General features: G+C 40.6%; 1 protein-coding gene and 1 pseudogene across 2 annotated transcripts; one reads left to right on the top strand and one right to left on the bottom strand.

Moving 5' to 3' along the window:
* Positions 1-1,576: 1,576 nt before the first annotated feature.
* On the bottom strand, positions 1,577-73,321 carry LOC150090369 (5-hydroxytryptamine receptor pseudogene; annotated as a pseudogene). Its single transcript, XR_016546704.1, has 2 exons — positions 73,174-73,321; positions 1,577-3,295 (listed from the first exon to the last, which is right to left on the bottom strand). The product of XR_016546704.1 is annotated as a 5-hydroxytryptamine receptor pseudogene (transcript).
* On the top strand, positions 67,933-68,793 carry LOC150090370 (general transcription factor II-I repeat domain-containing protein 2A-like). The gene has a single exon (XM_090390289.1). It carries the CDS (start codon positions 67,933-67,935, stop codon positions 68,791-68,793), a length of 861 nt encoding a protein of 286 aa, XP_090246415.1.
* Positions 73,322-144,179: the final 70,858 nt, after the last annotated feature.

Genomic DNA, 144,179 nt, shown 5'->3' on the forward strand with positions numbered 1-144,179 from the left:
AGACCACATGATCTGTTTCCACTTTCCCGCAGTCCATATTTGGCTTTGGTGGCACCGCTCCAGTCCAATCTCTCTATTTTCTTGGAGTACCAACTTTGTGCTGCAATTCTTCCTTTTAGGGCTAAATCCTCCTTTGGTCAACACTCCTTTGAGAGCACATTTGGGAGTGCAGATGAAAATACACATAATCGAACAATACCTTTTATCTAATACCCTTGATTATACATTGAATCCATTTGCAGAAGGTTTCTAATATTTTGGCCAGTGAGTGTAATTTGCCTATTAACTAAGATTAAGTATATATAAAGGGATGTATAATATTTAGTTGCATGTGTAAGAAAGATGCTGAATATTCATAGATGGATTATCATGTTATTTACCAGAAAATGGTGATTCTTTTAAAAGAAATTGATGAATATAATTTCTTTCGACAATAATCCACAAACATTTCGGATAGAAACTCTGTTTACTCTTTTGAAATGTTTCCTGCTATTTATTTATAAAATTGTAGATTCCTGCACATATTTGAGAAAAATAAGATCTATTTGATCACTCTACACTGGGGGGCAGAAGAACCTCCAAAGACTCACGTGATTTCCTGCGTCATCAGTAAGGTCATGGTATTCATATCTCTAAACTTGTCCAACTTTTAAGTTCAGCATCCCTCAGAAAGCATTCCATGGGGATTTAAAGAGTTTCTCTTTCATCGTGATGCTGATGTTCCTTTACATACGTTGGGAAAAAAGAAAGAAAAAACAGTGGAAAGGTGCAAAAACAACAGGAAACGTATATTTGATTTCAGTTGCTCTTTTCTTCCCAGTTTGCCCTTTCTAAAGCACACCATAAGAAGCTGAAGAAATTCAATTTCCTTCCTGGTGAAAAGCCTTTTTTTTTTTCCTTTGCTCAGCAATACTTTTCAGCGCATAAAATATTGGTGTCTTCCGAGTTCCCTTATTACATCTTCCAACGCAAGAACCACATTTGGACCTTTCTTTTTTTTTTTTGGTATAAATTCTTAGGTCATCACTAGTGTTTTGGACTCGCTTCTATACTTTCCCAGAAACTAATAAACGGTTTTGAAATATACATTTGAGGGATGCGCAGTATTTCATATTTCAAAGACGAAACACGCATTCTTTGGCATTGACTACACCATTCTACAAAAGATAGCGAAGAAAAGGAATATTTTATGGTCCTGGGTTGGAACATCATCTGTCATACACGCATTAATAGCTTTGTAAATTGGCGCATTGATAGAAAAGACTGAGTTTGACTCGGTGTTAAGGCAACTCAGGGCAACGAGCACAATGGAAAATCAGTCGGAAAATTTAACTTTGACTATTTGGTCTGTGGCAAAGTGGTTGTCCAAGAGGAGTCCGTTGTTGTGGGATGAAAAACTGCGAACTTCCTTGAAACGAAACCATGCAGCCCTTAAGAAATAAATATGGTCCCTGGGTTCGAATATCATCTGTCGAGGATTGAGTTAGTTCAGGGCCAAACCAGGCCTTTTACATGCGATGTTAATTATGTGATTGATTATTGTGATGGTCAGAAAGAAGAGACACACTGTGGACACGAAGTAACTTTAATAGACAGAGTAACTTAATAAGGGATGGGAGATTTAATTGGGAGTACAACTGTTCTTCTCTTCACCGCCTGTATTTATAGCCAGCCTGTCTACCACACAAGATACGTTTGAACGCATTGCGAAAGTCAGGACTGAAGATGGTGTAAATTATGGGATTCAGAGTTGAGTTGGCATATCCAAGCCATAAAGAGAAGCTGAACAGATAACTGTCCGGTTCGCAAGAACTACATAAGGCCATCAGTAGCGCCATCACAAAGAAGGGCAGCCAGCAGATCACAAACACTCCTGTGATGATCGCCAAGGTCTTGGCGGCTTTTCGTTCTCTCTTTGACTCCAAGCATTCCTTCTTGTGTTTCTTTTTCTTTTTTCTCGGAAGAATGGGCAAAGTGCTCATGTCTTGCTGGGGATCCGTGACTCCGTTGGTGGAGCAGATGTAGTCGGAACTCGGGTGTGAAGACGAAGTGTTGGAGATGACCGTCATTTCTGTCACCAAAGGACCAGAAGTTCCCACGGATATCTTCCGGGATTTCGGTGCTTGAATCTTCCCTGGTTTGTGACGTATTCGTTTCCTGGCAACTTGGTATATCCTCCAATAGAGCAAGAGAATGATGATAAGAGGAACGTAAAACGTTGCGCAAGTGGCAAACACCTGATATGACAAGTCCTGACTGACCAGACACCTCTTCTCCACCTCAACACGATGGAGGTAGTCTGCATCTTTCCAACCGAACAGCGGCGCCAACGACACGACAAATGCCACGCTCCACACGATGACGATCATCACCCCAACGTGCCGTATCCCCCTGTGACGGATGTAATCGACGTTAGTGACGGCCCAGTAGCGATCCACGGCGATCGCCAGAAGGTGGAGGATGGAAGCCGTGCAGCAAAGAACATCGCAAGAGGTCCAGATGTCGCAAAGCTCGGGTCCGAGCTTCCATTCCTGGGTGACTTGGTACATAGCACCGAGGGGCATTACGAGGCACGAGACAAATAAATCGGCCACAGCCAGAGATAGCACCAGACAGTTTCCGGGTGTTTGAAGATTCTTCTCCAAGAAGATAGCCGCGATGACGAACATGTTGCCAACCACCGTGGCCAGGATCATCAGGCCGAGGAAAGTGGAGGTGAGGACAACGTTTGTCACGTCACCGGTGTCGAGATTATGTAGGCTCTCGTTTGAGTCGTTGGGTCGGACGATAAAATATTCTTCGTCATCGACGAAGCTTTCGTTTCCAGAAAAATTTGAATTGGTTGAGTTGTTCCAATAGATCGATGCTGATTCATTAAAGCTGAGTTCAGTCCACATCTGAAGGGTTTTCAGGAGGTCCTCCATCTTGGTCGAATGAGTACGACAGTTCAGTACGTATCGACATCAGAGTCACGCTCGGTGTCCATATTCTTCTTGGATTCTGTACACTTCAGTGTTTGTTCTACTGACGATTCACAAAGGAACATATTGATAGAGCACTTCCAAGGGGTCCACTAAGTTTTTTGACCCAGATTCTATCTCGCTGTGCACCATTTGCGTCCTCTTGATCATTGGGGTTTTAACTTCTTAAATCAGAACCAAGCCAGGACCTGTTTGTCCTGGCTTAACCTCAGCATCTAAGGAGGAAATATGACCAGGTGAAACTATTTAGTGGGTTGGAATTATGCAACGGAATTCTTTTCAGTTTCTCTAGTGGTTCTGGCGACTCCATCTTGCTAGAAAATATAATAAGTGATTATAATTTCATCAAATAACATGTCATTCATTTTTTTTAAATTTAATTTTAAGATAAAATTAATTTCTGATATATTCATGGGTAAAATGAAACAGACTTTTAAAATAAACAGTTCAAAGATCCTGCTGGATGCTAGTAAATCCATTGTTTAGTAATTCCATCGTTTCGTTCAAAACGATGAGAAGGTGACGATCTTTCAGGGCATTCTTGAGGGGGTGCTAGTTTGGGCTGTAGTATTGATGTTGCTCCATTCAAATCGAACCAATTAGGACATATCCATGTTGTTCACAGCACCGATACTACAGCCATCGTTCCCGCCTCGCGTGGATATCCGAACTGTTTATTCAAATACGTATTTGGTTTCATTTGAACAACCATTTATATACAAGCTTCCAAGATTAAAAAAGAACATCTTATACATTAATAGCGTTTGTAAAAATTTGAAACCTTACGTGAGGAGAGCAATATACCATGCGCGCTGTCCCACCACTAATATCCGGATACCCCTCCGATGATAGCTCTCATGTCTTACCCAAGTACCGACAGTCAGACAATTATAAATGTGCTGGTAGGCCTTCAAGGACATGGTACTACGATTTTGAACTCAAGATGCCATGATAGATGGAGTTAACAGACTTCCAGCGCATAATGGTAATAGAATACAACATAAGCCATCGGTCTGTATGTGACATTTCAATGGCACTGAAGATCCTTAGGTGAATAATTGGTGAATGGAAGTGGATTGGTGCTAAATATCGTCACATAACGACCCGACCCGGAAAAAATCCAGAGTTATTGTAACGTGGCAGAAGAGCCCCTACAAAGGATTGTGCGCTTGGAACGCAAATCGACATTGTCGCAGCACGCACAAACCGACGCTCTCTCTCTCTCTCTCTCTCTCTCTCTCTCTCTCTCTCTCTCTCTCTCTCTCTCTCTCTCAATGAGACGATTGATGCACATTTCAGCAGAGTATAGTGCAGAGGGCGCTGTGAGATATGGGTTATCAGATTCGTGCCTCTGTCCACAAGCTACTAATCACCTCGACTAATGTTGGACGCAGTCTAGCTTTGTGTAAGGCTTGCTGTTTTTCGTCCGTTGACAAATGAAAAGCTCTTTGGAGTGACGAGTCACAGTACATGGTCCTTCAGTCTGAGGGTCGTTCTTGGGTTGAATGGATGTTCGGAGAAAGATACCTGCCGGACTGTATCTTCCCGACGATGAAGTGTGCCGGAGGAAGCGTGATGTTTGGGTCTCTTTTTCACGGTTTGGCCCGTGACAATTGGTTTTTTTGGACAAAACCATGAATGCTGACGTCTATCTAGGAGTTCTGAATAACGATGCGTGTTTTTTAGAACGTGTTTTTTGTTTTTTTTTCATGGAAAGGGGAGGGTTGTAGTTCCACTATGAAAGTCGAGTTTAATTCTTTTTAATGGAAAAAAAATCGAAGTCACCTCCAAACGTTAAAATGTAACCATTGGAATCAAAGTGACGCCCTCGCAATATACCTCACTGGTTTTTTGGATGAGACATCACAGCGATAATTGAGGACCATCCAAAGGCATCTCCAAAGTTATTTCAGCTGTGGCGTCTCCTAATGGACTAACTAGTTGTGATAGTAATCGATATAATGGGGTGACACTTTGTCATCCTATCTGTAACCTTCAGATCACCTTGTCTTTGAAAGTTATGATCTGCATAAAGAGGCGTGGACAAATACGAGGATAAAGGAACAATAAAATACACATTTAAAAATAATCGCGATGCACTCTGGGAATGAAAAAAAAAACGAACTCGGTCTGTTTACAGCATCAGTGGGTTTACTTCTGGAGAGGACCCGGCGATGATATTAATTGACTCCTCCCGGTATTTCGCGAGAAATCATATCTCACGTATAAGTCCCCTTTGCGCTCCGGTCCTGACGCTATTCAGCTCCGCGTGCATCTTTTGATCTCTCACGTGATAAATAGACACGCGTTATTTGGAGTTTCTTTAAAAGATTCGACCTTAAATGGTGGGAAAATCCATTGCGAGTGTCGAGATGGCTTCGATGGGAAGCGAATGCATTGCGCTAGTCGGGGAGATCTGAAGGGGTTCGGGGGGGGGGGGCTCAGTGAGATTCCCGTGCTGCTATTAATCACCCGAATCCGAGCTGCAGTGATGCAAAGAAAGTCGAATAAAGGAGCTGGAGATGAGGCGTTAAGATGCGTGATGAGAAAAAAGTGGATGAAGCGTGGGATAATATTTGTGTACACTGCCCTGCCAAAAGTACAGGGAACATAAAATGGACTGATATAAAATCCGTTTTGAAACTATTATAAAAAATGATTTTCCGATGAATATTCAAGAAGCCATGCATACATTGCTCAATCAAAATTATATACACTGTCTTATCAAAATATTAGAAGATGTAATTAATAACCAAATTCCTATTTTCTTGAGCCCTTACGATTATAATCTGTTCCTTAACTTGCTAGCAGGAATAAGGAGGAGATTATCCCATAATATAAATTAATGGTTAGGCCACATCTTGAATAGTGCATACAGGTCTGGAGGCCGCATTTTAGGAAGGATGTTGAGCTGCGGTAACAGGTGAAGAGAAGGGCAATGAGGGAACAAAAGGATGCTCCTAATAAAGGCTTCAGTTCTGCAAATTATATGAAATAAATTCATTTTAAATTAATTGCTTTTAAGCATTACGTTTGGTATAATTCTCGTATAACTATGAAACAATCTGAAAAGAAGTTTAATATTTCCTCAGATGAGTTTTTTATATTCATCAGCACCTGTTTACAGTCTTTAGGGATGCAATGTACCAAGACCTCGGACTGTAAAGAGCCCTTGAGATTTTGGAACCTCTCATCAGATTCGTTTCAAGAAACGTATCACCACTAATCCAGCCAAAGGAGAACCCCTCCTTACTGTCTTTTTGCACAACATTAGTTCTCTCACTCGGTCCCTGAAATATAGAACCAACCCTACTAATAAATAATTCCACAAGTCTTCTGTTGGATTCAAAATCTAAGAATTGCTAATGGACAAAGAAGACCTTAGGTAGCTCAATCCTTGTACTGGCCTCGCGTTTTTCGCACAACACGATGATATCCCGAAACATTTTCTTACTACTTGAGTGTGTGAGTACAATGTGATTGGATAGTGGAACAATGGAAGAAAGTCATGTGGTCAGACGATACACTTTGTTTTGCATTAGTGGTAAGCAGAGAGTGTGGCGAGAACCTCATGAAGCGATGGACCCTGCTGGCCTTGTTAAGACAACCCAAGCATGTGGAGGTGGTATTATGGTATAAAGAATGTTTTGTTGGCATGGACTCAGTCCGTTGACACCGATTGAAAGTCGAATGTTATCCAGGGAGTACACGAACTTTATATCAGATCTACTGCTCCCTGCAATGTTATTTATCCCGAAGGCTTGGCCACTTTATGGATGACAATACAATAGTCCATCGTGCAAGAATGGTTCGGAGGACATGACACGGATTTCCACCATCTTTCCTAGCCCCCCAACATTCACCTGATATCAATCCTATTACGAATACGTAGGATATGCTGGAGATAGCTATTCGGCAACGAAATCCTCTTCAACTTTTACAGAGTTACGCGTTATTTTGCTGGAAAGATGGTTAAAATTAAACCAACACGCACTAAAACATCTTGAAGAATCCATGATGAATAAAGATTCGTATTTTCTTTTGGCTAGTGTGTGTACTTACTGTATTCGACATGAGTGAACATTTTACTTCTTTTGGAGATGGGGGCAGCATAAAAATCCTTGTTGTAATCATCTACAAGACTACTAGTAATGGCCAAGTTAGTTTAACTCCCTTTCTGGAAACCATTAAACTCATGAAAAACCAAACTTCTCTACGAAAGCTTTGAACACCAAAATGAGATCTTATTCGAATAAGGGGAGGGGAGGGAAGCGGAAGTACTACAAAGTGCGGGGAGTTTAATGTTTAATTGGAAAGTGGATCAGATGCATTAAAACGACTAAGCAGAGATCGAAATTAATGCAAAGAACATCTATAAAACTTTTCAAAAGCACTTAAGATTATTAATTATTGATAAGACCTTTCTAATGCGAATACATTAAAAATCTTCCGACTGGAAAAATGTAATTCTGCATCCCACCTACCACGGAAGTAACGATAACTACTTTCTTCTCCTCTGTCTGTCTGGCTTTTTTATTGCTTTTAAAACTATTTCTTTTCTATAATTTACAACGTTTGTTAAATTTAAAATCCCTCGAAATTGTCACAGAAGGAAGTCCTCACCAAAAATATGAAAGAAACAGTTGTATATGGAGTAAGCTACAACTGGACTCTCCAGTCAAAACATTATGTCCACTTTCCTAATAGGGGTGTGTCCTCCTCTTGCTGCTAGTTGCGCCACCACACGCGAGATATGGACTGTATAAGGGCAGGGCTCTGAACGTTTCCGGAGGTATGTCGTGTCATGCCGCTAGGATTTCGTCCATAGATCTGCGATAGGTGGAAGATCCAAACGCTGGATCTGTCGGTCCACGAAATCCCAGCGGTGTTCTGTTGGATTCATATCGATGGATTTGGTCGACAAGTCACTTTCGCATTCAGTGAACCACTCTCGAACAATACCGGCAACGTGGTACGGCCCGTTATCCTGTTGGAACACAGAGTTGTCATGAAGGGGTAACCTAAGCAGCCACAATGGACAAGTAGTTCTTAGCATTAAAATGGTCCGAGATAATCCGAGGAAAAATCACCCATATCAGAACACTGCTGCCACCTGCCTGTTTCTGTTTAATCAGGACATGAAGTGATTCTTCTTCACAGTTTATAGAAGGAAGTTTTATTCATCAGCAAAAGCAACTTTTTCCCAGTTGTCAATGATCCAATGACGTCATTCAGATGCAAACTATAGACATCACTGGTGATGGATGGTTGCAAACTCGGGTACCTTGACCAGGCGCCTACTCCAAAGGCCCATAAGGAGGAGAGTTCGTTGTTTGGATATCGTGGTTTTGGAAATACCGCTGGTCGTCCCCTGTTAAAGTCCATGGTCCACCGTTTTCCGTCTATCGTGTTGCACAAGGTGGGACAGCCTGCGTTCACCTCGACCGTCGAAGTGGTGTGGGCGCCCTTCACTGGCCTGGTGACTTCTGCTTTTATTCGCTGTCCATCCACTCTTGGAACACCTTAACACACCGTGAATAGCCCACAAGACTTACTGTTTCGTAATACTGCCACTAATCAGGCCCTCCACTTGCGGGAGTCCTTTCTCTGGACCTGGAGGTCTCTCGCCAGGGACTTCATTACTGTCTAGCTAAAGACCTTCCTGCCTCCTTCCAAGGCTTCCCCGGGGATCTAGCCAATGACATCAAAGAAGAGAAAAAGCGGCTGGAGATATTTCTTCAACAAACCTGGTAAAACAGGTAGTTAGATTCATTAAAAAGCCCATTCTGGTTTTCTCCTGGACTACAGACTACTGATCTCATCACAGGACACGGCTCAATCAATCATAAGCTTGCATCTATGAGTATTGTGTTCAAGACCTGTATTTCCATTGCGGGCAACCAGAAGATTGAGACCACATGGTCTATGATTGCCCCAGTTATGAAGATTTGCGTGGCACACTCTTCACCACAATCCAGGATATCCGACGCGGACGGAAACACTGTTTTTTCAATAACGTGAACACCTACAAAGCTTTCTCACGCGTCGCCCAGGACATCTTAGCGAGGAGGGGAACCTTCATTACGCACCCACCAACTGGAAATAGTGCTGACGCCTAAAAATAGACAGCTCCCACCTGAAACTTCCTCTGGGAGCCTACATACTGACAGCATTACCACCAGGATTTCAACCTACTGGACTATCACCATTCTTGGATTTGATTAGACCCAACTCACATGGACTAACAATTCATGGATCTGACTCACTCCTGAAATTGACATCAACAACCCTGCTTATGGATCAGGCTAACCTAACCGTATGGTTGGGCAGGATTTCTTGGTTGTATGGCCTGCTAACCTTGGTGTTCCCAGGGTAAGATTACAAACCCTGACATCAGTCAGGGTAGGATATGCTAATCTCGTGATTTGATGTACTTCGAAGTCCATCAGATCACGTCCCTTGCCCGTGTCGATCAAGTACTTCATATGAACCGCATGCTACCAATTTGCACTGTCTCATTTACCGGTTCTCCTCGCTACACGTGTGCCACCAGGCAGGGAGGAATTCCCGATTGCAAAATCAAGGGGGTGGTCAAAATGTTTTAAGTGGACAGTTTTTATTTAAATACATATTTAACGTTTTTCATTTAAATACATAAATGAATAATTAAGCCGATCTACATTATTAGGGAACTTAATACTATTTCCTTGCTAAAAATTGCAAATGAAATAATATTTTGGATAATACAAGAGATTCAAGATTCGTCTGCTGGATTTAATGGAGATTGATACAATGGAGAGCTAGTGTTCTTTATACTTTCTTGGGATTTCTTTGAAAAAAAAATTCTCCATTTTTCTTGTCGACACTGAAATATCCAAGAAAGCAGAAAAAGTCCTCTACAAACAAACTGAATAAAAAAAAAGTTCTATATATACTCAGTAACCAAAAAGAGTGAGGACACTTTCAATAAGGATTATATATATATCCATCTCCTGAACCTGTGGAGCATCTGCCTGGGCAGGAATCTGACCCCCTTCCTGAAACTCCACACAACGGACTGTAAAAAATGGAGAGCTTTTAAGGGTTTCGTGAGGGGGGGGGGGATCCTTCAATTGCACAACTGCAAAAAACTTGGCGTATTGATTTCACCCGCTATCATTTTAATTGAGACGAGTAAGCGGAGGGTGGAGATCTGTTCCGAGACTTTTCTGTAATTAAGTAGTTTGGTAATATCTGAACTGTGTGTGAGGGGTGGAAGTTCACGCTTGAAGAGCACCCACCGAAGAAGCCAGTACTCATCAGATGAGATGGTTTTTAGCGAGATTTCAGTTGCCGACGCCCATATTTCAGATTCGTAGGTGATGAGTGGCTGCAGAAACCCGTAAATATATTGAACGGTGTACAGAGACTCTGTGACAAGATGGAAGTGTTGTTTGGCAAGCCATCTGAATCAACCGACCTTGTTGTGAATATATGCGGCATGGTGTTTAAAGCTGAGTTTTGATTTTTGGTTACTGGAGGGATGGAGATTCCATGGATTTTCAGGTTTAGTTGAGTGGGATGTGATTTGAGTGAGAACACCATTTGTGCAGATTTATTTGGATTAATCTTAAGAGAGAACTGGGCTAAATAGGCAACAAGATTCTTTAGGTTGTTGATGATGGTTTTGGAGGCAGTCTCAAGTCGGTCGGTCTCATGGATCCGATAGAGGAGATTCAAATCATCTGCGTGGCTGAGAAAATCCGTTTGCTGGCACAGGAATGAGTGGATGGCAGCCCAGAAAGGGACTTTGGCCTGAAGAGCACCTACACTAACTTTCGTAGTGGAGGATTTTTATTCATAGTCAGGTGAAAATCCCTGGTCGTAAGAAGCGACTTTAAGAATTCAAGGATATTGCCTTTGATCTGGCATCCCTCCTCGCATAGCTGAAGGTGGCGCCAGAGGTCAGTGCAGTCGAAGGCGGACTGGATATCTAGATAAACAATTTCCGTCTCCGCCCTATCTTGTAGAGCCTCCAGAATGGTGTTGGTGGTTGCCAACCGGTTGGTGACGGTGGACTTGCTTTTCAGTGCATAATAAATAAATGGTGAATCATATGGGAGAACCTGGTTGGTTATGATGGGAATAAGGCACTTCTCCATGACTTTCAGGATACATCAGGCTTTCATAATTGGCCTGAACTGTAATATTGAGGTGGCTCCTTGTATTTTTGAGATTGGCCGAACTATATATATTGGTTCCAGGCTGTTGGGAAAGTTTGAGTCGTTAGAATTCCATTTAGGATTCCTAGAAGCGCATCTGTGATGAAAACACTTAACCTCTTAAAGATAAATTGTGGGATCCCATCAAATCAAGCGCATGACGTTGGTGGGATGCTATTGATGGCCTGGATAAACACTCCTTTTGTAATGATTATGGATGTGAGAGTATCTCGCTGACAACTGTTGTGAAGATTCTTAACGTCTGATGCAAACCTTACCTTAACTCTTATAATGAAGTCAAACCATTCGATCGGACTAAGTTGTTGGGTAAAATAAACTACGTCACCCAAAACTTTTGGTGACGTAGCGTATTTTAAGTGGCAATCAGTCTCGTGTAAATGCCAAAATTTGCTTCGCCATAATTGAGCAGATGTTCATGGATCGCAAATGAACTTTGGGTTTAGAATTACGACGTAGGTCACCGTTTGAGTGTAAACGTATTAATGACCTAAATCTCCATTGCAGCGGTGTTTATAATCTCGTTACAAGGGAGTCGGTCAACCCGTGAGCGCACGAAGAGTGGATTATTTAATAGTATGGCTAGAATCCACGAGGTATTTGGAAGCAGGTCTTCGATTTCTATAAAAACGAAAAAATAAATGGAAAAAACAAAGAAATAAATTTAATATAAAATTGTATCGGGGCATCCATCGTGTATTTGTTCCCAATATGCTAATCCGAGCAGAAATTTACAAAATTAAAATAAACGTCCATAAATTAATTCCAGAATCGACAATGGTAGATATATCTTTGAAAAATTGAAAAACTTTCTGGAAAGACGAGAATTTTAAGAGCATTCATTTTCATCAGGGTCGGTTGGGTAAAAGTTGACACCTGGGATCTTTTGATTAAAGTGGGGATGGAAGACACAGCTGCACTCCTCTTTAATGCGCAACCTAAGGTGTGAACACATCTACGAACATTACACGGAAACCGCTCGAGACCTACTTTCGCTATTGATTCCAACTTTTATAAATCGCAGTGAGCGGAAGAGAACGAGATTACATCTTGCTTGAAGAAGAACGCTAAGGACGCGTTCCAAAGCGTTATTAGCAGACGGATTAAATTTAGCTCCGGATTCCTTCTAGTTTAATGAAACTAGTGATGGTTATAAAGCTTAATAGGAAGAAATTTACAGATTCCAGCAAACGCTCACGAGCTTCCATTGTTGGAAAAGGCGCCTGCTATTATGTGGAAGCGCGTGGCGCGTTCTTATTGTTAGGTTCGTGCGCAAATGTCATTTCCTGTAATGAAATAATAATAATAAAAAGTATTGCTCGTAAAAGACATTTTTAGCACGATCTTTACAAACAGATAACATTTTTTTAAGTAGCAGAATGAGGAAAAAAAAGTAGGGCGCCCTCTTTGCAGCTAAAAATGATTGTACAGAGGAAATTGGCTCTATAATTATGTTTAACCTATTTTAAGCTTCTTTTTGATGAAGTACGCGGAGAATTTAAACTGTAATGGGCAATCATTTGAAAGGATTACCCGCTGCTTTGGGGCCCTCGCAAAGGTAATTTTCCACCTAATAATCTACCTGTTGTTACAGTCACATTCTAAGCCTACAAAATGATAATTTAAGAATTTTTCGCATCAGCATATCGTAAATACCCAATTAAAAACATTTTCCGGTTGGAGGTGCACAGTAAATTACATTCCAGAACTTTTTTCTCTAAAATAAGGGACATCTTATTTGTTTTAAGATACTGCGAGAGAGAGAGAGAGAGAGAGAGAGAGAGAGAGAGAGAGAGAGAGAGAGAGAGAGAGAGGAGATTTACGTTGCAGAGGCTGTACATACACTGCCACGCCATTAATATCCAGACACTTGCATATCTACAAATAACTCTCATTTACAGGAAAACCAGTGGCGCTCGCTGAAACCTTTAGCCTTTATGACAGTCTCAAGTCTCCGAGGGACATTCTCCACCACTTTTTACGATGTTTTCCACCATCTGGACTTCAAAACGGCGACCATTTCAACTCTGTTTCTGGGGCAATCTCTCCTCACACGCACCCGACCACTCAATACATCCCAGAGGTTTCTGTAAGATTGAGGTCAGAGCTCTGGGCTAGTATTCATGGTATTGTCCAAAACAACCAACTGTTCTGGGCCTAAACCATAAAAAATCAAATCCAGACCATCAGCTGCCTCCACCAAACTTCGGCGTTGGTAAGATTCAATCCAGCAGGTAGCTTTCTCCGGTCATCAGCCACACCAAGACACGATATTCAGCCTGGTAGGACATGTACCGTGACCTATCAAAACAAACACAGTTATCCACCGCTTTTGACAATCCAAGAATGAAATCTACAATCCAAGAACGGAGAGTCTTACAGGCTAGATGGCATCTGGCATTAGTCGGGATGATTAATGACTTGGGACAGCTGTGGTAACCAATGTCCTGCAACCTCCTGCGCATTGTATTGGTGCTGACAAGCGTCCCAATCGACTCACTGGGGTCATCTGTGTGTTGCGATAAGGTCGTCTGCCGCCACAGTTTTCCCAGTGGTTTTTGAGAGTTTCTGTACCAGTCCATTTCCGTTTGAAGATTGCATCCCCTATCGTTGACCTAGGGATCTTCAGTGTCATTGAAATATCACATATAGATGATTGCTTATGTTGTACCCTCTTATCATTCAACGCTGGAAGTTTGCTAACTCCCTCAACCGTGACATCTTGTATTCATAATCATGCTATTGTCTCCTAGAAGGCCTAAGAGCACAGTTATAATTATGTCCGACACTTGGGTAAGACGTGATAAACTATGAACAGATTGATTGTTGTCAGAGTGGTCCGGACTTTAGCTAATTGATGCATTGATCCACGTTAAATAGGTCCACGTTAGATCAATGCACAGTGCATTGATCTAACGTGGACCTATTTTTTCGAAAACAAAATTGGTTTTCATTCACCAATATTTGTGATTTTAGATAGCATTAGCATTAGCATTAGCAGAGGCATATGATGCAAGAAAGCAAGCTTATTCAGCATCAGCCAAAAAAAAAAAAAAAAAACCACTCCCATTTCACCCCTCCGTTCGTTCGAAATACCTGTCCAGTTGAGCTTTAAATTTGTTTAGGCTATCAACTTCAACAACAAGTGATGGAAGTCGGTTCCACCAACCAACCACCCGCTGGCCAAAGGCAAATTTCCGCACATCTATCCGACATCCGTCCTTCCTCAATTTGAATTTATGCCCTCTGAGGTGATTATTCTGAGAAAGATGAAGAATCCCATTGGCATTGAGCATGCTCAAACCATTCAAAGCCTTATACACCTCTATCAGATCACCTCGCCGGTGCCTAGTCTCCAGACTCTGTAATTTGCAAAACTTAAGCCTTTCTTCGTAAGAGCAACCCTTTGTTCCATTCACTAATCTTGTTGCCCTTCTCTGTACCCGTTCCAGCAGCTCTACATCCTTCTTGAAATGAGGCCTCCAGACCTGTATACAGTACTCACGATGTGGCCTAACCATTGCCTTATACAAGGGAATAATCACCTCCTTATCCCTGCTAGAAAAATTCCTGTATATCATTGATAAGACACCATGAGCTACTCTTGCAGCTCGTCTGCACTGCTCAGAGAACTTCATATCTGCTTTCACAATTACCCCCAGGTCCTTTTCAATCTCCACCACTGTCAGTGTAGTACCGCAGACTTGATACGTTGCTCTGGGGTTACTGTTTCCCATATGTAGTACTTTACATTTGTCGATGTTAAACTTCATTTGCCACCTCTCAGCCCATCTGTTCAACCTTTCCAGATCCTGTTGCAGCAGCATAGCGTCAGTATTGTCCTTAACGACCCTGCCAACCTTTGTATCATCTGCAAACTTGGACATTAAACTTGATATCCCATCATCAATATCATTCATAAACACCAAAAACAACAACGGACCCAACACTGAACCTTGAGGAACTCCACTAATAACATTAGTCCACGTTGAGCAGTGTCCATTGATTACCACTCTCTGTCTTCTGCCACTCAACCATCCCCTTATCCATAGCAGCAATTTGCCTCCAATGCCACACTGCTCCAATTTGTGCAGCAGTCTTCCATGTGCAACAGTATCAAAAGCCTTTCTAAGATCCAAATATATAATATCAAAGTTATTCCCTGCATCCAGTTCTTTTGTGACTACATCATAGTATCCAATCAAAATTGGTCAGGCAAGACCTGCCCTTAACAAAACCATGCTGCGTCTGAGCTATAACTGAATTCTTGTCTAGATGATCCTGCAGTGCTTCTTTAACCAGTGCCTCCATTAATTTACCTGGAACAGAAGTTAAACTAACAGGTCTATAATTACTTGTGTCAGCCTTTGATCCTCCTTTGTGAATTGGGGTTACATTTGCACATCTCCAGTCTATGGGTACCTCCCCTGAGTCCAAAGAAGCTCTCATAATTATGGCTAGGGGTTTGCATACTTCCTTTGCTGCCTCCTTTAATATAACTGGATAGATCCCATCCACCCCAGGTGCCTTTTTTATGTTTATCCTCAACAATCTCTCCTCCACTTTCCTCTCAGTTATTACAAAATCATCCAGCTCACTGCCAATGTTTACTTTACCTACATCATTCTCCTTCCTGAATAACTCCTCATGCGTGAATGTAGATGCAAAATACTCGTTTAGATTGTTAGCCACCTGAGCAGGATCCTCAACTGTTGAACCATCAATATCCAGTGGACCAATCTGATTCATCCCTTTCCTTCTCGAGTTCAAGTATGTAAAGAACTCTTTTCTGTTTTTCTTTGCATCCTTTGCCAAGGATTTTTCGTAGTCTGCCTTTGCCTGCCTAACCTCCTTTGTGACTTGGTTACAGACCAACTTATATCTATCATAGGCTTCCATGTCACCCATTAATTTGTATGTATCCCATGCATTTTTCTTCTCTGCCACATGTCTCATTAGTTCATCTGACAACCATTTAGGCCTAAACCTGGAACAATATTTCTTAGTTGGTATGTAAAGCCTGGTAGCCTCCAAGATTAGTTCCTTGAATGCTTCCCATTTTGAGTTTGCTGTTGGTAACATCATCAGTTGGTCCCACTGTATAGAATTTAAATACTGTCTCAGACCATCATAGTCGCCTTTACGAAAACAAAAACCCTTCCGTATACCTCTGATGGTAGTTACCTCCTTGAGTAAATCCCACTTCAACACACTGTGATCACTGCCACCTAGTGGTTCATTTATCTGCAGGTTCTTAATGCATGAAGAATCACTACTGATAATCAGATCAAGAGTATTGCTCCCTCTTGTTGCCTCACGAACATGCTGATGTAGGAAACAATCATCCAATAAATCCACAAAAGCCTTGCTAGTGTGCGAGTGACCAACCCACAAATTCCAGTCAATATCTGGGAAATTAAAGTCCCCCATTATAAGACTCTCAGATTTACTGGCCCACTCTATTTCCCTGTACAATATCTTATTATACTCATCAGAGTCATTAGGCCTATAGCACACTTCTACTCTCAATTTTGATTTCCCTATGCTTATGTCACACCAAACTGACTCGACACTGCCCTGTCCATCGATGTCGACTGGCTTCACTTCCTTGGACTTTATGTGTTTCTTAATTAATAGCATAACCCCTCCTCCCCTCCTGTCCTGTCTATCCTTTCTATACACATTGTATTCCCCAAATTCCAGTTCCGCATTACTTATATCTGTGTGACACCACGTCTCTGATATCCCAACAATATCTGCCTTTGATGTTTTGAGCAATACCTCAAATTCATCAAATTTATTTACTAAACTCCTAGCATTGGTGTACACGCAAGTATACCTGCACCTGTTTCTATTCTTAGCTACCCTAACACAACCCATGTGTTTACTTGTACCGCAATGACTACCAGCAGTCTCTGAAATATCCTGCATCTTGTTTTTCAGACTTCTGCTCATTTCAATAGAAGCAGTGCAAGAATCACTTCCACCTCTGCCACTGGCTACTGTTAATCTATTAGTCCTTGTATCCCCCCTAACTAGCAGTTTTCCGACCCACCTAACACTGCCTCGACATCATCAGCAAATATTCTTGCACCCTTTCTATTTAAGTGTATCCCATCCCTGTAGAAGCAGTCTCTCCTGTTAACAAGTACAGTCCAGGCTGAAAAAAATTCTACCCCTTGAGCCTTGCACAATCCCTCCAGGGCCGAATTGATCGACAAGGCTCTCATCATATACTCCCTCCTATCGTGTCTAGGCAGAATTGCAGACACTTTCAAGTTCAATCCTAATTCACGGCTTTTTTTCAACAGTGACCTGTACTTGCTAAGTAATTCCGCCGGTCTCCTACTCTTAATATCATTAGTGCCAACGTGTACAACTATATCACCTTTTGTGCCCTTAAAAGATGATATCCGCTCTACAACGTCATCAACCTTTGCCCCCGGCAGACATACCCTGGTCCTATTCCACCTATCCTTTTTACAAAGCATGTTCCCCGTTTCCCTGACAATAGAGTCACCAACAACTACTAGTTCCTGTGGGACCAGCGCATTCTGCCTAGGGAGCTGCTTCTGTGTTGCCTGATGACCAAGTTCAAGCTCTGGCGTTGATGTGGACAGCTGAGAGCTTGATGGGCCCCTCAATTTATTTCCTTCGAGGGCATCCACCCTGTCCTTCAAGCTCTCATAAAGGCCCATAACAACGCTGAGTTGTCGCCTGATTTCCTTGCACTCCTTATATCGTGCACACACAAAGACATCCCTCTTGGCAGTATCATGTCCCGTACCCGACTGCTCCGCAAACATCAAGCAAACAGTGCATTTTAATAGACTGTGATTCAGAGGGCAACTGCCCCCCTCAGTGCTCCCCTGAACCACAGCACTCCCATTAGCTTGAGCCTTTTGCTTTGCTGCTCTGGTCAGAGTCATGATTCCGATTTAATTCAATAAAATTCAAAACAAAAATTAAATCCTTAAGTTATATCCCAAAACAGTTATGTTATATATTTATTTTTTCGGTATCTAGTGTTTTCTACGAGTTCCCTTTATACAACTTCCGTATCACGTGTACCACTATAGTTATGTATTAATTATTTGTTACGATTAAGTCGTTATATATATATATATATATATATATAGAGTGAAAAGTACAATTTAATTGACAATAAAGTTTATCAAGATTAATAGATTTACTGATTAATTGGCAATATTATATTATGCACTATACGACACTAAGCTTATGCCATCGTGTAAAAATGGCGGGAATTCACGAACGGTATTTCTACGGACTCGTAAGTATTGATTAGCTTCCAAATCTCGCTATCTCAATTTAGAATAAACTAAGGATCCTGACTAGGTCTATAATCTACTTATAGAAGATAATTTGATATAACAGTTGGTTAATAAATCGACTAAATTTGGTTAAAAAAAAAATTGTGACACGTGGATTTGATACCGTTACCGATACTAAGTAATATCTACAAAATCTCTGTCTAAGTTAAACTTTAAACTAAGTATCGTAACTAGGAATATAAAGCTACTCTAGAAAATAAGTTAATATGACAATTTAAACTAATAAAGCAGAAAATAAATCAGGAAAAACTTCTCTGTTTGAAGAGCTTTAAGGAGCAATGCCCGCACAGGCTAACCTTGCACCCAGATACCATGAGAGTATGCCAAGCTTGTGGATTTACAAAATTTCATTGGCTGATAAAATAAATTAATTTCAAACTTTCCATCTCTTTTTTTATCCGTTTGAAAAGTTGGGTTATGCGTGATTGCGGTACGCAGAAGAGACAGATTTTGAGGAGGATCTTCTCTTCCAATTTCGGAAGGATGATGGCAGGTGTCACTGGGGAATTTAGTTGAGTTGCTTCATTTTCTAAAGATTAGTCCAGGATCTCTGTCTTTTGTGGTAGTGAAGGCGAATTTAAGTGGTTTAAGAGTGATTCATTTCAGTTTTAAGTTTTATTGGCGCTTTTTAACCTGAAAATTAGAATGCATAAATGTGAGTTGTATAACATTCATATTAACGCCATCGACAAAACAAAAATATGAATGGATGATCATGTAAGATTCAGCGTGTCTTTAACACGGAAAAGGATAGTAGGCACAGCTGACGGACGTTGGAAAAGGCTGAATCATTGGGTTGCCAGAAACTGGATGGTGAACAGAGGGAACTGCCGTGTTGACTATCCAGTTGATAGCTCAAACAGTTGATCGTCCATCTATGATAATCCATCCAGTTTATCGTGTGAGGATTCAAGTGAAGCTCCAATACGTAGACGTATAATCGCCAGTTATTCAACGTTTCTCTAAAGCACTGATGATGTGTTCTACGAAATACGTCAACCGCTTTGTGAGGATGGACAGTAATGCCTCTTCCAGTACTTTCAGGAAAGGGGAAACGTAGGTTATTGATCGGCAGTGCTCTTCAGATGCAGGATATTTTACTTTAGATACAAAGTAGGATGGCCTTACCATGTAGTGGCGCACAACTGGGTAGATTCAACTAATAGTTTCTACGTCGCGTTCCAAAAAATTTCCTCAATCATTGCAAATCTGTGACTTTCAAGGCAAAGGTCGAGCTTAGGAAGTAAACACAAATCACAGGGAGCTGAATACAATAAGTATGGTCGATGAGCGATCATAGTAATGGAGTGTTTTGCAATAAATTTTGAACAGAAAGCGGCGAGTGTTCAGGGTCACTGTCACGATGCAACAACCTTGTAAATCTTAGTTCAAATTCTAGCATCAAACTCAAATAATTTACGCAATCCATGAATATGTGCAGACTTCTTTCAACACAATTAAACAACCTTCAGAAGTAAAGGGCCATAGAAAATGCCCTTTACTTCTGAGACTTAATTCATTCAATTTGTACATTAAATGTCCGCCCATATACAGCGAGAAAATAAATCAAGTTCAAGCCCCGAACAATCCAAGGTCTTCATTCATCGGGTCCCATTTAGGTATGATCCCTTTAGATGTAATCAACTTAGTGGGAGTGCGGAATACTTTTGGTAGGCCTTATATTTTTCATGTAGAAACTGAGAAGTTGTTGTTGTTGTAAGATTTTAGGAGCATCAACGATTGATGCCATATTGCTCCGTGTCTGTAAATTGCATGTGTTCTGTGGTGGATTTATTGTTTTTATGGATGAAAAACACGAGTTTCCGGGAGAAAAAACCACCATACACTCTCCTGAGACCGACTAACCCAGCCATCGTGAAAAAGGCCCATAAAATTCCACACTTTATTGACGGGGCTCGAACTCGAGTCTTTTCCACCAGTTCTGAGGAGGACGGCGATTCTACTAAGTGTGCTATCCACGAAAGAAACTGGGAAGTGTATTTGCAGGATTTTCAAGCATCTTAAGATACATCGAACGCTGCACAAGGTTTAATATTTTTCTGACCACTTCATTGGCTCGAGAAGCAACGTTTTTTTTACTTCTTTTTTTTGTAACAGTTAGATAAACATTCAGGGGACGGCGCCGTTTACGAATGACTTAGGAAGGAAAATAATCTCGGACTACATTCAACAGTAAATGTCTTCGTATTCAAGTTATTTTGAAGCATCCGCACACACATCAGAGAATGCGACCGAACTTTCTTTTCTGAGCCTTTTATTGGGTTTAAAATAGCAATTTCTCTCTCTCTCTCTTTCTCTCTTTCTTCCATCCGGATGAGAGTGACAATAGAATGCACGAGCCAGTTGTACTTCCTTCCCCACATTTCATCCTTTTGTAGCTCCGCGAACAAGGCTTCGCTCTTTCCACCATCCAGAATGTTTTCCATTGCCTTCCCCCCTCCATCCTTACGTCCAGGTAGTGGTCGAAAACGGCTATCAATATCTGCGTTGCCTAGCAACCTCGAAAGGTAGCACGTGCACCTATTTACACCGGTGAGAATGAAGGACGGATGTATGGAAAGAGGAGCTCTTTGAGAGATATCTTTGAGGTTTCTTGTGTGAGTGAATCAGATGGTAGTTAGGATGTTGCTAAGATAAAGGATGCTGCATAAAGAACTTCGTGCCAACGACCAATTTGGTCTGATAAGTATGGGTTGCTCAAACAGGAAACATCACCTGTCCTTTGGTGTCTCTCTCTCTTTTCCTTTCTTTCGTTTTCTGTATAAAGCTGTGTATGGTTGCGATCGTAATGAAAAGACTTTGGCGTATCACCGACCAACGCCAACAGTCAAGAAGCTTTCCGGAAATCCGATTTTAACGAAAAACAAGATCACAACACTAAAGCACCCACCTTATTCGCTAGATCTGGCGCCATGCGACTTTTTTTTCTGTTTCTAAAAATTAAAATCCACCTTAAAGGAAAGCGATTTGAGGACTTGACAGAAATTCAGAAGAACAGAACGCAGCAATTTAAGGTGGTATCTTCCGACGACTTCCGCTACTGTTTTAGATCCTGGAAACCGCGAATGGAGCCCTCTGGATTCTAGTTTATTTTTAGCAGCACCTTGCATAGTGTCTTGCTGGATGAAAAACCACGCTACCCTCGCCTGAGATCGACTGACTTGTCTTTGGGTTTGTCTTCAGTATTATGGTCCGAGCCTAACAATCAATTTCCTAACTAAATGAATCCAAACAACTTCCAACTACGTTGTTTCTACATAGTGCATAGTATTAGGGTCAGGCTCCCCCTGTGGTTTCCCACATCTGCGCCATATGTAGAAATACAGAACTACTGTAAATGCCAGAAAAGTGTTCTGTGTTGAATACGTAGTTTTGCTTTGGCATCTGTTGGGCGTCCTGGCATTTGACCGCAGGGTCCCTGATGGAACCCCACGTTGCCCGCACACACCGCTAGGAGGTAGCCAGGCTGACCTTTATTCTCTGGTTAGTCTCTGCAGGGTCGCCTAAGCTTCCTGACAGAGACCAATGTAAAAAAAATAATAAAAGAGTTAGAGAGGGTGGACTTTAGAGTCAAGAAAAGGGGGTAACAGGTAGAAATATGGGGGATGAAGAAGAAGGCATCCCCCAGGTACAATGGAATACATCCATCAGGCGAAAGTAAGGGATGGAAGTAGGGGAGAAAAGTTGCCGTGCAAGAGAGCACAAGCGTGATCGCCATTTGGCAGAATCTTCTTGATCTTCTCATTTAGGTCCGATCGTGATGTCAATTTCAGTGGTGATGTCATCCGGTGATCTGTGTCCAAGTCAGTAGGGATATAAATAGGAATGGAACTGTGGTTGTCCTATACTGGATCTTCTCAGATTTGGTGGTGGTGGCGTAGTCTCATTTGCTGGTAGGCCTCTGCATTGATTCCCAAAATATAGGTGGTTGTCTTCTCTTGGTTTTGACGATGATCGGAATAGTGACTATGTCCATGGTAGGGTCTTCCGTCGTGCGAATAAGTCTTGTGCGTAGCGCGTAAAGGCGACATAATCTTCTTCTCTTCTCTTTCGAGGATGTGCTGTTCTTGGTTTTTAGGAAGGTAATGTATCCTAGTCAGGAGGAGGCACCTCAAATCTTCATATATTTCGCACTCGTACATCAGGTGGTCCCAACTTTCGAGGGAACCACAGAGGCATTGTGGGTTTTCGGTGATCCCGAGTGCAGTGAGCTTTCCTCTGACAGATCCATGGCCAGTTAATAAAAATGTGACGTATAGACCAGGGGAGAAGCATGTGGGAGATTTTGGGTATACTCTTGCTACTGTAGGAATTAATTTTCTGGTGACTTCTCCTTTTGTAGGCTGTGTTCACCTAGACTGCCAGACCGGCTGCACGTATGCAGTGAGGCGCTTCTTCTCGGTCTTGATGTTATTTGAGGGGTCGGTGGTAAAATCCAGACAGGAGATGGCTTTACCTTTGGAAAGCATGTTAAGCAAACCACATTTGATTATTTCTAGATCTAGAGGTAGCACGCCGGCCAGCACTTACAAGGCATGTGTGCTGACTGTGCAGCAGGCCCGGGTGATGGTGAGCAGGATGACACGCTGAATCGAGTCAAACTTCCTCTTGTTAACTGCTGTGGTGGCCTTTGAAAACCAGATACCAGATGCATAGGTGATTATGGGGATGAACATAGCCTTATAGAAAAGGGTGAGCGCGCGTCGCTTCAATCCCCAGTACCGACGTGCGATTCTTGCCACTAGCGCAGTATATTTTCGAATCTTGGTATGTAGATATTTCAGATGTGGTGTGAAAAATAGGTTCCTATCCAAGATCACTCCAAGGCATCTCATCTCAGTTGTTAATCGGATAGTTCTCCCTTGGATTTTGATTTGCGGTGGCCTCGCTACATTCAGAGAGCCTTTAAGCAGGATGGAGTTTGTCTTTACTGGTGAGATTTCCAGGTGGTTGTGCCAGGCCCAGTCCTGTAAAGTTCCGAGTGCTCTATTTGCTCCGGCTTCCAGTAGGGATCTAGTATCAGCGGCAAGGGTAAGGACTAAGTCGTCTGCATATGCTTGAGATTGGACATTCTGCAGGTCTATGTTCAGGAACTCATCAAGTACGATGTTCCATAGTAGGGGACATCCTCTGTAGATTTGGCGCGTAACTTTGCTATATGGTGTCCTAGTGGTTATGCTCCGCTGTGATAGATAATTTTTTATGCATTGGTACAGGTTGCTAGGGAGATTTGCTGTACGGAGTCTGCCGAGGACGCTTGGCCACCAGAGGACGTCAAACGCCATCAAACGCCCCGGAAAAGTCCACTGAGATGGCTAAGAAATATTTTCTGTCCGTACTCTTTGCGCCTTCAATCATATTCTCCAGTGCATTAACAATGGAACGACCCTTTCTGAATCCATATTGATTTGGGGACAGTAAATTGGCATTGTTCTAATATGTTTCTATTCTTTGTCTTAGAAGATGCTCAAACAACTTGCTTATTACTTACAAGAGAGCGATGGGTCTATAGGAATCTGGTTGATCATGGGGTTTGCTGGAATTTTTCAAAATTAGCCTGATGTTTGCCATTTTCCAGTCTTTTGGGAACCATCCACGCTGGAGACAATGGTTAAATAGATTAAGGAGAAACTCTGGATTATTTCCACAGATACATTATGCAGTCTCTGGTAAATCTACCATTACAAACTTACCTGCCACTACATCTGCCATTCTTCAAGCTTTCGAAGATGACGCTGAGATGGCCATCACCTTCCTTTACCTTAAGCAGCCTTCGATACCACATCCCGACGCTCATCACCTTCTTGGAATAAGATTTTGAAATCCACGGGGATGTGCTGCGATTGCTTAGTGCCCTTCCCAACAAAACCATAATCACCCAGGCTAACGAGCGCATGATCTCAAGAACCAATACCGCAGGTCCACCACAAGGGGGTTACTTTCTGGAATTTTATTCGCAGTCATCATCGTATCCTTAATTCAGAACAGACTCAATGTTATATGCTATCCCGATGATTTAAAAATACTAATCCGAATCACTCCTGGAGACAAGGTGACAGATATCAATGCTAACATCAGTAAAAATCTCACCGACCTCGACAACTGTCTCCAATGCTGCAGGCTCTCTGTCAACGCATTGAAATCAGCTCAGGTTTCTTTCTCACAGAAAAGTAGTCCAATACAAGCCATAGCTACTATTGGATGATCCCAGACACTAAAGGTGCCAATACACACCAACTTAATCTTCGATCTCAAGTTATGATTTCATAATCACATCGAAAAAGCACTCACTAAATTCTGGCGGATGCACTGGCTAGCGAAGTACCACCCTCTCCAAATCTATGAGCCTATGCTTGCTCGAAATACATAACTACCTTCCTCTATGTTGGAATCCTGCTAAGCTGAAATTTGGACATCGGGTGCCCACCCTAACGTGAAGTGCATTTATGCCGAGTAATACCGGTTGGTAAAATGGCCACCATATATTAAATCTTCCCCCTGCACAATAGACAAAAGTAATGGCAAAAGAAGTGGGGTTAAGGAGTCTACCAAATCTGGTTAAAGACAAAAGACTTCGCTTCACTGATAAAATTGTCACTCACTGGCATTATTTCGGAGCTCAATATATGGGACATATATTCATGGAGCATCATCCCTATACGTCTAAGATTAACGGTAATTGTGCATTCCAACAGGATTGCCTTATAAGAGTGTTTCCTTCCAAATCAGATGCTTGACAGAATCCAAGTTCTCGACAGTAACCTCCATCTATTTGGCACGAATAAGTTATAGGCGTCATGTGTTTCTCGCCGCAACCTCCCTTCTGACCTGTCATCATGACTATGTAGACCGAGCCATTCAACACTCGGGCTTTGAATCTGGTTTCAGAACCTCCAGCTGACGATGGACAAGCAGTCATATTCTCTAACTGGACTATCTACAACTTCCACAGTACTCTATAGAACTATTAAGTCTTCCCGTACACAGTCTGCGCGTGTAGCATAGTGGTTGTAATCACCGGCGCCCCACACCGGGTGGAAAAGGGCCGGGCCCGAATCCCATCAATGATGCGAGAAACATCTTTTATGGGCTTCACTCCGTGTCGGAGTTAGTCGGTTTCAGGTGTGGACAGCAAGGTTCTCCCCTTCCAGAAACGCGAGTTTTTCATCCAGCAAAACAGGCAAACCGACCAGAGAACAGATGATTGTTATGTAAGAATGTGAACACTACAGTGTGCATTTCTACTACACATCATGTTTTCTAAACGTATGTTGCGCGTTATAGTAAGATCAGCTGTTTATTTATTTGTATTGATTAACAGTTAAGAAGATTCCCACGAAGAGCCTTCCCTTTCGTTGCAAGTCCATGGCCTGTGACAAAGTTAAATTGCTGAAAAAACTATTAACTTCTGCTAACGCTTTGTAAATATCGAACACCCTCTCATTGTCAGTTCCCTGTTTTCTTTGAGGGCTAGCTCTAAAAACGCCAAATCCCCACCGAATTTCGAATTACATACAAGTCGTGAACAAATTTTCCCAGGGATGAATTTCCCATCAATCCGATTTTTGCACGCGGTTTCAATTCTGTGTGCAGCTCCACGTAATACGGGCGGGATTACAGAAGCCAACAAAAGGAGTTGATCTGATCGTACGAATATACTGCGATGACGTCACTCCGTTGCACTGCAGCAACCCCGTCGTTTATCCTTAGAGGTGCCTCTCCACGTGTTCGACACAGGTTCTTGCTGTCGCCTGCATCGAATACCTAGTTAAAGGACAGGCTCGAGTGATGGGAAAAAATCGATCATTTTTCGCCCAGAGACGCAATAAGGAAGCCTGTTCCACCTTATTATTTATTACTGCTCGTGACAGCAACCAGAAAAAAATCTGCACCGTGGGACCTGCTTGGCAAATGTCTGTTTAAGACCACTGACGACGCAATGACACGCTTTCAGTTTTACAGCAATCTCTGACAGTTGATATAAAAGCCTATTGAACTGTTCACGATTCCTCTGGTTGAAATGATGTCTGACAACCAACTGGAATTGGTTACACGAATTCAAGAGAACTGCGCGATTTATTTCATAAATCATACAGTTCAGTCCACTGGTGACAAACTTCATTACTGCCTTAATTACGGCGCAGTATAACACATTATAAACAATTCTGAATGTTCTCTGGGAATCTGAATAATTGCGAAAATTATATTCTCGGTACACAGTTTGTGCTGAGAATATAAACTCTTCTGAATTGGTGTCTCTCCTGAATTGGCAGAAATGTTTCTTATTCTAAAACTTCCACAAAGCAATTATTATTTTGAATTTTTCGCATATGAAAAGCTCACTACATATATACGAATTGAACAGATTTTGGGCTCAAATTTAGCTAGTTGTAGATGCTTTTATATTGATCATCTCTGCTTGGTGACGATGTCTCTGGTAACCCTAACAACTTTATTATTTTTTCAGTCTTTATTGCGCTCTCCGGTGGCTTGTTTATCTATTGTGAACAGTTAAATGAAACAAATTAATTCATGTATGCAACGAAGTCCCATGTTCAATAACATGGCCACTGCTGTTCTTTCGTTCTTATTATTATATAATAACTATGCTTAACTAAATTATGCATAAAATTTATGCATCGGTTACTGTTTAATTGTTAGTTAATTTTGTGCGTATATTTGTATATATATTAGTCTACCAGTCTAGACCTAGGTGTAAAATCCGCTAGAATTTATCTATTTTTTAAATTTTTGCTTGTACTCAGGTTGGGTACGGGATGCTGGCATCCACTAGTGGTAGTTACAAAAATAACTATCACTAGTTCAAATATTTACCAAAATAACTTTGTAAAGTTCAAATATCTTCCAAAATAATTCGAATAATTTCAAATAAAACTCTCAGCCCGAATATTTGGCAATAAAATTCCAGTACCTCGAATGTTTGACAAGAAACTTTCACTAACTCGAATATTTGTCAAAAACACCTCACTAACTCGAACACCCCTTAAAATATCAAGGTTCCACGTGTTAGATGGGAGTCAGCAACACCTATCGACAATTGAATTAATGATCAGAAACTGTTCATAAATCCAAAATCACCCGAAAGATGACACTTAAACCTAAAAATCTGATTGTGCATCCGAGATCGATTTGGTTTCGAGTAAGATGATTCTTGGTCGTATAAACAGATTCCTTACGTTGCGTCTTAATCTTTGCGCGTCTGACATCGCTATGGCAACTGGGCACGAGCAACATTTGGAAAAAGAATTACAGCAATTAAAAAAAGACAGCTAGTTAATCAGAGCGAGAAACCAGAGCTGTAACTAGTGGTGTAACCGCTTAATTGTCTGTCATTTAGAGCTCTGTTGGTAGAGCTCTAAATGCTTTCGAGGAGAATTTTTCTTTCTCTCTCTCTCAACCCGCATTGGACAACAAAAGTTACAGCTTTCTAGCTAATTGTCCTTTGAACCAATCCATTAAACTAATATCCACGTGGAAGTTGATCCCTGGAGTGATCTCCCACACCAATTGCCCATTCTCTTGATCTACCTCAAGTTTTATTACCCTAATAAAATCACTCCTTTTTATTTAACCCCTTTAAGAAATATTTCTAAGGGCTTACAAAAGTATATCAAAAGGTGGCAGCACCGTAGCCTAGTTTGCAGAAATGCCTTTTCGCTCGCTAAACGCACGCCAGTTGGTAATGTGATACATGCTGTTCCTCATTAATCATGTCATGATTGGGTGATCATTGGAAAGTTGAAGCGGAAGCATTCTGTTCATAGAAAGGAAGTGCGCGCGCACAGGAGATGCACTCTGATTCCCCTGTTGACAAATTGAAAAGCACATCTGCTAAGTAATACATTATCCAGCTCAAGAGTGCGTTTATGCAATGCCCACTTTCGGATTTAAAAATACACCAGCGATGCTTTGTCTGATGGAAAGCGTTATACTTCTTTGGGAGCGAAAAATATGGACTATGAGGGGGCGATAACCAAACAACTGCCATTAACAGTAATAATTCAGTCGAATTATGGTAAGAAGCACTCCCATCGCATGGAAATCCGACTTTAGCGACTCCTGGCAACGATTATTTGAAATTTGACTATCCGATCCCAGTGATGTCATTAACCACAACGTAGTTAAAACGACAAACTTATGATTAGTAAAGGATAGTCTTTTTTTGGGATATTTAGGGATCTGGGTACTGCTTCCAGTGGGTGGCCAATCCAAGATGGTAACACTAGACCACGACTGAATTTCAACTCCATAATTCCGTCCATTAAATTCTTATGTCCATCAGAAGTGAAACATTTCTCCAGTGTTAAAGTTTACTTCCTGAAATTAGTTTATTAAAAAAAAAGCATCTCACACTTCTGGAATTTATTGACATTTTTTTCTTTGCAGAGTTTCTCATTAGCAAACAAAATCCGAAAATTGTTTAACGCGTTATTTCCTCAGGAAACAAAGTATTGTATAAATTGGAGCGATGCCAGAATTTTAATTTACAACGGGCAGAGGGGTCTCTCGTCGATATTCGCGCATTATCGAATGTTGCCTATTTGTGGCCATTAGCTGCCACATCTTTATCTTTCTTTGAACAGAGGGAGCCTTGTACTGCAGCCAGCAGTCGGATGAGGGTTGATGGAGTCTCCAGTGTATTCTCAACAGATAAACACTTTCATTAGAAACAACTTTAATATTAATAGATGCATCAGCCAATTTCATCTTTCGTGACTTTAACCGCTTAAATGAAATATTAATAATAGAAAAAATTTGCTAAAAATATTTCGATAACTTACTGCTTTCTCAAAAAGATTTCATTAATTCGAAAACATTTCGAAATTTTATTTTTCGGAAATATTTCGTTAGCTGCAACATTTGTCAAAGGTTTCTCTTCCTTTTGTATATTTTCCAAAACAAAACAGTTATTTTTGTGCAAAGGGTTCACTGATATTAACTTTTGCAAAAAACATTTCACAAACTAGAATATTCACTAAAATAACTTTTACTATCTCGAATGTTTGCCAAAAACTTTCCCCCTAACCCGAATATTTTTCAAAAAAACTCTCCTTAACTCGAATATTTTTCAAAAAATTCTCCCTAACTCGAATATTTTTCAAAAACTCCCCATAACTCGAATATTTTTCAAAAAACTCCCCATAACTCGAATATTTTTCAAAAAACTCTCCCTAACTCGAATATTTGCTTGAAAGTTTCACTAATTACGAACCCATAATATTTGCCAAAATACTCTCCCTAACTCGAAGATTGAGAAAATATTCCACAAAGATTTTAATCAAATTTTTTTATATCGGTTTCATAAGTTTTGAAATCCGAATGTTTTACAACGCTCGAACTTTTGGTTGAATATTTCCACGGACTCATTTTTCCTACGATAGACGCCTACCGGAGTTATGGATTTAAGTTTAAGGTATCACATGGAATCTTCTTTTCTCTGCTCTCAACCCCTGTCGCCATCTCCTCGAAGTTAAAGGTCATAGGAGTCATTCGAACAGAGGCGAAATGATCTAATGACATCCAGAGACTAAACTCATAATCCTATCAGCTGCGTTGGCTTGATTTCTTAGAGATTTGTTTGTTTAAACAAATAATGGTTCTGGAAAGACTGACAGCCCATCCACTCCACTCTCGCAAGATGGTCTTCGGGGACGCTCTTTTATCATCGGTTAACTCGGAGTGTGCGCTGTGAAAAGAATTGTGTAGCGAAATAGGAATAAGTTTCTACAGAAAATCGAATCAATCAATAAATCGACTGTGAAAGTTTCAAGAAATCAAAATTGGAATTTTGTAGCCAATTTCTAACCGAGAATGGAAATCATCCCTGTAGAGCTTTACTCCTCTTGTTATTGTAAATATTGTCGACGCTATCGGACTTGTAATCTCTTTCATTTTATGCAGATTGCACGGAAGGAACAAATCCAAAATATGAAGAAGGAGATAATGGAATTTGAGAACAGAGAGAGGACTCAAAGAATTTGGACAGGAGAAATATTGTTGCTACAAAGATAATCGTGTTTATAATTCTGTATTACGCTGTTTACAAAAACTTCGGTATATACGTAACTGTACAAGTAAAACGTAGTCCTAAAACCTGTTCATCGATGGGAACGAATCAAACAGTATGTGATAAATCAATAATAGGAAGAAGAGTGGAGAAAACAAAATAGTGCGCGTATATTCAATGCCCTTTACAGATGATAACAACTGCTCGTCTAGAGTATACTTAGGCCACGTTTAAACTATCTGGTCGGATTGTTTGGAGCAGTGCCAAGACAACTTCAGCGAATGGAACTTTAGCATATTGTCTCCAACTGCTAAATTACATTATCCGGACAGTGTATATTAAATCAATTATCCGGTCGTCCATATTTGCGGTCCGAATAAATAGTTTGTCCCATTTGATAACAGACATTTGGGAAACTGAATAAATGTAGCTGAATCTGGCGCTTGACCATGTAATTTCCCAATAATTTCAAAATTCTCTCTTTGTTCATAGTCATTTAGGAACAAAAGGTTTCCCCTTAATTTTACAACTGAATGAGTGATTGCCTGTGTGGACTTGTACACTTCCTGGCCCTCGTGAGTAGCACAGTTGGTAAAATCGCCTTCATACCCACGCCGGGTGGTGGAAAAGACGTGGGTTCGAGTCCCGTCGATGACGTGAGGAAATGTTATGGGCCTTTTTACAACGTGAATGAATTAGTCGGTCTCAGGAGAGGGTAGCATGGTTTTCCCTCCCGGAAACTCTGGTTTTTCTTCCAGAAAACAGAAAATCGACCATACAACACGCAATGGAGCAATATGGCCTCAGTCGTAATGCTGCTAAAAACCTTACTACTGCAGCACACCTCCTGGTGACAATGAAATCAGCAAGCTATGGATATTTATTTATGGATATGACTGAAAAATAAAGCGATTAAGTTTAAGATTAAGAATTAAAAATAATTGGCAACAAAATAACAATAATCTGAATATTTTGGGGTTTTTTTTCCGTTTTATATTTCTAAAACACTCGCAAAACTTAATTTCACGGAAGAGTTTAAAACTTTTTAAAAACTCTTTATGAAATTAAAACTTGCACCAAAGAATTCCAAGAACTTTCCAAAAATGCAAAATTAAACCAAAAAAAGAGAACTGGGTGCATATATGCCAGCATCTCTGAACCTATAATTAATGTTTTGGATAGAACGCCAACATATTTATCTTCTGCATTTTCTTATTCTTGCGCTCTGCTCCGAACTTCACCCCTGTGTATAATCATAAAAGCATGACTCCCAAGGGTTAGCGAGATGCTCTCCATTACCTGTCGTCCAAAAGCGAACAACCTGAGGCGCAGAACGCTCTGCGATCGATGGCTGATCATATTTGACGAAGAGGTTAAAGCAGGCCAACGTGTAAGTGAAGATAACACTGGGATATTGCCAAAAAGAATGTTTGGATGGGTATTTCTCACTTTCTCCTGTAACTTTTCTTTTCCGTTTATAATTGGTGCAACTGGAAGAAAGAGAAAGTTGGAGAACACCGAATTCTAAAATGTTTATATATATTTTTAGACTCTAATGAGATTAGAATAAAATCAAGTAAGTGGCCATCTGGTGCTGAAGTTGATATAAATCATATACAACAAATTAATCACTGGAGGACAAGGAAGTGGGACATTACTGTAATCTACCTTCTTGAAATCCAAAACGTTAGGATCTAAGAAATGTTTCTAAGTCCTAAAAATAAGCATCTTCACTCATTTTTAATATCGAAATCTCCAATTATTAGCCCATATTTCAAGTCCGAGTCTGAGCAACTTTCTGAAAGCAAGAGCACACGCAACATCAACTTCATTTCAACACGGCATCAAATTCCTTCAAAAACGGCGTGGGATTTCCCAAGGGTTCCATTTAACCAATCTAGCATCCAGTATTCGCTGTTCAGATGGGTTTTGAGGTCTTATGGAGAGAGAGAGAGAAGACTATATATATATGGCAGGTGTAGAGTGATATTGGTGCAATTGTTTTATGAGTTTTTGGTCATTCACTCCCGTGAATGACGAAACTCCTATTTGGCAATCCATAAATGTATTACTCTCTTTCTTTCCGCCTCAGAGAAATTGTTGAAAGAATGAGAATTGATTGTCCAGTATTATTCCTAGACCTTTGTGGTTCTTGGCTATTTTTGATGTTGTAAATGCGCAGTTCGTAGGGGCATGTTTCTTTTATTTATCAGAGATATCTCGATTATTATTGGATAATGGGCAGATGAAAAGCGCCGAAGTTGCCCAATGTCTCGATGTTGGTATCCAATGGCGAGTCCTTACATTACCTACCGCTCCAGTTTTTTTTTCTCTCTACCAAATGTAAGATTTCTGGGGAAGTGCACGATTATTGACAGTCACGAGAAGTTTGATTTATTTCTGCGAAACTACCTGGGTAGAAGTAGGAAATGGAGTCATCTGAAGAGGTCAAGTAGGTCTCGAGATTTCATCAACTATTTCCTGTTTTGCACAATACATACTGTACTTCAAATGGATCTCTTTACTGACAAGTGACAAACTCGAAGGGAGGATCTAAAAATATCACGAGAATACTTGGGAAGTTTCTTGGAAAGATTCATCTCACAGTACGCTTAGAAGTCAGAGATTTTATAAGAAACCGCTTAAAGATAATTTTGTAGAATTTATAGTACTGGGGTGCCATCCAATGGCGAATTTAATGACAGCAAACATAAAGTTAAGTGACTATCTGTGGAATATTATTATAGAATCTAATTCATATTATTATATCTTAACCGCAAACCCATTAATCATAAGATTTCAGTGTCCATCTGGTTCTATCAGCAAAAGCAAGCAGTGACAAGAAACTATTGGGATTAATGTTTCCTTCGTAACCTATCAGGGCAGGGTTTTCTGCTAATGTTTCCTTTTTATTTATTGCATGGTCTCCGCATGTCATTATCATCATCCAATCACGTGATCGTTGTCCGAGGTGCGTTTCAGATGTCAGAACCATTGATTACCCACCGCCAAACAGAAACTTTAAACTTGAAGAATTCGCTGTCTAAGATCGTTATTCTTAAGGTCCCACATACTTGGCGAGTTACTTTGACATTACAGATGTTTGCCATAACTCCTGCACCACCACCGAGATTCAATGCATTCTTGCTGCTCATTCTTTCTTTCTTTCTTTGTGCTGTCTGTTCGGGGATGTATTTAGCCATTTTTATTCTCATATTCACGAGAAAGAGAATGGTGAGGAGGGGGGGGGGGACACTCCTTGAGCGTGGAATGCTGTCTGTTTGGAGTCTGCTTTGTAAATTATTTGGTGGTGGTGGGACAGATAATAAAACTATGTTTATATTATTCACTTCTGTAGAGTTGCGACCATCATTGGAATAATTCTTTCTTTTTTATTTTCATTTATGCGGTTGTGTGGCGTACAGCGGAAAGGCCTTCAAGGTGGGAGGTAAACATATAATCTCGCGCGCTGCTGCTATAGCAGCGATTTGAATTGAATTGATTTGATTTGAATGCCACATTTTGTGGGCGGGGTTAATGAGAATGAAAAGGGTAGGGATTTTGGGAATTACAGGGAATTTATTCTAGTCTGCGTTCATAAAGACACATTTAATTGTGATGCAACTTCAGACCTGGATATAACATTCAAAGTGTGGTGGAACCATCATATTATAGAAAAGCATAGAAGACCTTTTCTCCCCATATGCACAATTCCGATGAACCATAGAAAGAACACCATGTTTCTTGCCTTCTCTTTCTCCAAGATGCATTTGATAGCATTAAACTTCCAACAATTCCAACATTAAACTCAACCATATTGTTGTTGTAGTAGGGTTTTAGCAGCATCAGCGACTAAGTCCATATTGATCCGTGTATATTGTCTGTAAATTGCGTGTATTCTGAGCTCGATTTTCTGTTTGGTGGATGAAAAAACCAGAGTTTCCGGAAGAAAAAGCCATGCTACCTTCTCCTAAGACAGATGAACTTAGCCACATTGTGAAAATGGCCCATAAAATTTCTTCCCATCGACGGGAATGGAACTGAGGTCGTTTCTAACCGGTATGGGGACGACGGCGATGGCAAGTCATCCATAGCTGAAACCTATAATGATTTAGTACTAATTAGAAACTGTTGTTTCCGGTTTTCATAAATGACATCGACGAAGGGATAAAGGGGACGATGTTAAAATTTGCAGACGACTTAAAGATTGGGAGGGTGGTTAATAATCAGTGCTAAGCAGCGCGCCTTCAGGATGATTTCAACAGAACTTCAAAAATGGTCAGAAAAGTGGCAGGTATGTTTTAATGCACTTGGGGAATAGCAACCCCAAACTAAATTATACACTTGATGGGGTTGATTTTCAATACGGGCAAATATGAAGTTTTCTGAACAGTGTAAACGGGCGGCCAGGAAATCCCATGATGTCCTATTAATGATTTATCAAATAATATTCCGTAAAGATATGGAGGTCATAATCCCACTGTATAAGGAAATGGTAAGACCACATTTGGAATTCTGTGTTCAAGTATGGAGTCCTAATCTGGAAAAACATTGATCTTCTTGAAAAGGTCCAAAGACGGGCAACTCACATGGCGAGATCGGCAAAAGGGCAACCGTGCGAGAAAAGACTTCGATTTTAGAAAAACGCATCGTATTTACAAATAAACTAATATAGACGCTGAAGTTTGAGGCCTGTGAAAGTGGTACAGTCAATAGTTCTAGTTTATATGCTTCTTTCAGGGTGTCTTGCCCATAGCGCTTCGAGCTGCAGAAAGTTGAGGCATCAATTCCAAGGCAGTTATATGGCCCGAACGTATTCGCCTGAAACACCGGTCCTTGGTATGGCAGGTTTTATACAAAGTACAAAGGCAGGTTTTATAGTGAACATCTAAGACAAGGCATTGCACTTCACCTGGTTCGTTCAGGGTTTGTCGTAACTTCCCAGTTGTCACGTAAATCCATTTGGCCACAAAGGAGTTGTGCCAAGGTGTGAAGATTTCTCTCCTTGATGATGGTTTCATGCAGAGATTTGCGTAGAGTACGCTCCGAGAAATGGTAAAAGGGTGGACCATCGCCCTGTTTAACCATCTCAGGACCCAATACTTGACCCCAAGTCAATCTGACCCCATCTCTTGAATTGAGTGAGTTTTATAAGGCTCTGAGACGCTAGTAAAATTTTCTTTTAGCCAGCGAGTTGTTGATTATTGAAACAGACTGCCTCCGCAGGAAGTTGAGGCTGACAGTTTGAAGAAATTCAAGGGTCAACTGGATTACCTTCATCAAGTGGGAAGTGAATGATTTGTATTTTCTTATTTACTTTTTTTTTTTTTTGGGCGGTGCAGCAAAAGGCTGTGGCTTCCTTGCTAATACTATTGGTACTAGTAATACTAATTCGTGTTGATTATCCCAGTGCAGTATGAACAAGCTTAGCAAGACGTTAGGCGTTCGTATACTTCTATAAGTATAATTATTTTTATAAGAAACAAAACAAGTAACACCTTCACCATAAGTCTAAAAAATAAATGTGTATACTATTCTCACCTCTCAGATACATTAAAATCAGAAAAAAAAGAGATAAAAAGATGCCACAAGTTATCAACCCACAGTAAACTTTGCTATCAACATCGCTGTTAATGATTCAAGGTCCCGCCTTCGGAAAACAGCTTTGAGAATGTTGTTTCGTGTACATTAGCAGCTCTTCAGCAATAGGAGCAGCAAGGATTAGCTGAAGCCCATTCTATTTCCAAAGCAAACGCCACAGTCCTATAAATGTAAAATGTGATTTTAATAGTAGATACATCTAAGCGCAGTATTTTAAAGGCAAGTACTATCAGTAATCTAAATTCACGGTAGGTGGCGCTATACACTATACGTAAATTCAGCAATTTCACAATCAGTTTCCAGTGCTGAGGGTATTAGAATCTGATCTTTCTTTGCGATCTCTTTTGGGAAAGACCAATTCTGAACTTTAGCATAAAAGCATCGGAGAAGTTTTGGAAATAGTCCATCATTAGTCATCCAGCATTCATGACGTCACCAAACAGACAATGGATATTGAGCAATTACCTCTCAGTTGAAGTGAAGATAACTCTTTGCTCTACTAATGGCCAAGGACACAGTTTCTAATACTAGCCTCAAACCTTTCAGCGCGTCTTGTCTTCGGCTTCATCAAATAATCATTAACATCGAGGATCAGCACTGCTACATGACAACTGCCATTACTTCGGCTACTCGGGGGATTTAAAAAAAAAGAAAAAAGGCAGCTTCTTTCAGCGATATTTTCGTTTATTCCCTCACTCGACATTCGTCATCAATCAGGGGATTTTCTGCCTCGAAGCTTAATTTGAACACTATCGTTCGTTGTGTCCTAATAATTTGACCACTCAGTGTATAATCGGGGAAAAACATTAGATGAGTGGTACCGGCAATACCTTAAGACTTAATGAATTTTGTTTATCATTCTGATGACTCATCCCGAGGGTCTCGTATCTATAGTGAGATGTTCACCAACGAAATCGAGACAAAGGAAATACTTTTAGGCGTTACTTAAGTCTTGAGCTCATCACTAAGACACGACAACTTAATGGGCTTGGGAAGAAAGATGACTCAGAAAGGAGCTAACACGAAACTTGCATCATCCCCAAAGGTGTTGTACTTAATTCTATCCATCCCACCCTGTACAAGGGGCAAACATTTGGGGAGAAGAAGGCTTTCACCGTGGAAAACATTAAAGATCGGTCCATCTTGGGTTATTCCAGCTAAACGACGCAATCTTTTGATTCTGAAACTCTCCTAACTCCCACTTAACTAACTCGCTCATTCTTTCTTTCTTTCTTTCTTCCCCCAAATATATTTGTTCTATCTTGCGTGCACGCAAAGAGAAAAGAGAAAAGGTTGTAATTAGCAGAATAGTATTATGACATTATTAAGCTTAGCGAGGTTAAATATTTAGGTTGATTAGAAACTTGAGTGTAACATACCATTCTAAAACCTTTCTCAAGCGTGACCACTCTGTGGTGACACTTAGCTCATACCCACGACAAGAACAAAGTTGACAAAGGTTAACCAAAAAATGGGCGTGATATTCGTGGTCCTGCAAATATCAGGAGTAGCTGGACTTTCTTTTTTTCTTAAACATTCAAAGTCCGGAATCTTTCATCCACAGAGATTTATAATCATTTTGTGTCTTGAAGCCAGGGCACTCTAGAAAGAACTGATAATGTTCTTAAAGAGTTAACGGTCAGAACTTGGTTAATGAAATCGGTAAAGCTTGCTGAGTGTTGTATCTTTTCTTGTTGGCGATAGATGGAATCCTTTTTTGTAAAATCGTTAAAGATTCTTAATGAGTGTTTTTCAATATTTGCGATTGTATCGCTGTTGAATTCACCTAATGCTCCGTCTAATTGATCAACGTTCTTCTGTTTCTCCATTCCATCATACATCAAACTTCAACGTCTTCGATTCAGAAAAAAATAAGATGCCATCTCCTTTTACAACGACATTCGTATTGCTCATTAAACTTTTATGGTAGCCGAAGTAATCGCAGCTTTAAAGAAAAGACACAACGGTGTCACTGATCCGTTTTATTTCATTTTAATTGCATATTCGTTTAGAGACGAGCTGGTGGACCCGCCAGTGTAATAACAATGTCTTAAAACGTGATTGATTCTGGTCCGGGTAATCAAGAACGAATCTTAAAATTTACTTCTTAAGACATCTCCAAAAAGAAACTGTTCATTTAAAGCTATCATTAGATTGTCTCGGAGCGCCTTCTAGTGACAGACAACTAAAACAAACCTTTGCCAGTTCCTAAGGGGAATGGGTTCAGCTCAGCAAAGGTGGAAATAAGTAGTTTGGAACTAAGATGACACGTAGATTGTTACGAATTAAAGAAAACGGTTAAGAAAGATGGTAAGAAGAAAATAAGGAATGTGTTTTTATTGAAAAGTGCAGTCGCAAAGTTTGGCCCTGCCACCATCACATAATCATGGACTATGGATCGGTGCTTACTGGACCAGCTGATCCTTTTCATCCCTCCCTCGACAGCACTGGGGAGGTGGGGGGGAGAATAAGGAAGTTCAGCCGACCGTAAGTGACCGACGACCCACTTCATCAAACTTTATCTCTTTCTTTCTTTCTTTCTCGCCGGCTAAGACAACAGACGATGCACGCGCGTCGAAGATATCGCTACCAATCGCCGCGAAGTCTTTATTATTTTTAATGTGTCTCCGCCATGTGTTGCGATGCTGCTCCACGGATGCCCTGACGGCGGGATAACGGACCGTGAACTCAGTAATGAGCTGGCAGAAAATCCGGTAAATACCCCGGCACGTTAGCCACGTGCAAGAAATTTCTCCTCCCTTTAATGACCGGCCCTCAGTTTTTGATCTTCCTCCGCGTCATCCATCTTCTGTTCGTGCATCTTCCTCTTTCCGCGTCTGATTTCTGTCTCTCCCATAATGCACAGCGCCGAAAAATACAAATCACCGCGTTATACCCGGCTACAATAAATTCTACGGGCATACCCATAAATTAACGTTGCCATGGCAGGAGATGAGAGGTCTTACCCATCTGTCCACCACGTGTATCGCTGTTTCTGTTTCCATATTTGTTTATTTTTTACCAAGGAAACCCCGTTAATATACACTCACTCTCAAAAAATCATGAAACCCGCTTTATTAAAGAGTTGAGCCACCATTTTTTCCCTTATCGTACCCAAACTCGATGGCATATGGAATTCCTAACTGTCTCTCTTCTGATGCAGACACAAGACAAATAGAATTTCTAAGAATTCGGATCCTGTTAAGGCAGGTCATGGCACGGTGTACGAAGTATCGTCCTATAAATTGATACGGCAATAATTCATCATTGAGAAGTACACTGAGTGGACAGAAATCATGGGATACCTACCTAGTAACGGGTAGGCCCACCTTTCTCCCAGACCAGCAGTCACGCTGCGAGGCATTGAGTCCACTAGTTCACCAAAGCGTTCCACAGGTATTTCCATCCATGCACCGCTGTCCATAATTCCGTCGCATTCCTGGGTGAGGGATCCAAAGCTCGAACGGACCTTTCCATAGCATCCCAAAGATGCTCCATAGGGTTCATGTCCGGTGAAAAGGAAGGCCATTCCATAGTGGTAAAATCTGCGGAATGCTCTTCGAACCATGTTCTTTTCACCACGGCTCTGTGGGAGGCGCATTGTCCTGCTGGAAGAGTCCGTTGCTCTGTCGGTGCACGATGACCATGAAGGGATACAGATTATCTGCAAAGATGAACACTTAACCTGGACGGTTAAGAGATGTGTCTAGACGTACCAGAGGTCGTGACGTGATTTATGCCACTGTCGCTCTCCGATTGGCTGAAACAATACGAGGCAGACGTCGACGGCCACGTTCATCCACCACCTTTCTCCGCCCACAGCGCTGTCCACGATGAGACGTTATTCCGGAAATGGTGTATTCTCGATATATTCTTGATACTGTCCAACGGGGATAGTGCAGTTTCTGTACCACCTCAGCGACAAAGTGACCCATGCGTCGGTCACCCATTATCATCCCTCTTTCTGTGTGAAGGCAGTGTATCGATATACTTGCCAAGCGGTAGTTCGTCCAGTAGCCAGAGGGGTGACAACGTCGCGTTGCCCAGGAACCAGGTACCCCATGAATTCTGTCTTTTCAGTGTACATCATAGTGCTAAAAGTATTCGGACATCCCTGGGACTCACGAAAAAGGAATCAAACCCTTCACTACATGTCAGGAATAGACATTAAAGGAACTGTGCTCACAGATCAAGGAAATTCAGATCCAAAAAACATGGCAGAAAATGGAGTACACCTCTAGTGCACAGTTCATCTTAATTAGTCACTGGAGTTGGAAAGTTGCATTGTATTCAGACCATCGTTGGGATTGACTACTAGAAAGGCAAACATATCGGGGCAGGGGGGGATCATCAGTTATGCTAACTAAATGGGAAATAATCACATCACTCGGACCATCTAATTAATTTTTTCATGTTTCCAATATCGTATCAAGAAGACATGCAACCTTTCTTACGATTGGTCATAACAAACATGCAAATCTCCTGAAAGAGTCTCGACAAAAGGACGAATAACTTTATTAATTAACAGTAGAGTAAGGAGAAAGGCATTTTACAGATCCGAATACGCACTATAAGAAGAAAAATGAACGACATTAATCAGGAAAAGCAAACAGAGAAGAAGACGGAGATGGAAGAGACAAACAATCGAAGAAAATGCAAAAGATGGTTATAATTAACTTGTTTTCCAAAGGTGAGTTATGTTGTTCATTCGCGCAATGAGATAGCAGACGACACATGCATCGAACGTGGGATTAATAAAAGCAGTCGTGTGTTATGGCAGACGGACGAGGAGCGCTGTCTTTTGGTTGATTACTATTCCCATTTTGTTATGTTGAGAATAATTCAAATAAAAACTCTTTTTCGTTTTTATATTTCGTCACTGTGGATCGAGAACAGTCTTCAGTCGATATTTTTACATTTAAAGTCTGTCTGAAAGTAAAGATCAAAGGTACACGAGACAGTCTCGAAAATACAACTTTCCAACTTACCTTTAAAGGCAACTATACCAGTAGTAAACAAAATTAAAATTGTTTCATCAGAGATGTAAAGACACATTTTTAAACCACTTAAAAGCGGTTAAAAATGTGCCTTTACATCTATAAAGGTTTGCACAAAGCCATCTGAAAGCCTGCCTGCTTTCAGTTCTAATACGTTGAGGCATTTTTCAAAGCTTTCATCTTGCAGGATCTCTCTGTTTTTAGGCTTAACAAAGATTCCTTCTTTCACTTTTGCGCGGCTAATCTTCTGAAATTTTTTTGGATACACATCTGGCACTGCTGTAGTTGGGTTTTAGGAGCATCAGCGACTAAGACCAAGTTTATTTTTATGGAAAACTGAAAGAAGTATGTTGTCAGATTCTGTGCGCTGTTGTGGTCTCGTGGATCCCATAGAGGAACTTCAGATAGTCAGCCTAGCTGAAGAAATCTGTTTACTGGCATAAGATGGATGAATTAAATACCAACCTTAACTATTCGTATGAAGGATTTTTTATTCACGGTCAAGTGGAGAATCTTTGAAGAATCACTTCAAGAATGCAAGAACATCGCCTTTAATCTGGTATGCTTCCTCAGATAACTGAAAAAGGGCACGGACATCAACGCAGTCAAATGCGGATTGGACATCTAGGTAGGCTACTGCTACCGTGGCCCTATCTCGAAATGCCTTCAGACTTGTGTTGCTAGCAGGTTTGTTATGGTGGATTTCCTTGTCAGTGCATAATGGATATATGGAGAATCACATGGCAGAATCCGATTGGTTAAGATGAGAAGTGGACACTTCTCCATCACTTTGAGTACGAAAATTGTTTTTCCAACCTTCAAAGGCCTCTTTCCAATCCTAATTGTTTTATCGATGTACGCTTTAAAGGCTGTGGATATACTTATATTAAACTTACCATGAGCTCTTGAGTATATGAATCTGTCTTGTGGATATAAATTTACTTCCCACTTTGCATGTAGACTTTGTTTATTCTGAAATTCCAGGCTGAGCTGTTGATTCCACCATGCTTTTCTCCGGTTGAGATTGAGGCAGTTCTTGAGGAGGCAGTTTTAGAGATAAAATTTAGCCAGCACATTAATAAATGAAGGCTGAGCTTGTTGGTTGCATTGGGTCAGGGCTTACCAGGGTAAAATGGATGCTGCATAGCAACTTAACTATTTAGCACTGAATTCAGCAGTGAAGGAACAATCATAGTTTTCTTAACTGGTTCCTAATATTGCATTGGCCTCTTGAATGTGACTGGAAATAAAAAGGCTCTTGGTAAGTGGTCTGAAGTGAATGCTGTTTTTAACTGGGTGTCTAATGTCTGATGTGATGTTTTCTGTTGCGTAGATTAGGTCTGACATATTAGAACCTCTGGTAGGAGCATAATTCTGGAGACTCATTACTACAGAAGCCAGACTACTTGATAGCATTTTGTTGGTCAGGGCTGATATTGAAGTCTCCAAACACCAATTAATGGTCCGATTCGAGATCTCTTGAATAGAGTTACTTACTGCGTTTGGGGGGATGTAAATAGCGCATACGAGAGAGACCCTGGTTGCTTCATACGTCATTTTTCGGAATGGCTGAGCTAGTCAACGAGAATTTTCATGCATCGTACAGGATGGTCACACTACCTTCTCTACTCCTCTCTCTAGACGTATAGATGCTAGAGAAGCCGGCAGATTATGGGAACGCAAGGATTTCTTCATTGGGAGTGAGCCATGTTTCCGTTATGCACTGCGAGTCATGGAATAGAAGGATTTCCAATGTCAGTCGCTTCTTTCTCATGCTTCTAGCATTTTGGTATAATGCCGCGCACATCTGGTAAGCTTTTAGGTAGCTTCTTGTTGGAGCTCCGGTGGCCGTTATGTATCGTCTGGGTTCCGTTCTTGAGGTAATCCTCACTCGATGTTCATATGGACCTCAGAATTTGATAGTAAGTTTGCATATCGCACATTGTTCTGCTTTAGTCTCGAGAAGAGAAGTTCAGCTTCTTGGGTAAATAGCTCCCGCTTCGATGTGACCTCGTCGGATTTTGAATCGATCAGCTTCCATAGATATATTTAGTCAACGTGTTGATCTCTGCAATTAGGGATTACTGCACAAACTATTGGACAATTTACCATTCCAACATCTATTGTGGCAATGACAGCACGCGTTCACGGACTGTCGTAAATTGCTGTTCTTCAACAAATACATGCCAAGAACAAGCTAGAGCGTGCGAATGCTGCTTTAAATACTCGATCATGTCACAGACGCATTCTATTTGTGAACTCTGATACAAAAGACAATATACCTGCCATCATCGTAACGAAGCATTTGAAAATGTTGTCTCAGACTGATTTGTTGGGCAATCTCCAAGTCTGTGGCTTGAGAAATAATCGGGAGACTGGATGTGAGTCATTTATAATTCCAATTTGTAGCATACCTTGCTATGTCAGAGTTTCATCATCGTGTAGTGGAATCAGTTTCAAGAAACCCAGATTGTTTGTAGGTGTTTAGTTCAAGGCCTACAAGGATTCGGGTCAATCCAAACTATCCAACACCAATCGGAGAATCTGAACGAAAAATCCCAAGTTTCCAGGGCGAAAAAGAAAAAAAAGAAACGTGTTACCATCGCCTGAGACCAACTAACTCAGAAAAGCTGTGAAAACGCGTTGGAAGGATAGCTAATGGGTAAGCTCCCAATGGAATTCGAATCCAGGACTTCTCCACCCGCTCTAGGGATGACGGTGATTACAACTACTGTGGTGCAAGCGAGGTCACTCATTAGCTATCTTTCCATGGTCATCTTGTCCTCGTGGGTAGACAGTTGGTATAATCACCATCCTCCACACATCGGGTGGAAAGGACTTGAGTTCAAATCTCGTGAATGACGCGAGGAATTTTTATGGGGTTTTTGATGTAAAAACATCTATATCGGCACGTAACAATGTAATGTAACGAAAATGCGAGACGAAAAAAGAAACTGCTGACAAATATTTGTATTGTTGCAGTCATATGACAAATGTTTGTAATCGTTGCAATCATACTATTCAACAAATGGTTAATTAGGCTATTGGCTTGGAAGAGGTTAGCGAATTTCGCTAACCTCTTCCAAGCCAAAATGTTTTCAAATAAAATAAAACATCATTCGTGCGTACAGGGTATACACGCAGTCATTTTTTTTTTTTACAACGTACCTGAGTTAGTCAGGCGAGGGTAGCAGAGTTATTTCACTAAAAAACTCGGGTTTTTCGTTCAATAAACAGAAAACCGACCACAGAACACACCCACTTTGCAGATACGGCGCATTATGGCTTCAGCCGCTGGAGCGCCTAAAAATCCTACAATTCAACCGATCTGAATCCATCAATCAGAAAATCTGTTTGATAGATTAAATATAATCATGAATCCGTTCTTCAGATGCATTGATTGGTATTTCACCTCAAAAGCCTGCTTAAGTAGAGGGCCAGGATTTTGACTTTCCAGATATCGACTGGAATTTGTGGGTTGGTCACTCACACCAAGACTTTCGTGGATTTCTTGGATGACTGTTTTCTTCACCAGAGTATTTAGAGAGGAAGCAATACTCTTGATCTGATTAACAGCGGCGACTCTTCATGGATTAAGAATCTCCAGATAAAGGAACCACTAAGTTGCAGTGATCATAGTCAATCGATGTGATATTTACTCAGTGATATGACTACAGTCAAGGGTAAAGGACAGCCAATTTACTTTCGAAAAGGTGATTAAATTTGCCTTAGACAACTGTTAAATTCTTTTCACTTGGACCAACTTATGATGTTACCAATATACTAAGAGATATGGTTGATATATAAACTAGTCCTTAATGAAATCTAACGGAGGTTAAGCAAGCTAAGGAAGATGACGAGAAGTCTTTGGAAAAGAATTCAAAGAAGAGCAGCAAAGACCACTTTACTTATTGGAGCAGTGAAGCATTACGGGCAAGTTGATGCTATGGATAAAGGGATGGTTGAGTGGGAGAAGACAGTGTAATCATCAACGGACACTGCTCTTCGTGGACTAATGTCATTAGTAGAGTCCCACTGGGTTTAGAGTTGGGACCATTGTTGTTTTCTGTATTTATAAATGATATTGCTGAAGGTATATCAGGCTAAATGTCTAAGTTTGCAGATGATACAAAGGTTGGTAGGGTGGTTAACGACAGTCATCAAGGTGGGATACTGCAACAGGATCTAGAAAAGTTAGGCAGATGGGCTGAAAATGGCAGTTGAAGTTTAACATTGACAAATGCAAGGTACTGCACATGGGTAGCAATCAACTCTGTGGTACTATACTCAGGGTAGTGGAAAATAAAAACTTGGGTTTTTGCGCAGTGAAATATAAAGTTCTCTGAGTAGTGCAGACAGGCTGTCAGGAGAGCTCATGAGGTTTTATCAATGATATATAGGAACTTTTCTAACAGTGATAATGATGTGGTTATCTCATTGTATAACGCAATTGTTAGCCCGCATCTTGAGTACTGCATTCAGGTCTGGATGCCTCACTTTAATAAGGATGTATATCTATTGAAATGGGTGCAGAGAAGAGCAACCAGATTAGTGAAGGGAACAAAAGGATGGTCTTTATCAGAAATAGTTCACTTCGGCAAATTGGAGCGTTTGGAAAGTAGACATCTGCGAGGAGATCTGATTGAGGTGTTCTAAGGCTTTGATTGGAGTGGGCAAGCTAAATTCTAATGGAATCATTTCTCTTGTTCAGACAACAAACACACACACGCACACTCATGAAGGGGCTTAAATTCAAATTGAGGAAGGATGGTTGTACGTCTGATTGAGCCGAAAATTGCCGAAGGCCAGAGAACAATTGATTATTGTAACAAAGTTCCATCTGCTGTTGTGAAAGGGGTAGTATGAGTGGATGTAAAGATCAGAGAAATTATAAGAAATAATATAAAGATGAGATAAATTAATAGAGGAAATGAGCAAATTATGTCGATCTTTTTGTTTGCTGCTGCATAAGTGTGCTTCCTTCCCTCATTTCCCACTACTAATACCAAATACTAAAAGATGTCCCAAATTTAATTTAGATTGGAAAGTATATTGGTGACCAAATTAAAGTAACTGTAACAAAAATCGGAATAATTTGTTCATTATTTACACGGAGTTCTTAAATATACCAAGCCTTCTTGCTGTTTTAATCTTGCTGTCACTGCCTCCCTTTTCGTTTGTACAGTTCTTCTTCATAGCGAACAAACTGCAAACAAGTAGGGCACACAAGAAAGAAATGCCTATAAATATGATATGCACTGAGTTGGCTTTGCATTGGAAGTATCGCCCAGTATAGGACTGGTCTTTGATGCTAGTGAAGGCTAAAAGTCAGAAACGTAGTTCGTACAAGTGGCCCAATCAGTTTTCCAGTGCCTTCGAGCAAAAATGGATCGGCGGTGCATTCGATTGTGGGATGACGTGCAGGTTGTACCTCTGACGACTGTCGCTGGTACCATGCGACGTACGAGGCACAAGAAACTGCGCTTCGCATTAAAACATCAATACCAACACTGCCATCACCGACATGTGGAAATCTGTCTCCTGGTCTGATGAATTCCCTTTCCAAATCTACCATGCTGAATGGACGTATCTGAATTTGGAGAAAGCTATGTGAAGCCATGGCAACTGGATGGACTGTTGGTGTCCGGTGGGCTGAGCACGTGGTGGTATTATGGTATCGGGACTGTTTTCGTGGCATTCTCTAGATCCTCCTTTAACCACTGTTAAGCAATGGTTCTATGAACGAAGGCCCACCTTTCTGTCAACGCCGACCAAATGCATCCCCACATGATGATGACAGTTTATACAACAATTCTGGATTCTATCAACAAGAAAATGCTCTATGCCACAGAGCCCTGCAATTGCCAACTGGATTCAGGAACATGGCAATGGATTCTCCGTCCTTCAATGGCCACCTAAGTCAGCAGTCTTCAATCTAATGAACAGATTTGGGATCTACTGAAAAGAATATTCAGTACTACGATCAATTACCTGGAAAGTGTGGGCATTACTGGATACATTAAAACGCATGGATAGCACTACTACAGGAACACCTTGTGAAGTCCATGCCAAGAAGAGTACCGGCTGTATGATGGCAAAAGATAGCCGCACGAGGTATTAAGCGTTGCTAATCCAAAGCCAGTGTATATGCATTTAAAGGATATGTTATTTTATTACATACATTTAAATGTATGTTATTGTATATTATTAGTATTTGCGTGTATGCTTCGGTCGGTTTGTTGTTTGCTGGACAAAAATCACACAACCGTCGCCAACGTGGCTGAGTTAGTCGGTAACTGAGCTACGTTGTGAAAAAATCCGGTAAAAATCTTTTGCGCCATTGACGAGATCCAAACTCAGGCCTTTACCCACCCGGTAGGGAAGAACAGAGATTGTAACCACTGTGTTACTCGTGAGGGCTACCAGAAAAGAACTCTCAAACAGAAACGTAGGTGAAATATTAAAGAATATAATATAAAATATTAAATGGATTTTAAAAACTTTTCATTAAAGAGTTAGGTTGAGTAAAATTGAGCATCTGCAATAAAACAACAACAGTCCAAAGTATGAAATTAAACCCGATATCCCAAAAAATGTTTTTAGAAACATATAGACGCCGTTTTTCCCAAAATTTAAATCTATTGATTTTAAATACACTTCAAAAATACAACTTGAACAGATGATTATAGAATATTCTAGAAAGAGGGAGTGTTGTTTTAATATTACAGGTGATTCTTGAGTGTTTTCAATGTTATTAATTGAGGGGGAAGCGCTCTAACTTATAAAGTCGAACACCCATCGTTCACAAAGAGCGTTTGGTGATGAACATGGCAAGAAATAAGGAACTGAGTGTTGAAAAAAGAGTGCTCTTATAACACTATGTAAAAAAAGTTGTTCCATGAGAAGTATTGGCAAAAAACGAAATGTTTCTTTTAAAGGGGTACAAATTACCATCCAACGATTCAATGAAACTGGAAGTTTAAAGGACAAACCACAATGAGGACGATACCACGTAACAATGGCAGTACCAGATAAGACGATAACACTGATTTCTAAACGCAGTCGACAACTTACTGCACTTTAAATCCGAGCTGAGTTCAACAGGAACAAAGAAACTCCCTTGTCTACCTCCACTGTAAAACTTCGTTTGAAACAAACTGGACTTCGTGGTCGTGTAGCGGTCCGAAAACCCTTAATAAAACCGGAAAATCGAAAGAAGCGGTTGGATTGAACTAAGAGTCACCAACATTGGACAATTGAAGAGTGGAAAAGCCTACTGTGAGCGGATTAATTAAAATTTTAAATTTCTGGATCCAAGCGTAGAGCTTGTGTAAACGATCACCTGAAGAAAAAATGGTGCCACATTGTTTACTGCCTCTAGTCACGCACGATGGTGGTTCTATCGTGATCTAGAGCTGTTTCTGTTTTTCTAGAATGGGTGACATCATCAGAATTGAGGGAATTTTAAGAAAGGAAGACTATAAATACATTCTTGAACATAATGCAATGTCTCCTGGAACTTGGACTTTCTGAAATAAATTTACAAGAAGACAATGATCCGAAGCACATCTCTAAGGGGTACAGGGACTTCCTAGCAATTGAACAACAGGAGGGGGTATTGAAAATTATGGTGCAGCTACCGCAATCGCCAGACTTAAAACTTAGTAGAGCTTTTATGTGATCATCTGGACAGTAAAGTCTGTGAACTCTGCACATCTTCACAAAATTTATGGGAAACCTTGAAGATATCTTGGATTAATGTCAGCGAAGACACTATTATAAAATTAATGGCCAGAATTCCTGAGTAACAGACGTCGCATTCTGGAGATTAAGCAGTGATAAAATCTCGTGGACGATATTTTGATGAAAAATCAGTATATTTTTTTTAATATTAATCATTTTCAATATTTTTTTGCTGTAGATTTTTTCAATGCTTAATTAAAAATCTTAAAATACTTTGTAGTGTGTTTTTTTTTTTTATATTCGACCTTCAACTGTCATTGCTAATTTCAAAAAAATTAACGAAAACTGTTGTCATACGTTGTGATTCCAATCTTTTGGGCAGGAATATAAATACAACTGCTGCACCTACATGTGAATGGGACTTAGGTCCATCCGTATAGATTATGAGTTTCCCAGTGTGTTCCGAAATATGGCTGGCATGTAACTGTTGGATGTTAAGTGATGGAATGGTATTTTTTAACCACTGAGAATTTGTTTTTTACCATAGATCGATCAATGTCTATATCAATTTGCCATTTCTGAATTATTTAGATACAGACAGTAGGAGTGTGCTATAGGCCTAATGACTCTGATGAGTATAATAAGAAACTGTACAGGGAAATAGAGTGGGCCAGTAAATCAGAGAGTCTTATAATGGGAGATTTCAATTTCCCAGATATTGACTGGAATTTGGGGGCTGGTCACTCACACACTAGCAAGGCTTTTGTGGATTTATTGGATGATTGTTTTCTACATCAGCATGTTCGGGAGGCAACTAGTGGGAGTAATACTCTTGATTTGATTATCAGCAGTGATTCTTCATGCATTAAGAATCTGCAGATAAATGAACCACTAGGTGGCAGTGATCACAGTGTGCTGAAGTGGGATTTACTCAAAGAGATAACTACCATTACTGGTAAAGGGAAGGGTTATTGCTTTGGAATGGGTAAGGCGACTACGATGGACTGAGACAGTATTTAAATTCTATACAGTGGGACCAACTGATGATGTTACCAACAGCAAATTCAAAATGGGAAACATTCAAAGAACTTATCTTGGAAGCTACTAGGCTTTACATACCAACTAAGAAATATTGTTCAAGGTTTAGACCTAAGTAGATGTCAGATGAACTAATGAGGCATATGGCAGAGAAGAAAAATGCATGGGATACTTACAAATTAACACATGACACAGAAGCCTATGATAGATACAAGTTGATATGCAACCAAGTTACAAAGGAGGTTAGGCAGGCGAAGGCAGATTACGAGAAATAGTTGGCAAGGGATGCAAAGAAAAACAGCAAAGAGTTCTTTACTTATGTAAACTCTAGAAGGAAGGGGATGAATCAGATTGGTCCACTTGATATTGATGGGTCAAGTGTTGATGATCCTGCTCAGGTAGCTAACAAACTAAATGAATATTTTGCATCGACATTCACACATGAGGAGTTATTCAGCGAGGGGAATGCCAGAGGTGTATTCAACTCTGGCAGTAAGCTTGAGAGTCTTGTAATAACTGAGAGTAAAGTGGAGGAGAAATTGTTGAAGATCTATGCTTCCTTCCTATTAACTGGCCACGGGTCCTTCAAGAGACGCCTTCTAGAGTTCGGCCTAGTCGAGGATGCCCTCTGTACCTGCGGAGAACCTGAAGACTGGGATCACGTGATGCACTCATGCAACGTATACTTAGATCTAAGAAACCAACTACTCCTAGACCTCCACACTACATCACTTCGTCCAGAAACCAAGTTATTGGAATCTAATGATGCCTTCCGTGCACTGACCAGTTATGCCAACGAGGTCTTTCGTCGTCGCTGGCATCACCTGCAACTCCCGAACACTACTCCTGGATAACCTCCTCTAGACAGCAACTGATACCCAGCACCGGAAACTTCCAGACATGAAACTGCAAATGGCGGACAGCCCTGTCGACGCCGCTCCGTGATTCTCCATTGTGACGATCCTGGACTCTTTAATTTGAACTTTACCTATTCTCTTTTTCCTACCCACAGTCTTTCTCCAGGACTCTCACAACTGCACCTAGCACTCTTCCTGCTCCGTTTAGCCTGGGAGGATGCCTACGCTCTGTCATCCTCGCTATCTTGTCTGTCTTCCACTTTCCTGTCTCTTCTCCGCTCTTTCCTTGGCCCTCCCCACTCTCGCTCCTGCAAGAGTGTGGACGGCCCGTCAGATGTCTTTTACTCCCTGGTCCGGCTCCTCGTGCCAGTGGACGGATGCTGGGAGGCTCCTTCCTGGTGATCGCGCCTCCCAGTAACGAAGAGGCCAGTCAAACAACACAAACAACACACTACTCACACATAACCCACACTGACTGGCTTTGCTATGTTAACAGAGTATTTAACGCGGATTTGTGGGAAACCACGGGAACCGCATAACAAAAAACACTATGTCCACTATGTCCACTATGAAGATAAATACAAGAAAGGCACCTGGGGTGGATGGGATCTATCCAGTTATATTAAAGGAGGCAGCAAAGGAAGTAAGCAAACCCTTAGCCATAATTATGAGAGCTTCCTTGGACTCAGGGGAGGTACCCATAGACTGGAAATGTGCAAATGTGACCCCAATTCACAAAGGAGGATCAAAAGGCGACACAAGTAATTATAGACTTGTTAGTTTAACTTCTGTTTCCGGAAAATTAATGGAGGCACTGGTTAAAGAAGCACTGCAGGATCATTTACACAAGACTTCAGCTATAGCTCAGACACAGCATGGTTTTGTTAAGGGAAAGTCTTTCCTGACCAATTTGATTGGATACTATGATGCAGTCACAAAAGAACTGGATGCAGGGAATAACTTTGATATTATATACTTGGATCTTAGAAAGGCTTTTGATACTGTTGCACATGGAAGACTGCTGCACAAATTGGAGCAGTGTGGCTTTGGAGGCAAATTACTGCTATGATAAAGGGGTGGTTGAGGGAGAAGACAGAGAGTGGTAATCCATGGACACTGCTCATCGTGGACTAATGTTATTAGTGGAGTCCCTCAGGGCTCAGTGTTGAGTCCATTATTGTTTTCTGTATTTATAAATGACATTGATGATGGTAAATCAAGTTTAATGTCCAAGTTTTCAGACGATACGAAGGTTGGCAGGGTTGTCAAAGACACTACTGACACTATGCTGCTGCAACAGGATCTGGAAAGGTTGAGCAGATGGGCTGAGAGGTGGCAAATGAAGTTTAACATTGACAAATGTAAAGTACTACATATGGGAAACAGCAACCCCAGAGCAACGTCTCAACTCTGTGGTACTACACTGACAGTGGTAGAGAATGAAAGAGACCTGGGGGTGGTTGTGCAGGCAGATATGAAGTTCTCTGAGCAGTGCAGACGGGCTGCAAGAGTAGTTCATGGTGTATTGTCAATGATATATAGGAATTTTTCTAGCAGGGATAAGGAGGTGATTATTCCTTTGTATAAGGCAATGGTCAGGCCACACCTAGAGTACTGTATACAGGTCTGGAGGCCTCATTTCAAGAAGGATGTAGAGCTGCTGGAACGAGTACAGAGAAGGGCAACAAGATTAGTGAATGGAACAAAGGCTCTTACGAAGAAAGGCTTAAGTTTTGCAAATTACAGTGTCTGGAGACTAGGCACCAGCGAGGTGATCTGATAGAGGTGTACAAATTTGTATAAAGCCTTGACTGGTTTGAGCATGCTCAATGCTGATGGGATTCTTCTTCTTGCTCAGAATAATCACCTGAGAGGGCATAAATTCAAATTGAGGAAAGACAGATGTAGGATAGACGTGCGGAAATTTGCCTTTAGCCAGCGGGTGGTTGGTTGGTGGAACAGACTTCCATCCCTTGTCGTGGAAGTTGATAGCCTAAATAAGTTTAAGGCTCAGCTGGACAGGTATTTCGAACGAGCAGAGGGGTGAAGTGGAAGTGGTTATTTTTTCTTTTATTTATTTATTATTATTTTTTTTTTGGCTGATGCTTCATAAGCTTGCTTTCTTGCATCAAATGCCTCTACTAATGCTAATGCTAATTTCTTGAAGGATTATCCAACCAGGCCTTGGATTCTTTAGGCTTGGAATCGTAAAGTGTTGGCCAAAGTGGATGGTTTAGGTATACCCAACAAGGATGAGATGAAGAGCTTCTTATTTTGGTAGCGTATTGGCAGAGTAGGCTTAGTCTTCTAAGGTAAAGCGGAGGTCATGTGCTTCTACGTGCAAGCTCTGAACTGGCGACGTGCTGTAGGCATCTATTGCAGATCGAAGAGCACTGTGTTGGATGGTGGTGAGAGATCGTAAGGTGCTGTTTTTAGCTGAAGCATATACTAATGGTGCTGGAGCATATACTAATGGTGCTGGAGCATATACTAATGGTGAAGCATAAGTCAGTACCCCAAGGTATTGGGGTACTGACAGGCAGTCCGAAGGATGTTTAATTTCTGGAGGCACATAGTTCGCAGGTAAGTTATACAGTATGTTTATGGAAATTTAGTTTGGTGTCTAAAATCAAATCCAATAGTCTTATGGAAATTTTCATGAGTATTTATTTGTCTTTCAGTTTTAATACAGGTTCCAGATGAAGCGATCGAACTTAAAATCGATCCTTCAGGTATTCCTTCTTCTTGCGTGTAAATTTTGGACATATCATTCTAGAATTATACTGGAAAGGTCCTGAGATGGAGGAAGGAAATTCTGAATGAATCGATGCAGGTTACCTCTCAGTCCATGGTTGTATAGGTCTTGGAGGATACCATATCTCCAGGTGGTGTCAAATGCTTTGTTAATATCAAAGTAACCATTGCTATGTGTTGTTTTTAACAAGTTTAGAGGGTGAGCTTCAACTTTGATGTGGATATCAGTTGCAGATCTGTTACAACGGAAACCAAATTGGTGGCGTGATATATCATCTTGATCTTCAATAATCCAGACAGGTCTTCTGTACCATCTTTTCTAAGATTTTTCCGAAACAGCTGGTCAGAGATAAAGGATGATAACTGTTGAGGAGAAAGACATCTTTGTGCACCTAAATGAGTCTTCATCAGATTGAGAGGATGAGGTGGCAGCGAATGTTTCAACTAATGCCTCTGCAATATCAGTTGGAGAAGAAATATCCATTCCTTACAAAGGAATGGATATTTCTTCTCCCACAGCATTGAGGCCGAAGTTTGCTGACACTTTCCACTGAGGATGCAGATCTTTCTCCAGATTATTTTGGCGTTTCTGAAGATGGTAGGAGTGAATATAATCGACGCATCCAGTTTTTCTTTCCTTCGAATTCGGCGTGCTTCAGCTTTCAGTCGTTTATAGTTTATAAGATTCTACAATGTAGCATTTCGGCGAAAAATGTTTCCGGATTTCTTTTAGCAAAAAAGCAATCTCTTGTCCACCAACCATTATATTGTTGTTTAGCCCTATTTGATTTCGGTACTGCGCTGGTAGCAGCTGCAAGGAGCTCTTCAACTATATGCCCAGTGGAATTATTAATAGACGTAGTAAGGATCTAGTGGCCATCAAATTTTGTATTGTATTAGAAAACCGTTACCAGTTCGCTCGGTGAAAATTCCACGTAATTCATTGGTCGGAGGTATACTGTGTGTCCAGCTGTATTTTGCAAATTATAGGAAAGTAATCACCATTGTGAAATTCGATTAATACTGCCCACTCAATGTTAGGATAAATGGACGAGGACGTATGGACAGCTCCAGAGCGGAGTTAGATCTGGTGGACAGGTGGATATACGTGTGAACACCGGTCTTCAGCAATGTCACGTGATGGTTGTCAAGTACAGTTTTGATCATTCGTCCTCTACGATCCATATTCAGAAAATCCAGCAAAGGGTGATGAGCATTTAGATCACCTAGAAGGCATGCAGGGTGGGGCAGTTGATTTTGTAAATCGTCAAGTTCTGAAGTGGAACATAACATGTTTGATGTTGAATATAAATGGAGACAAGAGTGAGAGTAATGCCAAGAACAATGCGAACGGCTCCTGCTTCTAGAGTGGTGCAAAGCTAAATAGGTTTGGATGGTACGTTTCTACAAACTAAAATAGCTACTCCTCTTTTCGGAGATTCAAGACATCTGTCAGCTCTGTATACCATATATCTTGAGAAGTGAGGCGTATAATTTGATGGTAAATATGTTTCCTGTAGAGTACACAAATGCTAGCAGAATCCTGCTGGTGCATTAAATGGTTTAATTTATCTAGGTTGCTTCTTAGGTCTTGACAATTCCACTGAATGATTTTCTCCATTATTTGGGTTTAGGTTATGTAGATTGGTTTTATTTTCCCTCGATCCTATTTAAATTTATCGCGTTTCGGAACACTGGACGACCAACATCCATCTGGTCATCAGTATGTAGCAGGAGAACTATATCTTCGTTATCCCACTTCTCATCGATTTCCATATTTCGATCAGATAGTTTATTCTGTGCAAGATTTGCATCTTTTTCCTTTGTTAACGATCCAGACTTGGAGGCATTGTCTTAGTATGGATTTGTTGGTTTGGTATTAATAGAACTTGATGTTCTCTTGGTCTTTGTTGCTGTCAATGTCTCACCATCCATAAGGAAAGATCTGGCACTTGAGAAAGATATTTTAGGAGGAATTGTGATATCAGTCTGTTTCTGAATGCACTGGAGTATGATTGGAAGGCATCACGTTTAATATCGTAATTCTTAGTATGAGGCATTTTTATCTACCCCGTACTTTATTATTTTCATACCCATTTTCCATGATTCGTGAGCTCTGGAATATGCAGGATGAGCACATTGGGAGACTTTGGTGTTACTACTGTACATTCAGTTTGGGATTGGTCTGGTGAGCCATACAAGGGGAAAATGGCCTTACATTGACATGCTATTTGAGAATGTCCATACTTTTGCCATTTTGAGCATCTAAGTGAATTTAGTGTCAGATCTTATAGAAAAGGTAGTCAGGTTTAACGGGTTGCATGGAAATTCGGAGTGTCGAAGGTAAGAATAATGTTCTTTATGGATGCAAGGACACCATTTTGTTTGGTCATTATTCTTTTGGCACTGATGACAAGTTGTGCCTTAAGTTCTTCAGTAATTTCTTCCTCGGGAATATTAAGGAGATCTCATTCTGAAATTACTCATTTTAAGATGTTTAAAGTTCTGAATAGGGTCACAGAAATAGGGAAGCCTCCAATGATCGTTTGCTTCAACTGCCTAGAATGACTAGGGTCAGATGTTTCCATTAAGAGATCTCCTGAGCAAAGTCGTTTGACTATTTTAGGAGTACCTGCTACAGTCTCTATGCTTTTCTGTACAAGGAATGTAGGTAAGCTGCTAAGCGGTTTCGTTGATGAAGAATGTATAATTAGGAAAGCACTCAGGTCTGGTGAAGAATCTTCTTTGTTGATTCTGTTCGTGAGACGATTCGTCTCCAGCATGCGAGCACGTAAGCTCTACAGTCGGTAAGATTAAAGGGTCCTTGTTGGATCCTTTTTGTCCTGAGTATTGGATTTATACCCAGGTTACCGGCCCCGCCACATGGAGGCAGGAGCGGTGTCACCAGTGACTAAGCAATAAGAGGTCAGTGATTAGTGTGTTAGCGAAGTTAGATGTATACAAAAGAAAGGTGTCTTTCCCTTCTTAGTACGAAGATTAATTCTTTATTTAGAATGAGTCAAAAATAAATAACTTTGTAAATTAAAGGCTTTAATGATCACTTTAATCAGTCGATTGGTGAGAAGACGCTTTCAAATCGCTATGATCACACGCTTGACACTCGGGGCCATTAAGTACGAGGAAGTTGTTAAAACGTTCAAAGAACAGGTACATTAAGTTATTTTGATAGTTAAATGTTTTATAAAATAACAGGATAAAAATCGGATGTCAGTGTCTTACGCAGTTTCTAAAATTTAATTTTTATATTGGAAGGTGAAAGAAGAACGAATATCCAGCAAACTGAACATCGTTCATTAATGAAATGTTTGACCAAAGAGAGCAGAAAGCTAAAGAAATCCATGATAAAATGACTATTGTGTTTGGGGAAGTACTGTATAATCCAGTTATGCTACTGTTCCAAGCTGATCCGCAGAGTTCAAAAGGGGACGAAGTCAGTTGAGAACGATCCAAGATCTGGTTGGCCATTTGAAGCAATCAATTCTGAAACAATTGCTATCGCTGGAGGGAAAAAAAATAGAAAACAAAAGAATTAAACTGTCAGATCTTGAGAAATTCTTAACATTTCCCCATGGAAGCATTTTAACAAATAATGCACGAGCATTTTGTAATATCCAAAGTTTGTGCAAGATGGGTTCTGAGACACCTTTCCACTCATGACGTACATCAGAGGATGGAGTCATCAAAAGAGAATTTAAAATACAGGCAGGGAAAAAATATTTCCTAAAATTCATGAATGCGGATATTAACAATTAAACAACCCCTGCACAGGCCAGATTTAGCCCGAAATGACTATTATTTGTTTAGAAACCTCAGAAGTCATCTTCGTGTTACTCATTTTAAAGATGATGAAGAGCTAAAAGCAACCGTGGAAGCTGGTTTGAATTTTTTATAGGATTCAATTGTTTGCAGATTAAATACAACAGGTATATTGATCTTCGGGAATGAATAGTGAAAAATAAAAAAACAAAGAATTTGTGCCAATGTCTTTGTGTATAATGTTTGTAAATTGCGTGTGTTCTCGATCGATTTGCTATTTGCCGGATGGAAAACCCGAGTTACTGGGAGGAATAACTATGCTACCCTTGCCTAAGACCGACTAACTCAGCCACTGTGAAAAATGGCCCATTAAAATTCCTCACATCATCAACGAGACTCGAACTGAGGTCTATTCCACCCGGTGTGGGGGAGGACAGCGATTCTACCAACTGTGCACACCCACGAGGGCAGTTTTCATTGGATTTCTTGGAGAGATAAAAAAAGCATTAATTTCTTTTAACACGTTTTTATTTTAATATTTTAAATAAATATTTTAAATTAATATTAACTCGTACAGGAGTTAATTTAGGCTCAGTATTATCTGACGGACACTTCTACTTCTATTTCACGTGATTTAGTTTTAAAAGAAAGTTTTGAAAAAGGAAAATAGCGCAACGAGGTGGGTGGGGGGAATGGTAAGCAGATTCTGACAGCTGTAAATTCTTCCAGAATGAAATTCTACTTAAATATTCCGCAACTTGTTTATTCCATTGTAAATAATTCCACTGGAAAGCATCATTCCTATCCACGAGCAATTTCTAGAAACATTTGAGCAATTCCGGGATGCATGCGCTCAACGCTAAAGAAGTTTACTGGTTGGGCGGATTAATATTGTTCTTTGACGCTTTCTGTCTATCATCTCAACTCCCGGAGAATCAACAGGAGAAGTTCGTTTATTGTATTCCGGTCTCATACGCGAGACCTATTTGCTATTCCGCGAACATAAGTCGAATTTATTTCTCAGACAACGTTGTTGTTTCTACATTCGTTCCATCTTTAACGCGATTATCTCGGAGTCACTGAAACAAAAGGAAAAAAATCAATTTTCTCTATCAAAAAAGTGGGAACGAGGGTTGCGATGAAATATTCAATAGGTACCGGGCAAGTTGAGATCCGACTATAAATAATTCATATTTTTTAATGCTGTGTTTGGAATTGCACAAATCGAGGGCCACTTTGATATCGCAACGTACATTTTGCTCGGTGTTAGCTGCATGAATACCCATTCGCTTTCGGAATAGGAATCGCGTACCAAGAGACAATAAATCATTCCCACAGACATCCAGGATTAGAAAATATTTTGAGCGATGTCTCGTCTGGAGTTTTATTTCACCAAATGAATTCTGGGAAGTTTAACCTCGATAAGGAAGTGGACAGAACTCATCATTTAAGGGCAAGACGCGAGATATGAAGTAAAGTGAACAACACGTACATTGTAAACAGATAATTCATTCTATTGCGATACACTCGCGTTCAAAGGCAGATGGAAGTTGTACGTTTTATACTGTTTGAGACAAAATGTGTAGAATTTTTTTCGCTTTTATTCCTGTAGGTGCGAGATAGAGAGACATAGGTGTCTCTCTATCCACAAAGGTGGTTCAAAGAACAAAGAAGGGAAGTGGGTAACTATAGACCGATTTTGTCGACTTCAGTAGTAGAGAAAATCATGAAAGCAATGATTAAGAATGAACACATTCTTCAAAGAAACTGAACATTTTAAAGGGATAAACTTATCTTATTATTTAACAATGAGAGTTGATTTAACTATCATTCACGAGTTGGATGCAGGGGTTTGTTGGAGCATCAGCGACTAAGGCTATATTGCTTCGTGTATATTGTCTGAAAATTGCGTGTGTTCTGAGGTCGATTTTTTGTTTTGCTGGACGGAAACCCCTAGTTTCCGGGAGAAAAAACCACTTTATCCTTGCCTGAGATCGAACTCAGCCACGTTGTGAAAAAGGCCCATAAAAATTTCTCTCCCTCATCGATGGGACTAGAACTCAACGTCTTTTCCACCCAGTGTGGGGAGGACGGCGATCCTATGAACTATGCTACCCACGAGGATGTTAGATGCTGGATATTTTTAGTTGGAAACTTTGCCATTGTTTATTTGGACTTCACCAAAGCATTTGACTCAGTTCTACAAAAGAGATTACTGAATAAACTGGAACATATGGTGATCAGAGGCAGGATCCGTAGATGAGTAACAATAGAAGACATGATTGTAATTAATACCTACTGTTCAGAAGGGTAAATAGCGAGGTCTCTCATGGATCAGAGCTTGCACTACTCCTGTTTCTGACTTTCTTAAATGTCATTGACGAAAAGGGAGTGATGTCAAAATTTTCAGATACTCTGAAGATTGGAAGAGTGGTTAATGATGAGCATAAAGTAACTGGCAGACAAATGGAAACTACGTTTTTATATTTCGCAAATAACAGCCCTAAAACTTGCTTATGCACTTGGTAGAATTAAAAACGTAGAGGAAGGAAGGATTTTTCAGGTTGTAATACTAGTGAACAAGCAGCAAGGAGGAACCACGGTATCCAGTCCATGATTTGCCAAACATTTGCTTGTACGGATAGGAAGGCTAATTGCGAAAGCTACGAGGGAACGGCAAAGAATTGAGACTTCTTCTGATCTTTCAAGAAAAGTTCAACAAGAAAATGTTCTCTCTCTTCAAAAATAGTTCCAGGAATATTTTAACAGGAAAGGCGTTACTAAGCAAAGTACTGACACTGCACTTAACACTTTAAGAAAAATGTAGGGCTCCTCATCACTATACACTTTAAGAAGATCGTCAGTTGAAAGCAAGTAGCGTCATGGCGTTGAGCGCAGTAATAAAGCTGAAGCAAAAAAAAACCAAAAATCTCACGTTGGTGTAATTTCTCAGCAGTTGCATTTTAAAGTATGAAAATTTAACTTTTGAAAGATGCTAAGTTTCCAAAAAGACAAATACGCGAACACGCGCGTTGGGGGGGAGAGAATGTCACACTGCCAAATCCCAAAGGGAATGCGACATTTTATGACAACGATAATGGAGCAGTCTTTGAATCGATTTCCCATCAAGTTCGTTAGTGTTTGCTTTCAGAACTTCAAGAACAGTTGAAACATCGCCAGGTTCTTCCAATTGGCTGTTTGCACAATCTTTTCCGTCGTCCCTTTCCGTGTTTCTAGAAATTTTGCGCAGGCGACTCCGCTTTTATTGGTCTGTAATCCGTTTGTTATCAAAGGTCTGATTTGGTCCAAATAAACAACCCGCAGCAAAAATACGGTTGAGAAAAAAGAGAGTAGATTCTTGCCTAAAACACATCACGTCTGTATATTCTGTACAGTCTACAATCTGATGTAAGAAAGAAGGGTAATATGCTGCGTTCTCGTTTTAGGTTTTAGAGCTGGGGAATTTTTCCATCATCAAAAATCTTAGATGGATAATACAAATAAATAACAATATCCAGCACAGTTAATACTCAGGTAATAGTTTACGATCTTACAGGATACGATGCTCGATCTAATTTTGGACCCGATGGATGTCTGAAATTTACTGCATCCATACTAGATTCTCTCTCTACACTGCCCTCCAAAAATATTAGGGATTCAGACTCCTTTCGCACTTATAAACAAGTGTTGATTCGATTCCTTTCTCGAACAAAAACTGTTATGGATTTTTTCACATTGGGAGAGTTAGTCCTGGAGAAGGTTTTTCTTTGCCTCACAGAAACCCTTGTTTTTATCCTTCAAAATAGATGCCCCTACTATAGATTACAGGGCAATTTAGACAGGGAATAATGGTACCCCAATGCCTTAATGGTCTTGAGCAAATTCTAAACAACCCAAACCAGAGTAGACTCAGCGTATTCACTTAGTATTACTATGAAAATGGTTTGGAAAGAAGTCAGAACAACATATTCCGTCTAGTCTACACAGTCGAACAGCGCTCTGCACTGTCCTACCAATTCAAGATACTCCTCTGCTGCAAGAAATTGTGTGTGATCACGAAATAAGCAAATATTTTGACCTATGCAGGTGATCTGCGGTTCCTGGAATTCCAGTGAAAGGTGAACGCCGAACACAGGAAAAGTGCTGACAGAGTTTCAACGCTTTCCCTGTGTAGTAGTGGCAAATGATAAATAAAAAACCTTCCCACATCACCAGTCCATTGCGTTTAACAGTTATTCTAGTTTTCGTTTAATTTATTCAAACTACCAACTTCCAAAACAACAGATGGAAGTTTGTTACAACAATCGACCACCCGACGGGTGAAATCTATCCTACAACCACCCTTCAATTTGAATTGATATCCCAATCACATGTGTAGTCTGTGCAAGAAGATGAACGCCATCAGCATTGAGCCCACCTAATTGGCATCACCACCAGGCAGGTGCCTACTCTCCAAAAGCTGCAATTTTCAGAACTGAAGCCCTTGGTAAGATTACCATATCGTTTCCTTCACCAATCTCGTTGCTCTTCTCTGCACCTGTAGACTTGAATACAGGTCTGGAGGCCTCATTTTAGGAAGGACATATAGATTTGGATGTAGATCTTTATCTGTTCCAGCAGCTCTAAATCCTCCCTAAAATGAGTTCTCTAGACTTGTATGCAGTACTCAGGATGGGATAACCACCAAGTTAAAAATTGGCCACGTGCTGAAGAAGCTGAGCCCAAGAAATGACCAGACAGCCGTAAATCATTGACAGAAAAACGCCAAGGCGTCTTGAGAATATCAAAATATTCAAGTTCTGATGTTCTCAAGGCCAGCAGATCTCAACCTAACTGACCACCTTTGGGATGAACGGAGGCGAACAACTAGGACAGGGCCAAGACAGCCGTCTTCTCTTGTAAACTCATCAAAGCTTTAAAGCACAACACCACTAGCTTTCTACCAGAAATTAGCTCTTCCACATTTAGGCAGTCATTACGGCCAAAGGCGGGCCAGTCAACTGTTAATGTTAATGTCTTTTAATAAGTACTCTTTATTCAAACTACAAGCGCCCCATTTCTGTTGGTAGGCCAGTGTAAAAATCCATCGCATTCGAATGAAACAAAATGTCCATTTGCATAATGTGGTCTGATGGAATAGTTGTTTGTCACTTCTGTGACGTAGTCTTCTTCTAAAGGATCTTTTGTTATTTAATAAATAAATAAATTGAAACACCGCGTGTTTCAAGAAGCCTATTTATGCATTTTTCTAAACTGATTTGTTTGAATAAGTTCATTATGCTGATGTTATTCAAAACACGCGTTTGAAAAACGGATAATTTCTCTTCGCTATCATTCAACTTATAACTTGATTCCACCGGCTCCATGATCGGAGTCGTGCTTTGGATCGGAATAATAAACAGGTAATTTAACAAAAAACGTTGTGCTTACAAATTGCGCCATCGATGAGCTGGTAATCCCCAACAGATCTCTACAAGAAAGTACATCTTCATGCTTTCAGTTAAGGGCATGAAGTTGCATTTAATTTCAGTTCATTCTCTCACATCTCTGGAGAATGAGAGACTATATCAGAGAATTAAAAGAGAAGCGGCTCTTCCTTTCAAGAGACCCTTCCATTCAGTTGAAAACAAGGAAAATCCACCAGAACACCCTCCCCAAACACCAGAAGCGGATTCATGTTTCTAAAGACAAACAAGGTGAAACAATGAAACAATTTTGTTCCAACCAGTTGTAAATTTTACGTCAATTCTAAACAGTTAAGCTAAGGTCACAGAGTGTTCCTTGCACGAAAGGGAGAGGGGGTTCAAAAAGAGATTTGTTCATCTAGAAATAGTTGGGTTAGAAATATGAAACTTTTTGTTTGGTACCTTGAAGTCTCTTTGGTTTCTGTAGCAGCCACACAAATTTTTGTTTCGATTTCACGTTTCATTTTTTTTTTCTTTGCAGCGCTGAATGAAGCGAAGTTCATAATGGATAAAGTGGAATGCAGATCAGTGATTCAGTTCCTCTTCCTGCAAGAGATAACACCCAAAGTAATCCAAGAAGAAATAGTAGCTGTTTATGGAGAAGATTGCCCAAGTTACAGTGTTATTGCACCTTGGTATAAACAATTCAAATGTGAAATAACCTCAGTGCATTATGAAGAAATCCCAGGACGTCCAGGAAATGCTGTAACAGAAGAGAATGTTTCAAAATTGAAGCATTCTCTCATCCTCACTGTAGCATGCGAGCATTACTCGCATGCTACTGTGAGGTGTGCCCACGAATGTGGGTTTGAAATATTGCTGCATCCTGCTTATTCTCTGTACCATGTACCCTCGGATTTCTTCTTCTTTCTTACCCTGAAGTCCTTTCTTCGTGGAAAACACTTTTCTGCTGATGATGAGGTGAATTCTGCTGCCAAGTCGTGGTTTTAAGAACAGTCAGAGGACTTCAACAAAGAGCAGATTTCAATTTTAAAAATCGATTTTAAGTTACGAACTCGAAACACGCACGTAAAATGATAACCAGTGTTGCAAACTTCCGGATGGTTCCAATCAACCAGAGATCACTCTTAAATATTAAAATTAATACAACACTTAAATTTCTGAGCTGTATTTATGATCCAGGCAGGGCGATTCATTATATTGTGTAATGACAGGTCTGTTTGATATCTCACTAGTGTGCTCTCCACTATTGTTCTTATTGCTTAAGAAATCTTTTGTTTGAAGAAAAGTACACGCTGGATGCATGTCAGACATAGAGGGCGATTTTTCACATTCTCAACTTTAGAAAAGATACACGTGCTGTTCATCTATCTGTGCATCAGTCCATCTATCTCCAGATACATCCGCCTAAAACTGTTTCATCCATCATGCCGATTGCATTTCTATTCAGAACATTTGGAGTAATGGTGGGAGTCGCATTCATCTCCGTGGATTAATGACAGCGCCTGGGGATGTTCCCATATTACTGATGGGATGCGCACTTGCTTGCGCATATGCGTGATTATAGTTACAGTTGCATATGTTAGATAATCCGTCCACACAGAGGAAAACAAGGTGAGCGGACAATGAGCACACAAGAATTGTTCTCTACAGATGGCGCACCCATCTTAATTCCTGCTTTAGTAAGCAAATGAGGGTTTATTCCGGCAATGTGTAATTGAGATACTGAAGCAAGTGTTACGGATAGAATTAAGGTCATAACTCAGTAGGTGACATTTCGGATACCTCAGCGGTGTTGGTTCTTTCGTAGCTTTCTGCATGGTCACGCTCATGCATCATACGGATGCCCATTTAAGGGACAATTCAATCACCAGCATTCAAATACGTTTTAAAATGTAAAACATTGTTTTATTTTTCTGTTCAAGATGAAATCAAACAGTATTTGGTACCTAAAATCTGAAACGTTGCTTTGATGCAATTATTTCATCTTTTTGTGTCTCATTTTTGATGTTTGTTGTTTTGATGAGCTGTAAATTTGTTGTAAGCGATTTGAACAAAGCTTGTTTTACAAATCGCTAAGGGAAAACATCCACAGGTTCGACGTGGGCGAGAAGGAGGTACGTACCCAGTAAATTCACCTCTGTCAATACGTTACACTCTGTAATCGCTCAATTATTGAGGATATTGAGGGAAGAGGATTTCCTAAAGCTGTGGAAAAGCTACTACGTAAAACCTATCCCCAAAAATAAAAAACCCTAAATCTGTAAATCAAAATAGGCTGTGGCAATTTCCCCATCGAACAAGTGAGTAGCTTTAAATATCCAGAAAGATCTTTACGAATAATAATGGCCAAGGCATAGAAATAAGAAGCAGAACTGGTATGGCCAAAGAGGAATATAAGAATCTTAAGCACTTCCTCTCTGACACGAAACTAGATTAACAGAAAAGATATCGAATGGCCAAATGCTACACATGGAGCACTCTCCTATATGGATGTGAGATCTAGATCTGGGTCATGCGGAAATCAGGAAACGGGAAGCCTTCGAGATGTGAATGGTCAGAAGAATGCTCAAAATTCCGTGGACAGATCGGGTCACCATTGAGCGGGTCCTTAAGAGGGCAAGTACCACAAGAACGCTACTAACTACAATTGCAAAGAGAAAGACTGTCTACCTCGGGCTTATTATAAGAGGTCCACAATCTGACCTGCAGAAACTAATCCTGTAAGGGAAGATTAAAGACAAAATAGCAAAAGGAAGACAGAACAAAAAAGGAAGACAAAAGTAAAACAAAGAATCTCTTACGACACAAGAACTATTTCACAAAGCAAGAGATAGAGTTGGCTGGAAAATGTTGATCTCCAACGTCCAAATTGAAAACAGAACCTGAAGAAGAAAAACCTGCAGACTTTACACTAAACGTTGTCTGTTTCTCTTTACAAAAAAAATCTTCAAAAAGAAATAATCCTGGACATAATCATCCAAAATTTCTTTAAACACAGACCAGAATATTTGCATTCAGTACTTATTCAGAGATCGACCATCACCAATCTCATGGGGTCACTGCTAAGCAGCAGGTCACTTTGCGACAGTTGACATCGCAATACAATATGTGAAGTGCAAGAACAATATCAAACGTATGGAGTTCCACAGAACACGACCCAAGGAGACAACCCCCTCCTCACCGCTAATCATCGTCGACGGCGAATGCTATGTTGTGAACAACACGCTCGTTGGATGCTGAAGGCGTGTGCTAGTCGGATGAGTCCAAATACCTGGTGAAATACGATGATGGAAGCCTATGTGGCGCTAGCAATACGAGTCCATGGTACCATCGTGAATAGTGCCCATTATCCAGGCAGGTGGTAGTGATTGCTTAATATGGGGCATGTTTTGGTATTAAGAACTAGGACTCCCTGGTGCGTGTCTACCAATGTTTCGCTGGTGAAGTATACCGGCAGCTTTTAGGATACCATACGCACCCTACCATGTTGCAGTTTTTTCTCAGAGACAGAAACAGGATCTTCAAAGACAGTATTGCGCAGTGTCATCGGGCCTGCACTATGCACGAGTGGTTCGAGAAACAGTGAAGGTGTCACCCATTTTGATTGGCCTCCAAATTCGCTTGACAATTGAACGCCTGTGGAATATGTTTTGGAAAGGGAAGTGAGATGTATGGACCATGGACAAGAAACCACCATCTCTTCTGACACTGTGGATAGCCTTGCACGCAGCATGGCTGCAGATCCCTACGGGTGTCTTCAGACGTCTAGGGAATGTCAATGCCCAGGAAAATAGCGGCTATTATCCGTGCAAAAGATGGCCAACATGATATTAGGTAGGGTGGTCATAATTCAGTAAACCACAGAGTATTAGAAGCACCTCATCCTTTCACATTTGTAATTTCGGCGACTTGAAAGGAAAAATCTTTCCTTAACAGTCTCCAACCCACTGTCTGTGGAGAAAATATTGCTTCAACGTCTCTACTAGCATATTAAGCTGAATTGTGGACTATGCATCCTTCATAGTTTTGATACTTTCGTCACTAACGCTTGTTCTGCCACTTTTCTTTGCGTGACTCACATAGCCAGTCGGTGGCAACACCGGCTGGCTCTTTGAATCAACTCTCCATTTCTGCACCATTCAAGCTTAGAGTACCTGTTGTGGGAGAGACTTATCGTAATATGTCCTAAAGAGACAAATCGGCTACAGCAGGCATGTCAAACATGCGGCCCTTTGCAAGCACACCTGCGGCCCGCACAAAGGACACTGTAGCGATTCGCAAAATCCGCTAATTGAAGTAATTTAAAATTTTGAATATCGCGTGCGGCTGCCTTCGACAAGAATTCTAGCATTCTTGCCAATTTATTGGTGTAGGTACCTGGTCCTGATCCGAATTTCACGGCCCGCAAGTGGAAAAGGTTCCTCTCTCGTTAAGGTAAACCGCTCGGCCTGAGTGAGAGAGTGGAACCAACAAGAGGTAAAAACCCGTTTATCTCGCTCGTAACAATACATAAGCTGGCCTAAATTTCGTTTCAGTTTTTTAACCGGTGATTTTATTTTTAATTTTATTTTATTATTTTTCAGATTGCGCATCATCTTTAAAAATCCCTAGTGCTTCTCCAGCTAAGAGAAAAAGGAAACTGAACGAAGAAGGGCGAGTGTTTCAAGAAAAATGGGAATTGCAGTATTTTTGCACAACGGTGAATGGAAAGATACATTGTTCAATTTGCAACAGAAGCATTGCCACGCCAGAAGAGTACAACTTGAAAAGACATTATGAAACGAACCATCGATCTTACGATAAATATGAAGGCCCAATGCGTGTCTCAAGACTCAAGGAATTGAAGGCTAACGTGAGACAGGAACAGACTTGTTTTACGAAAATTGAGAAAGGGAATGTCGCTTCCGTTACTGCAAGCTATGAACTCAGCCGAATGATCGCCATGAGTGGGAAATCTTACAGTGAAGGAGATTTCGCCTTGTAAAAACGGCTCAAATTGTGTGTCCAGAGAAAGCACACTTATTCAAAGATACTTCATTAACCAGGAACACAGTTGCTGAACGGATTGATGAAATGTCGAATGATTTGAAACAACAGTTGAAGGCCACATCATCAAGATTTGAACATTTTTTTATTACTATTGATATTGTGACAGTGAATTTAATATTTACGAAGAACTGATTGAACTGATCCCCATGCATGACACTACAACAAGCCAGGACATCTTTGAGAAAATCGAGCAGGTTCTGCATGACTATGGTTCGGATTTGAGTAAAGTTGCATGCTTATCTACCGACGGTGCTGCGAATATGGTTGGCAGACATAATGGTGTTGCTGCCATGTTACGAACAAAAATAGAAAACTCGCATCCAGATTCATCATTTGCACATTTTCACTGTATTATTCATCAGCAAGATTTGTGTTCAAAGATTTTAAAATTGGATCACGTGTTTAGTTTGGTCACAAAGACAGTGAACTATATCAGAGGCCGTGCTCTCAACCACCGTCAATTCAGCCAGTTGTTGGAAGATACGGATAATCAGTTTACCGAAGTTCCATTCTACAGAGAAGTCCGCTGGTTGTCATGTCACAAAGTGCTGAAAAGATTTTATTTGTTGAGACAAGAAATAATTATGTTTTTGGAGATGAAAGGTCAAAGCACGGATGAAATAAAAGATGAAAGTTGGCTCCAGGATCTGGGTTTTGCTGTGGACATTACTGCACAATTAACTGATCTTAATTTGAAATTACAAGTTAAAAACAAACTCATCTCTCAGTTGTATGATGACATCAAGTGCTTCATTACAAAACTAAGCTTATGGAAGTCACAGTTGTCAAATGAAAATTTAGTTCATTTTCCTAAGTGCAAAGAGCTGAAAAACACTTCCAATACTGAGTCTGTACTTAGCTTTGCTAAGTATGACAGTCATCTTGAATTGTCAAAAGAATTTCAGGAAAGATTTCGTGATTTCTCATCTTTTGAACACCACTTTGCATTATTCTCAGCACCTTTGATGTTGCCAAGGAAGAAGAAAGACTGCAGATGGAACTATTAGAAATGCAGTCGGATTCTACACTCAGAGCAAAGTATCTTGAAGTGGAGATACCTCGTTTCTTTTCATACCTTCCTGAAAAGTTTAAAAACTTCAGAAAGTTTGCCACAAGGATTATTGGCAATGTTCGGTTCTACCTATGAGTGTGAACAGTTATTTTCCTTCATGAAATCAACAAAAATTTCTCAGAGAACGAGATTGACTGATCAACACCTCTCATCTCTGATGAAAGTCGGAACTGCACAGACATTTCAGCCAGACACAGCAAAAATTGTCCTTAAAACGAGGTGTCAAGCCTCAAGACAAAACACTAAAAACAGTCGTAAATAAATGTTCATTTTGTAAAGATACACACGAGAAGACGGATGCGGGTAAAGAGATTCAGGTAGAGATAGGAAGAGGTAAAAGTAGATAGATGAGGAGACTGATAGGTCAAGAGCCAGAGAGAAATATGTACAAGTAAAAAGACTCAGGTTGAAATACACACAGGTAGAGATTTTGGTGGAGATATAGAACAAACAGGTGGAGGTTCTCGGTTAGAGATAGGCATAGGAAGAGATACTGAGGTAGGGATACAGGTAGAGAGACTAAGGTAAAGGGATACAGGCAGAGGAAGAGGCTGGTATGTAGAGAGGAGGTAGAGATACACATAGGTAGAGAGAGCGAGGGACAAATAGTTGGAGAGAGAGAGATACGAGGAGGTAGAGAGAGTGAGAAACGGAAAATAGAAGTAGGGAACAGGGAGGTAGAAAGAGAGAGTTACAAGCAGGTAGAAACACGGAGGGACAGGTAGGTAGGTAGACAAGAGAGGGATAGACAAGTTAGTAGAGAGAGGAGAACGAGAGAGACTTGGAGAGAGAGAGAGAGAGAGAAAATTAACGAGCGGTAATCTTGATGGAAAATGCATTTCAGAGAAATATGACGAAGACGGGGAGAGGCGCTCACGCAAGAAAGAAAGAAGGCAATAAGAGCGAGGAAGGTGGAAAGAAGACAAATGTTGGTGTCAAACTCTCTTGGCCAGTTAGTCGACGAGCAATTAAAATAAGCAGGCAATTTGGCCGTAATGGGAGCACGTGCCAGTTAATACGCGAAAAGAAGTGATAGTTGGGTGGCGCTTCACACGCCGGTGATTCCATTTAATTGTACTCCTCGGGTCTACTCGTGCCCCTCCTCTTTCGTCTCCCCACCATTGAACCGCGAGCCATGCAGGGAGGCAAACTTGCACGTAGAGTCGTCGAGGGGACCCTTCCGCTCCACCTTCCCTAAACATCGTTCCCTTGAGGAACAAACCCGAAGAGTTTGTTAAAAAGGAGAGTTTCTCTCCCGAAGAAATCGATTTAATTCAGAAAATTCTTGCCATCATAAGGGGTGGACGAATTCCTCGTATCTTGTGTTCCAACATCATTACAAAAACACCTTTATTTCGTTACTGCGTACGTGCTGCCCACCGAAATGTTTCAGGACCCATCGTTGTTACATTCAAGTATTTCGTAGCCACCTGTTGAAGTCCATCTTTCCAAGTGGTTACAATGGCTACATGTGGTTACAATACTACTGCTCTGCTTCCTCTCTGGGGACATCGGTACCACTGAGGGACTATTCCATACGGGGAGTAAATTCAAGACAATAAATACTTCATTCGTTCCTTACACCAAAATATGGAATTGTGGAAAAATAAAAATTAACTTCACTTTCTAATTTTTCAGGACGTACTTCTTTCTTTTCCATACCGCTTCCAAAGACATTTCTTTCATCTCTCGGTAGTTTATCAAATAGACAGAACATTTTAAAAAGGACCAAACTCTTCCTAAATATATCTCTTCACATAGCGCACTACCCTCCCACAAGTTGCACGAGCATCGTATATATATCCTAGTCAACCTACTGGACTGATGCTATTGTGTATTCCACATTCACCACCAGATGTGTACATAAACCCAAGTTGCTACTATTAAACATTTCAACAACTGGCCATCACTTTATGACAATTAACATGGAGTTGATCTTTACAGTCGAAGGACCTTCATCGTGAAAATGAGCGAATGATGCTGGACAGCATGAAATCAGCGATATTGAAATTTCCCATTATTTTGAAGGACGCGGCCAGAGAGTCATCGAATCATTGATGTTAATTAATGTCAATTAAACAAAGGCCAAGTGGGTCACTATAGACCAGTCAAATCTGACTTCAGGTTCAGGGAAATCATGGACACAGTGATTAAGAGTACAATGTGGAATCATTTAGACAGAAAGTGGAATTCTGAAGGCTACACAACATGGTTTTGTTAAGAGATTATCAGGTCTAAATAATCTGGTTTACAGGGCGTCACCCATGACCTTCATATAAGGAGTAATTTCGAAACATTTGAGACATTTGACACAGTCCCTCATGAGAGGTTGCTGTATAAGATGGAACAAGTAATTAATGGTTAATCTTCAGATTGGCCAAACGTTAGAAGTGGAGTTCCCCAAGGATCGCATTGGGATCATTATTGTTTGTTTTTCATAAAAGACATTGACGAAGGCATAGAGGATGTGATGTCAAAATTTATTTACAGATCATGTGAAGACTTGGAGAATGGTTAACGATCGATGCCAAGAAGTGATCATTGAGGATAACCTGGGCAGACTTCGTAGATGATCAAAAAATGCAAGGTACTTGTATCTTGCTGCATTACACTTGGGGAATAGCAACCCCAAAATAACTTGTACACCTGGTGGTGCTGAACTAAAAGCAGTAGAGGAACAAATGAATTTGGGAATTAGGATACAGGCGGACTTTTCCGTGCAGTAGAGATAGCTAGCAAGGAAGGCCCATGGCGTACTATCGATGATTTATCGAACCTTTTTCTTATAGAGATAGAGAGGTCATAATCCCACTGTATACGGCAATTGTAAGACCGTCCTTTGAATACAATGAAAAACATTGAGTTTCTTGAAAAAGGTCCAAAGATGGGAAACTCGCTTGGTGAAATCTATAAAATGGCAACCAGGCATTTAGAGGGTACTCAGTGAGCTGTATAACGTTCTGAGAAGAATGGTAAAATGATTGAAGGTGGAATTTTCACGGTGATAAATGATTCCAGAACCTGATGTCATAAATTGAAATGACAGGGAAAGCGCTTTAGACAGGATTGTAGAAAGTTTTCTTTCAGCCAGCGAGTTCTTAATTACTGAAATAAGTTCCGTTGCCCGTGAAGACAATTAAACGATTGGCTGATTGTCTTCATCTTATGACAAGTTTGGCTTTGTTTAGCCTGTTTTCAACATTTCCGTTCATCAAAAAAGGTGGGTGATCTCGGACTTATTTGTATGTCTTGGCCTGAAAACTTCGGAATAAGTCAAGAAACAAACCTCTACTCTCTGTATGATATCCGCTAATTATATCTCTTAATAAAATTTAAATTTAAAAATTCTTCAGTTTCCGACGGGATTCGAAGCCAGCCCTCTCCAAACAAGCGATAAGTGGCAAATCTACTATACTGTCGCGGAGAACCCACAGGATAGGGTGCATTATCCTATTGAAATTCGCGCTGTGTTGCTTCAACTTTCCACATTTTATAGATATGCAAATAGGTATGTGTATATCATTGTTACGTAGAAGTGTCGACAAATCAGACCATTCTTCTTCGTCAGATTAAATACGAGTTCAATGTCTCCTACGTGGGTCTCTGCATACTCTTGAAAGACCCCTGTACACTGCTTCAGCTACTTATGACACTTCAGTGTTGTCATTGAAGTCATGGTATTGGCCTGAATGTTACATCAAAGCTGGATTTTCTATCCAGTGTCTCTGGTCACTAAAATATCGATATATTTGACCAGTTTGGTGTGCTGTTTGGGCATGGAATATTAAAATGTTCCATGCCCAAATAAAATGTTTTATTTGGGCATGGAACTTTGAATTCTGGGACAGCATGGAACAGGTTAACTGATAATTCATGATTGTAGTTTGTTTGTATATAACGTCTCTATTTCTGGTATATAACCCAACTTAGGAAACATAACTTAGGTTCCACCACGTTAGAATAATCTGTGTTGTTTGTAAGCAACGCTCTTGGAAGGTTTATTTATTATTAAGGTGGAACAGAATCCTGTTCTTGGGGCTGACTAAATAAATCCCGAAATGGTAAGGATCTTAATCCAGTCTACTTGCAGACAGGATTTGAACCCTTATATTAACGGGGGAGGAAAAGGGGAAGAGAGAGAGAGAGAGAGACCTAAATATTTGGAGGAAGATAAAACACCTTCCCGCAAGTATTCCATCTCTCTGTGTCCCGACTCAAGGTGAAAGGCCAACCGCAAGCAGACGTCTCCAAACTCTCATTCACACTTCGCGATAACTTTTTGAATAAACGCTGAAACAGGATTATCAGCACTCACCTTCTGCACGCGGCCCTCGTCTGCCTCTTGTGGTTATTCTCCGTCCAGAGGGTTGAGCACGTAAAGAGTCCCGAGTATATCTCCGTAGTCGGGGAAGGGATCAAACTGCTTCGTCTCTCGGTTCGGTCTCATTGAGGTACTCTCGAACCAGGCGTGTGTACCGTGTCGCCCTCGCACTCGTCCCTCCGACTACGACGGTGTCGCCGTACAAGTTAACTAGTAGCTCGCGGACTCGGGAGCTACCTGGACGGTAGCTGCACGCGCGCGCATGCGAGTTTGGTGTAGAAGGGCGGGAAAAACAACGGAGTTCACCTGAACGCACGGATACGGACGCTCTGGGTTATAATTACGGGATCACATTGCTCGTGATAAGACGACTTAGCTCGGAGATCCGTGTTTTTGTACCACGGCTGTCGGATGCTGTTGACTTATGTCACAAACGCGCACCCACGCGGTTTCTTAATTCACACCAAAGTGCGATTGGTTGTTGGACAAAATAACAGTCCCCGAAACTGCAATTATGGTGGTGTCGATGTCTTTGTATCGCAACAAACGAGGAAATCATTGCGATGGCATCGTAATCTGAGACAGATCGGAGCCTGCAGCAGTCCGAGGGTGGGTTAAGGGTGGAGAAATCAGAAGAGAGTTGCTGGTACTGGACTTGAATTACTGCGGATTTGTAATTTTCGGGAAATACAAGCGAATGATTTCTCCAAAGAATGAGCAAAAGTTCTGTTGTGTGTGCGTTAAGCGCCAAAGAAACTAAAGCTAAGAGGAGTCAGTATTTTTTTAATGAAAAACCAGAGTTTCCGGGAAGAAATCACCAACCATCTAACTGTCGCCTGAGAAGAACGTACTCATCCAGGTCAGGTTGTGAAAAAGACTAAAAGTTTCTCGCGTCATTGTTGGGATTCGGAAACAGACCGTTTCTTTACAATTGGTGTGAGGAGAATGGTGATTGTATCCACTATTCTACTCGCGCGGGTTGTTCAGAGGAGCTGGACGCTGAATGGATTTCACTAGTTCAGGTACATCTCCACACTATTTTGGAAGAGACTGGAGGAATTCCAAATACCAATTTAGAAGAACAGGGCCCATGGAAGTGGCATTGTTCTTTCAAAAGGAATTTGGAATTTTAGGATTTCAGTCAGTGGATGAAATTTATTAAAATACACGATGAAAAAAGTAGATGAAAAAAACCGAACTTTTGGAAAATCCAGGATTAAATGAGAAGGCAGACGACAGAGCCATTTAGCATCCCATAGAAAAATTGTCAACACGATTGCAAAGATCTGAGGTCAAACCTAAAATGTAAGTTTGCTTGAAAAGTGTATGCTAACTGCTTGGAAATTGAAAACTCTGGGAATGTTTCAACGAACTTGTCCAAACATGACTCACATTCGCAAATGTGTATATCACCAGTGGGTTCGACACTGACAGAATCCATATTGGCGATCATTGATAGGCTTCAATATAGTGCCAGAGGTAGTCGTTGATAGATTTCTCCCTTTGGAAAGAAGGGAGATAGGTGCAGTGTGACTATAATTAGACGGAGAGGATTTGTCATTCTTTTTAGGATCTGGATGGATATAATCGCCTTCGCGGGTAGCACGTGGATATAATCACTGTCCTCCCACACCCGGAGGAAAAGGCTCGGGTTTGAATTGCGTCAATTAAGCGTGAAATTTTTATTGGATTTTTTCACAGCTTGACCGAAATAGTTGATCTGAGAAAAGGGGCGCATGGTTTTATCTTCCGGAATCTTGGGTTATGCGTACAGCAAACAGGCAAACCAATCACAGAATACATTCGACTGAAACACTATGTTGCTCTCCGCGAGGGTAGCACAATAGTTATAATAAGCGTCCTCCCCACACCGGGCGGAAAAAGACCCGGGTTCGAATCCTGTCAATTACTCAAGGAACTTTAAAGTTTTTTCACTCCTTGGCTGAGTTAGTTGGTGCGTGTCAGGCGTGGATAGCAAGGCCCCCTCCGAGAAACTAAGATTTTGTCTGACAGCAAACATACCTTGGCAGAGTTAGTCGATCTCAGGCGCGTATAGCAATTTACGGACTCACGAGTAACTCTAATATGAAATATATTTAGCCCCTTTTAACTCCTTTTAGACAAACTAGTGGACGCAATTCATGACAAAAAGAGGAGCACAAATTCAAACGATTATTCCACCTTCCACAGTTTGTATATTAGGGGCAACGATGGACCTGTAATGCCAATAGCGACAGAGTGTAATCGGAATTCATCAGAATACAGTACTTGTTTCAAATCCTCTACAGGACTCAAAACACCACCCGAGTCTTTCTTCTTATCAAAACAACTAGCGATGGGCTGACAATCAAGTGGGAGGGAACTCACCGTGGTAAAAAAAATTTAAGTCAACTGCATGATTGTTATCGCAATCAGAACGTAAGGGAAAGTACGAGAGATAGGAATATTCATCTAGACCAGGTCACCGCCCATCCACAAAATGACATCATACTGCTGCCAGTACAGAAACCATTAGCAGGAAGTGATCACGGAGTGATCACTTCCTGCTAATGGTTTCTGGTTTGTTTTTTGTGGGTTGATAGAGAGTCCATACTGTTTTAGGTAAGAGGCGACGTTGATGAGACTATCATTAATGCTTGCTGTAGCTTCAAGGTGATTGTTGGAAGCAACAGGCGTTAGAAGTTTTATATCATCTGCATACGTGATGATTTTCTCATTGTTACGGACAAGAGGCGCAATGATGGCAGTAAATAATAAGCCAGATAGGACTCCTCCTTGCGGAACACCAGCGGAAATTGCCTTCTTGTACGATTGTGCATAGGCATCGACTTGTAGTACCCTCTCATAGAAGAGCGATGCTATGAACAAGAGGATATTACCTTGGATTAGATAGTGGTCTTCCAGTAAGTGGAGGAGTGCCGACACGTTGATGGCGTCAAAGGCAGCTTCAATATCCAGGTACGTGATTGCGAGTTCCTCTTGCTATTCAAAGGCGGACAATATATTACGTGTGGTTGCAAGGAGGTTCGTCACTGTGGATCGGTTTCGGATTGCGTAGTGGACCTGTGGCGGCCTATCTCCAAGAATCTGATTCATTAAGTCGAGCAGCATAGTTTTTCCAGGATTTTCAGGAGCGTTGAGGAGTTAGATATCGGCCGAAAGTGCCTAGGTAGAGTGGGGTTTCGAACTTTTGGATGTGGTTTGACGAGGTAGATATTCCAGGCTTTAGGAAAATTTCTAGTGGTTAGAATTCCGTTTCAGATGGACTTGAGCGGTTGGAGGACGAACGGACTGAGGCATTTTATCATGAATTGTGGCACTTTGTCAGCCCACGCGGTTCCTGTCGCTTGAAGAGAGTTTATCGCTGTTATCAACTAGTAAGTAGAGATGGTGATGGAATGCAAGATGTCTTGTTGTAATTCATTGTCGGGACATAAAAGAGAGTTTAGTTGATCTGCACGCGTATTGAATCTGATAATATGATCTTGCCATTGACCTGGTCCAGCTGACTAGGAAAGCTATAGGATCTGAAGCGGTATGGGGTTTTCCCTTTTTGAGATTGGGCGCCCAGGAGTGATGTTATTGCTCGTGCTCTTGAATAAGCTATCCGGTCGGAAGTCTGTTGAGTTCTTTTCCAGATCTGGTGTAGCTGCTGCTTTAACAGAAAGGTCATGTGTACATTTGGATTCCACCAAGCTTTGGAGTAAGATGAGATCCTTATCTTCTTTGATGCGAAATATTGTGCAATGGTGTTTACCCAGTTTGTCAATATTGTTACCGCACGCTAGACGTCACACGTTTCAAGGACATGCCAAGGTATAAAGGTGGCGGCTTGCAGGCATTTTTGGATGTTAAGAAGCTTGAGGCTGACGATGACGGCGGTTTGAACATTTTTCCGGGCAGGTGGTCCCCGAGTAGAATTAATTAATTTTGCGTAGATAGGGTCGTGATCCGATTTATAGTACGTCTCAGGTGGTTTTTCAATCATACATGCTAAGGAGGAAAATAGCAAGTCAAGGTGGTTTTCTCCTCTAGTAGGGCAATGATCGATTAGATGTATATTTGCTGACTTAGGTATTCAACAAGAAAATTCTTGTGGGCAGTGAGCTGCGGAGTGAGATCGAAATCCCCGATGGCGATGGCGATATGGTGAGCCGAGGGTGAAGTTCTAAGTTGGATGATGAGAAGAAAGGTGGCAGTTGTTAAAGGAAAAGGAATGGGTTCTTATTTCCAAAGTTAACCATCGGTGATGTCATCATGAGCGGGATTGAATCGCCACCGTCCGCAACGCATAGGAAGACCATCGAAGCTTGCTCTAGGTAATCAGATGCCACTCAGTACGATAGATAAGAGATGCAATGCCTACAAAACACAAACCAGGAACAACGCAAAAAATATTGGAAAGGCCAGAGCAGGGTACCAATTTGAATCCGATGAAAGGTAAACTGGAACGTTGAGAGTGAAAGCCGGACCAATATGTCCACATCGATAAGTCAAGTAGTCACTGTTCTGCAGGAGGAATGGAGCAATATACCCGCTGCTAATGAATTAGGTTGTTGTTGTTTGTTGTAGGGTTTTAGGCTCATCAGCAACTTCGGCCATTTTGCGCCTTATATACACACACTGGCCAGAATAACTCGAACATTTATTCAATATCGAATCGGGCCGCATCTTTTTCGAATATCACAAGTGTGCGACACGCAAGAATTCTATAAATTGTTTTAGTGAGTTTTGTTGTAATTGTAACCACATTTCCAGCAAAATATCTCATAGTTGCAACAAAGCTGAAGGGAGAGGAATTCGTTGCCGAATAGCTCTGTCCAGCATATCCCACATATTCCCAATAGGACTGAAATCAGATGAACGTGGGGGCCAGGGAATATGGTGGAAATCCGTATTCTATCATTGTCCTGTTGTCATCCATAAGCTGGCTATCACATTCGGGATAAAAGTGTAACATTGCACGGTGCAATAGATCTGATACAAAATTCAGGTACTCCCTGGATAGCATTCAACCATCCACCGGTATCAACGTGCCCAATCCATACCAACAAACCATTCCACATACCATAATACCTGTGTCAATCTATAATCAGTATACTCACGCACCGGATGGGAAAGATCTGTGTTTGAGCCTTGTCAATGAGGCGAAGAACTTTTGTGGGCTTTTTTCACATGGCTGGGTTTGGATTTTTCGTCCATAAAACAGGAAATTTGACCCCAAAATATACTGAAGCCTCACAACTTTAGTTGTGTTGGCGCTTAACAAACACACATCTACACTGTGCTGCCACTTTATTAGGTACACCCCTGCTGTGCACACAAATGGATTGTCCCACAAAATTGCATGTCACACGACCACAGTTGTGGATATAAATGCAGCAGAACAACCTTTCTAGTATCAGTTAAGTGTACAAACCGTAGCAAGGATGGGGAAAAGGAGTGATCTAACGGACTTCGAACGTGGCATGGTAGCAGGTGCAAGACGTGCTGGACAAAGCATCTCTGAAATGGCAGTCCTCCTAAACTTTTCACGCACCCCAGTTTCAAAGATGTATCGGGAATGGTGCAACGAACAGAAAACATCCTCTCAACGGCACTCCTGTGGAAGAAAATCGCTTGTTGATGAGAGTGTAGAGTGTATTTAGTGTCAAGCGGCACCAGGGGTTTCCCCCATCTCCGCGTTGCTTTCATTGTAGGTGTGCCAGTTCACTGGAAAGGCCAGAGATTTAAAAGTGTATGGATATTGTATGAGTGTAGTGTCGTGTACCGTTGTTCTTCTGACCATTTAGCCGCTGGACCCTGCTGAGGCCCAACGTTGTCCACACTCAGCCCCGTGGAGGCCGGCCAGGTATATCAGCATTATAATTAATTACTCTGGCAGGTCCTGCCACCTAATTTCCTAAGATTTCAGTGGCTAGGACCTATAAAAAAAAATAATAATAAATAAATAATAAAAAAAAAAAAAAAATTTGATCTTTCGCGTCGGGGGTAAGAGTGCTAGGATTTGAAAGGCCGAAACTATCGGCAAACAGTAATTTGGACATGATTAAATTTGGACGTGTAGGGCAATCGCTTGTGTACAGATAGAGTAGGGGAGGGAGACTGAAGACTGGGGAGGAGAGACAGAAATATGGAGTCAATAGGGAAGGCGACCCCAATAGGTGTCAGTGGGGCATGCCCATGCCCCACCAGAAGGAAAATTGGGGGTGGCGAGGAAGGGAGGAGACATGAGGACAGGCACCTTCCCCCCCCCTGCCAGGGAAGTGGAGTGGAAAGAAAGCCAGGAAAGAGTGCCCAGCTCGGTCGCCAATTGGCGCACTGGCAGCAAATCTGCTGTTCAAGGTGGGGAAAAAGATATGGGTCCAACGAAGCAGTCGGAACCAGTTCCCCGATGTCATTCATTGGCTATGTGTCCATCCAGGTAGGTTGAGGTCAGTCACATTTATGGGTTATATACACGACCAGGGTAGTCTCGTGGAGTGTCTCTTTTGCATCCCGGATGGGTTTGGTCCGTTGATCCTATTTCCATCATCAGGAAGGGTGGTCTAGTGCTGCTTATAGTCCGGTGTTGTGGAAGTTTAATGTCTGTTACAAGGCATACTGTGCCCTTAGTTCCTGATCGCAGAACAGGTTCTTCTTCTGGCAAAGAGTTCTTGTGCAAATCTGGTGAGGTTCTTATATTCTTCGCTTGTGTCCAAGAGATGATGCTCCTGGCCTCGCGGCACGTAGGTCAATCTTGTTATTAGATTTCCACGTAGGTCCTCGTAGTTTGTACATTCGTGCATGAGGTGGGTCCAGCTTTCCGGTTCGCCACATGAACAGCTGGGGTCTTGGAGGAGGCCCAGAGATGTTAGTTTCTCGTCGTTGAAGGGGCCGTGACCCGTCAATAAGTAGGTGGCATATAGGCCTGGGTGGAACTATACAGGTAGTCTTGGGAAAAACCTGTCTACATCAGGTATGAAGCGTCGTGTCACCTCTCCTTTGGTTGAGTCTGTCCACCTGTTTTGCCATTCCTGTTTTAAGTGTGCCAAGAGCCGAGCCTTTTCCATTTTTATATTGTTTGTGGGTTCAATCGTAAAGCCCGAGTAGGTCACAGAGATTCCTTTTGATATGTAGTATGCTAGTCCGCATCTGATCACTTCGAGATCCAGGGGTAAGGATCCAGTAAGAACCTGGAGCGCCTCCGTGCTCACAGTATTGCAGGCTCGGGTTCTTTTGAGCAATATTGTTCGTTGTGTTGAGTCAAGTATTCTTTTGTTGGTGGTCAGTCTGGTTCTATGGTACCATGTTGGTGCACCGTATGTGATCGCTGGGAGAAAAGTAGTCTTGTAGCAACATGGTTTGTTTACTCAGCCCCCAGTCCTTGCGTGAGACTCGCACAATCAGGCCTGAGTAGTTCCTAATCTTCGTCCTGAGTTGCCTGAGATGCGGTTGGAATGTGAGCTTGCTGTCAAAAATGATCCCGAGGTATTTCATTTGTTGGGCGAATTTGATTGTAGCGCGATTTATTTTAATTTGCGGTGGCCTCCTTATGTCCAATGTTCCCTTAAGCAAGATGGAAGTCGTTTTGGCAGGCGAGATCTGTAGAAGGTTCTCCATAGCCCACTGCTGTAGAGTATACAGAGCTTGATTTGCTCGAGTCTCAAGTTGTGTCCTATTATCTGCTTGTTGATGAGAGAGGTCAGAGGAGGATGGCTAGAATTGTCCAAGCAAACAGACGGGTCACAATGTCGCACATCACGTCAGAATACAACCTTGGTGCGCAGAACAAAATATCGCAACGGACCACTAGTCGCACTTTGTTGCGAATGGGCTACAACAGCCGACGGCCACATCGCGTACATTTGTTATCAATGAAGAACAAGAAAGCACGCCTCCTGTGGGCAGAGCAATACAAGCACTGGGTTATCGAGGATTGGAAAGCAATTGCTTGGTCTGGTGGAAGTTCCTGGTGCAACATGTTGATGGAAGGCTCAGAATTTGGCGAAAACAACATGAATCCATGGACCTTCATATCAAACGACTACTGTGCAAGGTGGTGGGGCAGTGTTATGGTATGGGGAATGTTTTCTTGACACACGTTGGGTCCATCGATACCCACAAATTCACGTCTGAATGCTACATCGTACCTAAACATCGTTGCTGACCAAGTGCATCCGTTCATGTTGACAGTTTATCCTCAGTCAGCAGATGGTTACTTCCAGCAGGATAATGCGCCGGTGACAAAGCCCGAATCACTATGGAATGGTTCCGGGAACACGATAATGACTTTTCTTTGCTGCAGTGGCTCGCTCTGTCCCCTGGATCCCAATCCTATTGAACATCTTTGGGATGAGCTGGAAAGGGCTGTTCGCTGCAGGCGTACACCTCCGTCCAATCTGAAAAAACTGCGTGACACACTCATGTGTGCATGACACTCCATTCCTGCACAACGTTTTCAGCATAGAAGAAATCAGGCTGTTTTGAAGGCTAAAGGAGGCTCAACACGCTACTAGGTATGTGTACCTAATAAAGTGGAAGCACAGTATATAAATACAGGTGTGGTAGGTTTTCTAATATTTAGGCCCGGAAAGATATTAATGAATGAGGGGCCGTTTCAACGATTTCACGTTGCAGTGGATTGTTTTATCCCGTACATACCCATCACAGATTATGTGAAAGCAAAAATGCAAGAATCCTTATTTTGGATGGAAGTATCCTTAATGAGAGAAAATAATTTCGGAACGTATGTATACTAAGAACTTCTTAAATGGATCAGACCCCCGCTGAACAGAATAAGTTTCGTGAATATATGACCTTACAGCTCGAATTTATCTTTGGTACGAAACATTCGTACCAAATTAAATGAAAAACGCGTGATTATCTTAAAATTATCCATCCGAAATGATTTCACTGGGTGAAAAGGCAAATAGAGTGTATAGACCACAAAGCGAGTTCTCCATCTATAAGATTTGCGCATTTTTTCATCCATCCCACTAATCGATTCAAATAGCAAAAACCGGTCAATATCTTAGAGCATCTAGGATAAGATAGATTGTATTCTAGAAGGAGATGGAGGAAGAAGGCATAGATAAGAAAGAAATTAAATATAAGGAACTCCTTTGGTATATTCGCGTCGTCTTCCGAAAGGAGCCCCAGTGGGTGAAACCTGATATGAGAGGGGGGATTGAATGAAACCGCAGATCCATCTCTCGTCCAAGAAAGCGCTGCATTATTCACATTCAATCTTATGAACCGCTCGTACATATTGTTAAGACGCGTGTAAGTAGACAAGTAGCTAATCCATATTTTAGGATACTGCCAGCGCCATCTGGTACAAGCCATATGATTGGTTGCACGCGAACAAAAGGAGAAGTATACGCTGAAGGTTTCAATTATTTGAGTAGTTTTACCCTCCACTGGCATTTCTCGCACGGGATTCTTCATGTGATTCAGTTAAAGTTTGTGGATTGATTTCGTTTAATTCGGTTTTTCCCTTGAATCTTTGAAAAGGTTGTCACATCGTGTGATAGAACGAATGCTAAATTTAAGTAAACATTTTTCATATACGCATTATAATTACACTCAATTTACAAAAGTTACCGGCACTCCCATACTTCAAATAACCTTTTATTGATACGATAGGAAAGTGGTGTTGTGGTCCATTCCTCCTTCCACACAGCGGTCAATTCAGCTACTGATTACGAGCGTGTTGGCCAGATTCAAATCAAACATTCCTGTTTATCTCAGTGGTGTTCAGTGGAGCTAACAGCGGTATCTGCGCAGGCCGATCAAGCTTTTGCGCACCCATAACTTCAAACGAAGTCACTGGAGGCTGTGCAATTTCACATAATGCATTGTAGTGATGAAACAGAAAAGGGCCCTCCTCATTCTACTACCACAATGTAGGACGAGAGATTTTTTTCCAGAATGCCAATGTACAACATGACACGCATTTCCTGGAAGTAGACCATTGAACTGGACCATTGGTCCAGTCTCAAACCACGAGAAACAGTGTAGGGAGTGATAGCACCTCAGCCAAACTTTACGCTTTGCTCAACACCGCCATCCGTCTACTGTAGTGCCCTCGCGGGCATTGCAGTGAATGTAATTACCGTTCTTCCCACGTCAGGAGAAAGAACCCGTGTCGGATCCCATCAGTGACGCGAGGGATTTTTATGGAGGTATCCACAACGTGATTGAGTTAGCCTATATCACGGTTTTTTCTCCCGGGAACAAGCAAATCGACCACAGAATAAGAAAGACAATTTACAGATACAATATACTGACGCCCTAACTGCTTTGACACTTAATACAAAACCCACACACCATCACCTATATTTGTTTCGTGGATCTTCTTACTTCTAGCATGAGTGCAGTTGCTTTTGTACCTGTTCCTGATACGCGAATGGCAGATATGCGTCACTCACCTTCATATCTGCGGGATTTCAAAGTAATATTAGTATTCGTCAAATAATGCAAGGAGGACACAGGCTTTTCATGCACTGGATAGTTCACCTTTGAATTTCTTCAAACTGTCAGCCTCAACTACTTGCAGAGGCAACTTGTTCCAGGAATCACGGACTCGCTGAATAAAAGAAAACTTCCTACAATCTAATCTAAACATCAAGCCTTTGTAATTTAAATTTATGAGCCCTAGTTCTGGAATTCTTTATAACAATGAAAATTCCGCCTTCATTCATTGTACTAACCGCTCTCATAGCTTTATAAACCTCAATCAGGTTACCTCTGAGGTGCCTGCTTGCCAAGCTCTGTAGCCCACATAATCGGAGTCTTTCCTCGTACGGTTCTCCTTCTGCCAATCTCACCATTCGAGTCAATTGCCCGTCTTTGGCCCTTTCAGGAAGCTCAATGTCTTTTTTGAGGTGAAGTCTCCATGCCTGAATACTGTTCCAAGTGCGGTCTGACAATTGCTTTACGAGATTATGACCTGATACCTCTACAGGACAATGTTCGGTAAATCATGGATAAGACACCATGAGCTTTCCTGGGCTGCCTGTTTACACTGCTCAGCAACTTCATATCTGCCCGTACCATAACTGCCAGACCCCTTTCTTCCTCTACTGTTTTTAATTCAAGTGAATATCTTATTTTGGGATTGCTATTTCGCAAGCATAAGCCTTGCATTTTGCGGCATTAAAACATATCTGCCACTTTTCTGGCCATTCTTGAAGCCTTTTTAACTCATCCTGAAGGAGCACTGCTTGGCAATGATCATTAACGACTCTACCAAACTTTACGTCATCTGAAAATTCAGACATCGCGCCTTCTGTTCCTTTGTCAATCGTTTATGTCAATCAGAAACAACAGTGGTCCAATAATAGCGGTCCAACAGTGGTCCTTGCGAGATTCCACTTCTGACGTTACACTCAATCTGAAGAATATTCATTAATCATAACCCTCTTCCTTCTGCACTGCAGCCACCCTGTAATCCATCTTAGAATTTTTCCAGGAATCCCGACTTGTTCCATCTATACAGTAACCCCTCACGAGGGACTGAATCAAATGCTTTGCTAAAAGTAACCGAGATCCTTTTAGGTCTACAATTAAGTCTAGAATCTCGTGCCGTTTGGACTGTATTGCCCCTAGAGACACTGCCGGGCGTTAAGGTACAAACAACAGAAGATTGCCGATTTCGTCATTGTCAGAAATCAGCGTCAGACATTAATTATTCCAACGCAGTCTGTCGATTTTTTTTTAGTTATGCTGGGCTTCTATGATCATTTTGAAGGTCGTTGATTCCCAGTTGAATTATAAACACGCAATCCACAGATTCTGTCTCTGAACAGTGGGGTTTCTTCCAGAATCGTATTCGTGTACCCATTATTTAAGCTTCCTTTGCCCTCACTACACCACCGTTGTCACAACTCCTTCTGATGTATCTTTCCTGCGTGATTTCTTCACCTTCGTAATCGGTTTCTCGGCACATTTGGTACGAAGACTATTACTGTAATAGTGGGGGTAGCGCTACTCTTTGGACGTAGGTCTAGGCTCCCTGCGAGCATGCACGCGGCGATAAACGAACCATTAGAGAGTTAGTGTGGTGTAACCGCACGAGACTCAGATGCCAGAAGACTTTGACGCCGTGATGTATTGTTATGATGGCGTCTGTGAACAATGCAGTGGAACCCCTCTCTCTCTTCAGAGGTGCCATCAACTTGATGAAGTAGCCCAACAGGATAAAAACAAGGAAAGAAACACACGATGTACAAGAAATGAGAGAAGTTTAGCGTAATGGGGAGAATCTTTTATGTATTAGCAACAGAATGAGGGGGATCCATTTGAATACTGTTCAGAATACATTTTCATTGTGTTGAGGCCAATGCACTGAAGTTCTCAGTTGGCTGCCATTTCGGGAAGCTTGCAGAGAGGAGCAGACAAGCGATGAAGGCCATTAATTTTATTAAATCATAATGGCCTCTGGAAAATCTTGTTCCATTACTGGATACGATCAGCAACTTCATGATGTTATTTGCGATTGATACAGCCCATGTAAGTTTATACTCTCTCCTGGTCTACCTTCTCCTATATTTCGCAGGATCTATCTTCTCCTATATCTTTAGCTTCTCTTTTGGAGATAGCGTGGTTTTCACAATCGTAACTTGGTCTGTTGTCTTTGATGCCTGAATAATTGCTTCTCCCTTGTCTGACAATGTCATCTTACAACTGCTTTTCGTCACCAGACCCTTGTGGACAGCAGAGTTAGTATGATCATCGTCCTCTCCCACACTGGGTGGAAAAGACCTGAGTTCGAATTACATCAGTGTCGCGCACAAATGAAGCAGGAAAGCAAGCTTATACAGCATTAGCCAAAAAACAAAAAAAACACCTTCTCATTTCACCCATACATTCGCTTTAAAATTTTGTCCAGTTCCTCTTCTAATTTATTTAAGCTACCAACTTCCACAACAACAGATGGAAGTTTCTTCCAGCAATCAGGTACCAGCTGGCTAAATGCAAACTTCCGCATCCGGCAATCATCCTTCCTCAATTTGAATTTATGTTTCACTCAAGTTCGTAATCTGAACAAAGGGAAGAATCTTATCAGAATTGAACCTGCTCAATCCATTGAAGGCCTTATACACCTCAATAAGATCACTTCAAAGGTGCCTAGTCTCCAGCCGCTACAATTTGAGAACTTAATCTTCTCTTGGTAACAGGGGCTTAAGTTCTCTTCCCTTAAGTTCCCTTCATTACCCTCGCCAATCGTGTTGCCCTTCTCTGTACTCGTTCCAGCAACTCCACATCCTTCCTAAAATGAGGCTTCCAGGCCTGTACGCAGTACTAAAGGCATTGCCTGGCCATTGCCTTATACAAAGAGATAATCAATTTTATGGGCCCTTTCACAACGTTAACTAAGTTAGTCGGTCTCAGGCGAGAATAGATGTTTTTTTTATCCAAGAAATTGGGGGTTTTTGGGGTTTGTTACCTTAAGGGCCATAAACACCTATATCAGTTTTCCCAGACTCTACATTCAACTAAGACTCAAAGGGACAGCCCTCTTGCAATTCCAGCGTAGTTGCCGTTCTCTACAACCTGTCTAGTAGGTCCATATAAATTTTCTATAAATTATTCTGTGTCCTTCTGCAGGTGAGGTTAGGAATTAAAAATCAAACCAATTATTTGCCGTGTTGGCAAATAATTGGTATGCACATATCGTAATTACTTTTCTATGAGATATTCATATAAAGCGGGTTTATCTTTCAGCCCACGGTTGCCAATAATCCCCCAACATCCACGTATTAAAGTGGAACCGTATATTTAATCCCGTTGGCGAAGGCGAGGGATCTGAAACGAATACCCGAGAATTAATGGACAAGGAGAGTGCACGAGGTAGGCTCTGAATCGAATTTGATTAACGCAGAGAGAGCAAGTGATGTAATCGTAAGTTCGCGGGAATCCAAACCCCTTAAAGTCATCAGACAACTCTGTAACAGCTCCCTTACCGCAAAGCAATTTCCTACTGAACTTTCGGCGACACATTTTGTTGTATTAAGCACACATTACGGGTCCAGTAGAGTTCTTGTCCTTTCTCTGCGACGAGTAATTGGCACTTACCCCAAATAAACTGCTATGTACCACTCCCTGTAGCTCAAATTACAACTCGGTTACCCTACTGGCATCATCACATTCAAATAGATTGAGAAAGGTAGCAGCAGAACACCCTTGGTTTTGTTTCTGAAGAAACTCTTTTTTCCAAACAAATCCCTTCCAATAAATTTTGGTTTTTTTTCCTTTTATTTTGCATTCCCAATACTCCATTATAAACAGGTTCTCTTTTAGTACATCGGAACAGCTTGATGGGGGTAAATCCTAAATTAAAACTTTTTTTTATTTATATAGCTATTAAAATCACAGTGGTGGAATCTTACTCGAAAACGAAGTCTTAACGTGAAGATCAAAGGAATTTGCATGGATGGTAAGGGTTAGGAAACGTTTAAACATAGTTTTGTTGAGAATTCTATCCACTAGGTCTCCTCATTTAACAGAAGATTTACGAGAGCAACCAAGAAGCATTCAGCAGCTCGAAGCGAACAATGAAAACACAGTCAGGAGTACATCGATAGAAACTCTTTGTAGCATGGCCAGCGCGATCAGAAGTGTGAATTTATTTATCGCAAACAACGGAGGACATCTCCAGCATTATTTATGAAATATTATTCGTTAATAATAAATTGTATTGGGACTCATCCGATTAGCTGACTCTTTTCCAGTCCTCCAGTGTCCAACCAGTGTGTTGTTGACCCACCACCATTCGCCATTGGCCCTCGTGGATAGTACAGTTGGTAGAATCGCCGTCCACCCCACACCGGATGGAAAAGATCTGAGTTAGAGTCCTGTCGATGACGGGAGGAATTTTATGGGTCTTTTTTACAACATGGCCGAGTTAGTCAGTCTCAGGCGAGGGTTTTTCTCCCGGAAACTCTGGCTTTTCATTCAGCAAACAAAAAATTGGCCTCAGAACAGTCGCAATTTGCAGACAAGTACACGGAGCAATATGGTCTAAGTTGCTGATGCTCCTAAAACCATATTGCAACAACAACTTAGTTCTCATCAAAGATGTGGGCAATATCAAGGATATGACAGTGCAGTTAGTCCGGATAGCGATTCTGTAGAACCGATAGTGTTCAAAGAAATCTCCGTGGTCAAAGAAAAGAGTGAAAGTTTCATTTTCAAAGGGAAAGAAACTTTTTGTTGACTCTATTAACTGGAGAGGTAACTACACTACCACTAAAGACTTCTGGTTTCATAGTCCACTGCACCTTTCCGGATAAGAAAGTGATGCAGACAGGTTAATGCAATTGCTGACAACTTATACCATCCAAATTGGCCATCAGTGATGTTGTAATTGAATGGAAGAGTGCGTGTACATACATAAGTGGGAATGGCCAGCTCAGAACGCAAATTCCAACCCTTTGGGATGGACTAGAGCGTCAAATGTGGGTGAGACCATCGCGGTCCACATCGGTAGCTCAAATAATCACTACTCTGCAAGAAGAATGGCTTATTATGCTCTCTGCAGGCTATAGTTGTATCGAAATTCAGTGAAAGTCTACTCAGGAGAACAAAGAGTGCCACGGCGGTCAAATGGGACTATTGAAGTTGCATCAGTGATGTCGGTGTGAAACCGACGTATATCCGGATCCTTTCTGGAGGGTAGCGTATATGCTATGGAACGAGTACTGGGAATAGCCATCTCCTAGCATGTACGCTGCTCTTCAAAAAGGATCCGAAGATACGTAGGTTTAGGAGCCACTCTATACAAGACAGAGCACATGCCCATGTTGTGGGACATGTAGATACATGTATAGTATCTTATATACGTCGGTTCCAAAACTCTAGTTCAACTCTGACTGTAATGTTATATTTGTGTAATGTGTATGTCTTTGTGTTGTTTCTGGCCACATTGCCACCGGAAAGGCAATTACCTGGAAAGCCTGCCCAATGTCCTTTCGCACCACAGAAAGGAGGCCCGAACTAAGTGTGTACATAATCACTAGGAGATTGGCCCCTACAACCTTTATGTGTCCTAAAAATGATGAATCTCTCATCACTGGAGGGAGTGCTATACTAGTGGGTTACAGGATTCTCTGTCGTTCTCAGCTCTACAACAAATTACCTCTGTTGCTTTCTTTTGGTGAAAGCAGCAGCAGAAGTAAATTGCTGTAGAGAACGATGGAGAATTTTAAGACAGTACCACTTCATTTCCTTCAGAAAAACCGATAACAGCATTGAATGTGCATCCAGGTTTCCTAACACCGCACAAGCAGAGATTGGTGTCAGAGAACCAAATTGAAATAGTATGGAGTTGATGGATCCATGCCCAGTAAGTATATATGATGTTGTTAAGCTGGGAGAAAACCATTTTACAAAAGACAACTGTCCAAAACTATGTTCCAGAAGAGGGGTGCCAAAAATGATCACTGGAAGCATCCTCTCGAGATGGTCCTTGAGATAGACTGCTGTTTAGACATTACCTGGGTGAATCTAATTTGAAAATCGCTTCTGGAAACTTGGAGCAGTTGCTGAGAACACTTGTGGCTTTGGTAAGACAATTAAGTGTCTCGAAGCGCCCTCGAAATCAATGAACATGGCTAGTTCGTATATAGAACTGGCCATATTCAATAACTAAATTAGAATAACTAGAAGCTGATATATGGTCAACTAAAGAGACCAAGGAATCCTCACGGGGTTTTCCTTTCTTAAAATCAAATTGGGATGGAGGCATTAAATTTTGACTTCCAGTTAAATCTATTATCCTGGGGAAAACGAAGGTATTATTGGGAGTTTAAAGGAGTTATTCTAGAAGCTACTGATACATTCATTCCAGTGCAGCTATCACAAAACGGAAGACTCCAATATGGATGTCAGGGCATTTAAATGTTTAATTAAGAAAAAGAAAACAGCACGAGATAGTTACAGACTATAACCTCAAGCCGTATCTCGAGTACATCAGGCAGGCGCGTGGAAAATCTGTGGTGGATACCAGGTGTCCCCGTCGATGACAAGTTGGCTACTCCTGCAAACAGTTTTCGAGTTATAACGGTTTTTAATTTGTACACGTCACCGGTGTAATAACTGCAGGAAATTTTCAATTTAAAAATCAAATTAGATGTCCCAGACCTTTATTAATTTAATTAAAAAAAAACTCATAAGGCGTTATTCATTAAATAAACAAAGTCTACTAACACTAAGCGCATGCGTCGCTTTATCTGCTGACATCATCCTTAAGCAGAGTACGCACAGGATAGCTGCTCTCTACTCTTCAGGCCCTTAAAACCTGTAACCATTAAAATACGAGTGAACGTTGCTGAAATATTATTTCGACAACGTTCACAAATTAAAAACTGTTGCTAATTACTTAGACAACTTAAGCGCTTTAATTAGCAAGAATTATCCGAAATTACTTACTTGAAAGGAGTATTTCGAAACAGGAGACTGACAGGGGCTTCACTAGTACGCGTGTAAGCGTTTGTTAACATTCATTTGCACATGTTTACCAACGACTTCTTCCCTGCGTCAAATCTCTCGCTGGTCCAGACGAACAAAACGAATTCGCCGGAAAACGAGCACGCGCGGCTTTCTCGAAAATGTCGATTTCAGCGAGCCTTCGTTATTTTAATAAATTGTGTATTTTGCGTATCGATACAAGCGACTCTTGTGTCGTTTGGTCCCAAAAAAAACACCCCTCAACGCACCAATCATCCCTGTCTCATCAAGTTGTTTGTTAACCGATTGACTTAACTCAAAGAAGCCCTTAAATTGCCGTAAAGAGATGGGGAAGGGGGGGAGGCGTTACTATGCCGGCCTTTCACGATTGAACTCGGTGGTCGTAACATCTGTACCATGTGGTATCCACGATTTAAACGAGAAATATCACCTTCCGAAGGGACGGTATTGATTTCGCATTCATCATCCACAATAGAACCTATCGACAAGGGCTTCGAATATCTTTTGTTTTATTGCAGATCGATTCTAATTTGTAATTATGCCATACCCATTACCTCTTGTGGTCGCAGCTTGTTATAAAGGGGAAATCCTTGAAAATGTTTCAATTTATTTATAGCCTCGATCGAAATGTACTCGTGATTTGTTTGGTGCCAAATTTTTCGATAAAAAAACGGTGAAAATCACGCTGTGATTCAGTCGCATTCTTTTGAAAGCTTGGTTCAAATTTCTTCGATGTGATTGCATTTTTTTTTTCGAACGGTGACAATGAAACACGAATTAATTAAGTATCTCGATGACTGAACCACCTCGTGGATGCCACTTGATAGCTTATTGATCAAACGTGATCAAAAAAGCAGATAAGAAGTAGTGAACGAATTCCCATAACCTACATTTAGATTTTTTTTTTTTTTCAATTTATTCTGTGGTAATAAACAAATGACATTGCATTGTTTGATACATTCTGTTTATACGAAAAATCTACGCCTGACAAAATCGATAAATGACGCAATCTTGCGGTATCCGATAACCAATTCATCCCACATATCAGTCTTACCCTTAAGACCTCAATAACACTCTTACATCTCTGTTAGTTGCAGCTTGGTTTGGTGGAAATTTCCGCGGCTGAGCTATAAATAGCAAGCAGTACGGTTGTTCATGAAAAATATGGTCATGCTTTATTAAACAGCCTTCTTAATAAAACATCGAATTAAATTTAAAGGTAAACAAAAAGAATAATATTACGTCAAGGTGTAACAATAAATTGACAAAAAGTGAATAACGAAATCCAACAATGAGGAAATCAAATGAACTCCAACAATGAAGAAAGGCAACGAAATCCAACAATGAGGAGGGCATCTCAAATCCAACAATGAGGATGCATCTGAAATTCAACAGTGAGGTGGCATCTAAAATCAAACAATGGGGAGTGCATCTGAAACAACAATGCGCAGAACAAATGACAACGCAGTTATCTGGTGATTGTTCAAGCCCAGTAAACAAAAGAAAAGCAACAGTGAATTATGAATGCTCCGAAGACTATAACAGGGAATTTCCATTTCACTTAACTTGAGCTGGATGCAAAACCTCTCTCTAATATTCTGCAATTTTAACGATAAATGCGACTGTAATTTCAGCAAACCATAAGAAGTAGCAATAAAATATCCAGATGGCTGCTGAAAAGAATTCCCACTGGGGTAAAAGGTGTGTGAAGATCAAATGAATCTCCATCTACTCCCGGAGCAAAATTAAGTAATATAATAACTAGTAAGGGCGAAATGGGCATCATTAAGGTGCGTTGGATAACACCAATCACAGTAGAACGCATTAGAACCATCGAAAAGAACAATTGAAGATATGCCATTAACAGCGGGGCCTTTTCGTGTTTCAGACAGCGTTTAATCCGAGCACAAAGTTCGATAAGTTTTAAATTTGATGTATACTGATGCAAACGTCAATGAAAACGAAAGCCATTATGTGTGCACGCTAGACAAAAGCGGATTATTTGGAAATGATAATATAGAAGGAAGTAGAATGTCAATGAATGCTGTAATAGGAATCCGTTATATCAGTGTTCGCTTTATACGACACGCGGCGGTTTGGTGTAGTTACAGATATGCAAATGACCGACTCGTTCATACGTGGGCGTTAAAGCAATGACAACAATATTATCTTGAGAAAAAATAGCATTTAGAAACAAGAAATAGAACATTAAGATAAAATAAGGAAATACTGGAAAGAAAAAAACCACTGGGGATATGTTTGAGTTAAGTATTTGTTTTTAATGATAATTATTTTCAAATATAAACTTGATCAAACATTACAAAATATGACCAAAGGCGTCAAACATGATCAGACTTGTTCAAAGATGATCAAATATGATGGGACGTGTTCAAACATGACTGAACTTGATAAAATATGATCAGAATTGATTAAACATAAACAAAATTCAGCAAACATGAGATTACAGTAAAGAGAAAATATATTAAATGTAATCTTTGGTTGGTTTATCTATTTTGCTGGATGAAAATTCTGAGTTATTCAATTGGAACCATAAATTGTAATCTCCAGTTGTCTAGTTTTCTGTTATTTGAAAATCAACCTTGTTTAATCCATCTACAGCACAATTGTACATGGAATGAAATAAAATGGAGAATAAGGGCAAGGACAAGATTTCTTGCCCTTTTTTCGATAGTGGAGCTCACGTATGCGTTAAACGAGGTGCAAAATATAATACCACCAAATGTATACAATAAATTAGAAGGCCATCTATGACGCATTCAAGCAGACATTACGGCCGAAGATATTCTAAGACACCATGAAAGTCTTTGAACAAATGCTTCTTTTGTTTATAACTACGAGTGTCCCATGACTTTTGATAAAACAGTGTAGCTACCGATGAGAACAGGACTATCCATAAGTGGAGAGCCCTGGTGACATCTGAATCTATGCTATCAGGGTTTTTAGGGATATCGTTTTTGAATCTATGCTGTCAGGGTTTTTAGGGACATCTTTTTATGGCAGGAAAAATTGAAGTTGTGCGTGTTTCACTGCTGGATGATGAAAAGTCTGTGGTGAGAGGTGGAAACTAGAAAAATTAGGCTTAAATGTCAGAAGAGATATTTTAAAGAGATCAAAAAGAGCAGAGATACAGATTGAGTTAGACAGACAGAATGGAAAGGGAAGATGGAGATAGAAAGAAAAAAAGAATGTATAAAGTACTGAGGATATACCGTTAGCTATTCCAGGTTTTTCTCCAAGGAAAATATGGCCACGAGGCGTCCGTGTGTTTTCTGTGTGCATGCCCTGGTTGCTTTGCCGGATTAAAAACTGGGAATTTTCATCCAAAAAAACAGGAAACTCGAACTAGAAGTTCTTCCCTTATGGCCTGGATTCGAACCGAACGTTTTAAATACACAAAATTATTTAACAGTAATTTTTAAGTGCTGTTTCACGTTGTCTCTTTAAAGCGACACGTCAGAAATGCTAACCCTCCTTCAATACTGACAGTGGATCTTATCGCTGCATTTTTCGTCGAAGTTTTAAAAGTGTCCTTGCCCCTTAAGAAATGGTAGATAGTATGCAAATTATTCCATAAAAATTGCCGTAGGGATTCTAAGAGCCCCTTTTTTCTTTCATCTATTTCTCCTCATTGTTCTGCCGGGCGTCTTGGTCGCCGATCATCCATCAGGAAGTGACAAGCTTACAAAGATCTCCTAACTTCAATTATCCGGTCTGAAAAGGTTAAAAAATAGTTTTTGAATAGTTTTTGTTCGACTGTTGTAGTGGGAGGAACAAAAGGTGAATTTGATAGCATAGAAGTAATAAAATAGGGTACGAATTGCAAAATTGTAGAATAAGTAAGGGGGCCGACCAAACTCCGATATTATCTCTTTAGTGGATGATGGAATGAAATATTGAAACAAGGTCAAAAACCACTCCCAGAATGTATAATGGCGAATAATACTGTCAAATAGTCGTTGATCTAAGAATATAATCTACTTAAATGTAGAGGATATTCGAAAGTTAGTCCGAGAACCATTCCTAATAGATAGAAAAGCCGATAATACATTTCATTGGTTGTATTCCCAATTATAATTACTCATTCGTTGGAAATTTTCTATTTTTAAGGACATGAAATGTTGAAGATGCAGCTGCAGCCATTTTTCATGTCAAATATCCACAGGAGATGCGATGTATCAGCTTTTTATTTTATCTGTGCGAGCAGCTTGCTTTGATTTTCGTAAAGAAAACTAATGAGCCACAAATTTCGTCCATATAAATGATGCGCACTGAATATATAATATTTTATTAGAGCATGATTTAAATGATTTAAAGATAATTTAGTAACCTTAGCATCTTGAACAATCCGTGCACAATTTAGTGTTTTGAGGTTACCCCTGACATAGTCGATTCCCTGCATGGCTTATATGTAATCCTGGGATGCCAATGCAATGTAATTGAAATGCTCAAATAAAGAGGAGCATGATTTCAATGATTTAAAAATAGTTCTTTCTAACCTTTGTACCTTTAGCAATCCATGCATCATCTAAAGTATTTGGGATTACTCAAAATACTTTAAATGATTTTAAATGATTTAAAATTATTCCTTTCTAACATTTGAATCTTTTAAGGTGTTTAGGGAACACCCCTGACATAGTCGCTTCCCTGTGTTACAAACGTGTAATCCTGGGATGTCAATACAATGTAAAACATTTAAAATACATCACCGTAGTCAAACGACCCTTGAACGCATCGAGATTCGCATTGCTTCTTTTACAGGAAACCGTGATGAAAAATTCACAGCCAATGAAAATCTATTTCTTTTCTTTTTTTTTTTTCTTTTCCTTTTGACACCATTCTGTTTCCCGCTTCCTTGGACCTACAATTTCCAGAGGTTGTGGAACAACCCTCGGAGGAATTCACACGCGACACTTTAATATCCCCAGCTGCCTGAGGCTGAATTTTAGTCAGCCAGTAAAATATGTGAATGTTCTTTCCACAGCTTTCATAAATAACCCTGACAGCTCAATTTGTCTCTTTTCCCCGCGCTCAGTAAGTATGCGCGCGCGCGCACACACACACACACCCATCCTTAAAGAAAGAGCAATGCTAACATCTGTATTTCCTCGTGTTGTACTTCATCACCGCGGATGCACCCGCTCAAAGGGATGCATCGTGAGAAAGCAGATACTGTAATGGGATCAAAAGAAAAATCAGTTCGATTTGCTCCCCAAGTTTGGTCCAGTATTTAATATTACACAAGTCTGCTGATTTTTCTTTCTGCTGCTACGAGCTGGTCCATTTCACGCCAAACGCGCGCAAGCGCTCGTGACAGAAAGAAACGAACTCGACAACAATCATGTTCATTTCCTTTTACGTCATTGAGCGAGAGTTTCTTCTTCTGCTCTTTTTATTTCGTCTGCTTTCAATGTTTATCTCTTCCGCCATGTTTTTTACCTCTCTCTCTCTCTCTCTCTATTTTTTTATTAGAAATAAACACAGAAGGAAACTATTTGAAATATTCTCTAGAATTATACATTGGCATACTTGGGTTGACAGTCGAGTTACTTTTTTTGTATTTATAGCTGATGCGGGACATTTCTGAAGGAAACTTCGCTACGTACATCGTTGAAGCGGAAATCCCTTGCGATCGGATCGTCAGACGAGTACACGTAACGGTAATTACACTCGGAACATTCGTTTGTCGTCTGCTCACCCTTCTGTAAATCCATTAGCGGCCAGACATGAGACAAACGAATGGGTCACTTCAAGGCCAACATTTCCGCAGATGTTACCACCGCTGTTTCACCTTTATAACAATAATTAGGGGAGTTCCCTAAATCCTAATCCACGGAATACGCCAAACAGTTCATATTTAATGATCCGCGCCGAGCAAATCCCTTAAATAATTATCATTAGTGATAATTCCCTAATAAATTACTGCAGTTTACACTGGAGGGTGTCCTGCTATTTGGGGTGATGATAGCCTCGTCTGCTGATATGACACAAGTCTGCTGATTTGTGTGATAACTGAAACAATAGTTGCATCATCGTATTGCGCGAAATTTGCTCTTATTATAAATACATACGATTTATACTATCGTTTGCAACCTTAGTCTGCTGTGAATATTCCCAAACGATTGCTGAACCACGGGAATCGTGGTTCTGTATATATGAAGGCGATCACCAAGATGCATAATGTATACTTATCTCTGATAGAGCGCCATCTGTCATTTTATTTTTCCAATGTGCAAAATTTAATGGCTGAAAATTTTAAAAATATATTTTTTTGTTTCAAAATTTGAAATGGAGCAACAAAACAGAACCGATCGACACTACACTTTCACATAATTCTGGCAGGAAGGTGAACGCTTCAGTAGTGAAACTGGTGCTGCCATCTAGCGAAACAAATGTCATTTCTTAAATAATTTCATTTTTATTTAAAATAAAGTTTAAATAAGATAATATTTTTTGAAATATTATTTTTTAAATTAAGGAAATCCATTCCTGGAATTTTTAATGTCAGAATTCCTATTGTTAGTACGAAGACCAGGACTGCATATTTAATGGAAAACTGCTGATTTAAAAAGCATAAAATTATTCATCAATTAAAATAAAAATGAAATAATCTAATTAAATTTTTTTTCATTTTTATTTAAAATAAAATTAATATAAAATAATTTTAAAATTTTATTTTTAAGTTAAATAATTTAAATTGAAAATTTAAAAGGTAATTTTAAAATCATTTTTACAAAAATAAAATTTAAAAAAACAAATCAAGAGTGTATCTTTAATTAAGTATTTTGCATAAAAGATCAGTACAAATGGCAACTGTGGTTCTGTTTCGAATAACCGGAAGTGGATTGATAAACCTCCCATTCCTCTTTTCCTAAGACAAAGAAATACTTTATTAAACAGAGCAGCACACGGACGCTTGCCATCTACGAATCCACGCTAATTTAGGGTTGGGATACTGAGAGGGTGACCCAGAAAGATGCGGGAACAATGCAAGTTGTAATTATTACAGTAACTTTCCACAGAAATGGTCTCAAAAAACTCCAACTATTTCCTTAATTACTGTGTTCAAGACAACCTTAGAAGGAAGAAGTTCTACTCCTTTTCGTTCAAGAGAAGAAAGCGTGTCAGAAAGAAGAAAACTTCTTTAAGTAAGAGACTCTTAAAGAATGACTAACTGTGTCGCTAATACCTACCTCTAGAGAGAGCTCTCTATCACAGCCATCTCAATGTCAGGTATTTCTAAACAATGCAATTTCCTTAACTTATGCACAAGGGTGTATACAACAGATTTTTTCTTAGTGAAATTCGTTCGGCTGTTTCCGATAACTTTCGGAGTTCACGCTCGTTGTGATGCTGAATTGTTTCCGTTGATTTTTGCGAAGTTCTCTGCCGCGTGACTATGTTTTCACGGCCACAATAACGACATCAACGCAGCAACCGTGAACTGCGAAAGCACCGCCCGGAGCGATACGATCGCGGCAGAATGCAATTCGCATAATAGTTAGGGTGGCTTTTCGGCTTTGCCGTTCGACTTTGCCAATCGGAAAGGTCAGCGCAGTTATGTCACTCGGCGGCCGTTCGTCCGTCCGTGCCAGTCCATTAGTTCCACAGGTGGCTGGTCCCGAGGCCAAACGATAGCGTCATTAGAAGCGATAAGAGACGAACAAAGTTGACACATGGCCGGGCGGAATGTTGAGCACACCCGCCGAGAACATCTCTCCGTCGATCGCTACGGTCAGCGACAGCAAACGCACTACGAAAACTTGAGATAAGCTTCAAATTAAACAATGGGTGAGCAGCTGAGTCGGTGCAATTGCTGTGAGGTGCGTAATTATCTGATTCGAACTCGTGAATTATCCTAAGTGGCGCGAGACACGTTTTCGTCTGATGATATGCGCCGTTAATTGTTGGCTGCAAAGCTGTCACGAAACACTTGATAGATATCTCGGTAACTTTCTCGCCCGTCTGAAATTGACAGTCGCGTGACATTAGCGCGAGCCGAATTCACCGCGTTTGTGCTGATTGCTACGTGTCATTGTTGGAATCATTTGCGTGGAAATGGGATTAGTGGAATTGTCGTCTGTTACATCGGCCATTTTTGTTCAGAGAATAATCCCATTAAGTTTTTCGAATGCATACACTGTTATCGTCCCATTAGTGTTGCATATTTTTTTTTCGAAATACAGTACAGCTATGATAAAATCTTGTAAGGTACAATATTGGACAGAATCAAGAGTAGAGACAGCAAAAGACCTCCACCGAAATCAATTTACTTTCTCCGAAGTGACTTTAATGGTTAGCCGGTAGTTTTATTCTTCCCTTTTCACAAGAAAGATACTAAATATTTCTCAATGGAGTAACACGTTTTTCATTTATCTTGAAGACAGGAGACCCACAAGGCTCTTCGCTTGGTCCTTTCTTGTTAGTTGCACAAGCATATACAGAATTGCCATAATTAAAGTTCGTACCATTAGCAGCCTGCAGGTGACAATCCATGAATTCCACACTGATGGAATTTGTAACCGACAGTGCAGGAGAAAACAAAAGGATAAAAGTTACAAAGTGTAAGTTTATCGCTGCACTGAGCCACAACTAACACACACCACAATTTATTGGATTAAGTTAGGAGTTGTAAATTTAGGAAAAACTGCTCGATGCGAAAGATATTTTTATTGTAAATATACTGGAAGTGGGGTATCCTGTGGGCAACTGGTGCAAGAAGCAAGTCGAGGGGAAGATTGACAACTTGCCATTCTCACTGGGACTGACAACTGGAAGCTAGGCTAGAAATGTGTTCGGATTTGTAATGGAATTTGTCAAATTTTGGACAATATGCATTTCCTTGTTCTGTACACCCACACACACACACACACACACTGGCCAAACAAATACGAACCTTTATTCAGTATCGAGTCGAGCTTCCTGTGTGTCGAATAACAGTAAGTGTGTGGCGTGGCGTGGCATGGATTCGTGTTTTCGTGTGTTCTGGTCTAACTGTAACAATTCTTCCAGCAACATATTGCATAGCTGCGACAAAGTTGAAGGAAGAGGACTTCGTTGCCGAATAGCTCTCTCCAGAATATCCCTCACATTCTCAATAGGACTAAGATCAAATGAATGTCGGGGCCAGAGAAGATGGTGGAAATTCGTATCATATTCTCCGAACCATTCTTGCACGATGCCTGTTGAACTGTCATCCAAAAAGTGGCCATCACCTTCCCGATAAAAGTGCAACATTTCAGGGCGCAGTAGATCTGATACAAAATCCAGGCACTCCTTGGATGGCATTTGACCATCCACTGGTATCAACAGACCCGGTCCGTGCCAACAAAACATTCCGCATAACATTATACCACCACCAGATAGATTGTCTTAACAAGGTGAGCAGGGTCCATCGCTTCGTGAGGTTCTCGCCGCTCTCTCTGCTTACTATTATCAGTTGAGAGTAAAATGTATCCTGATTCGTCTGACCACATTTCTTCTGTATGTGACTGTGTGTAGGTATCTTAAACGAATTTGCTGCAGTAATCAAAGCAACTCAATGATTTTTTTGAAGCCTTTGGCAGCCTTGATCCCCGCAGGAATTGCTGTAGCACAGCATTAAAATGACAACGGTGTAGGGAAAAGCAATGTGTGCGTTGTGGTTGAGGGATATCAAATATTCAATGAATGTAAAGGGACGTTTATAATGGAAATTCGATAAAGATCCAGCTACTGAACAATCAAGGCGATGGTTCAAACGGTTTTGGACGGACCAGAAAGGATCAGGTAGGCCTAGTGTATCTGCAAATAAAGTTTCAGAAATTCAGGAAGTATTTACCCGAAGTACTGAAAAATCTATCTGCTGTACAAGCCTTCAGTTGCAAAAAACGCGAGCAACATTGCACAAGGCGATTCTCAAGAGATTGAAACTTTATGCTTAAAAAGCGCTCCCTGATGCAAAAAAAAGTTAACAACGTCACAAAGTTAAAAGATCGGATCGAGAAGGCAGCGAGTTCCATATCTCAAAAGATGCTTCAAAACACTTGGGATGAAATCGGATACCGTCTCGACTGTCTACGTGGTACCAAAGATGCCCATGTGGAGGTTTACAGAAGTGCGATTGTGTGTTAAGAAATTCTTTGAGTTGATTTCGTAATCAGGTGAATAATTTATAGACGCATTGTCTTACTTCCAACCCCAGCTTTCATTATGACCTCAACTTCCTGGAACATATTGCTGAATGAAATTTTCATGATTTCAACTGAATTCTTCACCTAGAAGCGAAAATCCCTCGAGAACTTCCAGGTAATTAAACGACTCTGTAGGTATGAGTGTGGAAAGAGACAGAAGAGAGGAGGTTACACCAAAGAAATGCATTCTGAATGTTTCATTGCCTTTCCTTTATCAAGGTAACGAAGGTCTTAAGAAATATCAACTTTCAAAACCCATGGCGATGCTAAATATTTAGAAATTGCTTTAAAATTGAAGGAAATACTCTTAAAGAGAAAAGGAAGCTCGATGTCCATAGGGATTTTAAGATATACAAGATAATTTTGTTTCTTTCCTACGTACTTCATTTCACTTTAAATAGCTCAAGATTGGGAATGACGCTAAACATCTTGCGCAATACTCGGGTGTATTAAGGGAATTAAGAAGGATTTAGAGCTGGGAGTATAACAAACTCCTTTTGTTCCTACGCAAGATTCTATCAATTAGAAGCTAGTCTTTATAAATTAAAAATCCACTCCATCCAATGTCGTTTAAAAGCATCCACTGTTATCATCATATCAATACCCTTATGAAGGACTGAAACCAGTTACGATTAAACCAATCGGCTTTCGTATCAGAAATACTCAGGATTAGTGTGGATTTTCGCAGAAAGCAAAAAGTCTCAACCCCAAGAAAATAAAAGGAAAAGAAAGGAGCCTAAACTAGCAGAATTAGTTTCCATTTTTACTCCATACCGTGTCTTCTCAAAGATTACAATTCTGCTTGATTACCATCGAGTAAGTCCTCCCATAATCCCTCTAATAATTCCTGATAATCTCTCTCATAATCCCTAAGACAACGGAGGAGTTTCAACTTCAAGCAATACTTTTTATTTCTTTTTATATAACATCTCAACAGGGTACTTTTGTGACTGCGTACATGCACAATCCCAGGACGACAACCAGCCCAAGATTTAGTTCTTTGTACCACAGCCAGTCCAAGATTTGGTTGTTTATCAATTTTTTTTGTTTTATTTCCATGGAAAAGGATGGAAAAACCTGAGTTTTCCAGAGAACAAGTCGTGCAGTTGTTGTCTATCAAGTGAACAATGAGGTCATCCATCTCGGGTGACGTCACTGCTCTCTCGATTCGATGGTTTATTTTCTAGCCATTGGAAAGGGGACATGAAAGAAGCACAGTTATAGCAGCTTGGCCGGAGCATAAGAAGATATTTCATAAAGTGAAGTCCTTAAGAACTATACAGTTGTGGGTCATATATCTTAATTAGATATTGATTTGGACTTTGAAGGCCTTAACTCCAGGATCTGCAGGGAGGTGAATGTGCGTGTGTGAAATGCCTCTTTAATGGCACTTTTTAAGGATATTAATAACAAAATTTGCTGCTGCTGTATTCATCTTTGGTCGTTAAATCTTCCGAGTACTGTGGCCTTTAGCGTTATGACTTGGTTCTTACGAATTAAGCTGCAGCTCTGTGACGCTGGTCGGCAATAAAGTATCAGAAGTAGGATGAAATGAGTAATTACCCACAAGTGCAGCAGCAAATAAGAGTCTACTTAGACCATGGCTATTATAACGGGGGTTCCCTAAATGGAGTTACGTATTATACGATTACTCTCTGGTGATAAAAGTGGCTCAATGATTGCACTTCTTTTTAGAGAAGATTTAACCATCTCGCTTAGCTCAGTGCAGTAAGAAAAAGAGACCATCTGACCACTGGATCTTTTAATTTTTGGAATGGAGATGGTAGTTTCATTATAAATACACTGCCCGGACAATTTATTAGGATCATAGAGTCTTCGGACACAACAATCTTGTAAATCGAAGAGGTAAATTTTATATCTATGGGGAGGCACTCAAACTGAGGTAAAGACCTGAGTTTGAGTCGCGTCGATGGTGTGAGGAATTTTATGATCCTTTTCTTTCTCAACGTGACTGAGTTAGTCACTCTCAGGCGGGGGTAGCTGACTTTTTCACCAGGAAATTTGGGTTTTTCATCCATCAAACAGAAATTCGACCTCAGGACACACGAAATTTACAGACAGTGTACGTGGAGCAATATGGCCTTAGTCTCTGATGTTCCTAAAACCCTACTACAACAAATTCAATGAATTCCTGTTTAATTCATTGATACTTCTTACCTTTCACGGATGACCACCAGCGACTGTAAATTTTCAGAACAACATTGATCACGACTCAAGTAATATTACCAATTCCTGTTTATTACCAAGTCCTTGTTTCTAAATAATCATTTTATCGATTTTAAATGCTCTTTCCTTCGCTTTCTGAGAATTAATGCATTGTAAATGAACTATAGTCCTTCCCAGGTTCCTGTCCACATGACTTGTAGCATGATTAAGTATTCAAGTTCTCGAAGTGAGGCAATCCTGTTAGAAAGCGATTTTTTCTGGAAAAATGGAAATGTAATCTGAAGTCGTTGAGTTAAAAAAAAGTGCTACTTGTGCGGTAAAAAAAATTAATTATTCTGATTAAATTTTCTCGAGGAGGCCTTGCTGATTGCATAATTAGATAATGGTACACGCGATGATGACACCGATCAGGAAAAAAAGGAGAAAAAAAACTGCATCGGAGAGCAAATCCACTTGAAGAGTTGCTGTTCGATAAAGAAGTAACCAGATTAGCTGATTTTTAAATCTGGGTAATTGGGCTCTGAGGGACATAATGGATGCGACATAATTATCAGATAACACCTAAAACGCATCGATAAGTCATGCGTAACAAATAAACACATCCGTTATATGAAGAAAGCCAAAGAGAAAACAAGGAGCAAAACATGCAAATTACAGATGCCAACACATGTATCGTGGTCTCGATGTATTGTTTAATCTAAATAACCCAAGCAACCAATCCAAAGTATCTTCCAGATGTGATGTTATTCTTATTTCATATGATTTTCTCTATCCAAACCGACGGATCCAAATGATGACCTCAATTGTAGTTCAATTTACGAATTCCCCAGTAAAAATCCTATTTGTTACGAAGGCTGGTCGATAAAAAAAAAATGATCATAATTATCATGAGCAATCGTACTGCTTGCTATTTCCATCTGAGCTGCGGAATTTAAGACCAAACCAAGCTGTATCACATAGCAACTACGAAGTTGACTGATGCGCACGGTGTGACCTTGGCAATCGGTCAAGTTTATACTGTACTACGTAAGATGGACGTGATTCAATCACAAAATTCGGCAGTCCTGGAACTCCATCCACTGCTGTCACTACAGACACCATAAACACTGCTTCTATAATCGTGAGAGAATATCGTTGTATGATAGTAAGGTAATTGGCAGAGATATTGGGAATATCAGTAGGAATCTTGCACGGTATTCTCTATGGCCATGGCATACGACATGTATGCTGGGTTCCAAGGCTACTCACACCTGAGCAACAGCAAGTTCGCACGGAGGTTTTCCAGGAGCTGCAAATGGTTCTTCTGGAAATGTTTAATTTTTATCTCGATTGAAGGCTCTTTTCCATGGCTTCTCAACTATTTGTTGATGTTTTGGTATTTGATTAACTTACGCTTTAATGGGAGTATCTTTGCATGCGTATTAATTTTCTCTGTGTCCATCTCCTGTTTATAATTCTGTAGAGATTCTATTAAGTACGAAACTCCCTAATTACAAGATTTAAAAGTTTTGTATTAACTATTCTCTGTTATATTGATTAACCGAAATGTAATTTAATTTCTTTCCTCCTACTTGCTTCCTTCAGTTGTCGCTGACATCCCACCTTAGTGGATTGATTAGCTCTACAATACAAATTAACATCGGAGTGCTCGTAAACGTTGGGAAGTAGAAACATTTCCTTCGATACTCAATCAAAAAGCATCTTCCCAAATCTCTGATGCTGAAATTCGTTGGAGATTTTTCCGGTTTTACCAAGAAATACTTTAAAACTCAATTAATAATCTTAGAACCTCGCAATTATTGCAGTCGGAGTAGTTAAATATTGGTAAGGCGAGTTGCCGGTACTCTTTCAACTCTTTGAAATCCATTTACCGAACATATTTGGATACATCAAAATACAAAACCATTTCGCGTGCTTCGAGCAATCCCCAGTAACCCAATGATGAATGCGAAATCGATAGATGGGCTACCTCACACACCGGCGCTATTTAATTTGCCACAGTTGCAGCTTCTAAATGAAATGCGATACATTTTGTGTTTCTCCTTACATTTATCACGATGGACGTGAACCAAAAAAAGAAAAAAAAAATTCAAATTTTTTTTCCAGCAATAGTGAACAACAGGCGAACAGCTTTTCTACACAAAAATGGGCATTGGAAAAATAACTTTCTCAAACAAAAATAAGAACTTTTCCAGTTAAGAATAAACATTGAAACCAACTTTAAAACTAATCGAAATTTCTGAATAGTCATAAACAAAACTGGAAGGAAAAAAATTGGAAAAATTTAACTTTTCAACAAGAGAAGTGAACAAATTTCATTCATGAATCGAAGTTTAAACTAACCTTTTTGGCTTAGCTATACGATTGAAGATCCCAATAATTGAAAGACTTTTTCCATCAATAAAAAATTGAAAAAACAATTGAGACTCTTTCCAACAATAAAACATTTAAAGACTTTTTCCAACAATCGAAAAGTCTTTCTCGAAAAATCTTAAACGATCGAAAAAAAATCTTTCTCGAACAATCAAGAAAAACTTTCTCTAAAAATTGGAAAAAAAATCTTTCTCGAGCGAAAAACAATAACTTTCTCTAAAATTTAAAAATTATCATTTTATAATAATGAAAACCATTAATTTTCTACAGGCATTGGCCGCATTTACTTTTTAGTAACAAAGAAAGTTTATCTAAAAGTCGCCCTCATGGTAGGATCATTGTTCTCCCCACACCGGGTGGAAAAGAGCTGAGTTCGAGTCCTCTAGATGACGGAAGGAACTTTTATGGGTCTTTCTCACAACGTGGCTGAGTTAGTCGGCCTCAGGAGAGAGTAGCATGTTTTTTCTCCCAGAAACTCGAGTTTTTCATCCAGAAAACCCGGGTTCCCGCCTCTCTCTCTCTCTCTCTCTCTCTCTCTCTCTCTCTCTCTCTCTCTCTCTCTCTCTCTCTCTCTCTCTCCTCAATGTCTAGTATGGACGTTGATGAGAGAAAGGCTTATACTGGGTTTCCATTTCCCTTGGTAACGTTTTCCATGCCAGCAATATCTCACTGTTCACCATGCTCATTATAAATGGGTCCAGGGTTGCCTGGAAAAAAATGCAAATGACAACAACCTCGTGAGTAGTACAATAATTATAATCACTGTCTTCTCACAATTAGTGGAAAAGACCTGATAAAAATTCATGAGGAGGCTTTATTAGGTTGCTAATAAAGTATCCATCAAAATTTTGTAGATGTCTACTCTGTTGCTGCCCAAAAATGTTCACAAAGGATTTCTAATCTTCTAATTTAAAAGGATTTAACACCCTTTCAAAATGTTCATCTTCCTTTAACTCTCTGATCTTCAGACCGACGAATATCCAGATCCAAATTCCGTAAAGGAACAATATTTTGTATAAGGAAGACTGTAGACATAAAAGGATCCCAAAAACTCTGAAATCTGCGCAGATCTGCCACTTGTATTTACTGTACAATAAGGAGTTATAGAGTGTCTGTAAGAGTTTCATTATGCAATCACCACAAAGATGGCAAAAGCCATTGAGTGAAGTAAAGCGCTAAGGGACATTTTAAAAGTACCATCAACTTCAATTGGCGCTAAAAGCATTAAAAACAGCGCGAGTTTAGTAATAGGTAAGAACGTTAACTATTATGCTTATTACTCCGACTGGCTAACCTAGCTAGGAACTTTTCTTTATCTGTCTGACATGGGGAAGCTGGTAGAGGTGTCCGAATATTATTATTACTAAAAAATCAGGATTACAAATACACTAAGCTCACCCTATTTCTGTTTATTTTTTCATTGTTCTGATTGTAATTAGCTTTTCCTAATAATGAATAATTATTTCTAAGAGTTTAAAAAAAATCTTTCTCCAATGATGGAAACAATGTGATTTCCTTCATAATTAAAAAAATTTTAAATTTTAAAAATTTACTTTTTAAAGACTAAACTAAACTCCTCCAACAACAGAAACAGCAGTAAAACAGAACTTTCTTTAACAATTAAAACAACCTTCTTCACCAATTAAAACACCAAACTCCTTCAACAATTATAACAGCAATTAAAACATAAGCCACCATCAACAATGAAAACAGCAATTAAAACATCAACCTCCATCAACAATTAAAACAGCAACCGTTTTTTCAACAATTAAAACAGCAACCGTTTTTTCAACAATTAAAACAGCAACCGTTTTTTCAACAATTAAAACAGCAACCGTTTTTTCAACAATTAAAACAGCAACCGTTTTTTCAAATTAAAACAGCAACCGTTTTTTAAACAATTAAAACAGCAACCGTTTTTTTTTTAACAATTAAAACACCAACCTTCTTCAACAATTAAAAGACAAACCTCCTTCAACAAATAAAACACCAACCTTCTTCAATAATTAAAAGACAAACCTTCAACAATTAAAACGGCAATCTTCTTCAACAATTAAAACATTAGCTTCAACATTTAAAATACCAGCTTCTTCAACAATTAAAACAGCAACCTTCTCCGACAATAGAAACAGCAGTAAAGCAGCAACCTTCTTCAACAATTAAAACATCAATCTTCTTCAACAATTAAAACAACAACTTCTTCAACAATTAAAACACCAACTTTCTTCAACAGTTAAAACACCAACGTTCTTCAACAATTAAAACATCAGCGTTCTTCAACAATTAAAACATCAGCGTTCTACAACAATCGAAAAATATAAACTTTCTGCAACAGAAAAAATATCTAAACACGAATAATGGAACTAACTTTTTACGAGAAATTTTACATTTCTGGCCTTTCATATTTTTGTAAACTTTTTCAGCGTTGTTAAGAGTCCAAGCTGTGCATCATTTTATAAGATGGGCCTCTTTCTTTTGCAGATGTTACACCGTTTCGTGTTGTTTGGCAAAACTTTAGCCGTCCGATTTCATGATCACGTGAGAAAAATTCCTCATGAATTAAGAGTGGCCAATTATCATCTGCTTAAGAAAAGCACGCGCTGCTAAATAGAGCAGGATTAAGTAATGCGTATGGGAAAAAGGAAGAAGTACGACGGTAATTTATAAATAGTTGGCAGGAGAATCGCAACGGGCAAAGCAAAAACTTTGGAACCAACAAAAATGTTCGTTTTATGTAAAACAACTGACGCGGAGAAAGAACATTATAATCGTCTAAGATGTCTTAGTCTGCGAGGAAAGATTCTCTGTCAAAAAACAACGACATACTAATAGCTGTTTCCATTAAGAGAATTGAAGTTAATATCTCTTTAAGAAGAGCGCTTTGATTTACGTTTCCTGCTCTTGTAACAAATCCATTCGGGGAACTGCGAGTTTTCTCATCATTTGTTACCGTAGAATTTGTCACCAACGAGGGGCTCGCGTGGAAGAAGACCATCAAGAAATGCCGAGAACGCAATGGGTGATTTATAGAACGTCCGAAAACTGCATCGGAAAGATGGAGGTTGAAACGAGCTGTTTGAAGAGTGGCAGATCGCGTTACTTTAATGCTACCGAATATGTCCCTACATGCTTGGACGTGTTCGTTTACGAGGGAGCTATCCTATTGAAGGGATCCCACCAATGATTCATAATAGTCTCCCATTATTGTCTGTCTTCAAGGTCAAAGCAAACGCCTTTTTTAATTGGGTTTTATTGAAGTATAAAGAAAGCAAATTTTTCATCCCAGAAGGAGAATTTCCCCGCTCTGTTTCGTTATCCAGCAGACAACGGAGGTTATTATTTCTAGAATACTCGTCTCCTCCGCGGCGACTGAAGAACGGTAAGAAAGGGTTCGGGTCAGCTGACACTCAATGAGGCGGAAAATTCATTTAGCCACTAAAAGCAGTCTTCTGCCGCTCGTTTGCTACCGGCAGACGCTTCGATCGGCTGTTTGCTATCTTCCTACCGCGCACCCCTTTATTAGATTATGTGAATACATCAGGGGAGGTATTTGCGAGGTGTTGCGACACTTCTTTCTTTCATTGATGTATTTAGCGTTGGAGGAGTGGATCGAATCATAAAAGTACACGAAGATGCTCCACAGCAAATTCTAGAGTTGGATTGATAAGAAAACTTCCTGAATATATTCTATCTCAACTATACATGAATCTACTACCTGTCACATAAATAAAATCAGTCCCAAACGAAGGTTTTTAGTCTGAAAAGTTTCTTTGTGCTCGCTTTGTTCCGGTTCCATAGTTCCAGTGGCTTGAGCTAGACAAATCCTTTTCGTACGTCCATTTTTTTTTTGTTCATAAAGTTTCCTCAGTTAAGAGAGAGGGTGGAGAAGTGGGAGTCAGTAGTCCGAAAGCCTTATAGCATATTAATTTCAGATTCTTTGATCAATGAGATGTTCCTAAAGTGAAAATAACATCGCTGTACCAATCTATTAGTGGCTGACATACGCTGCTTGATTCCATCGATTCTTTCCTGTTTCCTTAACACTCAAATTGAATTCCTTTGCCAAAACGTTGCTTCAGAAGGAGAGAATGCAAAGGTGATATCTTGACAGAGAGTAAAAAATTACTGATCGAATACTGCCGTAATTCTGCATTCCCCCACTCCCACCCTAAGTAACATACTAACTCTCTGCTACCCGTCTATACACAGATGTGTATAATGGTGGGCTGAAGTCTGATCAATAGCAATCATTGCAGAGGGCTTTATCTGTCTCGTGAGGGTAGAGCGCCAGCTTTCCGTGAACGGGCAATGTGAGATAGAAACGAAGACATTCAAATGATTCCTGATATTTTTTCCTGCCTGTAGATGGAAAGATAAAAGAGTTCCTTAACAATCGAGATTTTTTGTAGAATTCGTGTCCATCGAGCAAAGATGATCGCAATTTACAAATCTCGTAGATGTCACGTCTTTATTTCTATCCCTCCAGATATTCATCACCTTCCATCACCCCTTCAGATCTTTATCACCTTCCATCCCCCTCCAGATCTTTATCGCCTTCCATCATCCCTTTTTTCGCGCTTTACAAGAATGGATTATAACGATTCTTAACAGAAATCGGTTGAACCAAATAGAACCATTCCTACTGCGCCATTTTACCACGAAGTAAAGAAAGTAGAAGATTTAAATGAAGCTAAATATTTTCCTCTCTCTCTATAGACAACTCATTCGTGTTGCAAGTTTTCTTCAAGAACTGTGACGTCACTATATTTCCTCTTCATTACCGCGTGAGTCTTCTATTGCCAGTGAATGTTCACCGCTGGTCCATCAGTGATCTAATGGTCCCTGGCAGCGGCTGAAACTTGTAAAGAGATTTGATAAATTGAAATTCTTAAAGCTGTGTTGGCACAGTTCGCTGGAAGTTGGGCGTTGTTTGTATGTTTATAAAAATCAAAAAGTGGCACGCGACCAGCAATCATGCTTTTGCCCAGGACAGACATTTCTTTGATTTGTGACAACGCTTTAAATAGAAAAGCGAAGTCTTTTAAAACTGCATTTGGACGTTTATGTGGGAAAATAGTTTCTTAACAGATCTTCTGTTATACAGATTCGCCACGTGGTGCCTTCGGGAGTGTTAAAGATATTTCAGTGATTGTGAGATTCGAACAGCTGAAACATGTGATCTCCATCAAGGCCTCAGAAGTTACGGATCAAACGGATTTTACAGTGACAATTAGGTTTGTGAAGAACTGGTAAATTGAAATATACTCATTGGCCAAAAACTTAGAGACCTTCTACAATTGGTGTCACAGATAATTAAGTGTAAGGTATGCAAATATCAGTTCTCACATGGTATGATCACAGATTCCTTGGCATCAGATAAATTCTATACTATTTCCCGGGGCTTCTTAGTGGATCCGATCGTGGGGAAGATAGACCTTTTCTGATTTTCAGGAAGGTGTTAACGTTGAAGCACGTCTAGAAGGAGAAAAATTGAGAAAAACAAAGGCATTCATTGGGATGTTGAAAGCAACCATCTCAATGTATAAGAACTCTCACTGGAAAACTTTTTCACTAGATATAAGACATTTTACGGGTCGTAGGAATGACACTTACGGATGTCCGAGAACACCGGTCTTCCATTTTTGTGAGAGCAAACTGTGCACGCGATTGAGGATTATAATGAATGATGGTAATCGTAGGCGTCATAACAGACTGTATGGATTATTTAGAATATGCATCCAGTCCACTAAGACCATGAGGTGTCAGTGCAGTCTGTTAAGTGCATGTATCCTACGGTTTTCTTTTCTCCTTTGGGTAATAAAAAATTTCCGGGTAAACTTGTGATGATGGGTGATGATGCCGATGCAAACCTGGCCAGAGTTGAACTAATTTTCCATCTGCTTGCCATTTGCAAGCAGGTGGAAAAGGTTCACAGGGGCCAATACTTTTTTTCCAAAACCCTCATATAAACATACACACTGCTCTACCATTAATATCCAGACACCTGCCTTTAGACAAAAAAAAGCTTTTATCGTGCCATTTTATACTTTGTGCTGAAACATTTTGCTGTTATGACGGTTTTAAATCTTCGTGCCATACTCTCAACCAGCTTTTTATAAATGTCAGGTGATATGTTCCTCCACTCGGCCTTTAACGCAGCCACCAGTTCGGCCTTGTTCTTTGGGAGCTATCGACGTGCACGTACCCGACGATCCAATACATCCCAAAGATGCTCGATAGGGTTCAGATCAGTCTCTGGGCTGGCCAATCCAACTTTTCCACACCCATGTCGTCAAACCACTCTGTAACAACCGAGCAGTATGACATGGCGCGTTGTCTTGCCGATACAGGTGTGGGCCTTCCCCGAACTATTTTCATAATGTTGAAAGTGCATAATTGTCCAGGTTGTCCTGGTATTGCACAGCATTCATGGTTTTGTCGATAACAACTAATGGGCCCAAGCCAAACGATGAAAGGAGCCCCATACCATGACACTGCCTCCACCAAACTTCATTTTTTGGAGGATACAATCAGGAACAAACTGTTCCCCTGACATTCACCCCACCCAGGAACGGCAATCAGACTAGTAGAGTATAAAAATCGACTCGTCTGTCCATAGGACTGTTTTCCACTGCTCTACAGTCCAATATTCGCGCTCTTTACACTATGTGACAAGAGGGACTGCTTCTACAGGAATGGGGCACACTTAAATAGAAAGGGTGCAAGAATATTTGCTGATGCTATTGAGGCAATATTAGGTGAGTCGGACAACTGCTACCTTGGGGAGGGGGTTACACAAACTAAAAGGTTAACAGTGGCCGCAGGCAGAGGCAAAAGTGATTCTTGCACTGCTTCTATGAGAATGAGCAGCAGCCTGGAAAGCAAGATGCTGGAGATTTCCAATACTGCTGGGGGTCAAGTGACAAGTAAATACATGGGCTGTGTTAGGGTAACTTAGAGTAGAAACAGGGGCATGTACACCAAGGCTAAGAATATAGTTAACAAATTTAATGAGTTTGAAGTGCTGGTCAAGACATCAAAGGCGGATATAGTAGGGATATCAGAGACGTGGTGTCACACAGTTATAATCAGTGCAGAATTCGAAATTCGGCAGTACAATGTGGACAGGAAGGATAGAAAGAACAGGAAGAGAGGAGAGGTTATGCTGTTAGTTAAGAAACATAAAATTTAAGGAAGTGCACCCAAGTTATGTTGGTGGACAATGCAATGTTGAGTCAGTTTGGTGTGAAATAAGCACAGGGCAAGGGAAATGAAAGAAGGTGTGTTATAGGCCTAATGAATCTGATGAGAATAATGAGCAATTGTGCAGAGAAATAGAGTGGGCCAGTAAATCAGAGAGTCTTATAATGGGGGATTTTTACTTTACAGATATTGCCTGGAACTTGTGGGTTGGTCACTCACACACTAGCAAGGCTTTGGTGGATTTATTGGATGACTGTTTTCTACAGCAACATTTTTGAGAGGCAACCAGAGGGAGTAATACTCTCGATCTGATTATCAGCAGTGATTATTCATGCATTAAGAATCTGCAGATAAAGGAACCACTGGGTGAGAGTGATAAAATGTATTGATGTGGGAATTACTTAAAGATGTAACTACCATCAAGGCTAAAGGGAAGGGCTTTTGCTTTCGTAAAGGTGACTGCAGAGGTCTCAGACACCTTTTAAATTCTGTACAGTGGGATTAACTGATGATGTTACCAACGTTGAATTCTAAATGGGAAGCCTTCAGGGACTTAATTTTGGAGGCTACGAGGCTTTTCCTTCAAACTAAGAAATGTTGTTCAAGGTTTAGGCTTAAATGGATGTCAGATGTATGGGATATATATAAATTATCAGGCGACACAGAAGCCTAGTCTGATTACAGACTAGCAGATATAAGCTAGTCTGTAATCAGGTCACAAAGGGCGTTAGGCAAGCGAAGGCAGATCATGAGAAATCTTTAGCAAAGGATGCAAAGAAAAACAGCAAAGAGTTCTTTACTTATATAAACTCTAGAAGGAAATATATGAATCAGATTGGTCCACTTAATATAGATGAGCTGACAGTTGATGATCATGTTCAGGTAGCTGATAAACTGAATGAGTATTTTGTATCTACATTCACACATGAGGAGTTATTCAATGAGGCGAATGCAAGATGTTTATCAAACGCTAACAGGAAACTAAGTGATTTTTAAATAACTCAGAGTAACGTGGAGGATAAATTGTTGAAGTTAAACAAAAGGAAGGCACCTTTGGTGGATGTAATCTATCCCGCTATATTAAAAAGAGGCGGAAAAGGAAGTAAGCAAACCCCTAGCCATTATTATAAGAGCTTCCTTGCACTCACGGGGAGGTCCCCATGGACTGAAGCTGTGAAAATGTATCCACAATTCACAAAGGGAGTTCAAAAGTTGACATAACTATAGACCGGTTAGTGTAACTTCTGTTCCAGGAAACTTAATGGAGGCACTGGTTAAAGATGCACTGCAGGATCATTTAGACAAGACTTCAGTTATAGCTCGGACACAGCATGGGTTTGTTAAGGGGAGGTGTTGTCTGACCAATCTGATTGGATACTACGATGTGTTCAGAAAGGAATTGGAGGCAAAACATAATTTCGATATCATAGACTTGGATTTCAGGAAAGCTTTTGATACTGTTGCACATGGAAGACTGCTGCAGAAATTGTAACAGTGTGGCATTTAGGGCAAGTTGCTACAATAGATAAAGGGAAGGTTGAGTGGGAGACGACAGAGACTGGTAATCAATGGACACTGCTCTTCGTCGACAAATGTTATTAGTGGAGTTCCCCAGGGTTCGGTGCTGAGCCCACTGTTATTTTGTGTGTTCATCGACGTTATCGATGAAGATATACCAGGCTTAATGTCTAAGTTTGCAGATGATACGAAAGTTGGCAGGATTTTTAACGACAGCAAAGACAATATGCTGCTCCAACAGGATCTAGAAAAGTTGGGCAAATGGGCTGATAAGTGGGAACTGAAGTTTAACATTGAAAAATGCAAAGTACTACATATGGGTAGCAGTAACCCAAGAGAAACGTACAAACTCTGTAGTACAGTACTACATTCAGGGAAGTGGAAAATGAAAAAGACCTGGAGATAATTGTGCAGTCAGATATGAAGTTCGCTGAACAGTGCAGACTCCATGACCTGCCTTAGCAGGTCATGGAGTCTTGTCAATGATATGCAGGAATTATACTAGCAGGTACAGGAGGTGATTATCACGTTGTACAAGGAAATGGTCAAGGCCACACCTTGAATACTGCGTACAGGTCTGGAGGCCTCATTTTAGGAAGGATATAGAGTTGCTTGAGCGTGTACAGAGAATGGCAACAAGATTGTTGAGGGGAACAAAGGGGTGCTCTTACCAAGAAAGGATTAAGTTCTGCAAATTGTAGCGCCTGGAATTAGGCACATGCGTGATGATCTGATTAAGGTGTATAAGGCCTTGAATGGGCTGAGGGAGCTGAATGCTGATGGGATTATTCCTCTTGCTCAAATTAAGAACCTGAGGGGGCAAAGGTTCAAATTGAGGAAAGACAGTTGCAGAATAGATGTGCGGAAATTTGCCTTTAGTCAGCAGTTAGTTGATTGGTGGAACAGATTTCCATATTTTGTTGTGGAAGTTGGTAGCCTAAAGAAATTTAAGGCTGAGTTGAACAGGCATTTGGAACGAATGGAGGGGTCAAATGGGAGGAGTTTTTTTTTGTGATGCTGTATAAGCTTGCTTTCATGCATCGTATGCCTCTACTAATGCTAATGTTAATCGGCGTCTAGCATTTCTTGAGGTGATCAATGGCTTATGAACAGCTGGAGACCATTGTAACCCATATGATGGAGTGTCCTTCGTATTGTTCTAGTAGTAGTAGTAGTAACAAGGCATGTGATGCAAGAAAGCAAGCGTATGAGCTTATGTAGCATAAGCCAAAAATATTCACACAACCATTCCGTCTAAAAGCTTGTCCAGTTCCTCTTTGAATTTATTTAAGCTATCAACTTCCACAACGACAGATGGAAGTTTGTTCCAACAATTATCAACCAGCTAACTAAACGCAAATTTCTGCATATCTATTCTACAACTGACTTTCCTCAACTTGAATTTACGCCCCCCTTTGGTTCGTAAAAGGAGCAAGTGGAAAAATCCCATCAGAATTGAGCATGTTCAACCCATTCAAGGCCTTATACACCTCAATCAGATCACCTCGCAGTAGTCTCCAGCCGCAGCAATTTGCAGAACTTAAGCCTCTCTTGGTAAGAGGATCCCTTCATTCCCCTCACCAATCTTGTTGCCCTTCTCTGTACACGCTCAAGCAACTCTACACCCTTCCTAAAATGACGCCTCCAGGCCTGTAGGCAGTGCTGAAGGCGTGGACTGACCTTGGACTTTTATATAATTGTCTTATACAGAGGGACAATCACCTCCTTTTCCCTGCTAGCAAAATTCCTGTATATAATTGACAATACTCCATGACCTGCCCTGGCAGCCTGTCTGCATTCCTCCGAAAACTTCATATATGGCTACACATTTACTCCAAGGTTTTTTTCATTTTCTATCACCTAAGTGTAGTAGCACACAGTTGGTACGTTTCTCTTCGGTTATTGCTACCCGTATGCAGTACTTTGCATTTGTCAATTTTAAACTTCAGTTGCCACTTCTCAGCACATCTGCCCAAATTTTCTAGATCCTGTTTCGGTCGAACACTGCTATTACTGTCATTAACAACCCTGCCAACCTTTGTATCATCTGCAAACCTCGACATTAACCCTGATATACCTTCATCAATATTATTGAATAAATATACAAAAGAACAATGGGTCTAACATAGAACCATGCGGGACTCCACTTATAACATTCGTCCACGAAGAGCAGTGTCCACTGATTACCACTCTCTGTCTTCTCCCACCCAACCACCTTTTATCCATTGTAGGAACTTACCCTTAATACCATTCTGCTCCAATTTGTACAATAGTGTCCCATGCGCAACAGTGTCAAAAGCTTTCCTGAAATCCAAATATATGATATCAAAATTATTTTGGGCATCCAGTTCCTTTGTAACCACACCATAGTATCCAATCAAATTTGTTAGACAAGGCTTCCCCTGAACAAACCCATGCTGTGTCTGAATTATTGCTGCAGTCGTGTCTAGATGATCCTGCAGTGCATCTTTAACCAGTGACTCCATTATTTTACCCGGAACAGAAGTTAAACTAACTGGTCTGTAATTACTCGTGTCACCCTTCGATCCCCCTTTGTGAATTGGGGATACATTTGAACATCTCCAGTTCGTGGGGACCTCCCCTGAGTCAAAGGATGCTCTCATAATCATGGCCAAGGGTTTGCTTAGTTCCTTTGCCACCTCATTTAATATAACTGGATAGATCCCATCCACCCCAGATGCTTTTCTTATGTTTAATTTCAACAATTTCTCCTCCGCTTTGCTCTCAGTTATTACAAAATCATTAAGTATCCTGCTACAATTTGATAACCTTCTGCCATTTTCAAACCTTAATAATTCCTCATTTGTGAATGTAGATGCAAAATACTCATTCAATTTGTTTGCTAACATTAGTGCTGGAATTATCCAATACTCTCACAGAGGGTTTGTGTGATTTGAGTCAATAGCGAATTGCGATTTGGCGCACAGTTCTTCGAGGAATTTTCTTGCCCCGTTCTGTTAGTTTTCGTGGTTTATCAAGCAATTTTTTGGCATATTTAGTCCTATTCATCTTCCATTTGCAGATGGCGTCACTAACCGTTGACATAGGAATCCCCAGAATTAATGCGATGTCTCGTACAGAACGCTTGCTTATGTGGCGTTCTACTGTCATTCACGTTGGAAGTCTGTTGGACGTGTCGTCTTGCAGGCCTACTACTGCAATTGTCTGTTCGAAGCTCAGTGTGCATATTTATAGCAGGTTCTGTGACGTGTTGTATGCATAGGACCTGTTTTCCCATCCATGGAGGGGTGTTCGGATATTAATGGTAAGGCAATGTATAGGACAGGAATATGTGTAAATCCTCATATAAACGGTCATCTGATCAGGCTTAGAAAGATTGGAACGCTGGAGCATAGCAGCGATGGAGAGACCCGCGGGAGCAATAATACCCTATGACGTGGATCTGAGAAGGAGATCGACGGAGTACGGTCTACCTATATTTTTTATAGATTGCAATCTTGTACAGGTCGCCATTCACGGAGTGTACGTAGCGGGATCATCCGGGGAGTATACTTGAACCAGTTTGGGGTGACCTGAAAGACTGGGTTGGTCCTAAGACGCGGTATTGGGATCTCCCCATCCGCAGTTAGCCCAGAAGTCTGGTTAGAAAATAATGGCAACCGTCAGTTTGATAGCAAGCACAAGTCTTCTCTGGTGAATGATGGGAGGGAAACATATGATCTTAAGAGCTGCCCCCAAGTGGGTGGTCCTTGGTGCACGGGGAAGTCGAAGTTTCTATATAGTCCTCGTCAACAGCCAGAATTCCCCGCGAAAATCCATTTAAGATGCTGCGTAGCAGTTGAATTCCTGATTTTGGAGCCACAGAGAATGACCGAATAAATATAGGTCTTAATGTATTTACGCCTAACGGCTTGGTTATTGACGTATGAAAGTTGTTGCTTAAACAACCATCGGAGTCAGCAGAACTTTATTTGAAAGTGATCTATTTGTGATAGAAAGGAGAGATTTTGGTCAAAAATAACACCCAAATCGGCGTGTTGTCAGACAGCAGAAATCTTGGATCCTCTTAAAATGGGTTGCACCATTGTTTCGACAACTGTCTCGACTTCTCAGGATTGGTCCGAAGACAGAAACGGGAGAGGAAGGCCTCGAGGGTTCTGGATTTTCTGTAGGATTAATGATATTGTCAGCAGTGTCTCCAGGGTTGATAAGAGTGAACAGTTTTATGTCATCAGCAAAGGTGGCAATATCAGATATCAGTTTGGGCCCATCACAAAAGGCACAAGAACAGCTGAGAACAAGACACCATATAGGACACCGCTTGTGGAACTGCAGCTATGATAATCCTGGTGTAGCTTAGATTGCCATCCCGAACAATAACGGTCCTGTTGATCTCAAGCACTGTCCGCATAAGGGTTAGTTGGATTTCCCTGCGATTGTTGTGTGCAATTACACTCGAAGGCAACCCAGAATAATAATGCTGACCTCCAGTGATATTATTCGCCTTTCCCCATCTGGTTATTCGAAAAGGGAAATATATTATCACAATAAAATGCACTGTTTTAAAGGACCTTAACCAGCAATAAAGGTTTTTTGGTTTAAATTCAATAATTTTATAACAGAAAATGTGGAGGAATCTTTTGGCAGAAAAAAAAAACAAAAAACAATCGCTAGAACACAAAGGGGCATTGGGACCCCTTCGCTAGCTCTTTATAAGCTGTTAGCTGGATTTTCTCGCGATCTCTGTCTGCAATTGCACTCACGGGCAACCCCGAATAATAATGCTGACCTCCACTGATATTACTCTTCTCCCCCCCCCCCCCATTCGTTCGATCATTGGCGAACTGCATGTCTCTAACTAGATGAGCGTCCGTTGTTCCGGAACTACTTACGTTTGCCTGCTGTGGGTGTTGCGGAGAAGAAAACTCCGTCTCAGCATTCTCGCGAGATCTGCGAAGGAAACGACACGTCGGCGTTTGAGAACTCTGAAAAATGTGTGTGTTCGGAGTTTAGCAAATATCGCGTGCCGAGACAGCTGATGATGACAGAAGAGACAGCAAAAATGTGGTTGCCAAGGAGAATTGTTGTTTTTTTTCGGCAGGTCATCAGTGTCAAAATTGTCGCATGTGTTAAGGCTTTATATACCTTAAGAGTAAACACCTTGGACTGTCGTCTTATAATACGATCGTGCACGTATCCCTCCCCTGTTTTTCGGTATTAAATAACCCTTTAGCCACCCCTTTCTGCGTATTTTGTTTATTCATTTGTGACCTAAAATTTTGAAGGCGAAGTTATCTGTCTTTCCTCGCTGATTAAGTACGTTTATTATTATTTTGGAAGGAAGTATGGAAAGTTGCAAATGAGAATTCTTTTGAAGAACTTTACATTCTTGTTGTCCATGTACATTCTTCTTGTTGTAGTAGGGTTTTAGGAGCATCAGTGACTAAGGCTATATTGCTCCATGTATATTGTCTATGTATAGCGTCTGTTCTGAAGTCGATTTTCTGTTTTCTGGATGAAAAACCTGAGTTTCCGGGAGAATAAACCATGCTAATCTCGCCTGAGTGAAGTCCAGGGGCGTCAAGGAGTAATAGGTCATTCTAAGAAGATGCATTTAGTGATGTATCTGTGGCCGAGTACGATCTTAACGAGGCCAGTTAGGTCTGTCAACCTTGCGACTTCCAAGGATGGAAGTCGCAATGTTCCTGTTTATAAGGTGTCCAGTTAGGTTAGGAAAGATCAGATGTCGGATCAGATGTTTGGAGTGTTCCTATTCTGCGTTGGCAGTAAGATGTGCCATCTGGTGAACAGTGAGTGCGCGAACTTAGCAACCTCGTGGTCCAAATTATTTATAAGATGTTCTGGTACTATTTCTGCGTATAATTTCAATATGGTGCTTAATAAATCTTTCCAATCTGCAGGTATCTTTTCTGTTTTAAATATAAATGTAAACAGTTTGGCTATTTCTTATAATAATTTAGGGCCTCCGTCTTTGAGAAATTCATTACTAATGTTATCGATGCAAGACTCTTTTCCATTTTTTTTTATATTTGCTATTTGTTTTTTCTACTTCCATTTTGGAGACATAAAACTTGTTATCTTTTTTACTTTGTTACGCACGTTGTGTTATACACTGCTGGACAAATTTAACAGAACATATAGAAAACGCGGTGTGCAGCTTGCAATGAAGAGGGAAAAATTTGGTATGGTGGTGTACCATAGAATAAGAATGAAATGAGGAGAGAACGAAAACAATCGGCCAGGTAGAAGGAACATCTTTGGAACTATACAAGAATTACCAAAAAGGTTGTATTACAGAAGTCCATACGATCTGATTTAAGTCTGGTGATCCTGCTGGCCACGGTAGTCTTCGGATACCTTCAGTTTCAAGATAATCCTCCACCACTTGAGCTGTATCGCAGTGGCGTTGTCGTGCATGAAAAGAAAATCGGGGCCAGTCGTACCCCTAAAAAGTCACACATAGGATTCGAGGATCTGTTTTGATACTGCGCAGTAGCTGTATCAAACACATGAAGAGGGGTGCGGTCGTTGATCATTATTCCACCCCACACAAGAACATCGTCTCCACCGTAAACGTCCCTTTCTCTGATGTTAGACTGATGGCACTGCATTCCTCGTTGTCTTCACATGAAATAATATATTGAATCTGTTCGGAGGCTAAAACGGGACTCATCGAGAACAGAACTGTAGCCCATTTGTTAGGGCCCCAAGTCACATGGGCACCAGTTTCGAGGAGCACTGCGGTGGTGTGGTAGGGTTGATTTCTATTGAATACTCTGAAGTTGCATTCCAGGATTGGTATTGCATCAGATATTCGCCTTAGGCGACACTGTTCACAATAAAATATTCACGAAAATATTTCCGTTCATTTTGTTTAGCAATATATTATAAATGGTTTTATTTTCTGCAGATTCATAATAAGTACATCGTTATTCTACTTTAGTGATAACGCTTAAACTGAACACCATCAGCTATTCAGATCTTTCCACCTGCAACGAGAGACCAGTAAATCGTAATGAGGTCTTCGAAGCAATAACCGCGTTGAAGCGCTGATTAAAGAAGCAAATTAATGATCAATGAAGCCGAATTAAATGACTTCGTTAGTGGCTTAAATCATTCTAAGGGTATGAAGACCCTGTGGTGATGTTATTTCGAAATCATCAGAAGAGTCTGCTTGCGTTTTTACCTCATTAGTGGGGTGTTCAGTAACGGAACTCGGATTTGAAATACAGCGCGACCCATATTAATCGACAATTAATTGCGCTTAAAAACAAAGTCTGACTGACGTGGGTTGCGCGCTGGGAACGTGTCCATCAGTTTCCATTGGATCCCCTGTTGATATGAAAGCACAAATACATCTGAATATGCGTTCATTCATATCAAAACCAGTTACTACAGTTTTACGTCTCCCGGTAAGAACGGGGCATAAAAATTCCTGACGTCATCGAAGGGAGTCGAACTCGAGCCTTTTCCACCCGGTGTGGGGAGGACGGCGATTCTACCAACTGTGCTACCCACGTAGGCATACTGTCATATCTCCTCTAAGTATCAGGTACACATTTATACGGATTACACGAATTCACGCCTTATATACAAACTTTATAGCTACACTTAGTGGACAGAAATTATGGGATACCTAGTAACGGGTAGGCACACATTTCACTCGGATATGGGCAGTCACGCTGCGAGGCATTGAGTCCACTAGTTCACCAAAGCATTCCACAGGCATTTCCATCCATGCTTGCTGCACCGCTGTCCATAATTCCGTCGCATTCCTGGGTGGAGGATTCAAAGCTCGAACGAACCTTTCCACAGCATCGCAAAGATGCTCCACAGGGTAGATGTCCGGTGAACGGTAAGCTGTTCCATAGTGGTAAAATCTGCGGAATGCTCTTCGAACCATGTTCTTGTCGCCACGGCTCTGTGGGGGGCTCACTGTCCTGCTGAAAGAGTCCATTGACCTGTGGGTGCACGATGACCATGAAGGGATGCAGATGCTCTGCAAGGATGGACCGTTCAGAGATACGTCTAGACCTACCAGAAGTCCCAACATGTGCCAATCATCCAAGGTCCAGTGCCGATGTTCTTTCGCCCAGTTGAGGCGTAGATTCCTGTGTTGTCGTGCTAGCAATGAGACTCTGTTGGGTCAGCGGCTCCCATAATTTATTGCGGCTAATGATCGCCTGATGGTCTTGGTGGAGACATTTCTGGCACCTCCCTCGTTGAAGTGGCGGTGATTTCTGCCGCTGTCGCTCTCTAGTTGGCTGAAAGAATGCGAGACAGACGAGAAAGAATGCAAGAAATGCGAGAAAGAATGCTAGACACCATCTTTCTCCGCCCACAGAGCTGTCCATCATGAGATGTTATTTTGGAAATGGCGTATTCCCGATACACTCTTGATACTGTCGAACGGGGATAGTGCAATTTCTGTACCACCTCTGCGATAGAGTGACCCATGCTTCGGGCACCCACTATCATCCCTCTTTCAAAGTTTGTTAACTCATGATGTTTATCAATACTGACATCGAATCACCGTGTACATGAATCCAGCGATGCATTGTACCTATACACTTGCCAAGCGGTGGGTTTGTCCACTAGAGGGAAGGATGACAGTGTCTCGTTGCCCAGGAACCAGGTATCCCATAAATTCTGTCCTTTCAGTGTATATTACAAGGCCAACAATTATTGACTTGTTGACTGGGCTCTTATACAGTTGATATTTACAGATAATACAAACAAAATTTACTTTGTTTTGGGGATATTTAACAGCCAGTCCAAACAGTTTGATATAATCAGAAAAACTAACTCTAAGTTGCTCTGCAGAAAACGTTTGACAGTTGACGATCCATCTAATTGTAAAGACATTAATCAATCAGAAACGTGATCAATGTCTTTACAACTACAGGGATTTATAAAAATGTCAAAATACATCTGCAGTCTGCGCGTGCAGCATAGAGCTTATAATCACCGTCCTTCCCACAATGGGTTGAAAAGGCCCGAGTTCGAACCCCGTAAACTCAAGTTTTACATTCAACAAAACAAGCAAATCGACCAGAGGACGCATGCAATTTATGGACATAATATACATGAGCTGATGAGTTCGGTCTTCGATTGCTCTAATTTTGATTGAATAATGGACGAATAGCACTGGACGAAAATCTGTATATTTCCCAACTTCCATCTTGAGTTAGGGACGGATTCTATAAGACAACTGAACTCTTTCTTATATAACTACTTGACATTTGTTTTAGAAATATATTCGGGACAACATGTTCTTCGGAACAGAATGGTCAGGCAGATAATTATTATTTATTCATTTTTTTATTTGAATTGTAACAAACATTGAAGCGAGAGCACTGGAGATTGCTGTTTACATCTTGGAGATCCACCAGTTTGTTTTTGAATTATATTTCCTACAATTTGACGTCATTTCTCTTTCAACACAAACTCCTCTGTGCTGAGCTGTTCGTGACCTTCTAGAATTGTCAAAGGACTCGCTGATGACCTTCTCAAAGAAGGTAAACTTGACTCCATACGAGACACCACTTTCTGTTTATATTTTGGACTAAGGTGAAGGTGTAAACAATTTATCGGTGCTTGGGGACTAATACGAAGTACGGATCCTTATTGCGAAAGCAGACCCTCAAAAGTGCTCCAAAAATTCTTTCGGTGGGGTTAATTATGTCCCCTTCATCCTCCTTCTGACTATCCTTAATGGACGTCTTTTAGAAATGTCCCTTTAAAAAAGAAAAAAATAAAATCCTCTCGCAGCTAACAGAGAATTTCTCTTAATGGGACCACCATACTCGCTATAGCCGAGCCATTAAAGTCGTTAACAATCTTTCGTGGTAAAAAAGACGCAGCGGGAACGAGATTAAATCATCGGTAATGGCGAAGAAGATATTGCTATAATCTTAATGGGATGTCGCTGCAACTTTCTCTTCGCTTGACATATGAATGACCCGCCACTGATGCCAAAGGAATGGACCATTCCGAAATCTTTAATTAGCTTCTTAGGGTGTCACACGAATAAGAACCAAGCGTTCGTTTTTATTGGCTTCGTCTTACTCTGACACTCGCTCGAAGTTAGTTAGCGAAGTTGATGCGCCCGTAATATGACAGAGGATGGAACTTCCACCAAGGAGTTAATGCGTGGCTCTTCTGACCGCACAGAACCGAAGTAGGCTAGAAGGGCTACAGGGCTCAATTAATATGAGGAATTCGCCTATTATGTACACGGAAAGCTGTCTGGATGTGCACTAATGCTCAAAAGTTAAGGAACCACGTTTAAATACAAATAAAAGTAGAACCAAATACAGATACGCTTTTTTAAAGTTTCTGAATAATAAGTTCTTCTTTAAATTACTTGGATTTTTCTTCGCCATTTAAATTATGTTTAAAAACGATTGTTTATTCAAATATTCGCAATTTAGTTATTACTGGGGTTAGCTGCACCCCTCTATACCTGAATAACTCTATAATTTACCTGTAACGTAGTTCATCAGTTGAAATTAGCCAGGGGAGTTAAAATTCCTGTATTCTCCAGTTCACTGCAACTGAAAACAAACATGGTTTTCTACATCTATATTTAAATCTTCTAAAACTCACTGATCCATGAATCAATGAGTATAGATCGAGACATCAATACGACTCTGATTAATATAGTTGTTGCCCTGCCAAGACGTTGTTATTATCCTCGAAAGAGTTTGCATGCCCCCACTTCTTCTTCTTTTTCTGGTTGTTCGTGGACAAGGAAACACGAAATTAGACTGTCATGGTGCATTAACCAAATCGAATGCATTCCACGGTGACTCGAAGGGAAAAAGGTTATGAAGCAAAGATCCGCTATCTGACAGACAAGGGTACACTGCCCTATGTTTCCTGAGGCATAACTTAAGAACAGTGCTGAATAGCAGAAAGAATCTCATCTGAGAAGAAACTAAAAATGTTTGAAAACTAGACAAATTCTGTAAACATACAGAGAACAGTCTTGTCATTTTTCTTCTTCTTTTTTTAAATCTCGCTCGCGCTCTGTGTCTTCCCAGTAGATAATCGACGTCTGGGGATTTCTGTAGCATTCGATGCCGGCAGCCATTTCAAGAAAAATTCGAAGACTTCCGAGTAGAATGAACGGATTCAAGACTGTATTGTTGTGCAGCAAGGTATCTGGGGACTCGCGGATTCCCTAAATACAATGAGAAAACGCGCTATCTGTACCCTCCATCTAAGTGACCTATACGACATACATCGATGTGGTTATATGCTCTTTCAGGATCTATTATCCAGTTACCTTGGTGGAAGTTTAATTCGGTAAAAAGTATGATCGCTAAAAGGACGTCAAACTGGTCATTAACTCAAGAAAGCGCTGTATGACCAGTCACATAGCTGTAATTTGTTTAGGGCAGTTTAGGCTAAAATTCCAAATTTACTGAATAAGAGTTAGCACCGAAAGAAAGAAATTCGCGTTTATAATCTTGAAACTGTCACAATGGCCAGTGGCCAACATTAAGATGGGTGATGAGCTTGAAGGTTGTGACAGCAGTGTGGGCTGTTGCGTTGTCGTGAAGCAACATCACACCTTTGCTGAGCATTCTACGTCACTTTATCTTAATTGCTCGATGTAACTGCTTTAAGAAATTGCTGTAGTAATGAGCACTGATGGTGGTATCCTTCTCCAGGTAATCTGTGAAAATTATGCACATCTCATCCCAGAAAATGACAGCGACACCTGTCCTGCAGATGGTTGCACTTTGGCCTTTGGGGAGTTGGGATGATGGACGCTTATATTGTTTCGGAACCTCTGGGTCAAAGTGATGTATCCACGATTAGTGCATAGTCACCAATCGGGAAAATATCATGTGAAGATCGCTGTCACCAATGGCGACCAATTCAGCAAAGCGGGCCTGCCTATTTTCTTTCTGGAGACATGAGAAGACGAGGAATCCAGCGTGCTGAGAGCTTATTCATGTTCAAATAATTGTGAATTGTGCTATCCAGCCATAGTTTATCTCAGAAACTCGGTTTAATTGTTAATCATTTAGGATCAACTGGTCAATTTTCTCCACGAATTCAGCAGTGTGAGAAGTGGATGGTCCATGATAAAGATAGAATGCCAATCCACAATGTGGATTGGCATTCTTTATTTATCATGGACACTCTCCCGGCCGCACTGGAACTGTCCCTACCAATGTTTCTCAATGTCATATGATGGATAGATATCCCCATAAACTGTTGAGATCTCTTTACGGGTATTCCTTGGCTATTTGGCATGCAAAAACAATAATTTGATAATGGATCAATATTGAACATGATCCATGATGATAACATCAATAAAACTTTATCCATGATGACAGCAGTAATAAAAACACCGATGAACCCCATAAAATCTGATTCTTGAGCACAAATAATTCAAGTGGCATTTCGAAATCAATCTAACATTAATTAAATCTATTGAACAATTCTATTCTTCTTTTTCTTTCCTTCCCCCCCCCCCTCTCTCTCTCTCTCTCTCTGTGTCTTGTGTAACTCATCTTGTGCCCCTAGATATTTTAGAAGCTAGTGTAAAAAAATGTAGCATGAATATTCTGTTCAACTTCTCTGTAGGGAACCCCTTATTTTTCTATTTGATATTTTTATATTCCCTGAATGTGTGGGTTAGGGAAGGAGGTGTTTCTTTCCATTTAGTTGTAGCCCCACTGGTAAAATAAAGTCGCAGTCACACGAGTTCCGTTCTGGTAATGCACATTATCGAAGGAGAGAATGGATCCACAAAAACCGAATATGATTCATTTATCGATAGGATGCTTGGAGGAATTAGGGGTTTGCACGTAGTGTGATTAACTGCCTTAGGGGGATTTCGGCCTTGTTGTAACAGCAGAATAATGAGTCCCTCTCTTACCTTCTCTATCTACCTATCTCGGCCAATCGAACTTCCAGGCAAGAGATAGGAAGACGGGGACGCCATGATTAATTGGATTGGTCATTTCTTTATCGATCACCCTATTAATCACTGTCTTTATTGAATAGCTCTTTTACATTTTCCATCTATCCCCGTTGGCATTAACGATAACAACGCTAAGGCTGTTTCTGCCGAGAAAATCCTTCCTCAGATCCACTGCATTCCGCAGAGAGCAGGGATGAGGTGTGGATTAAAAAGCATCGATCCCTGTAAAAGCTGCTCTCCCGCATTACAACCATTTCTAGCCTGGAACCTGCGCTCAATCGCAGACTGCGATACAGAGAAATTGCTTTTCTACAGAGTCGAATTTTCCCCCCACTCCCCCTCACACCAAGACACATCAAAGGGATGTCCAGAAGGAGTCAACACCTTTCTATTGATGCTTTCCTCTCCTGAAAGGAAAAACAAGATTAGCCGTGAATATCCATTTTTCTTGGACTGGTGGCTGTTAGTGGCAGTCCCGCGCGCGCCACAATCACGTCCTAATAACATCCCACCCGCTAGTAATCGCGAGAGAGGAGGATGGGATGTTATTAGCGCCGAATGAAAAGACACAAAAAAAGCATTGGAAGTCGTGCTGTAAGCTTCCTGACAGGAGAGTAATTGTGACATTCCATGACACGTGTTTTTCCTCTTGTATGCGATGGTTCCCTCAATGACCATCCGAGGGATGAGGATGCTTCCTTCGTGCAAAAAAAATAAATAAATAAAAATACGAAGTAGGTAAGAAGCAGTGGTAGGTGAAATGCTCTTTCTCTTTTCTAATTTCTATAAATAGCTTTATCTATTTCAACGGTGGCAACGCTAACCAACATCTTGTTGCAATGGTTAAGGTAAGTACTATTGCTATGGTTACCTGACACCGATATGTCAGCGCTTTTAATTTCATTTGCACGGTGTAAAAGAAAGGATGAATAATTCATGCCGATGCTAGCGCCACCTTTACAAGAACTGCATAAATAGGGGCTGTTGCAAGAAGCCAATTATGGTGACAACCATTGGTCCCTCACTATTGCCTTCCGGCCTTTCAACGGAATTCATGAAGCAACTGGACCATCTTCAATAATTCAGACCGTATACAGGACTCCAGGACTCATCCCTGTAATGTGAACATCCTCATTTCATCCTGATGGGGGGTTCCACCCCGTGACGGGTACAGGTATAGGGTGGCTGTTACGTCTGGTGCTACTGTTGCTCGAGGAACTCTCTGACTATCCTACAGGTGTTCAGGATTGCGACTTTCTGGAGTTCCTTGTAGGTGTTCGCTGGGAGACCTATTGCTGCTAGGCTGTTAGGTAGGGTCTTTGAAACCATATCTGTGGTTCACACGATGATCTGGATGGTCGTTACTTGTTGCATATGCCACATCTCTCTGATTCCTGTCTTAGGTTCGTGTACTTCCTGATTTTTTCCCCATGGGTTTTCTGCAGGTTTCCAGTGTTGGGTACCGCTATGTCAATCAAATAGGTAGCCTTTTCCATCTTGTCCACAATGGTTATGGCCCGTCTGTTGTGCGGGGTTGTTTTCTCCGTTATTTATGGCGGTCCCAGTAGAGATTGCAGATTGGAGTCTCTATTACGACTTGGGGTTCCCACTTGTAATACGGTATACTTTCTATGATTTACTGGTATTTCCTTTCTAACTTCTGATGTATTATCTTGGCCACCCCGTCGTCACCCTCGGTGATGCATTGGATCGTTTCTGTGGCCAGGTGGCATCGTCGACACATGTCATCTGAAACTCCAGGATCCTTAGCGATGTATTTTCTATAGTTTTTGGTGTTGATTACACGATCTTCAACGGCGAGCATGGATCCTTCAATCTTAGGGAAGAGCGTTCCGCTCTTAAGCCATGCGTTGGAAGCTATTTTTTATCTATGTGGTCTTGATGGAGATCATTGTAGTGTCTATCATGCAGTGTTTTCTTTGCCCATCTTTCCAGCTTCGTTTGTTATAACTGGGCGGAAGGGGAACCCTCGCTTAGGTTGGTATGCCGCTTTTCTATCCTCCTTATGGCTTGGTAGAGTGCTGCTGTGTTTTTATGATAGTAATCCTTGTCCGCGCGGTAGCGCAGTGGTAACGTCACCGTCCTCTCGACACCGGGTGGAAAAGGCCTGGGTTCGAATCCCGCCGATGACGCGAGGAACTTTAGTGGGCTTTTTTCACTCCTTAGCTGAGTTATTCGGTCTCAGGCGTAGATAGCAAGGTTTTACCCCCAGAAAATGGCGTTTGTTCGTCCAGAAAACAGGCAAATCGACCAGAGAACACATGCAATTTACAGACAAATAAATTAATCGGTAGACGTAATCATTTACGGGCGACTCTAATGTCATAATTTGAGTTTTTTCTATAGTAATCCTTCAGGTTAGTCATCGGTGTCTTCTCTTGCTCGATTAGGTCTATCAGGGCCCTTTCTCCTTTCCAAGCCATTGCCAGTCTCTCCAAAGCTGACTTTGAGTGCTGTTGGTGGCTCTTGTTCATCATTGTCCTTGCCTTTCTCACGATATCCTGCAGCTCAGTGTTAGTCCAATCTATGATCCGAAAGGAGTATGTTAGCACTGGAACTGCATAAGTCTTTATAGCTTTAATTGTTCTTCCCTCTGCTTTGAACAGACTTCTGAGTCTCTGATGGTATTTTTCGGTAAGGCAGGCATTAATCTCCTTTTGCTCTAACTGCTGAGCCATTTGTGGGTATCTCCCACTGTCATGGCTTAGATCTGTTTACCAGTCTGCAGCTGGTAGTATCGGCCGACTAATTTTTCCTGATGCAATCCGTGGGTCTTACATTTCTCTAAACCTATTTCCATCATTGCTGAATTCTTCGGTGATCTGGAGTAGCTGCTGGAGCTGCTTCTCGGATGCAGCGTAGATCTTGATGTCAACCATATACATCAGGTGGGAGAGGGTGTACAGGTTTTTTCTTCCTTCTTTGAGGTTATATCAGTACACTACTTGATATTGTTGAGCATGGTGGATAGCGGATTGAGTGCTAGACAGTACCACATTGGGCTCAGGGCATCTCCCTGAAAATTTCCTCTTCTAATGGGGTCTGGTTGTGATGTTCTCGACTTTGTTTGTGGTGCTCCATTTCGCCACGGTTGCTTCTAGGGAGTTAGTCCCTGTCGGATTGACTTTATAGATCTTTAACGGCTCTATTAGCCAGCTATGGAGGACGGAGTCGAAAGTCTTGCAGTAATCGATGTAGGAATTGTACAGGTTGTGGCGCTTCTTGTAGGCTTTCTCTATAACTGTGGCATCAATTGTCAATTGCTCTTTGCATCTTTTTCAACAACAATGATGTTTTGGCTCACCAAGTGGTTCGATACCGTCTTGGTTATGCAGCTTCTCAGAATCTTGTACATCGTTGAGAGACGGGTGATCGGCCTGTATTTTGCCGGATTTCTTGTATTTTGGTCTTTAGCCTTTAGATATGTGATTCGTTGAGTAAGAAACTCTGCAATTGTCTCTGGGTGCTTTATCATTCGGGGGAACTGCTGTGCTAGGTGCTTGTGTGTGCACATAAGCTTCTTTATACCAGTCACCGTCGTGGACGTTGTGGACGTTATCTGTTCCTGGGCTTCGCTATTGTGGGAGTTCCTGATCGACTGTTTTACTACTTCCTCCCGAATCTCCCACTCTCTCATCTCTTGTACGTTCTTGGTTTTCTTCCGTTCTAGTCCTATCCAGGGGCTCGGTTTTTTTGTCTTACTTCATTGCTCAACGTGTTTCCCCAGAACTCCTCGATTCTGGGGAAACGTATGGTCCGTTTTCGTCTTTCCTGTCTTGTCCAATACTGCTGTAGAAGGCGCTTTGGCTTTCATCGAAGATTCGGTTGTTTATTTTCCTCTGGGAGCTCTCTTTGTATCTTGCAGAGTGCGAGGAGGTTCTGCTTCAGTGTCTAAGTATTCTCCTATATTCTGATTTTTGGTCTCATGTTTTTTATGTTGAATTGTCTCTCTTGAGCTTCTTTTCTTCAATTTTCCGATCAATTTTTTACTCCAATTACCCCGTTGGTACTGGGTCAGTTGCCAGTCTTGAGTGAATTTTTCTGTCTTCTGCTGAAGTCTTCTTTCTCAAGCTGGTGGTTCCTTGTTTTTTTTTTTTTTTTTGGTTCTTCTGCTGCTGGTCTCTCGTTCCTCTTCAATTAATCCTAGTGGCTGCTATGGCAGCACACTATATACGGCTGTGCGGATGACCTCCAGTGTCGCACTGTTGTTGTCGAGGTATTGTGGTATTATTTGCCTATTGACGTGGTCTGTGACTCCCCATAGAATTTTATTGGGTCTCTGCTCCGGTAACCCCAGGGGCTCACATCTGGTGGGTATGGGCTTGGCATACCCAGGGTCCTGAGCTGGATATCATCATTCTTCTCTTTCTTGGTGATTCCTCTCCCCTTTCTCTCTTTCTCTCTCTTTCAGGATAACTTGGGATTATTTTTTGGCTGGTTCAGCATAAGCCTCAGGCTTCCTTGCACCATATGGCTAATAATAATAATAATGACGTGTGTCTTTGTGGAGTACATTCCCTCGAATTCTGTTAGGTCCTTCTTCTCCCTCTAGTCTTCTACTCTGTATATCATGACCTCGTCTCTTTCTCCTTCAGCTGCTCTGGATTGTATTTCTTTTCGCTCTTCCTCCTCTGGTTCCGTGTTGTCCATATTCTTTCTTCTTTGCAGTTGATAGCTCGCATCCTGTTTGTTTTTTTCAAGATTGCAGGAGCTATCAGGGGTTCTTCATGACGATGGTCATTCTCTGTTGCGCAGTTCGGTGATCCGGATATCCAGGAATCGTCCCAACCACTTGGTACGCAATCTCGACCTGTATATTGTCATATCGGTCTCTAGCTTCGTTATTTCATAGTATCCTCGCATGATGAACGTATTCATTTCGATGCTCCACTTCATGCGTTGGCGTTTTCTTCCTTCTTGGGTGATCACTAATGCAGTTGCGCAGGAAGTACTTCCAGTTGGTTGAGCTGGACTGTCTTGCCCTTTTCTTGTGGTTGTCTGTGCGCGCACAGTGGTATCGTCACCGCCCTCCGCACCACGGGTGGAAAAGGCCCAGGTTCGAATCTCATCAATGGCGCCAAGAACTTTAATGGGCTTTTTTCGCTCCGTGGCTGAGTTAGTCGGTCCCAGGCGTAGATAGAAGGTGTCTCCCCCCCCCCAGAAACTTGGATTTTTCGCACAGAAAAAGAAAGCAGCAAAGCGACCAGAGAACACACGCAATTTACAGACACAATATGTGACCCTAATTTAACAGTTCAATTTTTCCTTGTTGTAGCCATACGAGGACATCACCACTTACTCCACTGTCTTCCTCATTAGACTGTCTCTGACTTCGAACCGACCCCCTCTGCTTAAGGCCTGAACGCTAGTCACTTTATCCCGCGCAATACTCAATGAAATATGATTATTACTTGTCCTCAACACCATCATCCAACTATCGAGGTGGACCTGTTTAGCTTCCGCTTACGTCCAGTGGTAATACTAGTTCTTGGGAGCGACACCAGATGGCGTTAATATCTGCTTCAGTGGTCACTTCGATCTTAGGGAGGTAGGTCCACTGAAGCGACTTTCGCGATATTATTATTGTAATTCTGACGTTTGCTACTGCGTTTTAAATTTAAATTAAAATTGCCTAACAGTAATTGAATCGAATTTTTTGAATAATTAAAATCGTTTTCAAGTAGAATGCATAATGTGGGTTTCTATAAAAAGTATCGGAGAAATGGATGCATTTAGGGTGCCAGGTTGTAGACGAGAATTTGGATAAGCAATTTATTCTTTTTACAATATAATATTTAAAGACGGTATTATGCAGTAGATGGCAGCACTTGCATACCTATAATTTGTGCGCAATACACCTCATGTATTAAATCTGCTTCTTTGTTATGATCCCACAGAATACAATTGTAAACTGCAAAATTTCCATTTATAATTTCCCTCTAATTTTCACTTTGCGCGCCACCACATACATCCATATCTGTAAATAAACTTTATATTTATTTATCTAATTTATACTCAAATATTACAGCAGGTTGGTAATTGAGGTATTAATTATAGCGATTTTAATCTACAAATTAAGTAATAAATAATAATAACAGATTGCATGGCAATCTCAACATCCTGAGAGGTTACGAGAAAAAGTACGTCTGAGCTAGCTAGCTTCTACTGCCATCTATTAGCCAAAAACGAAACGCATATCTCACGCTGACATTTTTTTGAATCTCAACACAGTTTAAGAAAATTTCCCGATTTTCTTGGAAAGCCAAAGAGTTCTTTAGGCTATCGTCAAGGCGATGGCCTTAGTTCCTTCGTTGTTTATTTAAAACAGTTCAATTCACGATTTATTTTAAGACCGTAAACATCTAAAGAAACTATAAAACCTTACCCAGAACACAATAATTCATCTTTATTTTCAAGATAAACGTTATGCCACTGACAACAACAGTTACAGCTAACAGGTTTACTAAAAATGTTGTGTTATGTGGCAAAGAGGTGATAGAGGATATTTTCAAGCAGCGCCGGACCAAGATATTTCGGCGCCTGGGCCAAGAGATTTATCGGCGCCCATTCCTTAAGGATATATATTTTTTTTCTTCTATATTCTGTTTTTTTCTCAATGTTCTTCTCATTTTTCAATGTTCACTTTCCGCTTAGGTGGGAGAAATTCCATCCAACCTGCGGATGATGCCTTCCCTTACATCCTCAGTCGCTCTCTCTATACCTCCTTTACTTTACGCTCTTCGGTGCATCCTGTATTCCCAGTACTCGCTCTTTTTTTTTTTACTTGGTCTCTCTCCAGGAAGCTCAGGCGACCTAGAGGAGACTATCCAGAGAATTATGGGCAGCCTGGCTACCTCCTAGTTGTGTGTGCCAGCAACGTGTGGTCCCTCCAGGGTTCTGCAGCTAAATGCCAGGACACCCAACAGAACCCAACACAATACTTCATATACAACACACAACACTTTCTGGATTTCACAGTAATACTGTTTGTCACCACAGGGTTTATATGGCGCAGGAGGCGCCTTTTCCCTAACACTATGTTCTTCTATTTTTGGCGCTCTGGCAAGGGCCCTGTCAGCCCGTACCTTAATCCGGCACTGTTTTCAATTTTTAATTATAAGTGTACGATGTGTTATCTTCACTTACTCTGCAGGCGTCCCACCTATAATACAAAATGGCCGATTGCTGTACAATGCGTTAAGTCCTGTAAGGGTTCCCGGCATAGGTGGACCGTAATACACTTGGTCTTTAATGAATCCCCAGAGAGCAAAATATAAAATAATCAGACCAGGAGATCGTGGAGACTATAAAATCGTCCCTGGTCTTCCGTTCCGCTTCCCGAAAAAGGAAGTGTTCAGGTCGACACGAATTTCTTTACGGTAATGTGGTGAAGCTCCATCTTGTTGGAAAATTTAGTCACCATCATTGTCATCTTGCAGTTGAGGCATAAGGAAATTCTGAAACATGTTCAGATACGCAATGCATGCTGTACTTTGTCCAGGAAGCTCAGGGGACACTGGCGGAGTCCAGCCAGAGAATAATGAGCAGTGTGTTGGTGGTGAACAACATAGGTTCCCACTAGGGGCCCCTGCGAACAAGTAGCCAGAGAAACAGCAAAACTTAACACAATACTGTGCTTATACAACATGCCATACACACTTCTGGCATTTATAGAGTTCTGCATACTACACAAGAGTACTGATGGCGCAGATGTGGGTGACCGCCGGTGGCGCCTTACCCTAAATACTATGCCACTACACAATGCATGCATATCTTTGCGACAATTCATCACTAAAAGGCTAAATTCCCCTATAATTACAGTTTTGCGATTATGCTGCCATCTATTACAGCGTGAACATTTTTCGGTTGGTGAATAAAAACTTTAAGATATCCTCTATCACCTGAATTAGATTGGTATCATGAATCCTATTCACAAAAGTCTTTATTTTCGAGATAGCAAACATTTATTATAAAATTAAATGTATATATAAAAAGAGACTATAATAAACTGGTAAAAGGAAAACATCTAATACATCTGGTTAAAGTGGCCCCCATTTTGCACAATTTTTTCAGCTCTAGAATCCATGATTCTCTGGCATTTCTTATTATTTCAGGACTATTTTTAATAGTTTCAGAAGCTTCTAAGATGTGATTTCATGAGTGGTAATACCCGTAGAATGACCTTTAGATTTCATTTCACCCCATACACAGTAATCTAAGGGTATGAGGATGATCGTGATGGCCTTTCCGACCAACCTAACTACCAGTATATTTTTCATTTGAAGTTAGAAACATTACGAATAAAATGGACTGTGCACAGTTGTGAAAAAAACCACATCCTCCTCTGCCGATGTTCAAGGTGTATCTTCCAGTAGTTTCCACAAATCGTTCTGCAGAAAACACAATAAGATTGCCCAATAACGATCGATAATATCAGTTTAAAAACACCGCTTTGTAAACAAAGAAGGTGTTAGTGGGATCTGAAACTCAGGGAGCAGACACTGGTTGCTCACAACTAAGTATGATTATTTCTTAAATATTTAAAGGAATGAATTGGTGCAATTCATACTCTTATTAGAACAACGCTGTGCATAACGATGTTGATACATACACTCCTATCTAAAATGTATGGAATCACGTTTCATTTATCTTAATTATAACTTATAAAATCGAACTCATTATTCAGAAAGAGTGTTAGGCGTAAATTTTGTGTGTTGCGTGATAGCAAGAAATAAGAAACTGAGAGTTGAATAAAGAAGTACTATTATAATCTTGTATAAAAAAAAGTTATTCCATGAAAAAAGAGAAATTTCCGTGTCTGCATCCACTGTAAAACTTCGTCTTAAACAAGCAGGACTTTAAGATCGTGTATGGGCCCGACAACCCTTACTAAAAACAGAAGAAACGGTTGGCTTAGGGAAAGAGCCATCAATATTGGACAACTGAAGAGTGGAAAAACGCACTGTGGACGAATGAATCCAAATTTTAAATTTCTGAATCCAAGTGTAGAATTTATGTGAGACGATCAAATGAAGAAAAAAATGGTGCCACATTGTTCAGTCCCGATAGTCAAGCAAGGTGGTTGTTCCATCATGATCTGGGATTGAACATGTTTTTCTGGAATGGGTGACATCGTCAGAATTGAAGGAATTTTAAGAAAAGAAGGCTATAAAAACATTCTTGAACATAATGCCATATCCTCTGGAACTTCGACTTTGTGGAAGGAATTTTATATTACAACCAGACACAGACCCAATGCACACCTCTAAGCTGTGAAAGAACTTTCTTGCAACTAAACAACGGGATGGGGGTTATTGCAAATTATGGCGTGGCTACCGCAATTGCCTAACTTAAACCGAATCGAACTCTTATGGGTTCATCTAGACCGTAAAGTCCTGGAAATCTGCCCACCTTCACAAAATTTATGGGAAACCTTGCAGATTGCTTGGAATAATGCTACTCAAGACACTATATTATAAAAGTAATCGCCAGAATGCCACGTGTGTGTGTGCAAGGCAATGATATAATCTTGTGGAGGATATTTTGATGTAAAATTAGTGTAGTTGCTAATATTAATCACTTCAATATTTTTCGCTTTAAATTTTTCAATGTTCAATTAAAAATCTTAAAATACTTTGCAGTGTGTGTGTGTTTATATTAAAACTTACACTGTTAGCTAATTTGATGGTTACTGTGATTCCAAACTTTTAGGTGGGAGTGTATGTTTTTATATAAATGTGAACATTGCAATATTCCGCCGTTTCGCATGGTTTTGTAACTTATCACTGAAGTTTAACATCTCGGAAATAAGGAATTTTAACTGTAGAATATAGTCCTAGATTCCGTGCAATTTTGGATATTCACTCTGTATATGAGTTCTTACACTTCTCTTATTCTATTTAATTACATTTCTGCTGGACTTCTATTTCTCCACGGTGTCTTCTCTATGTAGGAAACCTTTTTTTTATTTCCATGCTCCTAGAAGTAATTTCTTCCTGCGGGCGAAATAATTCAGAAGGCACTTTTGAGTTGCAGTTACCATAACTGTTATGGATATTAATCTTCTAGCCTACTTTCAAGCTTCTGGACCTTCTCTTGTAATCAGAATCCACCTTTCGACTATTTCCTTTTCAATTCTCCATTTCCCATTCTTCAGACTATAAATGGAGTCATTCACCTAACCTCAGGGCAGGTAATATTTTCCTCTCACTTTGCCCATAATAAGCGACTACTACGCACTGAACGCTCCATAATGATCCAGTCTATCAATTCCCTTAATAATTTTAGGAGCCTGCTATGTTTATTCTTCTCAGTGATTCTCGATATTTCTACCTTTGACTGATGATATATACTGCCCTACTATTAATGTCTGGATACCTGACTGTAGACAAAATAACAGCTTTCATGTTGTCATTTAATATTTTTGCTAAAACCTTTTGCTTTTATGACGGCCTTTCCACACCTATGTCCTCAAACCACTCTGTTACAACCCGAGCAGTATGGCTTGGCGCGTTCTCTTGCTGATACAGGGCCTTCCCCGAAGTATTGCCATAATGTTGAAAGTGCATAATTGTCCAGGTTGTCCTGGTATTGCACCGCATTCGTGGTTTTGTCGATAACGACTAATGGGCCCAAGCCAAACCAGAAAGGAGCCCCATATCATGACACCGCCTCCACCAAACTTCATTGTTGTGAGGTTACAATTCAGGAAGGAACTGTTCCCCTGGCATTTTGGCATTTGCCACACCCAGGAACGGCCATCAGACTGGTAGAATGCGAACCTCGACCCGTCTTTCCATAGGACTGTTTTCCACTTCTCTATAGTCCAGGATTCACGCTCCTTACACCATGTTAATCGCAGTCTAGCATTTGTTGAGGTGATCAATTCTGTTTAACGTGTCTTCTTGCATGCCCACTTTTGCAATTGTCTCTTCGAAGCCCAGTGTACATATTTATAGAAGGTTCTGTGACGTGTTGAATGCATAGGACTGGTTTCCCCATTCATGTAAGGGTGTCCGGATATTAATGGTAGGGCAGTGTATATATTTTGTCTCCCTATATATAGATGAAGACAAAAACATTCTCCAATAGCAAAATGGAAACGAATAACACGAAGTAATAGTTATAAAAATCATTGATAATCTGCAAAAATCAAGAATAATTTTTGTTTTACTCTGAAAACTAATTCTGTCTGAAATGAGACACACAGGATTTGGAGATAATCCGAAACTAAATCCCATCAGGTTCTAAGGAATATTAAGAATTCTAAGGAATATCGTACAACCTTTGAGGCGGAACAGTCTGTTTATTATATTTATTTATTAAGTAAAGTCTGTGCATAACTAGCGTTGTTAGGGAACGGTTGCTTTTTCAATTTCCTGTAACCTCACAACTCCACAGCATCCTCGCGATATAAGAAATCCGAAAACAACCTCCCTGCCTCTCAGCATCCCATAGAATTCCATACATTTGCTTTTCTTTGTTTCGATTTGCTCGCCGGAGTCGCTTTAATAATTCTCATCCCGTAATCTCCAGGGTTTCCGCTAATATCCGGTGCCAAACCTATTTCTGTCTGTTGCCATGGGCAACATCCCCAGTCGGCTCTATATTATAGGCTCCATTCTTCCTGTTGGCATATCGGGCAGACACGACCCATTGCACTTGAAAATGGTCTGCTTATGAAAGCACACATTTCTTCGAAATCCTACACCATAAATCAGTTTATCAATATCTGTAAGCGACCTCTGTTGACACAGCAAGATAAACTACTCATATGTGGTGAATAGACTGCAAGATTTCCCCTTTATCATCAGGAAACAGGGGCGCTTCCACTCAATTTATACTCCTTTCCCCCTGGCTTGAGTCATCGTACAGTAAGCACTAAACATTTACAGGATTATATATCTGGAAATTTATCTTGTAGCGCTAATATACATACTGACTGAATGTAGACCAAAATGGGATGAAGAAATTAATTTTGTTTTATAAAAAGACTCGTTAATTAATTTCACTGCTCGTTTTTTAAAGTGCAAATAAATATCATTTATTTCATTTATATGATGAATGAATATAAAATAGTCTTGGCGACCAGAATATATTAAGTACATAATTAACGATATTAAATACAAAAAATGCGTCTATTAATTTATAAAAAAAGGCATTTATATGTATTTAAATGCGTCTACAGAACCTTCTTCTATACCTTGTATTATTTAATTGGTAAAAACAATTGCAACAATAACAATCATATTGTGAACTGTGCCTCCATCTGGCGGAGAAAAACAAGCTGACTGGTTGCTCGAGACGTGATTTTATTATTTATTTAATATCAACGTAAGGTGACTTCAAATAGTTCAATTCTTTTTAAATAAGTAGACATTTTGCATAAATTGAATCATCTCTTAAGGGTTGAGATAGATTTAAATCTTCTAAGTCCAGTAGAGATTTAAATGTACCACACATTGCAAGTTGATAATGATTATATGGCAATACGGTGTGTTTTACTGTTTGGAATGACAATGAGTACATTCGGGTGGATCTTTCCATATGATTTATGCGACTAATTCATAGTATCACTTCTTCCTGTTCTGTATGAAGCTAAAGTTCCAGTCTAGTTCTTGTTTTATCTAGAGAAGTTAATTGTTTATTTGGGTTTGTCAAAGTAATGTCGAATATTTTTACAAGCTTTTTTTGCCTGGTGAATTTATAATAAATATATGGTAAGTAGAAAATAAGTGAATCTGTGTTGGCAGGATGATTTTCAGATTGGTCCGCTTCCTCATTGCCCGAATTCAAGCATGTTCTGGAATTCAACAGAAATTAACTGAATAATTAGATTCATACAAGTGCATTAATTTAAATTTGATTTGATTAATGATACGATGGGATGGTGGAATTATTCTCATGCTGACACTGCACTCCTGGAATGTGTATTTGAAATTTGTACAGTTGATATCTTCCAAGGCTATCTGGATGGCATATAGTTTGAATGAATAAATACTGCAGGAGCAATAAATAAATACTTCAACTGGGAGAGATACAGAGGTAGAGATGTCTGGAGATATTACTGTTGCTCCGACTGCTGTTTCTGACTTCGTTCCATATATTTGATAATATTGAGTTTATATAGATGAATAATATACAGGAAAACAGTGGATATATCTGTGATAAGAGTTACAGGTGTGCACTAATACGGGGTGGAGCCACTCCTCGCTTTTAAAACAACTTGTGTTTTACGTGGAATAGATTCAAATAAATGTTGAACTGTACTGAAAGGAATATTGGGCCATTCTTCATGGAGGAACATTTCAAGCTGTGAGTGATGAAAATGGAGGAAATCCCATATTTGCTCATTAACGTTTAAGTCTAGTGATTGTTCAGAAAATGAAAGATGCTTAGCCTCAGATTCATAGTTCATGCTCCTCATACTAAGATTTGACACATGTAGTTGTGCGTATTGGAGCATTATCATCTAGAAACATTGCTCGTTTGTAGGTTTGCACCTCGAGATGAACCTGGTCATTCAAAATATCAATGTAATCAATGGCAGTAATTTCCCATTCAGGGTGATGATAGGGCCTATCATCACCCTGAATGGTCCTAAAGAACACCAAAAATATTGCTGCCCAAACCTATGTTGATCGACCTCCTTGATGTTGGTAGAAAACAATTAGGATGTACCGCTTCCTTTGGCCTTCGCCAAACGTAAACTCGCCCTGATGTTCAAAAAAAGTGTGATGATTCGTCTTAAAACATGAAAAGATTCCAGTAATCAGGTATCCCATTTTTATGCTCTTTTCACCACTGCATCCTCTTTCTAGAATTAACATCAGTAACGAGTGGCTTGGCAATAGCAGCTGTGCCATAAATTTCAGCTTTATGAAATTTATGAAGTTATCGCCGAATTGTTTTGCTAGAAACTGGATTGCTGAGACTCACATTAAGTTCTGCAGTTATTTTTGAGGCAGAAGTTTTATGTTTTCGAGCTACAACCCTTTTCATTCTTCCGCGGTCTCTTTCAGTCAGCTTCGATTTTCTACCACCGTCCCATCAGGTTTTGTTTTTCCATACTTGGTTAATGCAGACATCACTTTCGATACAGTTGCTCTGGAGTATATTAAAAAGTCAGCAGTCACCGATGCCACTGCTAAGGGTGTAAATCAACAATCTCATCTCTTTTCAATTCAGACAGGGCTCATTTTCTTCATGTACCTTTTTATATCACTTCGAAACAAACAGCAACTATTATCGTATTTCTTTCATAGTACTACCTACAAGGAACAACAAAAAATCATCGCTGACTGTTCATTCACAAATACGGCATACATCCATTACAAATACTGTTACTTTCATATCAGGTGTTTCTATTGTTTTGTCCAATTATGGCCCCTAATTCTAGAGTCATTTATAACCGTGAAAATTTCGTGTTCATTCATTTTTATTATGCCCCACACAAGAACACCGCCTCCATCGTAAGTGTCCCTTTCTTTGAGGTTAGAAGGATGGTACCGTATTCCCCGTTGTCGCCAGATGAAATAACATCTAGAATCTGTTTGTATACTAAAACGGGACTCATCATAGAACACAACTGTACCCCATTTGTCAGGGCTCCAAGTCACGTGTCTGTTCTGGTTGACGTATCCCTCGGGCAACATTGGCCAGCTCTTCTTGTAATGGTTCCATCTCTTGGAATTGCTTTCATATTGCCGAGATGACACTGCGCCATACATTAAGCCAATATGCCATCTCCGCCTGCCCGGCTTGAAGCTGCCCGCCATCCGAAAGAAACAACGATGAGTTGCCGTCCTGAGTACTGGAGACATGGCCACCCCACTGAGCAAGCCAAAAGGCGAGATTGAAGTGATGTGGTCGCAACCCATGTTTTTACAGACATGAATAATTTGCGGCTCTGTAAAGTGGTAGATCGATTTCTATTGGATACTGGGAATTTTCATTCCAGGATGTCTATTATAGCAAATACAGGCAACTCTCGGTTTACGAACGAGTTCCGTTCCAAGGCGTTGTTCGTTATATGTTTTGTTTGTTGTGTGTATCTCGCATTCCTCACACTTTTACGATACGTATCGTAATCTTCATCAGAGTTCAATATTTTCTACATAAGTGACAGTAGATGCAGATGAGGTAGATGAAAGGGCGTCTGATAATGAAGAAACAGCTGGGTTTTCCACTTTTTTAAAATATATTTTTATAGAAGATTGCACAGTAAGTTTATTTCTTTCTTCAAAAATCTCACTGTAGCATGCTAGACAGTCATAAACGCCCCTTTTCACTTTTGCAATTCTTTAAATATTTGCGTCTTCTTCTTCAAAGAGTTCCAATCCCTCAGAAATTGATTAAAAAAGCTGCAACCAAATGTTCTGGGAGGCTGTGGAACGTCAGGCTCTTCTGTTACTTCAGAATTTAGATGTCTCAATTTCAATTATTTCATCGGTTGTTAATTCCAAAGCGAGTCCAAAAGCTCTCTCACATCAAGGTCGAGGTCCATTTTATTGCCCAGTTTAACAATTTCTTCAGTCACTGTTTCTACTGGCTCCTCAATATGACTTAAATTATTCACAAACTGTGGCACAAGTTTTTCCACACACCGCTTAAGTTTGTTTGTTTCACATCCCCCAGCATCAGCAATGTTATGCAATGCATTATAAATGTTGCATGCCTTCCAGAAATCCCTTAAGTTCTTCTCCTCTCTGTCTATAAAAGCAATGGCTTGAGAAAGGGTCCGCTTTAGGTAATATACCTTAAAGGAGGCTATAATACCTTGGTCCATCGGCTCAATAATAGAGGTTGCATTATGAGGCAAAAAAAAAAACAATCTTAATTTTATCATTGAAATCAGCTATGTAGGATGGATGGCCAGGGACATTATCAAGCAGAATGATTTAAGAATTGCATATCATGGCACTTTTGCTTTCTTATACTCTGAATATTCTTATATTTCTAAATACCTGTCAGCGAAAAATAACTGGTCTAGCCGCAGTAATCTACAAAAGAGATTATCGGCACTTTATGGTTCCCCTAAATAATCCATCTACACTCCTTACTACAATATTTTGTTTTTATCCATAAAGGTAAAACGTTTGACTTATATTCGGAGTTACCATGGAGATTTTAAATCTGTTTTCGTCTGGTTTCATTGGGTTTAAACTCCAGAAACATCCCAGCAATGAAATCCCCTACTAATGCCTATTGCAAAACAGCTTATACAGAGTGATGCTTACAATCTGCGAGGAATAAGATATTCTGGATCGAACAGAAGTTGCTTTTTCGATGGATTCAATTGCAGGTATTTGTTTGCAAAACTTTTTTGGAAATGTGTGCACTTTTAGACCGTTTGTTGCATTACTTGGACAACACAAAATACACTACATGGGGAAAAAAAGTCTGTTTTTTTTTTCCTTGTAGATGAAATGCAACCTTATTGTGTAAAACCATGTCTTCAATAAGATCTATTTCTGCAGTATTTATCATGTGTAAAGACATAAATACTATTAATAGATAAGAATTGCTAGTTTCAGGAGGGGAGCTTGGTCCTTCCTAGAAGAAAAATGTAGTTTATATTGTTAATGTCTCTATTTTCATGTAATTTCAAACTGGCTTCCGTTACCCACCTATGGACAAATTCAATGGAAAAGTTTAATGAAACGGAAGCAGTTGCTCTTGACATCTCAAAGGTTTTCGATCGTGTTTGGCATAAAGGACTTCTAAACAAGATTCCATCTTATGGCTTGCCAACTGTTTATTGTAGTAGGTTATCCAGTTTTCTCTCTAATGACTCACTGTGGGCGATAGCTGTCTGTCTTCTAACTTCTCCACTAATGCTGGTGTACCCCAAGGATCAGTTCTTTTCCCCACTATTTTCCTCTTGTATATTAATGACCTTCTTCCATTAACTGGAAATCCTATCCATAGTTGGAAAGCAAAGGAAATCCTATCCTTTCCATTTTGAGAAACCTTGTCCTGCTCAATCAGTTTCAACTTCCCGAAAATCTGCTACCAATTCCTTAAACGCCGATCTCCAGGTAATTATCCAGTGGGGCAAAGACAACTTAGTTGATTTCAACCCTTCTAAAACTCAGTCTTGTCTTATA

Source organism: Mastigoproctus giganteus, chromosome 2 (genome assembly GCF_048544385.1).
Source record: "Mastigoproctus giganteus isolate SK-2022 chromosome 2, ASM4854438v1, whole genome shotgun sequence".
NCBI lineage: Eukaryota > Metazoa > Arthropoda > Arachnida > Uropygi > Thelyphonidae > Mastigoproctus > Mastigoproctus giganteus.

Coding starts and splice junctions, on each gene's coding strand:
- LOC150090370 (XM_090390289.1), top strand. CDS start 67,933: ATGCATGACACTACAACAAGCCAGGACATCTTTGAGAAAATCGAGCAG.